A 144179-nucleotide genomic window follows, 5' to 3' on the forward strand; every position below is an offset into this window, starting at 1 on the left:
CAAGGAAAGGGCCTTCCGTTTCCTTGAAGGACCAGGTCATTTGTTTACAGCAGTTGTGCCTAGCACAGGCCAGATTTCATTTTCTGAACTAAGAGAACTTTCAAGGAACTTTTGTCTGGTAGATGAAATGGATACTCAAGAAAAACTATACCCTGTGATAAGTGTTAGAATAAAAGTATATGTAGTGTGCCTTGGAAGCAGAGAGAAGGAAGAAATTATTTCTGCTGCAGGGAGTGGGGTCTGGAGCAAGTACGGTATCAGGTCACAGAAAGGGGCAACCTGCCAAAGGAGGAGACCAGTTGAGATAAACACTGAAGAACGGCAGGATTTCTAGGGCACAGAAAGAGGAAGGGCATTGTGGGCAAGGGGGAAAGCATGAACAACTGCATGGAGGTGCACAATTTCGTCGTGTGTAGGAAACAGTGCAGCCCGATGCGGCTAAATCTTAGTAAGGTGTTAGAAGGCTAACTTCTTAGCAATGCAAGAAGTTACATAAGCAGGAACCAGCATCTGAAAACTTTGAACTCGAGAGTAAAAAGTCTGCAGACACTGGGGAGCCATTGAGAGGTTTGATACAGGGCAGGGACAGGAGAGCAGTCACCTGGGGCAATAGCCTTTGCTTGCAACAAAGGAGAGGGTGGATGGTAGCAGGTTAGGACTGCAGGTTAGAGAGACGGAAAATGGAGAAATAGAGGACCAGAACCAGGCAATAACAGTACAAAGAGGAGGAAACAGAATCACAAGAGAGAGTTCAAATTCACCCGTGGGATGCACCATACTGAGCCACGAACTGGACTTGGGCAGCACTTTTAACCAAGATATGAGATTCAGGAGAAGAAATGATCAAGTGATTACGATCCATCTGTTGATACAATATATGGCACATAAAAAGTGCCCTATCTGCTAGGTGTGGTGGCATACACCTATAGTCCCAGCTACTCAGGAGGCTGAAGCAGGAGGATTGCTTGAGTCCAGGAGTTCGAGGCTGTAGTACACGATTATCGTGCCTGTGAATAAGCACTGCACTCCAGCCCGGGCCACACAGTGAGACCCCATCTCTAAAGGAAAAAAAATGCTCTCTCCATGTTATTTATCATTACTGCATCACTACTATTATTATTTATCTCAAAAACTAAGTCATCTTTTGCTAATTTTTTTAAAATAGATAACGTTTAGGAAAGTTATATAATTAGATTTCTTTATATTAAGCAAACTACCAGAGATCACTAAAAAAAACTGGTTTACTGATTTTAAGATCATTAACCCTTAGAAAAAAGCCTTTGTAACTTGTGCCTAAGATTCTCTGAGAGACTGGAGTCACAATGGAGAATAAGTCCAAATGTGTGACCCTGGGAAGCTCACAGTCCAGTGGGAGGGCAGGGGACAGAGGTAAACTAGGGGTCATAACATCCTACCCTCCCACTGGACACACTAGGGCTTATGCTCCAGTATGTTCCCAGTCTCCTGGGCAGTCTTAGAGCATGACCAGTGCTCCAAAGATGTTTGTTGAAGAATGAAGGAATGAATTACTGGAACAAGAATAATTAAATATTCAAAAAGAGGCCGGGCGCGGTGGCTCAAGCCTGTAATCCCAGCACTTTGGGAGGCTGAGACGGGTGGATCACGAGGTCAGGAGATCGAAACCATCCTGGCTAACCTGGTGAAACCCCGTCTCTACTAAAAAATACAAAAAACCAGCCGGGCAAGGTGGCGGGCGCCTGTAGTCCCAGCTACTCGGGAGGCTGAGGCAGGAGAATGGCGTAAACCCGGGAGGTGGAGCTTGCAGTGAGCTGAGATCCGGCCACTGCACTCCAGCCTGGGTGACAGAGCGAGACTCCGTCTCAAAAAAAAAAATAAAAAAAAATAAAAATAAATAAATAAATAAATATTCAAAAAGAATCTTTCTTTTGAATTAAACATAATGAGTTTAATGTGACTCAGAAAGTGGCCAAATGATCCAGCCATGGGATGAGCAGAACGACTCTGACAGACACTTAGATACTAGAATCTACAATGAACAAGGGTGAGTCAGTATCCTACCCAGAGGCAGCTGAAGTGAAGCCACCGCACTCTCCCTCTACTGAGTAGTTTTCTCAACTGTAGACTCATCAAAGAGATTTTGGTTGAAGGACAGTTTGGCTGAGTAGATGCTATAGGAAGTGTCAAAATTGAAGTTAACCTTAAAATGGTAAACATAGGTTCAAATGTTCATTCTGAAAGGTGAGCGTGAAAAGGTTATATAGGGACTGTGGGTTGAGTTTCATATTTTGCAAACCAGGAAGGCAGGCAGCCTTTCAGAAAGGGTATGAGACAATGCAAAGTCCAGGTTAGCCAGTGACCAGGTAAGGTGGAAGCTTGGTAATTACCTGCTTGCCTTGGCCAATCTTGAAAGATTAATGATAATTTACAAAGATAAAATATATCTTATAATGAACTCTTTTTCCTTATGGTTAATAGAAATAACAGGGTATCTCCTAATGTTTCGGATCATTTTGTACCTGCAGATAATCAAAGAGCAACCAAACTGATGATAAAATGTGTCCTTTACTGCATACACACAAGTTTCAAACTTTTGTGAACAACCCTCTAGTAAAAGATGTGTAAGGCAGAGATGCACAGGAAGGTTAAGTTGCAGGTAAGGTAGCACAAAAAACAAGCATTTTTAGTAGATTCAGGGTATCACCATGTTGGCCAGGCTGGTCTCGAACTCCTGACCTCAAGTGATCTGCCCACTTCGGCCTCCCAAAGTACTGGGATTGCAGGCATGAGCCACAGTGCCTGGGCAAGACTGTTAATCTTAATTATGATGAAGAAGGCCCTTGGTCAGATTTCCAAGCTCTAATGTTGTACCCTAGTTGCATCTTCTACTTTCTAGAAGATAAAGTCTTTGGGGCCTTGCAACCACAACTGTATAAAAGGAGAGTAGGTCAGGTGCCCTGGCTCATGCCTATAATCCCAGCACTTTGGGAGGCTGAGGCAGGTGGATCACGAGGTCAGGAGATTGAGACCATCCTGGCTAACACGGTGAAACCCCATCTCTACTAAAAATACAAAAAATTAGCCGGGCGTGGTGGCGGGCACCTGTAGTCCCAGCTACTTGGGAGGCTGAGGCAGGAGAATCACTTGAACTCGGGAGGCGGAGCTTGCAGTGAGCCAAGATCGCACCACTGCACTCCAGCCTGGGCGACAGAGTGAGACTCCATCTCAGAAAAACAAAAGAGAGTAAACCATTCACACTTTTACTGCCCAAATGTCTCTGATTCAGATATTTCTCTCTCCCATTAAGACTGTCCTCAAAGCTGCTACTACATCTTTTGCACCAGGAGTCCCCCACTTCTAGGTCATTGACTGTACCAGTCCATGGTCCGTTCAAAACTGAGTACAGCAGGAGCTGAGTGGCAAATGAGCAAACATTAATACCTGTATTAGTCAAGGTTCTTTAGAGGGACAGAACTAATAGGATATATATATATATATATATATATATATATATATATATATATATGTGTGTGTGTATATATATATGTGTGTATATATATATACACACACACTAGTATTAACACATGGTTAGAAGGTCCCACAATAGGCTATCTGCAAGCTGAGGAGCAAGGAAGCCAGTCTGAGTCCCAAAGCTCAAGAACTTGGAGTCTGATGTTTGAGGGCAGGAAGCATCCATCATGGGAGAAAGATATAAGCGGGGAGGCAAAGCCAGTCTAGCCTTCTCACGTTTTTCTGCCTGCTTTTATATTCTGGCCATGCTGGCAGCTGATTAGATGGTGCCCACCCAGATTAAGGGTGGGTCTGCCTTTCCCAGCCCACTGACTCAAATGTTAATCTCATTTGGCAACACCCTCACAGACACAACCAGGATCAATACTTTGCCTCCTTCAATCCAATCAAGTTGACATTCAGTATCAATAACATCACTCTACCTGAGCTCCACTTCCTGTCAGATCAGCAGCGGCATTAGTTCTCATAGGAGCGTGAACCCTATGGTGAACTGCACACGTGACAGATCGAGGTTGCACGCCCCTTATGAGTAATACTTCATGATCTGAGGTGGAACAGTTTCATCTGGAAACCACACTCCCCTCCCCTGTGAAAAAACTGTCTTCCACAAAGTGGTCCCCGGTACCAAAAAGTTTGGGGATCACTGTTTTACACTATTGCAAACACACACCTCAATTTTGTTCTCCTCTATTTTCTACAGTGGCTGGAATTAACTTGCAAAAATGTAAATCTGATCATTCTACCTTTTGCTTGAACACCTTTCAATGGCTTTTCAGACGAAACAGCAAATCCTTAACATGATACGAGTTCCTTTGTGTTTTGGTGACGTTTTCCTGTCTCTCTCTTATCTCTTGCGCTGTGTTGGGTAAATACTGGACTTCTTTTTCAGTTCTTTGAATAAGTCAGACTTCCTTGCTTTTGGACTTTGGGCATGCTGTTCCTTCTACCCGGAACACTCTGTGCCCTTTACCTGGCTACTAGTACTGTAGGTCTCAGTGCTACAGGTAGATTCTTTACTTAGGAAGACCTTCCTTGACCCTATGGACTACGTTAGAGTCCCCTAATTATGTGGCCCCATATCCATCCATGTGCATTTGCTATCATAGCAATCATCAAACTTTATTGATACTGTCATTTTGCTCCTGCTGTACTGTGAATTCTATGAGCATACGGACCACATCTTATTTTTTCAACTTTGTAGCTCTAGCCCCTAAAATAATTTCTCACACAAAGGAAGTGCTCAATGAATATATATTGAAAGAATCAGAAAAAATATTTTAACAGGTGACCCTCAGAATTCCCCCAGGAAAGGAACTCTCTTGGGGGAAGTATTCCCTTAAAGCTGATCAGGGTGGGTGAGGCCTTGCTAGTTTGGAATGTTAGCAGGCACTGACAACTGTCCAAGGAAGAGGGCACCCCTTAGTATTTGAATGAAAAGGCTGAATTTATTGTTTGCTTAAGAAGAAGATCTGTACTTACAAGGCACAGTATGTTAGTCCATTTTGCATCGTTATAAAGAAATACCCGAAGCTGGGCAATACATAAAGGAAAGAGGTTTAACTGGCTCACAGATCTGCAGGCTGTACAAACATGGCATCAGCATCTGCTTGGCTCTGGTGAGGCCTCAGGGAGCTTTCAGCCATGGTGGGAGATGACGAGGGAGCCAGTGTATCACACAGTGACAGCAGAATAAAGAGAGGGAGAAGAGGGATGTCTTCAACTCTTTTACACAACCAGATCTCATGTGAACTAAGAACTCAGTCATCACCAAAGGGATGGTGCTAAACCGTTTGTGAAGGATCCACCTCCATGATCCAATCACCTCCTACCAGGCCCCACCTCCAACATGCAGATTACATTTCAGCATGAGATTTGGAGAGGACATACATCCAAACTATATCATTCCACCCCTGAACCCCATAGTCTCATGTCCTTCTTACATTTAAAAATACAATCATGCCTTTGCAATAGCTCCCCAAAGTCTTACTTGTTCCAGCATTAACTCAAAAGTCCCTAGACCCAAGTCTCATCTGGAGAGCCATTCTTTCACCTATGAGTCTGTGAAATAAAAACCAAGTTATTTACTTCCAAGATACAATGGTGGTACCCAGATGCTGGGTAAATACTCCCATTCCAGAAAAGAGAACTCCGCTAAAAGAAAGGGGCTACAGGCCCCATCCAAGTCTAAAACCCAGCAGGGAAGTCATTAAATCTTAAAGCTTCAAAATAATCTCCTTTGACTCTGTGTCCCACATTCAGGGCACACGGGCACAAGGAGTGAGCTCCCAAGGCTTTGGGCAGTTCTACCCTGTGGCTTTGCAGGGTGCAGCCCCCATGGCTGCTCTCATGGATTGGAGTTGAGTGCCTGCAGCTTTTCCACACTGAGTTTGCAAGCTGCTGGTGCCTCTACCACTCTGGGGTCTGGAGGGCAACAGCCTACTTCCCACAGTTCCACTAGGCAGTTCCCTGGGGGGGACTCCATGTTCAGGCTCCAACCCCACATTTCCCTTTGGTGCTTCCTTATTAGAGGCTTTCCATGAGGGCTCTGGCCCTGCAGCAGGCTTTTGCCTGGGCACACCCAGGCTTTCTCATACATCTTCTGGCATCTAGGTGGAAGTTGCCAAGCCTCCTTCACTCCTGCATTCTGTCCACCTGCTGGCTTAACACCACGTGGAAGCCATCAAGGCTTATGGTGGCTTCTGCTCTCCAAAGCAATAACCCAAGCTATACCTGGAGCCCCTTGAGCTACAGCTGTAGCTGGAGTGGCCAGGATACCAGGAGTAGCGTCCTGAGGCTGTGCTGGGCAGAAGTGTCTTGGGCCTGGCCCCTGAAACCATTCCTTCCTCCTAGGTCTCTGGGCATTTGAAAGGGCTGCCTCGAAGATTTTTGGAAGGCTGCCGAGGCCTTTTCCCCATTGTCTTGGATATTAGCACTTGGCTCCCTTTTATTCATGCAAATCTCTCTAGCAAGTGGTTAGATTCATCTGCTAAAAACACTTTTCCCTTCTTTACCACATGACCAGGTTGCACATTTTCCAAATTTTTACACTCTGGTTTCCTTTTAAATCTAAGTTCCAACTTAAGTCATTTCTTTGCTCCCATATCTGATAGTAGGTTGTCAGAAGCAGTCACACCACTTCTTGGATGCTTTGCTGCTTAGAAATTTCTTCTGCCAAATAACCTAAGTCACCACTCTTAATTTCCACCTTCCACAGATTCCTAGGATGTGGACACAATGCAACCAAGCTCTTTGCTAGGATGTAACATAGAACATCTTCACTCCAATTCCCAATAACTTCCTCATTTCCATCTGAGACCTCCTCAGCCTGGCCTTCACTGTCCGTATCTCTATCAGCATTTTGGTCATAACCACTTTACCAGTCTCTACGAAGTTCCAAACTTTCCCTCATCTTTCTGTCTTCTTCTGAGCCTTCCAAACTCTTCCAACCTCTGCCTGTTACCCAGCTCCAAAGGTACTTCTACAATTTCAACTGTCTTTATAGTAATGCCCACTCCTTAGTACTGATCTTTTATATTAGTCCATTTTTGCCTTGCTAAAAAGAAATACTTGAGGCTGGGTAATTTATAAAGAAAAAGGTTGGGAGTGGGGAGGGATGGCATTGGGAGTTATACCTGATGTAAATGATGAGCTGATGGGTGCTGATGAGTTGATGGGTGCAGCACACCAACATGGCACAAGTATACATATGTAACAAACCTGCACGTTGTGCACATGTACCCCAGAACTTAAAGTATAATAAAAAAGAAAAAAAAAAAAGAAAAAGGTTTAACTGGATCACAGTTCTGCAGGGTGTACAAGCATGATGCCAGCATCTAGTGGGCTTCTGGTGAGGCCTCAGAGAGCTTTCGATCAGTGCAGAAGGTGAAGGGAAGCCAGTGTATCACATGGTGAGAGTGGGAACAAGAGAGGGAGAAGGGGGAGGTCCCAAACTCTTTTAAACAACCAGATTTCACATGAACCAACTGAGAACTCACTCATCACCCAGGGAATGGGTAAACCATTCATGAGGAACCCACCCCCATGATCCAATCACCTCCCACCAAGCCCCACCTCCAACACTGGGAATCACATTTCAACATGAGATTGGGAGGGGACAAACATCCAAACTGTATCATACAGTCTTTCTAATTAAAGCTGCTGCATAGTGTCCCATTACATGGATGCACCACAAGTTGTTTTCCATTTGCCAACTGATAGATACTGGGGTTGTTTCCAGTTTTTGGCTTCATTTCTTTTAGGTAAATGTCTAGGAGGAGGAATGCTGGGTGTGATGGTTAATATTAGTCATCAACTTGACTGGATTGGGAATGCCTAGGTGACTGGTGACACACTGTTTCTGGGTGTGTCCACAACTCATGGTGTGTCCATGAGTTGTTTCCAGAGGAGACTGGCATGTCAGTCAGTGGACTGAAAGAGAAAGACCAGCCCTCGATATGGGTGGGCACCATCCAATCACATTAGGATGTGCCTAGAATAAAGCAGGTGGGAGAAAAGGGACATTCAGCTTGCTTGGCTTTCCTTTTGTGCTCTCTCACGCTTCTGGAGCAAGAAGACTTTTCTTCTTCTCGTCCTTGGCCATCAGACTCCAGGTTCTTCCACCTTTGGGCTCTGGGACTTACACTAGCAGCCTCCCAGGGACTCTCGGACCTTCAGCCTCAGAATGGGGGCTGTAAGTGTTGGCTTCCCTGGTTCTGAGGCTTTCACACTTGGACTGAGTTACACTATTGAGGGCTTCTCTCATTTTCCAGCTTGCCTGTGGGACTTCATCTTTGTGAACATGGAACCAATTCTCCCTAATAAATTCACTTTCATACACATACAAACACACTCATATATCTATATACACATATGTATATGTATATACACAAATATTGTATATCTATGTAGACATGTATATATGTATATCCACACATACACGTGTATGTGTGGATATACACATACACGTGTATGTGTATATCCACACATACACGTGTATGTGGACGTGTATGTGTATATCCACACATACACGTGTATGTGTATATCCACACATACACGTGTATGTGTATATCCACACATACACGTGTATGTGTATATCCACACATACACGTGTATGTGTATATCACACACAAGTGTCTGTGTACATCCACGCACACATGTATATATGTATATCTACATATATACATGTACATCTACATATATGTATATACATGTAGCTCTACATCTACGTATACATGTATACATGTAGATCTGCATCTACATGCATGTGTATACATATATGTATATACATAGATGTAGATCTATGTATATGTGTATATATATATGAGTATCAGGGTTCTCCAGAGAGACAATATACTAGGTTATATGGAAAGTATATCTTAACTTGATAAGAAACCGCCAAACTGTTTTCCACAGTGGTTATAGCATCTGCATTCCCATCAGCAACGTATGTGAGTTCCAGCTGTACTATACCCTTGTCAGCACTTGATAAGGTTGTAACCATAATTGGTCCAGTGCCCAGTGCATTCGGCAAGTCAACATGTGGAGACACCAGGCTGCAGCAGAGAGGTTTAATCATTGGGTCACAGAACAAGGAGACAGGAGGGAACCTCAAATCCATCTCCCTAAGGAGGTTGGGGTAGGGTTTTTTAGGGTTTTGGAGTGGGCCGCAGGGCAGAGATCATTCCCTGGTTGAACAGTACAGGTTGAAGTCATAGGGCAGGAGATGAGGAAGCTGTCTTCTCATGCTGATCCTGCACTTCAAACTGCTTGTGGAATTCAAGGTCTGAAAAACATCTTAACTGATCCTTAAACAAACACCTTATGATTTTAATGTCAGAGATTCTGTCTTTAGGAACAATCGGGATGAAAATCAACTGTTAAATAGTCATGATCCTAAAGTTGAAAATCCTATCGGTAGGAACAACTGGGGAGGCAACTGGTCAGTAACTAGAGTGCTGTGTGGCTTTCAGCAACTGATAAATCAAAGGGCAGCCTGATTAATGCTAATTTTTTTTTTTTGGTCATATGAATAAGATGATATCTACTAGATTCCTTTTTTGTAAAGTTCTTGTTTTTTAAATAAGAATTTCATGGGGAGATGCTTTGAACCTATGTAAGTATCTCATTCCTCATTCAATTATTCCCCACTAGATTTAGCAAACATTGATATTTCTTGTCTGATGATTGCCAAATGGTGATTTTCCAATTCTGTAACTAAGTACCCCCATTTTTCTAAGAGAAAGATAATTGTGTTTAAAAAAATTTTTTTTCTTGTCTCTTTTTCCCCTTTTCTCCACTTTCTACTTAGTTCCTTAGAAATGCAATTATAATCTTTACCTTCCCTTCACCAGACACTCCCTACAGGGCAAGCTTATCTAACCATGTGCTCACTCAGAAGCTTCTGAGCCAGAAATCTCTCCCACCAGGACACTGCCTAGAGAGACAACAGTCAATTCACAACCTAAAGTATGCCCGCTAGGAAACTCTGTCCCACTTGGAGAGCATCTTAGACAATGGCCACTTTACAGTCTAGTTCTGCCTGCCATGGTGCCAGCTCAAACACCCAGTAGATAAAGCTCCAGCGAGAGTCATATAGACCCTCACCTGCTTGCCCCCTCCCCTGCATGCCATTCATGCCAAGTCCCATCTTAAAAGCCCCTGCTTTCTGCACCAAAAGCAAATCAGTACCCTCAAGGCAGGAACCTGCATGTTTCCCCCTATGTTAAGCTTTGGAATAAAAAGTCACTTTCTTTATAGCAGACCTTACTCTTGTTAATGGTGCTCTGCAAGCAGTGGGCTACTGAACCTGACTGGGTTACAATTCCATTCTTTTTTCAAAATGTATTATTGAATTATATTCTAAAGAGGAGCTCTTTATTGCCATTTATTTTTTAAAGAAGTGTGGACTCATGGATTCCATTTGAACCCATGGGATATAATCTCCTGCTATTATGATTTTGATGTTCAAATTGTCCTAGATTTGGCCAACAGGAGCCTCTTCAAGCTGATTGCTTTGTCCTTTTGAACTGTCTCCACCATTTCTTGAGCATTTCCACACTTTCTAGCACAAGATGTTCCAGTCTCATACTGTACTTTGTCTGGCCCAATCCTAAAATCAGTCATTTCTCTAAAGAGCCCTGTTTCCTTTTCATGGAGAATGGTGTTTAGAGCTAGGTGTTAGGTGTTCTTTTGGCTAATGTGGTGTTGCTGCACCAAGGCCTTCCCACTGGTTAGGCCTAGGAAATATATGTACATACATTGATAGACGTGTGTGTGTGTATGTGTGTGTATGTATATATCTGACTGTGGAAAAATTACACACCCTATTCCCTCACTCTCAACAATTAACAAAGAAGACTTCAGTGACCAAATGTCGGGGGGTGTTTCCCCACACACCAAGCAAGCAATCGATTCTGTAGCAGACACCAACTGGGTGTCCTCCAATTCCCTTCTAACCTGGAGATAGCATCAGATCCTACAGGTTGAGGCTCACTCCCCAAGACACCCCCAACAACTGCCCCACCCTGTCTCTGGCCACTGACCAGTCCCAAGTCTGGGCCTCCAGAACTTCTGACAGGCTTCAAGTTGTTGTTCCCATGACCCCCTCTTAGGTTAGATTAATTTGCTAGAGCAGCTCACTGAACTCAGCGAGACACTTATGTTTACAAAGGATATTACAAACAATATAGAAGAAAAGATAAATAGGATGAGGTATGGGAGAAGGGGCTCAAACCTTTCATGCCTTCCCTGGGTGCACCACCCTCCCAGGAACCTCCTGGTGTTCAGCTATCTAGAAGCTCTCCAACCCTGTCTTTATGGGTTTTTATACAGGCTTCATTAGATAAGGCATGACTGATTAAACTGTTGGCCACTGGTGGTAACTTGACCTTCAACCCTTCTCCTCTCCAAGAAGTTGGGGAGAGGCTGAAGGTCCAACCCTCTGAGCCTGCCTTGGTCTTTCTGATGACCAACCCCATCCTAAAACTACCTAGGGGCTCCCAGCCACCAGCCAACTCACCAGCATACAAAAGACATCACTTTGGTTTTTGTAAGGAATTTAGGAGTTGTACACCAGAAAATGAGGTCAAAGACCAAATATATATTTCAAAATCTCATACACACAAAATATATACATATACACTTTTACATTTATATTTATTTTTATATCTACATGTATTAAGAACCATGATTTTACACGAATATCTCCAATTCCAATCCAATCACACAAACTTCTTGCTTTTCTTATCTCTGTACTTGTAACTCCCTTCTCCAACAGGGAGAAATCTGGCTCCCATTACCCTCAATATAGTTTTTCTTTGTGTAGTTCTCCTGTATGTAATCAGCTGTCTGGCCTTGCAGGGTTGCTGCCCCACCTTCCTTGTTTGGGCTTGGACTCCCCACTGAGCTGACAGCCCAGTCCAATATGGGAGTGGCTATATTCTCCCATGTAGATGGAAAAGCAGACAGAACAAGTTAGTAGAGATACATAGAAAACAATCACAGAGGAGGGGCACAGAGGAGGGCACCTTTTGGGTTCCTGGAAGCTTTCCAATGACTGGTTCTAGTTTTTGCTAAGATGTGGCTGTATTCCTATTCTCGGCTTTTGTGGGAAGCACCTACATCATTATGATAAATTCTCTCTTTTTGGTTGCACTAGTTCAGGTTGGTTTCTGTTACTTGCAAACAGAGAGTCTTAAAGGTATATTTAAATCCTGGCTTGTTCTACAAAAAATAAACCAAATTGTGGAAATAATCAGGGCTAAGGGAAAATAAAAATTAGCCCATAGAAAATGCATACCACATGGTACTATACTGTTGCTTAACATGGGCTGAAATATTGGCTCTAAGATTTCTAGTGATCCAAACAAAGTGTGAAACAATATCCCTTACAAGATTTTATATCTCTGGATTTAAAACAAACCAGCAAGTGAAGCATGAATAGACCATTAGAACGGACACAGAGTCCAGAAGTGAACTGCTCAATAAATGACTGTGTAGCCACGTGGACAAAAAAATTAATTTGGATCCATACCTCACCCTTTATATTAAATCGATTCCAAATGGATCAACATTTAATTCCAAAAGACTTAAAGTCTAAATGTCCATCAACAGAGAATTGGTAAATTATGGTATGGATATACCTGCAATAATATATTAAGGAGGTTGAAAAAAAACAGCAAGGAGCTCTGTATGTATCACTATAAACATGTCCTCTGGATACATTAAGTGAAAAACACAAGGTGGAGTAAATATGTACGGCATGCTGGCATTTTTCTAAACAAGGAACACAGAGAATATGTCTTGGCTTGTATACACATAAACATTTTGAAGAATGAGGAGGAAACAGTGGTCACCTATTTGTGACACTAGGACAGGTGTGAGGGAGGTCTTTTTCCACTGTGTATCTTTTATAGGCTTTCTGATAAATGAACAATATGGATGTACTACTTATTTTAAAAATAAAAACTGAAATTGATAAAAATCAGATAAACCGGCCGGGCACGGTGGCTCATGCCTGTAATCCCAGCACTCTGGGAGGCCGAGGCAGGTCAGGAGTTTGGGACCAGCCTAGCCAACATGGTGAAACCCCATCTCTACTGAAAATACAAAAATTATCTGGGTGTGGGGGCATACGCCTGTAACCCAGCTACTCGGGAGGCGGAGGCAGAAGAATCGCTTAAACCCAGGAGGCAGAGGTGGCAGTGAGCCGAGATTGCGCCATTGCCCTCCAGCCTGGGCGACAAGAGCGAAACTCTGCTTCAAAAAAAAAATAAAAATAAAAAGTCAAAAGTCAGGTAAACCTGCTGATGCAGCAAGCAGCCTGGCTAGTCTTGACAGATTGCAAGAGGACAACCAGAGGGGCTGAAGTTGTACCAGCCCACAAATTTCCACTGCCAGTAGAGGCCAGTGCCTACCCCCACACTGAGATGCTGTCCTTCTCATAAAGAATTATCTCCAGAAAGCCTTATATGTATGACTGGGGACTTAAAGGTATGACATGCTCACAGTGCTTGACATTTAAGAAACTATTTTTTTAATACATAGGTCTGCCAGGAGTATCCTACCTCCTAATTTTGCCCATGAATATGCTATCTTCAAGTGAAACTTTAAGCCAATTCATAGTAAATATATTATCAAAATTTTAGCACAGTAATGATTGAGCACACCAGCCTCAAAGCCAGACTACCTGGGTTCAAATCTCAGTTGTTCACTTACTGGCTACTTACTTGCTGGAAGTCATTCCACTACTTCATCTGTTAAAATAGGAAGCAGGCCGGGTACGGTGGCTCACGCCCCTAATCCCAGTACTTCGGGAGGCCAAGGCAGACCGATCACGAGGTCAAGAGATCCAGACCATCCTGGCCAACATGATGAAACCCCGTCTCTACTAAAAATAACAAAAATTAGCTGGGTGTGGTGACAGGCCCCTGTAATACTAGCTACTCAGGAGCCTTACGCAGGAGAATCACTTGAATCTGGGAGGCGGAGATTGCAGTGAGCCCATTGCAGTGAGCCCAGGTCCTGCCACTGCACTCCAGCCTGGCGACAGAGCGAGACTCTGTCTCAAAAGAAAAAAAAAAAAAAAAAAAAGGAAGCAGTTTCAGCACCTGTCTCACAATGTGCACACAGTTAAAGCACCTACCTTACAGGGTGCACGTGAGGATCACAGGCATGCAAGCCCTATATCAGCCTGTCCAATGGCAATATAATGCAGGCCACAGATGACATTTAAAATTCTGTAGGACCCACACTAAAAAATAAATAAAACTGATATTTTTATATATTTTGATATATTGATCTCAATATATCAAAAAACGTTTATCACTTCAACATGTAACAATTTTTTGAACATTATTTGGTAAAGAACGCATACACCTCGATTCGGACTAGCCATACTTTAAGTGCTCAGGAGCCATGCGGGGCTGGTGGCCCCAAACTGAACAGCACAGCCCAGGCAGCACCGGCGCAGAGTAGGTTCTGCTCACGCCCATGGGCTGAAAGCAACACGGTTGCAGTTGCTGTGAGCACACCTCACCTGGAGCAAACCGGCCTATCAGGGAGTCCACCGAACAGATGTCTACATTTGGGGATAAATTAAGACAATGTTCTTTAAGCCAGTCACTTATGTAACTCCCACCGATATTTTAACTCCTAGCTACGAGATGTGGTGGGTGGTTCCGACCTATGCAAATGATCAGTGTACATACAGAGGGCCACCGTCTATTTCTCATTATCTGGGGATCCCAGTTGGGGTGGGGGGCGGAAGTGGGTGTTTGTTATTTCCCCAAATGCGAAGGCCCCCGCACCACTAACGCGGGGAAACGCAGGCGAGTGGGAAGGTACTTTAAAAAGGGGAGGGAGGTGCTCAGAGAGAAGCTAGGCTCTCTGGGGAACAATTACGGCCACGTTACGGTCTGTGGGTGCCAGAAGGGGCAACAATGGAGGCAGTCGAATTCCGAGAGCTGAGATAGTCAGCCAAACTTAGCCGGCCTCGGCCCGCGGATTCCCGAGGGCCCCAAAGACTCCAGGCCACTAGGGTCCAGTCTCGGCACTGGGCCGCAAACACCGCCTCGGCCTCGGCGCACACACCCGCTGTCTCCCTGCTCCTGAATGGCTGGGGGGCCGGGATTAACCTTTCACCGCTGGGCCCTGTCCAATCACAGGCTCGCTCTCATGCCGCCACGGGGCGAGCGGAGCGTGGGGGCGCGGAGGGGCGGCGCGGGCGCCAGTGGGATTCTCCAAGCGGCTGTGCGCCGTTGCCGCGGGCCGTGCGCAGGCTGCGGGCCAGCCGGGCGCTGCGCAGTCTCCGCAGGGGCCGGCGGGAGGGGTCGAGGCGGAGGCGCGGCGCAGGCTGCTGCAGGCCCAGGTGAATGGAGTAACCTGACAGCGGGGACGAGGCAACGGCGAGCGCGAGGAAATGGCGGCGGGGGCGGCGGCGCCGGGCGGCTCCGGGAGGCCTGGGCTGTGACGCGCGCGCCGGAGCGGGGTCCGATGGTTCTCGAAGGCCCGCGGCGCCCCGTGCTGCAGGTGAGGCGGGCTCCCGCGGAGCAGCTTTGTGTCCGGGGCCGGGAGCGGCAAGCCCAGCCGCGCTCCCGCCTCCGCGCTGAGGCCCGCGTGCCGGCCATGGGCCCGGGCCGCGCGTCCGGGCCTGGCGGGTGCTGGTGGAGGGCGCGGCCTCGCTTGCCTCGTCGTCCCGCGCAGCGCGGCCTGTGGACCCGGTGTCTGCCCACCCCCGCGCCTCAGCGCGAGGCAGCCCTGGGAGACTCTCCGGACCTCCGTGGCGTGGTGGGGGACGCCGGCGCCTGCCCACTCCCCTGCCTGGCGAGGCCAGGGGGTTCTTGACAGGTCCCGTCACGCGCGCGAAAGTGGCGCAGGAACAGCGGAGGTGGAGACACGCGCCCTGCCAGCCGGAGCACCCTGGGGCCCTCCTGTGATGGGGCCGCTGCGCCGCGCTCGGAGGGGACGAAGTCGGGCTCTAGGTCCCTCCCGGGAGGGTCCTGTGTGATTACTGTCAGGGGACCAGATCGGAGCCCGGGGGGGCGGGCGGGGCCGAGGCCATTCTTTTTCCTCTCCCCTCAGATGTTTTTGTGCCAACATGCCCAGACCCTGCGGAGGAGCCTTTCTTCAGGGTTTTTGATTTTGGGGAAATCAGAGTATGTTTTAAGTTAGCACATCAGATTTATGTAGATTGTCCAGAAAAGCTGAGTCGCCCTGATGGCTCTGCCTGGAGGTCAGAGCTAGCAAACCACTGAGTGTGTCCTTAGAATCCTGAAGATCTGCGGAAACGTGGAGATGAGTGGAGGGTCCTTGGTGTGTAGTGTTCACTCAGTGCTTTTGTGGAGAGAGTTGTGGTTAAAGGGACACGTTACTGGTCTACACGATAAGTAAGTGTTCTTAGGACTTTCAGATTTTAAAAACATTCATCTGATGAACGAGGATCACTTGGACGTCTATGCTTCTGTCTTCGAATGTTCTGAATCTTTACAATCCTGATTGTCAGGTGTCTTCGTGGTGCTTGTCTTGAGTCAGTGGAAAACGACTCAGGTTAGGAGTTAAGTAACTCGGAAAATATTGTTAAAAATGTGCTTTTAAAACAGGTTAGCTATATTGAAAATGTCTTGGTGTAAGCGTTAAGTTTTCTAAATAAAAATATACATCCTTACCAAAAAACTCAGTTTACTAAAAGATGGGTTCGGGATAAGCCAGGTCCTAAAGAATAGTAATTTTCGATATTATTGATATCTTTGGGAATTAGGTTCTGGAATAGCCGGTTTATTTTGCAAAGTCTACTTTAAGGCTACCTGTGGCACGTGTGTATTATATGTAATATGTGCTATATACATTCAAAACTTCATTTTAGGGCATATTCCATAAAACTCAATAGATTAAAAAAACAAAAAACTAAAGATTGCTTTTAACATGGTCACTGTAAACATTGATCATGGTAACATATGTTTATAGATTTACTCATGGCACCAAAATGCTGTTTTAAGAAAAGAACAGTTAGTCCATTTTTATGTGGGGAGAAAAGACATTTTCCTACAATCCTTTTTAGTGAGGGCCTGCTTTACTTTTTGTGCTTCCATCTCATGTTTGAAGGGTGAGCCCTGACTGCTGTATTTTGCCGGTGGCTCAGTGTGTGAGTTGGGTAACAGGGTGGTTTTGCTATTATTGAGCTTTATTGTCTTGGTTTTAGAAGACATTTTCTTTTGATGTGGCTCATGATTCTTATTTGACAGTGATTTTGTGGTGTCACATAGTGGGTTGTACAGTACTTGTAGTGCTACCTTCTATAGAGGGTGACTTGTGGCGTTGCGATGTTTTATTCTCTACCACTATCTGACATGTGAGGAGCTTGTTTCATTTGAGAAGGTAGGTATTTCGTAGACATTCTCTCACTTGCGACCCTACCATGTCGTGGTCACATTTCCACTTGCTCATGGCAAAGGAGATAAGGGAAACATGTTATTGAGTGCTTCCTTGTTATGTGCCAAGATGTTTCAGGTTCTACATACATTCTCTTCTAATCCTTACCGTGACCCTGCGATCAACTCAATATTGCCCTTGTTTTACAGGCAAGGAAACTAAAAGTCCCTGATTATTACTCCAAGTTAGGAATTTCGAAGTGGCAGAGCCGAGATCGAATCCTGGTTTGGTTTCAGAATCTTTGCAGGCACGCTCTTTGTATTGCATTACTGTTCCGAGTGGATTTCAGGGCTGCATCGCGTGTAGTGACTCCTCAGTTAAGACTTGCAGAATGAATGAAGCTGTGTCTAGCCTTAAATGTTCAGGTGAATGAATGGTTATTTGAATATTTCAGATAGTTGTTCTTTTTTTTATTTGGCATGGTAAAGTATACATAACGTTGAACCATTTTAAGTGTACAGCTAGCTGGCATACAGTACATTCACATTGTTTTTAGTCATTACCAGCATCCATCTCCATACTTTTTCGTCTTTCCCAACTCAAACTGTTCTCATTAGCACTAACTCCTTTTTCCATCCTACCTTCAATGCCAGGGAACTACCATTCTATGTTCTGTCTCTGACTACTCGAGAAACCTCAAATAAGTGGAATCATACAGTATTTGTTCTTTTGTGTCTGGCTTTTTTCACCCAGCATAGTGTCTCCACAGCTCATCTGTGATGATTTAGATGTCAGAATTCCCTTCCTTGGAAAAGCTGAATGGTATTTCATTTTATGAATATACTGCATCTTGTTTATCCATTCATCTGTCCTTGGCCACCTGGGTGGCTTCCATCTTTTGGCTACTGTGAGTAATGGTGCTGTGAACATAGGTATACAAATAATTCATTGGGGTCCATGCTTTCCCTTCTTTTAGACATAACCTCAAAGTGGTCACATTGTTTCTTGATCATCAAAGCACTAGACTCAGAATTTATTGCAGTATTAGTTTTCTTAGGGTTCCTTCAAACTGATAATTTCCTACAAAAAACGTCTCTCTGTCAGTAAAATCTAATCTCTCTGAAGCCCAGGATTTACTCCTTTTTATGATCTTAGTTCCTATCATAGTGTCTGGCAAGTGGGTATTCAAAAAACTGATCAAACGTGGAATGATGTGCTTTATTGAATGCCAGAGGAAGATACTGGTGAGATCTTTGTTTAATTTGTATAAAGAGAAAGTTGGAGCCAAGTGACTTGTTTTGTTTACCTTTTGCTGTGGTTTTTGGACATTCAAGAGCTTAGTTCATCCCAAAAGCCCAATGTGTGTATTATACTAGCTCTTATTCACAGGTTTCTTTGCAATTTACCACTTGCCAAATGACTGTAGTCTTCTGAGGCTGCATTATTTTCTTGGTATTCCACCTCCTTAGCCTGTGGGGATTGGGCCTTTTGATTTTTTGATGGCTAGTTTTCAGTTCTTCCAAATTTCTGCTAAGACTCTAGTATTAGTACATTTATTTAATAGTTTATGATGTCTATTTTGAGAAAGGATTTGAAATGGTCTTATATTAGGAAAGTATTAGAGTACTATGAAAATGGTAAAGGTTGGTAGTATAGTATGTAGAGCAGAGAATCAGATGAATGATTGGGGCAAGGAAAGGTGAGTGCCTGCATGTAACTCACGTTGATTAATAAAAGGAAGCATACCAATTAGGAGAAGCAGATTTTTCTCTTGTATGAAGAGTAATCAGTCTTTTAAATTATTACATTAAATAGCATTAGCAATATATGGAGAAAATGTTTTACATTTTACAAATGATAGAGAAACATTTTTTCACATGCCATTTTAGAGAAACTGGATTAAAGCCTCAGGCATAATAGAAAAGCTTTAATAATACAGGTGTTCACTGTTCCAGTGGTTTGATTCATTAATTTCTTTCAGGTGGTGTCCCTCGAATATCAGTTGTCTCATTCAGGCTGTTGACAGATGCTGAATAACAATCCATTCAGGAATAAGCTCTCTGGACAACATGGGCAGTGAGGGTTTTCCAAGTAGGAATTCTCACCCAGTCTTTTTTTTTTTTTTTTGAGACGGGGTCTCGCTGCATTGCCTAGGCTGGAGTGCAGTGGCGTGATCTCAGCTCACTGCAAGCTCCGCCTTCTGGGTTCTTGCCATTCTCCTGCCTCAGCCTCCGGAGTAGCTGGGACTACAGGCGCCCACCACCATGCCTGGCTAATTTTTTGTGTTTTTGGTAGAGATGGGGTTTCACCGTGTTTAGCCAGGGTGGTCTTGATCTCCTGACCTCGTGATCTGCCGGTCTTGGTCCCCCAAAGTGCTGGGATTACAGGCGTGAGCCACCGCACCTGGCCCTTTCACCCAGTTTTTAGGAACATGTGTTGATCTAAAAAGTAAGACTGCTTGTATCGTGGTGTATACTTGATGAACTCATACAGAAAGAAAAACATTATTTTTGAGATGTAGCTGGTGAAATTGACATTTTCAGTTACGTAATAAAGCCTTTGTTAAAATAATTCTGAGTACGAAATGGCTTTCTCATCTAAAATTGTCAGTGAATTGTTGGTACTCCTTTAACACGCAGTGACCGCAATATACACTTTAAATAAGTGACTGAGAAGATGCCACAAAACATTGTCTGAGGATGTCAGCAAGACTGTTACTAGAAGTAAGACGTGACAGGCTTAAGTTTGGCCTTAGAGTTTTTTTTTTTTTTTTTTTTTTTTTGAGGCTTATAATAGCATTACATGTTCTTGACTGTGTTAAGGTTTATAGAATAGTAAGGATTAGATTCTTCATGCATATTCATTACCAGACATGGTGCTTGGCATATAGGAGACACTCAGATTTGTTAAGTGAATAAGTTAATTCATAATACTTTTTGAAATATTTAGAAGCTAACACAGTTTTGTGGAGAATATTGCTTGCATATTAAGGCTTTTAAAAAGATTATTACTGTTATGTTTTTGGACAAATCATGCTGCTTGGTCCTTTTTGCTTTGTGAGGTACGTATGATTGTGTGCACAGAAACGTTGCAGACTGAGGGAAGTGTTAAGAATCATAGGAGAAAATAGCTGTCAAAATTGGGAGTTTTACTGTATTGCAGACTTTCTCCTTGTTGGCGCAGACTACCTCTGTTGTGCTTGTTCTTTCTTTGACAGCTCAATGTATGCAATAAAGCAGGGATTTTAACAACACATTTGAACAATTCTTGAGGATTAGAAAATGAGGTCAGTTAATCAGTTCAGAATTAAAAAAAAAAAAAAACCGTACTTAGAGAACTTGAATAATGAGAGAAGACTTTTAGTTTAAAAACTGATCTATGACATGATGTAGGAAGGTTCTTTGATTAAGAAGTTAGATAAATGACCCCGTTTGAAGGGAAAAAGAGAGGTAGTAGTCGTATTTAGTCCTCTGAGATATTTCGAGATTGCAGGATTTCTGTCTTTCCTCTTTTGGTAACATCCTGGGAGGTGAGATTAACATGATGAACGCACAGCCTGTCCTCCTCTTACGCATCCTGCTGCCCAGCCATCGCTGTCAGTTGCTCTGATTCATGATATTTTAAGCTCTTTCCACTTTGCAAAGTTGAATATTAGTGTTTTATCATAACTTTGTAGGGATACTTAAGAGCAAGTGTTTGGTGTCAGAGAGACCAGGGTTCAAATCCTGATTCTTCAACTTTATAACCAAGGAGCACTGGGCATATGGCACGTCTCTGAGTCTCAGCTTCCTTGTCTATAAACTGTCATAGTAGTGTTTGCCTCTTTTTTATTTTATTTATTTATTTTTTTTTTTGAGAAGGAGTCTCGCGCTGTCGCCCAGGCTGGAATGCAGTGGCCGGATCTCAGCTCACTGCAAGCTCCGCCTCCCGGGTTTGGGCCATTCTCTTGCCTCAGCCTCCCGAGTAGCTGGGACTACAGGCGCCCGCCACCTCGCCCGGCTAGTTTTTGTTGTATTTTTTTAGTAGAGACGGGGTTTCACTGTGTTAGCCAGGATGGTCTTGATCTCCTGACCTCGTGATCCGCCCGTCTCGGCCTCCCGAAGTGCTGGGATTACAGGCTTGAGCCACCACGCCCGGCAGTGTTTGCCTCTTGAGGTTTTGAGGAAAAAAAAAGGAGTTTCTTAAACTCTTATGATACACGACTGGCATTTGATAAAATTTAGGTGATATTTTTCTTTTAAGTGTGTGTATTAGAGAAAATTTTAACATGCAGTAGTCTTAATGTGATTAGATTATATTGTGAGCCCCCAAATTATTAATATTGAAATGTGTGGTCTAGTAATACAATGGAGGATGAAGGAAAAGAGGGCTTGAGAACAATATTTTACAGACAAGTTTTCAAGGAAGATTATCTATACTGGTTCAGCTATCTTAGTTGGTCTCTGTAGTAGTGATACCAAATGTAATAGTGCCTTAAATGTCTCTAACTTTCCATAAATAACACATTCTTCGTCTGCTATGCATGAATTAGCACATCATCTTTGAAACCATACTTCAATTCAGCATATAAAGCCAAGTGTTTTGTAAAAGAAACCTCAGGTTAGGTTTTATGTTTCCTTATGATTAGATTCAGGTTTTGGCATTGGGCATAGTGACTCACTCCTGTAATCTCAGCACTTTGGGAGGCCAAGGCAGGAGGATCTCTAGAACCTAGGAGTTTGAGGTAGCAGTGAGCTATGATTGTGCCACTGCACTCCAGTCTGGGCAACAGAGTGAGACTCTGTTCCCCTCTTTCCCTCAGCAAAAATAGATTCAAGTTTTGTACTTTTAGTAGGAAAACTACATGAGGTAGGTGTTGTCAGTTTGTCCCAATATTGGTGATCTTAGCTTTGTCACTTGGATTAAAGGGGTATCTATCAGGTTTTTCCACTGATAAAAATACCAGTTTTCATTTGTAATTAGTAGGTAATCTGCAGAAAAGCTTTCAGACTATGTAAATATTCTTTAGCAACTTTCACCCAGTGGTTTTAGCATCCATTAATGATTATTGCTTCAGTTACTAATGCGATGGTTAAAAATGGACTTTTCTGTCATTCCTTCTACATTTATTAGTTGACATTCAATAGAGTTTCACCTGAATTTTAAACCTAACAAAATACAATTTCTTTTTGTGTTGTTGTTGAGGCTGAGTCTTGCTCTGTCTCTCAGGCTGGAGGGCAGTGGCGTGATTGCACCTTACTGCAACCTCTGGCTCCTGGGTTCGAGCGATTCTCCTGCATCAGCCTCCTGAGTAGCTGGGACTACAGGTGCAAGCCACTACACCGGCTAATTTTTGTATATTTTTTAGTAGAGACAGGGTTTCATCATGTTGGCTAGGCTGATCTCGAACTCCTGACCTCAAGTGATTCAGCTGTCTCGGCCTCCCAAAGTGCCGGGATTACAGGCATGAGCCACTGTGCCCAGCCTACAAAATACAGTTTCTAAAATGAGAAACTAAAGTTGAGAAATAATATCTTGAGTTTTTGGGTTTTCCCAGTTAACACCTGTAACTTTAAAAACTTTAAAATTGTTTCTGAAACATCTTCAAGGTTAGAGTCAGATTAGTGTGCATTAATATGGAAGAGAATTTTATAGTGGTTGGAAGTGACCTAAGAAAACTAGGATGGGTATAGTCAGATAATATCGAAATTATCATTGTACTAACTGGTGCCTCTCTAGATTTGACAGTTTCTAGTTAGCCTTAAGTTACTCTTTTGGGCTTGGGTGCCAAGGTCGAGGATATTAAGCTTGTTAAAATAATTTGGGTTGTTTAAAGTCTTTTAACTATAGAAAGTATCTAATTTGAGTGTTGTATTTGACTTATAAAAAGCTGCTTTAATTCAATAGTTGTTAAGGTTAGATCAATAAAGCTTATTCTCAACTTTGAATTAATTAATAAAAAATTATTCATGGATACTTTCTTACATTCCAAACTATCTAGTCATTACAAATTTATAATAAGATGAAAATCAAACAAATCATAAACTATGTAATAGGAATGTAAGTATAGTATGAGATTATCTTTCAAAGATCTTAATACTCTTGAGGGAAATGGCAATAACAGCTGATACATGGGGCAGTAATATAATTAAGCCCATGATGATTTGGGTGGTATAGATAGCCCACGTGTGCTAAATGAGAGGGGAGGAAACTAAAGTGATAGAGGTTTTTAGGGAAAGTTGAGGGATAGGGTTTGTGAGAGGTGGCGAACTCTGTTGGTACACACTTGTTTTGGTGTTACAGGAAAGGCAGATAACATGAAATGTTGCACAGAAGCTATGATGATGGACTGCGTTACACTCTTGCCTAGACCTTTTAATATGTTTGCTTTCCTGTCTCAATAAACATCCATCTTAACTCTTATGTTCATTTTGTCTCTGGATTGACCTCCCTTTAGTATTTAAGTATTCACGTTACGTATCTTAAAACAGCTTGACATAGAGAAAATTGTGGCTCCTTTTTCCCAGTGGATGCTCTTTCTTGGTGTAAAGGCAGAGGATAGTCATGAATTGAATAAAATTCTAGCACTCGTTGCACAGCTTTAAGAGTAAAGTATGTGCCTGTAGTCCCAGCTACTCAGGAAGCTGAGATGGCAGGATCACTTGAGCCCAGGAGTTCGAGGCTGTAATGTGCTATGATGGTGCCTGTGAACAGCCACGGCACTCCAGCCTGGGCAACACAGTGAGACCCTGTCTCTAAAAAAAAAAAAAGTGAAGTACAGAAACTTGGAATCAAATATCAGTCTTAAAACTCACCTTGAAAACTACTGATGTGTTAAGTATTTATGTCTCTTGAAACAAAACTGTAGGGCAAATGTCATTATAGGTAACTGGAGGGGAGGGGTGTGTATCTGCTGTTTTGATGTGTTGAAATGTCATCTTTCTGAGAAGTACTCCAAGCAGCAAGCGGACCTTTGGTTTACAGCCTAGAGACGCTTCTTATATGGAGTTCTTTGGTGGGTGGAATTTGTTAAGATGGTATTTGACTTGTGTTCAGCTTCAATTTTGGACAAATCTAATTTTAGGCATGATTATGTTGAAATTTAAACATAATATATTTATGTTACAGATTTAGAGAAACCCAGAAGTTTATTTGGTTCAGATAGAGTAATGCATGAAAAGAAGGCTAATGAATTTGTGGTTTAAATTATAGATACTACGATACTGTAAAATATATATTTCGTCTGTCCTCTACCCTGTTCTTAGGCATACAAGGCCTGAAATCTTCAGAATCTCCAAAGTGATGTCTTTTTGTATGCTAATGTTTGACCTGTGGCTGGTAGCTCCTGGTAGCTTCAAAATCCCAGGGGCTGCTTACTGGAAAGACTAAGGCATGATTAGAGGTTTGGACTCAGACCCACCCTCCAACTTCTGGTGGAGAAGAGGGGTTGAAGGTTAATCATGCTCAGGTAATGAGTCTCCATAAAAACCCTAAAGGACAGAGTTTGGAGAGCTTCTGGAGAGTTGAACACATGGAGGTTCCTGGAGGGCAGTTTGTTCTGGGAGGGCTTGGAAGCTCTATACCCCTTCCCCATACCTCACCCTGTGCATGTCTTCATCTGGATCTTTGTAATATCCTTTACCTAATTAATTTATTTTTATTGAGATGGAGTCTCGCTGTGTTGACCAGGCTGGTCTCGAACTCTTGGCCTCAAGCGATTCTCCCATCTTAGGCTTCTAAAGTGCTGGGATTACAAGCGTGTGCCACTGCACCCAGCCTGTAATATCCTTTATAATAAACTGGTAAACATAAGTAAGTTTTTCCCCTAGGACTGTGAGCTGGTCTAGCAAGTTAAATCCTAGGAGGGCATTGTGGGAACCCCAGTTAATTGATTGGTCGGGAGCACTGGCAAAAAATAATCTGAGATTTGCAATGGACATGGAACGGTGGGGGAAGTCTTGAGGACTGGAGCCCTCAACCTGTGGGATCTGATGCTATCTCCAGGTAGATGATGTTGGAATTCAGTTATCAGTAGAAGACACCCCGCTGGTGTCTGCTGCAGAATTGATTGCTTTGCTTGTTGTTGGGGAGAAACCCCACACATATGGTCACAGAAATTTTATGTGTTGTGTGAGAACAGAGGAAAAACAGTTGGTGTGTGTTTTTTCCCACTGAGATACTCAGGTAAATGTTACCACCTTTTGTGCCTTAACGGGGGAGGTTTTTACTTCATTCATTCGTTCATTCATTCATTCATTCGTTCTTGAGACAGGGTCTTACTCTGGAGTGCAGTGGTGTGATCATGGCTCACTGCAGCCTCCCCGGCTCAGGCGATTCCCCCACCTCAGCCTCCTGAGTAGTTGAGACTACAGGCAGACACCACCACACCTGGCTAATTTTTATATTTTTAGTAGAGATGGGGTTTTGCTATGTTTCCCAGGCTGGTCTCAGAATTCCTGGGCTCAAGTTACTTGCCCACCTTGGCCTCCCAAAGTGCTGGGTGTCTGGGTGTGAACCACTGCACACGGCTGGGAGGATGTTTTCATTACCTAAAACAGAATTGTGTATCTCTAGCTTATCATCACACAAGTCATCCACAGTTTGAAAGTTTGTTTTCCAATTCCCAATTCTGCATGTTCAAATTGTAGGAAATTTAAAATGCTGAAAAGTTTAAAGGAAAAAATAAATTACTCATCCAAGTAATTCATCATTCATTTTTGGGTAAACTAACTTTCTCTCGCCTCTCCTTCCTGTCTTCCTTTTCTTTCTTATCCTCCCTCACTCCCTCCCTTTTTCCTTTCGTTTAGTTTTTAACTAAGACATAATCATAGTCTTACTGTAAATAAAAATGTTCTGCTTTTTCATTTAAAGCCATTGACACAGGATTTTTCTCAGTCACTTTACCAGCCGGAGACCTCTGGCTGGTGACACCCCCGTCCAGGCCTTGCTTGGCCACGCTACCCTCCCACTTGGCCTGCCTGGGCCACACCTGGCTTGCACCCTGGCTCAGCTAGTGGCTAGGCCAGTCATGCCCCAGCCTACCTGTGTTACAGCTCATACCCACGTTCGGCGGTTCCTGAGTTCTTGTCCTGCATCCGGGAAGAATGAGGATATGCTGACAACTGAAGGGTGAAGAAGGCAGACATAAATTTTATTGAGCAATGAAACAGTTCTCAGCAGAAAGGGGATGTGGGGGTTGTTCTCCACCCGAAGTTGTGTAGTTTCTCCCCCAGTGTGACTGGGTCCTGGGCTTTTACAGTCTCAGAATAGGGGAGTGCGTGCTGATTGGTTTGTGAGTATGCAAAAAAAAGTTAAATGCACCACTTGAAGGTGGGCATGACAGTGTAAAAAAACCAATTAGGGAAATGTAGGTCTATGTAAGATAGGTGAAGGGTGAGGATCAGTCAGAGGAAAGTGTGCCAAATGGGAAGACAGGTTCTCAATCCGGTCTCTGGATTTATCTGAGACTTGTAGTTCTCTTGAAAAACAAACAAAAAATATTGTGTGTCTTGACCTTCAGGCTTTAAACTGTCTTTGATTTGAAGGTGGGAGTTTACCGGGGACCCACCGCTGTCTGTCTAGGCATTTGTCTGCCTGCTGCTGCTCTCACCGTAAGCATTTTTGTTCATTATAAACGTACCATTTTAAATGGCTGAATTGAATTTCACCATGTAAGATGAACCAGGGTTTACCAAACCATTCCCTCATTCATTGTTAGATACATAGATTGGTGGTGGGGAGTGTTTCTTAGCTCTTATAAATGGTAATGATGAAGGGAGCATTTCATTTCTTTTCTTTTTTTTTTTTTTTTTTTGAGATGGAGTCTTGCTCTGTCGCCCAGGCTGGGGTGCAGTGGCCGGATCTCAGCTCACTGCAAGCTCCACCTCTCGGGTTTACGCCATTCTCCTGCCTCAGCCTCCTGAGTAGCTGGGACTACAGGCGCCCGCCACCTCGCCCGGCTAGTTTTTTTGTATTTTTTAGTAGAGATGGGGTTTCGCCGTGTTAGCCAGGATGGTCTTGATCTCCTGACCTCGTGATCCGCCCGTCTCGGCCTCCCAAAGTGCTGGGATTACAGGCTTGAGCCACCGCGCCCGGCCGAAGGGAGCATTTCTATATGAAGTTTTTTTTTTGTATGTGGTAATGACTAGGTTAATGTGCAGCGAATTTTAAGAATGACAAATGTAAAGTTCATACTCATAGTGTTAGGGTAAACTAAAAAATTACTTTTTAAAAAGACAAATGATAATTAAAAGTAAAAATATAAATAATTCTCTGTGTTTTGTATTTAAATATGTAAAGATACCAGTGTTTAAATTCTTGAAATTATTATTCATTTTTTTCTCTTTATTCTCTTAATCCTTGGTTTGACCTTAATCTTTTCATAGTCTATATTCACTAAATAGTAGTTGATAAAGCCTTGAAATACTTGTTTTATATACTGCAGATATGTTGGATATTTTCTTTTGATTTCTTTTTTATATTTTCAAAACATCCATGATTGTTACTATTTCTTGTTTCTCTGTGGAACATTTTATTGCTGGAGAAACAATTCAGTGAAATAATGTTTTCAGTGATGTCTGTCCGCCCAGTAAATAGCACACAGTATCTTTTTTGTTTTTCAAGAGAACTAGTGAATACAAAATGTTTAAATTTACTTTACGTTATATACCATATTTTGTGATTTAATTGTGTTGATTTTCATCTTAATATAAATTCATAATGGCTAGCTTGTTTGGAATGTAGGGGAGGAAAACTTTTCCTCCACCCACTTAGGCTCTATTGCTGGGATCTGTGAATTAAACTAACAAAAGACATTAACAGGAGAAGAGGTCTATAGCTTGTATTGATGTTAAGATTTTTGTGTGCACAGGGGCTCAAAGAAAAGAAGTAAAATCCCAAAGAAACACTTAGATTTAGAGGCTCATGTACCGTCTTAACAAAGAGTGATAAATGGTGAAAGGACAAAGGAGGGGAAGTTTAGATTTCTAGGGTTGGTAAACTGTGGGAAGGTGATTAGACGGTGTACGGAGGAAACCAGTGGTCGAAAAGGGTTATTTATTAAGGTTTGTTTATGCACATTCATCTTGGTGCCACCTCTCTGTGCTGTGGTGAGGATTGTTCTTGTTTTCTTCCTGGTGTAGAAGAAGGGGGAGTTTATGCCTTACTTTTAAGTAGAAAGAGGGAAGGTGTAGAACTTTTCCTGAATCTGTTGGTTCTTAATTGCCTTCAGCTCAAAATAATCAATATACCAAAGTGGCATAGTTGGGGGTAGCATCTCCTGATCCCCCCTATTCAGGAGTTTGTGTTTTTTCAGGTTAATCTGGCTATAAATTCTGTATAAAATCTTCTATGCATTATATGAGAATGCATTTTCTATGCCAAATCTTAGGGTTAATGAAACACTTTAGGTTTTCTTTAAGAGTTTCATAAAATTTTGAGAGTTTAATAATTATGCTTTAAAAAATGGATTCTAGGTAGAGGTACTATGGATTTTGTATGTTCCAAGCATTTTATTTTCTCTCTACCTAGTTTAAGATATTGTGTAATCCTCGTAATAGTCAGGTGTTTCTGTTTTACAGGCAAGGAAACAATGTTAGCAAGGTAGTGGAGTCTGGATTTAAACCTTGGTATTCTGACACTGAACTGCTTGCTGGCATTAAGATAATTTTTAAAAGAAAGATACGTACAAAGGAAAAAAAAAAAGAGGCTGCTTCCTGTATCCCCAGTTGCCTTACTCAGTGCCTCCTGCATAGGTGGGTATACATGAGAACGGAGTGATAGTGTATAGATGTCACTGAAAACTCAGAATCAGTGTTTTGCGACAAATATGTACATTGAATACATGTTTATATGTATACGTAAGTATATATACAAATATAAATGTGTAGATTAGTATTAAGAGGCAAGAGCATCAATTTGCTCATTAAGTTAGCTAAAAACATCCGAGACTTTTTCTCTTCTGCAACTTAGCAAAGGGAAGCAGGTAGGAGTTGTTTTCAGACAACTTGGATTCTGTGTGTGAATTCATTTTCAGTGTGGCTGTTTGCCCACTTTCATTTTCATTTTTAAAAACTCCTCCAGGTAGTTGGGCAACATATTTTAGGGCTTCTCCAGTATTTAAGTTCTAAGAAAGGGAATTTTATTATTTGGTATGAATACTATTTGAGAACTAGGCTATATTTAAAAAATAAAAAAGCTGGCCAGGCATGGTGACTGACGCCTGTAATCCCAGCACTTTGTGAGGCCGAGGCATGCAGATTGCGAGGTCAGGAGATCGAGACCATCCTGGCTAACATGGTGAAACCCCATCTCTACTAAAAATACAAAAAATTAGCTGGGCGAGGTGGCGGGCGCCTCTTAAGTCCCAGCTACTTGCGAGGCTGAGGCAGGAGAATGGTGTGAACCCGGGAGGTGGAGCTTGCAGTGAGCAGAGATTGCACCACTGCACTCCAGCCTGGGCGACAGAGTGAGACTCTATCTCAAAAAAAATGAGTAAATAAATAAATAAAAATAAAATAAAAAATAAAAAAATTAAAATGCTAATGTTAGGGAAATACAATTAAAACCGAAATCTCCCAACCCAGAAAATTGCTCCACAAAGGTAGAAAAGAAAGAAAATAATGTTATTATCGAATGAACATTAAATCAGACTACTGTGCACATCACAGGCAGTCACTAAAGGCATGGCAAAGACAGAAAGAAATCTTGCTGTTTTATATAACTAAATGGTTGCAATCCATTACATCCATATTTTCAAGATAAAATTGCTAATTTTTTTTCACATTTTTATGACTAGAGGTAGGTTTTACACTTTGGAGTCAGGTGACAAATTAGGCCCATCTCCTCCTAGGAAACCAGGAGATTGAGTGTTATTTCCCTTGGTGATTACATTTCAGAGATGGCTTTCAGGTCCTTAGGAAACAGCCAAGTTAAAAGACTGGAGACTTAAATGCATATACATTGAAAGGGAGGGAGAAATAAATTCTGGAAAAGAAAAGGGGAAAGGGACCTCCTCCCTTTCCTTTGAATTAGCAGTATAAAATAAGTTGTTATTGTACTTGACATTCTACCTTTCTAATGTATGTATGGAATTGTCAATGGAAATAACTTGAATAACTTAGCAATAATTTTGTAATAGTTGAGTTACATTGAACTTTAAAGGATTATCAACTTAGTAATTTGATTATGGCATTTCTAGGAATGAGGTGAGTCTGAATTGGAAATCATCTCTAGAGGGTGACACAGGAGGACATGTTGGTGTGCATGGTGTTTGCATCCTGCTAGGTGGCGGTATAGAATGAAATTAAAAATTAAATGAAGTCTGAGGTAGCCTTAGAAAATAGAACCTTGGCTGGTTGCAGTGGCTCACACCTGTAATCTGCAGTGTTCAGTACAGCATGTTACTGTATGGAGTACTGTAGGCAGTTGTAACACAGTGGTATTTGGGTAATCTTACGGTACTACAGCACTTTGGGAGGCCGAGGTGGGAGGATCACTTGAGCCCAGGAGTTTGAGACCAACCTGGGAAACATGGGATACCTAGCTCTACAAAATAGAAGAAGAAAAATGAAAACACAAGCACTGACATATTGGGAGGTAGGAAGATACACTCATATACAGCATGATACTGATTTATCATAGTGTTTAAGTATTTTTAAAGCCAAGTATTACTGAGGGAAAAGGTAATTTAATGCCAAGAGTTCTCTCTTCTGTCTAATTGAATTGTACTAACAAGTTTTTTTTCCTGTCTGTATTAGAACATAATATCCCAATTTTAAAGGGCAGTTCTTTTAGACATGCATTGTCTTATTGCCCAATAGATAAAGAATTTTATGAGGGATCTTAAAAAGTAGAACATTTCTTAAAGTTGGTTTTAAAAAATGAGTTGTCTCTTCTAAAATTTCTCTCTGATTGTTTTTAGGTTACCTAGGGTATGAATTAATACAGACTTGGAAACTCTGAAAGAACTTAGAATCAGCATTTTGAGGTAAATATGTATATGCTAAAGTAGTGATAAGGTTGCCCCAGTGGGCTTTGTTGACTTCTTAGCAAAACAAATTTGTGTATGAAATGAGAAATTTAACCTCCATGAGAATGTCTTTTAGAGGACTGGAAGTAGTAAAAAGAGGCCACTGCCGATTTGTTTTTCCTGAGCTTATGGTAGTGGAGGCATTGCAGAAGGCTCAGACCTGAGAGCAAACCAAGTCTGGTGTCAAATCTAACAAAATCAGTATTTGTTGATCAAATTAAACTTTTTATATCTACATTTTATGCTTTCTAGTTTTCGATTTATGTCTTTTAGAGAGCCACCCCAAATTTAAATTTCTGCCCAACATTAGCATTCTTAACAGTGTTCTTGAATTTTTTTATTCATAAATGAATTCTATAAAAATGTATAGTGTAGATGTAACTGCTCTTCGAGTTTATATTTTTAATCTCATTTTGGGAAATTGGAATTGCTGATGAATTTCATACCTGTGTTAAAGAGTTACTACTGGGTTATTTGGATTTCTCAGCCAAGTCCTCTTCTGGTGACCTTCTTTATTTCTTTTGTATATGTGAATTTAGGAAATAGCAGCTAATTTTTTTCATTTTTCTATAAAGTACTATCTTTAGACTTTATTTATGAAATCTTTTTTTGAACTTTGCTCTAGCTTTGTATTTCTCCCAGATCTCTGGGAATTAGGCATGCTATTGTAGCTTATTCTCTTGTTCTTTGTTTTAGGGTAAGCCTTGGTATCCTAAAATAATCTAAATGCCTTTTGTTTAAAATTTAATTCAAAATAATGGCCTTTTATTCAACTCTTCATATCAATAGGGCTGTCTTGTAGATGTGTTTCTGTTCAGTTTACAGAAATCTTAAACTTGGCTATTTTTGCATTTATTTTTAGAGCAGAAGCTTGGGCATGCTGTGATTTTCCAATAAACTGCTATCACAATGTCAAAATGCAGTTCAGACAACAGCAACACAGAGATCTCAAACATTAAAACGGTAAATCTGTGATTCATCATGTGGAAAGAGGGAGAGAGTTTATTCTTGTCTTTCTTGTCTTTTGCTAAGTTACAGTCATGTATTGCTTAATGACTGGATATCTTCTGAGAAATGCATTGTTAGGTGATTTTGTCATTGTGTGAACATCATAGAGTGTACTTAATTAACATAAACCTACAGTATAGCCATTATACACCTAGGCTATATGGTATGACCTGTTTTTCCTAGGCTGCTAAGCTATACAACGTGTTACTATATTGAGTACTGTAGGCAATTGTAACACAGTGGTATTTGTATATCTAAACATACCTAAGCATAGAAAAGGTACAGTAAAAATACAGTATCATAATCTTGTGGGACCACAGTCTTATACGGGGTCAGTCTCTAAAACATTGTTATTGGGTGCATGACTGTATTTCTAAGTGCATAATATGTGGAAACTGTGAAACAACCTCATTAGTTTCATGAGGGTAAGTTATTTGACCAGAAATTTAAAATTGTAGTTGAAAAACAGTCATGTGGAGTTATTTTGGCTCTGCGAAAGCAGTTAATGGTAGCCAGTTTATCTGTGAAACTAGAACCTTTACCTGCCAGCAGGGATTCAGATCTTTTCATTAAGGCCAAGTTTAAAAAATCTGTTTAAACATGCCAAGAAAGTAAAAATTGGCAACATGATAGGTTTTCCTGTTTTTATATTACAGATTACCTATTGGATTTTTTAGTCTTGGATTTGTTTTCCCTAAATAGAAAGGGCGTTACTGGGGCCAGTTATTGTCCACTAAATGAATGAAAATTAATTTAAACATTGTAACCTTATGGAAAATGTAATTGGAAGGGTTAAATTGTTGTTCTTTATGTCCTTGTACATCCTCTCTCCTGCACTCATCTCTCAGGGCTGGTCGGAGTGGGATAGATGTGTGTTTCCAAACCGAATAGAAATATATCTTGATTCTGTTCTGTATATTGTTTTGTGGACATTCATGAGTCTCTAATTCAGTTTGTCAAATATTTACTTAAATGTATATACAAAATATTGTAGCAGGAAATTTAAGAGGTGCAAAGAATAAGACTCACGTCTTGTTCTTATGGAGCTGTGCTCCAGTAAAAGAATAATGTGTATGTTGTGTATGTGTGTCTGTGAATAGATGTAAAAATCTGTGATAGAAATTATGAAAGGCAAATAGAAGCTCTTTGAGGTTTTAGTGTCACTCAGGTGGACATTGTTTTCATTCTAACAACCTGCAGTTTTGTTTACCATGTCCTGGATGTGGTTCTGTACAGTGGGTAATACAGGTAAGGGTAAGATATGCAACTCCTGTATCCAAGGAAATTCTAGTCTAATTGGTTATATTTTAGTGAGAAAAGAGTTAAGAGAAATTATCTAAATAAGAATTCATATAAAATTACAGAAGTACATTTTATGGATTAAGACTATACCCCAAGCCTCTGTAATATAACTGCTAGGATCACTTGGATTGAGCACATAGGATTGAAATACAGGATTAAACACTTACAGTTGGTCAGTCAGGGAGGATGCATAATATGCTGTAGGCTTTCAGCCAACAGGGATTACTCTTCTGTTGTGGAAGTTGCTGGTGAATGGTGGTGAGGCAGCAGTAGGATAGCATTCTAAGCCCGGTCAACAATCTGAACGTAAGGTTACAGGTGGCAGAGGTCAGGCAGTCATGAGTAGGGGACGGCACTTTTCAGAGTGCATTTGGGACTAGATATCACAGAGAGTAGTGCTTTGCTTAATTTCGTTTTTAAATATCAACTTTTTAATGAATTCCCTTCCAATAGTTTGTATTATTTTCTTACACATGGTTTTTTATGAAAACTGATAGAAACCTTACTCTTTTCAGATATTTTTGGTTGCAGATGTTATTTCTGTATTTCTTTATTGTTTGATATTTATTTTTACCATGTAAGGTATCTATTTTCTCTTTACTTAGAGTCTAAATAATGATAAATGTATACCTTTCATTTCTCTGATTTTTTTTCACTTTTATTCTCAGATTGATTCTTAGAAACCAGCTACCTATCATTTTTTCTAAACCCTGTGAAAGTTGTGGGGTGGGGTGGGGCATTTATGAGAAATGTTGTGTTTGCTAAGAAAAAAAAAAATCTCTGTCTTTTGAAATGCCGGGAACAGAGCCTGGACACTGAGTGAATTTGCAGCTTCTCCTTTGCCAAGCTCTTTACCTGCTGGTTTGTAGAAATAGGATTGACATACTTGAGTGAAGTTGGTGTCTTGAGGTGAAACCAGGCATGAGGAACCTTGGAGGTCCAGGGCTTATTTTCCAGATAGAATTTGTTGGTCTTGGGCCAGCTTCCCTGTCCTGCCTGTTTTCTCCTTTGTGGTTTTATGAAAGCGAAGGAGGAAACAGGCAGGCCAGGGAAGCGCTCTCTACCTCCCTCGCTCTCTTGTGCAGAGGGAGAACTGTTCAGATTTTTCCTCAATTTGTTTCTGAAACAAGCAGCTTTGCAGTTTCAAAAATAATTTACTGATAGCAGAAAGTGAAAAAAATACTCCTAAGGACAAGTAAGGTGAAAATTTTCAAAGTCTTAGAAGCTTCTTGGTAGAGCTCATCCCTGGTTTCTTGGTGTCTAAAGACCCTTGACTTTTACCTTACAAACAAAGCTTTTGACCTTGCTTGGGATCTGGCTGCAGTACTTGTTCATTATCTCAATATTTGTGGCCTGATGGCTTTCTGCTTTGGTCCCTGACTTTTTCCCTTTCCCTTTTCCTTCCCTTTTCCTTCCCCTTTTCCTTCCCCTTCTCCATTCCCTTCCCCTTTTTCTTTCCCTTTCCCCTTTCCTTCCCCTTTTCCTTCCCCATCCACATTCCCTTCTGCTTCTTCTTTCCCTTTCCCCTTTCCTTCCCCGTTTCCTTCCCCATCCCCATTCTCTTCCCCTTTTTCTTTACCTTTCTGCTTCCCCTTTTTCCTTCCCCTTCCCCATTTCCTTCCCCTTTTTCTTTTTCTTTTCCCTTTCCCTTCCCCTTCCCATTTTCCTTTTTCTTTCCCCTTTCCCTTCACCTTCTTCCACTTTCCTTTCCCCTTCCCCTTCCTCTTTCCCTTTTCTTTCCTTTTCTCCTTTCCCTTCCTTTCCCTTTTTCCTTCCTTCCTTTTTCTTTCCCTTCTTTCCTTTTTTTTCTTTCTGTTCATATCTGTTCTTTGCTTTCCTCTTCTCTTTTCTACCTATACCTTTTATAGGAAGTGATAATAGTGATTTAGAGAGTGTCATTTGGTTTGCTTTTATCCCAGAATATTCAACTCAAGCTAGCTTGGACAGTTAAGGAATTTGTTGGCTCAGTTAATTGGAAAGTCCCTTGTTAGGCTGGGCTTTGAGATTGGTTGATCCAGCAGTTTATTGATGTCATCAGTGACCCAGGTTCTTTATTTTTGCCGTCTGCAGTACTGGTTTCATCCTAAGGCTGGGTGTTTTCATGGGTCTGCGTAGTGTAATTGCAGCAGCAAATGGGGCTAATAATTTCATGAGTCATCTTTAGAGGGAAAGAAAGACAACTGCTTCTCTTCAACTATCAAATGAAAGTTCTAAATTTTTTGCTGTTGGATGAGCATGAACCAATTCCTCTGGCCAAGAGTAAGTTGTGTGCCCATCAGCTTAGGTTTGGGTGACTGGCAGATGGCAGAAAATAAGAAACTAGAGACTAGGCAGCATAGCGAGACCCTGTCTCTACAAAAAATTAAAAAATTAGCCAGTTGTGGTGATGCACACCTGTGGTCCCAGCTACTTGTGAGGTTGAAGCTGCAGTGAACCATCGTTGCACCTCTGTACTCAGCCTGAGTGATGAGTGAGTCTCAGTCTTGGTGAAAAAAAAAAAAGAAAAAAACTGGATCCTTGAAGACTTCAGTGAGCCACTGTTTGATTGAGACCAAGCAGAGTTGAGCATGGCTATTACCTGTAGAGGAAATGGAGTATTTCCTCTAATCACCTGTCCTTGTGCTTTTGAATACATAAAGGAATGAAGTATTTATTTATATTTGAGCAGAAAATGAAAAAGATTTATATTGGAAGAATAGGACAAAAATATGTACTGTACCCATTTTACCCCCTTGCTTTATCAGCTCTGTGTGTGTGTGTGCGCGCGTGTGTGTGTATCTACATGTAGATTCTTTTCTGTACCATTTGAGAATAAGTTACATGTATCATAGGTCTTTACCCCTAAGTACTTCAGTGTATGTTTCCTAACAGTAAGGGTATTGTCTTACATAGCCACAGTGAGTTATATCAACTTCAGGGAATTTTAACATTGCTGTTACCTCATTTTAAAAATGGATTCAGTAATGTCCTTTATGAATGAGATCACTATTTATGTTCTTTGCAACATTATTCATAATAGCCAAAATATTGAAACAATATAAGTGTCCATCCACAGATGAATGGGTAAAGAAATTGGAATATACAAACACACATGGAGGAATATTATTCAGCGCTAAAAAGAAGGAAATCCTGCCATCTGCAATAATGCAGATGAACCTGGAGGACATAATACTAAGGATAATAAGCCAGGCACAGAAAACCAGATACTGCATGATGTCACATGGGAATTGACAAAAGTAGAATTCTTACAAACAGAGTAAAAGAGAAGAGGTAGAATATGGGGAAAATGGGTAGATGTTGGTGAAAGGGTACAGAGTTTCAGTTACATGGAATGAGTAAGTTCTAGAGATCCAGCATACAGCATGGGATCCATAGTGGATAACAGTGTATGGAATACTTGAATTTGCTGAGAGAATAGATCTGAATAATTCTCACTACACCAAAAAATTGTAGCTATGTGAAGAGATGGATATGTTAGTTAGCTTGACTATAGTTTACTGCATATATGTGTGTCAAAACATCACAACAGTATACCTCCAATATTTTCCGTTTTCCATTTCTGGCGTTTTTCTCCTTCAGATAGGATCCAGTCTAAGTTCAGGTATTACATGTAGTTGTCATGTTTCTTTATAGTCTCTTTGTCTTTTAGATTCAGAGGGTATGTGTGTGTTTTTTTATTACACGGGTATATTGCATACTGGTAGGAATTGGACTTCTAGTGTACACGTTACCCAAATAGTGAACATTGTACCCAATGGATAGTTTTTCAGCCGTGTGCCCCTTTATCACCTTCCTCCCTTTGGAGTTCCCGCTGTCTGTTATTTCCATCTTTATGTCCATGTGTATCCATATAGTCTTGTTAATCTGGAACATTTTCGTAGTTTTTCTTTGTATTTTATGGCATTGATGTTTTTGAAGAATACCCTCCCCAGCTTTAAAACATAAAACATTCCTAATTTATTTTTAGACTATTTTTCTACAGTTATTTATTGTTATTACTAATGTTATCTATATGAGAAGAAATGGTGACAGTTGTAGGGAGGAGGGAGTGCTGCCGGTTCCTGGACATACCTGGTTTGTGGAAGTAGGAGAAGATGTGTTGGGTATTTACATCACGGCCCTCTTTTCTCCTTTGTTTTATATTTTCATCCACCATCAGGACTTAGACTTGTTTCTTGGTACCTTTTACTGTGTCTTTAATAAGTCTAGGATTAGCATTTGGGTTGGGTGAAAGTGAAGGGTCAGGTTTAAAGTCCTAGACAGTATGCAGTCTGTAGTCATGAAGGAGAATTGTAGAGGTATCACGAGAGTGGATTCCAGGTGGGAAGGTCAGTGATGGGACCCGCAGGTCTTAGCCTTGGGCCTTCAGAGTGGCCTCTTGATCTCAGACATCTTTGTAAAATAGACTTCCATATAGGGTTCTTGGCAGTTGTATTAAGAAAAAAGTTTAACTGATGAGCCTGCAAGTCCTGAGTTCTTGCTGAATTTGGGAAAGTGGATACTAGGCTTGGGTACTAGGGTGAAAGAAATGGCTCTTGGGGCTTTGATTCAGCAGAGATTTAGCAGATTATTTTTCATGAAGAACATAGTTCTCTTTGATCCAGGGAAATTATGGGTTAATATTATCTCATAAAGTACTCTGTGGTGCTTTGCTTGTTCCCTTCTGGAAAGATGATGAGCATGATTGTGCTGTTAGGCCCACAGATGTGCTGTCTTACTGGGCTCTCAGCTCCTGCAGTGGGGTGCCCCTGCACTGCTTACTTGAGATAATACTTTATGGTCGCTGAATGTTGAATTCTTGTCAACAGAACTAATTTCTCAAATTAGAATTCAGTATTGTGCTTCTGTATAAGAGACCCCACACTTGAGACTTCTTGTTGAAATAGTTGCAACAACTTAAGTTGTGTGTTCTACTTAACACGTCCGGAGATTCAAAAGTTTTGGTTGTTAAGTAACAAAGAACTGAATTCTCTCTTCCAGTTTCATAGAGTAATAGCAATGAACACTCCAAAGCAGTGCAAGAGAGGAAATTTCCTTCTGTGGGGCGAGGAAGTCCTGCTGACAGTAAAGCCAGTGGTAGGCTTTCACACAGATATTTGAATCCCTGACCCTCTGTTTGAAGGTTAGGAATTTTAAAGATTCAGTTTTTATCATTTTACATTGTCAAATTTATCTGTGGGAAAAACTATATGAAATATAGAAAATGCTTAGATACCATGAAAAAATTTTTATTTCACAGAGTGGTGTCATTTGTTTTAATTTATCTAGGATATGTATAATTTTAAAGATATATATTTAAATAGTTGGTCAGTTGTTCATTTATAATAGGTTGTCAATTGAGAAAAAGGCCTTCTGTGTTCATGGGCTATTGATAAAGTGACAATTTAGCAGGTGTCTAAATCTTTCCTCGTGCAGGCACGTGCTAAGTGCCTTCCATACATTATCATTTTATCAATAACGTCATAGAATATACAAAAATGTTCAAAATATATTTATATATTTACATATTTTATATATGTACATGTATTTAACAAGGCATCATACTTTACATATTTTAAAGGTTTATAATGGACATTGTTCTATGTCAGGAAATATAGATATGTGTTATAATTTTAATGGATTCAAAGTATTCAATTATAGAGTCATACCATAATTCATGTAGCTTATTTTTTACTAGTAGATTTTAAAGTTATTTCTTATTTTTAAGTAATAATGCAACAACAAATATTCATGTCCATCTCTTTGTGCAGTTGCCTGATTCATTCTTTAAGACAAGTTTCTAGATGTAGAATCACTGGGTAAGGTACAGAATGCTTGACTCCTAAAATGATCCTCTTAGATCAAGAAAAAGTTAAAACAATTATAGGAAGAATTTGAATGACTCGTAGGAATGATATTCTGATGTTTCTCTTGTTTCTGTGCTTTCTTTTGTTTTTAACCCTGCATGGTTGTGTAATGGTATTCTTTTTCCCTTTTGTAGTAAGCTGTGCTAGAACAAAAATGCAATGAAAGAAACACTGGATGAATGAAAAGCCCTGCTTTGCAACCCCTCAGCATGGCAGGCCTGCAGCTCATGACCCCTGCTTCCTCACCAATGGGTCCTTTCTTTGGACTGCCATGGCAACAAGAAGCAATTCATGATAACATTTATACGCCAAGAAAATATCAGGTACTAATGCGAACACTAATACTGGAGCATTCTTCACTAAAATGGAATAAATTAGCATATAGTTGACACAACTTATATAAAACTCATTTACCCTTTCAAGCCTCCCACTTCTGATTAATTTTCTCATTCAAAATACTTTTATTCTTAATAGTCCTTTTCTTTTCTAACATCTGCTGGGTAATTGGATTTGATAGTTGTATTTGTGAAGTTTCTTTTTTCCCCCTCTGAAAACCTCACTGTTCTTTAATATTCACTTGGATGTGTCTGTCCTAGTGAGCTGGGTAGAAACCTAGATTAGTTTGCAAATGTCCAGCCATGAACTGGCAGAACCACGATTACTCTAAGTTTAGTTATTCATGTTATTCTAGAGAATTATTCTGTGTATACAAAAATAATGCTTAAAGAAAGGGTAAATGCCATTTCAACACATATTTACACAATACAGCATATATAGCAGCAGGCATTTTATTCCTCTTGAGTTATTCTTGTATAAAGACGTAGACTGTGGGGTTTTTTTCGTAAATTTATTGGAGGAAGATTTTAGAGAATAGTGAAATTTCCTGATTTAAAATAAAATCCAATTTTATAAATTTTGTACTTAGGTAAGAAGTGCATAACTTTTTTTTCACCATGTTTCTAGGTTGAACTGCTCGAAGCAGCTCTGGATCATAATACCATCGTCTGTTTAAACACTGGCTCAGGGAAGACATTTATTGCAGTACTACTCACTAAAGAGCTGTCCTATCAGATCAGGGGAGACTTCAACAGAAATGGAAAAAGGACGGTGTTCTTGGTCAACTCTGGTAATAAAAAATTATTTCATCAAGTTGTGCAGGGGAAATTGGATGGGATTTTATGTTTAAACAGATTTTCTTTGTGTTTCTTAAGTTAAATTATTGAAGAAAGTTTGACAGATAATGTACTCATTTAATCTCTTCTGGCAGAAATTGTTTTGTCCTATGTCTTTTTGGTGTTTCTCTTAAATGTTCTGGTTCTGTATTTCGTTTGAATGGATTGCTTTTGGAACATAAACGTTGGAACATATGTACATTAGAACATAATCTAAGTTGTTACATTTATTTTTGCTCTTGATGTTTTAGCTTCACCAAGTATGTCAAAAGGTGCTTAATTATGGATAGTTAACTTTTGTATACGATTTTGCTATGTCAGTTGTATTAATAGAAAGAAAGTTACATGCTGCTTAGAAATTAGATATTCAGTTAAGAGTTTAAAATACTAATTTTTATATGCTTGGATTATATATAAAAATAAAAAATGTAAAATGTGAACCTAAGCTGGTAGGGTCCTAATATATTCATGTGACTGCTCTTTTTTTTAGATTGTCTCAGTATAACGATGTGCTTTAAATACATGTTAGACTGTCTTGTTTCCATCTGGTTTTATTGAAGAAAACAGGCGGGTGGCTTAGAGGAAATCAACTGTGAAGAAGAAAGGTGGTATAGGGTTCTCTGAAGCAAGTGACAAAAAGTGAGGTGGCAAGTCTAGTAGGTGCCATTTTTTTGGAGGATAACCTTGGAACTGTGGTTTTAAAGAGGCTATTAAAAACATTGTTGGTTGGGTCTAATATAATAATAAGGATTTCTGTAGACTGTTAATCATTAGTAGTCCAGAGAGCCAAGTAGACAAGATTTCTCGTATTTACATGGAGTGTTATATTTGTAATTAGCAAACCAGGTTGCTCAACAAGTGTCAGCTGTCAGAACTCATTCAGATCTCAAGGTTGGGGAATACTCAAACCTAGAAGTAAATGCATCTTGGACAAAAGAGAGATGGAACCAAGAGTTTACTAAGCACCAGGTAAGACTTGTAGAGAAATTTCACTTTATAAATCCCTACAAGTTCTTGACTTGGTTTGTAAGATTATCTGTAGCTTTGGTTGTCTAATTTAGATTTGAAAACTAATTTCCTGTACTTAACCTAGAAACTAGTCCTGATGTACTCTTATCTTACTTTAAGTCTTACCTTAAAACCGAATAAAGGCTGGGCACGGTGGCTGCCACCTGTAATCCCAGTACTTTGGGAGGCTGAGGTGGGTGGATCACCAGAGATGAGGAGTTCAAGACGAGCCTAAGCAATATGGTGAAACCCCGTCTCTACTAAAAATACAAAAATTAGCTGGGCGTGGTGGTGTGCACCTGTAGTCCCAGCTACTCAGGAGGCTGAGACAGGAGAATTGCTTGAACCTGGAAGGTGGAGTTTGCAGTGAGCTGAGATCACGCCATGCACTCCAGCCCAGGTGACAGCGAGACTCTGTCTCAAAACAAACAAACAAACAAACAAAACTAATAAATTACTAATTTTTATTGCTCCTAACTTTGTAGAAAAGAAATAGCTTTCAGTATGATCTGCTTGCTTGAAAAACACAAATTCCTATGACCTATTTCCAACTTGCTGATAATGCGCTTTCAAAAAATTTACTCTTGAGTTAAATGTCTTGAAACTGGAGAAGTTTGTTGCTTGAGGTGTTTAGGGCTTTGACAGAAACTCCCTCTAACTGAATGTTTGCGTGTGGCCAGCGTGTGCTGGAGACTCCTCTAACTTACATGTTTCCATGTAGCCAGCATGTACTGGGGCTTTTGGTGTATTAGTCATTGGGGGATACACAGTGGTTAAGAGGCACTTCCTCACTGAACTGAAACAGCCCAGCCTACTAGTGTGCTTCACATATTGGGATAAGTCCTCATTAATAAAGCACTTAAATATCCACATAATGATAGGCTACAAAAATAACATTTAGTCTGGGTTTTCTTTCAGAAAACCAAGTCAGTTCAGCAGGAAAAAAAATAAAAAGTGTGAATTGTTTTGTGATTTGCCTAAATTGACATATCTCATCAGTCATAATATGGCTGTGGGGATCTAAGAACCTGAAGTAAATTTGGATTTGTCATCAAGACATACTTTCCATTATCAAGATATTTTTTCTCTACTCTTTTTCCATGTTTTCCTGATTTCCTTCTTAGTACTGATATAAACAATTATATATATTTAGTATATTAGTTTTAATTTTGACTAATGAATTCCTTAATTCTCACCTATGATACAATGGCTCTATGATCTGATTTTATGTAAGTATATCCAGGCAGTGAATGCCATGTTTGTTTATTGATGTTGATTTTATTTTAGGTTCTTATTATGACTTGCTATGTCGCCTTGAATGTTTTGAAAAATGGTTACTTATCACTGTCAGACATTAACCTTTTGGTGTTTGATGAGTGTCATCTTGCAATCCTAGACCACCCCTATCGAGAAATTATGAAGGTAAGTTTTAGACCTAAGTCTTAGTAATTCTTTTTAAACTATTTAGTATAGGCAGATTTTTTTTCTTTTTAGATTTCAAAAGCAATAATATTATCAATATTGGGAGTTTGGCTCCAGCGTATGAATGAATGAATATTAAATTAATGTTCATTTAAATCTAAAATAAACTTTAACATCATAATAGTAAATTCTATATGATTTTCATAGTGTATCTAATTGAGCCTTTTTGAAAAACAGATCTTTTAAACAAACTACAGTAATACTATGAGTAATTTTATGTTGTTCTTGGTATAGTGGCATTTCCACCAAACAAATTCTTGTTTAGTATTTGTGAGTGATTTTGATATGTTTTAATATGTGATGTCTCTCTTGTTGTGGCCTTGCAAAATGAAGTCTTTACTGTCAGTATCTTTCATTACATTAGCTCTGTGAAAATTGTCCAGCATGTCCTCGCATATTGGGACTAACTGCTTCCATTTTAAATGGGAAATGTGATCCAGAGGAATTGGAAGAAAAGATTCAGAAACTAGAGAAAATTCTTAAGAGTAATGCTGAAACTGCAACGGACCTGGTGGTCTTAGACAGGTATGCACTTCCAATTGACACGGCTTTAATGAGATTAGTTGAAAAAATATTAAGTCTTTGGTGTTTTTTGTAGTACCTTGCAGATAGTACCTATTTAAGTGAACAAATGGCAGTAAAAAGGAATGGGCAAGAGTAAGAATTCTCTGTAAGTATTGTTACCTGTGAGTTCAAGAATCTAACCTTGTTTCCACAGAGTAGCAGACAGGCATTTCTGCCTTAAGAGATTATGCGTCAGCTCTTCTTATTTGCTGATGTTGCCAAGGACTGGGAACTTTGACAGTAAATTTATATTTTTTTCTGTCAATATGTGTGCTTTGTTGTTCTGTCCTAAATGTCTTACATGATGCTTTCAAAGAACATTAATTTATTTAGATAATTCAGCAGTATACTTTAAAACATTTGGAAATACCCCATTGTTTTCAAAATGGGTTGTGGATTACAGAGAAAGTTGCTGTTTGTTTTTCTAGGTTTGACTCTTTTTGAGGGTGTTTTACTATTTTGAGTTTCATTGAAAAGCGCGCGCGCGCACACACACACACACACACGCACACACAACCTTCATAACTGAAGTTGGTGGAACGGAGCCTTTACAAATTAGGAAAATGGCTTTTCAAATGTAACGAATTTGATTTATGTCAAAATGGCCTTCCGTTCTTACTAGATGTAGTCTTAAATAAGGCTAAAGATTACCTAGTGGTAGTTCTCAGGACAGTTACAATAAATAGAGAAGACTGATTTCTCAAGTTGTGGAGTTGAGTCAGACGTGGGTTTGAATACTAGCTCCGCTAATTGTAAGCTGTGTGACCTTGAGTGAGTCACTTATTTCCTTGAACTTGTAAAATGGCATTGACAGTGGTTTCATGGGATTCTTTGATGATCGATTCCATTAACACATAGAAAAATCTTGCAGTGTGCCTGGCATTTAGTAAGTATTTAAGGAAAGTTTTCTTTGGAGAGTGAGAAGGAAAAGTAACATTTGGAATCCTATCAAACTTAGGTATCCAAATGCCATATGAAATGCAAATCTTGTGACCTCTAGAACGGGCTGTGTCTGACTTCCTTGAGCCAACACTGATGGAGAAGTAGAAGGCTGTGCGTGTGCTTTTGTCTGCCTGAGTTAGAGTGCTTCACTTGTATTACCTAAAGGTTTTCTGAGAAGTAGAAATAGTAGAGCATTTAAGTAAGACTGATAAGCAATCTATTGATAAGCATTACCTAATTCTCCAAATAATGACTCTTTGGTTGAGTATAAATTCTGTTTTGGGTAAATAAGAACTATAGTATACATGTCTGTGCTAGATTTATTTTTCTTATTACAGTTATCATACGTGCTTTTAGGGCATTGTGTGCCATTCTGGTTGTCATTTTTTATGAAAGACCCAAGGAATGATATTAGAAATGAATGAAAGTTGGGGGAGTTTTCCTTATGAGGATTTAAAAATACGTTAAAAGCGATATTTGCAAATACTAAAAATTTCACACAGATATGGAAATGGATAAATTGAATGATAAAACTCCCCGTGATCTGTCTTGTCATTCTTCTTTCCGCCTCTGAGAAGTGATTGAGTTTCATGAGTATTTTGAACACCTGTGTTCCTCATTCTGGCAGATGCCTAAGGGGGCAAAAGATGGAAGTTTAAACCTAAAAAACAAAAGAAAGCAAACTGTAATAATAATGAAACCTGTTGGCAAATTTATTTGAATATCAGCCCCATGTAGTCATTCCTTGAGACCTAACAGGCAAACATAGTACAGATTGAGCAGCCCTAATCTGAAAACGTGAAATTCAGAATGCTCCAAAATCTGAAACCTTTTGAGCGCTGGCGTGATGCCACAAGTGGAACATTTCATATCTGACCTTGTGATGAATTGAAGCCAAAATGCGGCCAAAACCTGTTTCATTCACAATATTATTTTAAAATAATGTATAAAATTACCTTGAAGCTATAAGGTGTATATGAAACATAAATGAATTTCGTGTTTAGACTTGGGTCCCATCCTCAAGATACTTCATTATTTATATGCAGATATTCCAAAATCTGAAAAATATTGGAAATCCAAAACAGTTCAGGTCCCAAGCCTTTCAGATAAGGGCACTCAACCTGTGCAGATAAATGTGAGTACCACTTTAGGAAGGCATGTTGTGAGGCTGCCTTTTATATTGATTAGATATACAGACTGAAACTAGGAAGCTTCTTTTTGGAGTTAGGCATATAAATGGAGCATAATGCTGTAGTGAGTTTTTTTAGAAATGAAACAAAAGGTGTTCAGGGAGGCAGTAGGGTTTGGCTGAAAGAGCCCTCAGAGGAAGGCAGTCCTGAGTTTTGTTTAGACAGAATCATGTAATGTCTTTGAACCTTCATTTCCTTCATCATCCTCACTGTGTGTGGATTAAGTCAGAAGGTATGTAAATTCCCAGCATAATGCTTTGGAATGCAGTGGATGCTCATTTGTATTATTTTCTTTCCCCTCTTCTCCCCTTGCCTTTGAAAACATCTTTTAAACAATACTTGACTGGTTTATAAAATATATTATTTACTGTTGAGAAATACAGTAATATAGAAAAATAATAATTAAACACACCTAAAATCTCACCCCAGTGCCAACATTCTGGCTTTTTTTTTTTTTTTTTTTTGTATCTATTCCCCTTTTCTTTGCTTTTTGAAAAATTTAAGTTGCATTCTCACTACTGCAGTATTGATACCTTTTGTTTCTTACGTTAAAGGTATACTTCTCAGCCATGTGAGATTGTGGTGGATTGTGGACCATTTACTGACAGAAGTGGGCTTTATGAAAGACTGCTGATGGAATTAGAAGAAGCACTTAATTTTATCAATGATTGTAATATATCTGTACATTCAAAAGAAAGAGATTCTACTTTAATTTCAAAACAGGTAAGCATATACTAAGTAGGTATAGTGATTGTATTTTGAAAGCTTTATTTTTAATATTGAAATGAAAATATGCCTCTAATGAGGCTCTTTTTTTACATTTTAGTTTAAGGTCTTAATCTTTTTATCTCCTTAGACATTTTTCATTGAACATACCATATTAGGTTGAGTTCATTGTTACCCAATGCACATTTGTATTAAGTGTAGACTTCCCCTATCTGAACTAGCATTCATGTCATGGTTATTTAAGTATAAGGAGTGAGTCCAATTTTTGTTTCTTTTTGGTCAGATGAGTTAGTTCCTGCTCAAACCCTTGAACTAAACAAATTCTTCCACAGTTTCCTAGTGTGTGTAACTGGATATGAGCCTATTGTCTCTGAGTGGTAATGCTTTGAAAAGAGATCCCTTAGGACAGTGATCCTTCCATTGTGGGCCCCACATCCTCATCAGCAGCATCTGGGTGGGGTCCTCAGGACTGAATTTTACGGTTTGCGGAGTCTTCAGTTTGGAATTTCGACAAGCCCTGCAGTAATCTGATTCGTTAAAGCTTGAGAACCACTGCCCTAGAACTTTGCAACCATTTGTGAATGTTAACACTGTATTAAATATGGGTCTTAGTTTCTCTCCTAATGATTTTTTTTTCTGGAGCAGCAGTGCCCACATTTTTCTCAACCTTTGAAATCTTTCTTCCTTTCCTTTTCCCTTCCCTTTTCTTTCCTCTTTTCTTTCTTCCTTTCCTGTCTTTTTTTCCTCTCGCTCTCTTCCTCTCCTCTCCTCTCTTCTTTCTGTACCTCCCATCCCTCCCCCTCCTCCCCCACTCCTTCCCCTCCTCCCCGCCCTCCCCTCCCTGTCCCCCCTCCCCTCCCTGTCCCCCCCACTCCCCGTACTCTCCCTCCCCCTACTCTCCATCCCCCTACTCTCCCTCGCCCTTCTCCTCCCTCCTCCTCCCCCTTCTCCCTCCTCTTCCTCCCTCTCTTCCTCTCCCCTCCTCCTCCCCCTTCCACTTCTCCCTCCCTGCTGTCCCTCTCCCTCTCTCCCTCTCTCTCTCTCCCTCTCCCTCTCCCTCTCCCTCGATTCCTCAGTTACACCCTGGCCGTGGATTAACTTTCATCTCTCAGTTAGAGTTGTAAGACACAGCACTCTGGGAGGGTCCAGGATCAGAGTCTGAATTTAGCTGAGATGTTAACGTTGAGGAGCCCTGACCTTGTGATGGTATTTTCATTGAAATCGGGTAACAGGGGCTTTTGGAGAACTGTGACAGAGTGTGTGGAGGCTGCCCCAGTGCAGCTGTCCTATCTCCTCCTCCACTTCCAACTAATAAAGGCCTTTACTACTGTTAAGAAAGAGAGAGAGAGAGAAAGAAAGAAAGAAATTATAATAGAGACAGCTGTGCAGTGTTTTTACAATTTCACCGTGGCATCCAGAGGTGCTGACTGTAGATCGACCAAAATTCATCCGCAGTTTCTAGTCAGTATAGGGAAAAACATATAATACTGGGGGATATTGTACATAGATAAAGTTCAAGGAAAACTGTATTGCTCTTCCTTGATGCCTAAAGTTAAATTACTGTGCTACATATATGCAATTTGGCAGGAAGTAAATGATTCAGGTATAGTTCTAACTAATTACAGATCTAAAAATAGGCTTCATTAACCTCATACAATTGCATCTTTTAATTTGTGTTTGGTTATTTTATTGAAAAAAGGAGATGGTTCTAGGCATATACATATGAAATGAGCTCAAAAAGACTATTGGCCTCTCCCCCCACCTTCAAGGACTTAAGCTAAGGCTGAGTTACATTTAAGGAGTCATTTGAGAACAACTGAAATCCCAGTTAAACCCCATATGAAAATGCTACATTATTATTGTTTGGCATTAGGTTTTTTCTTTTCTTTTTTTTTGTAGATACTATCAGACTGTCGTGCCGTATTGGTAGTTCTGGGACCCTGGTGTGCAGATAAAGTGGCTGGAATGATGGTAAGAGAACTACAGAAATACATCAAACATGAGCAAGAGGAGCTGCACAGGAAATTTTTATTGTTTACAGACACTTTCCTAAGGAAAATACATGCACTATGTGAAGAGCACTTCTCACCTGCCTCACTTGACCTGAAATTTGTAACTCCTAAAGTAATCAAACTGCTCGAAATCTTACGCAAATATAAACCATATGAGCGACAGCAGTTTGAAAGTGTTGAGTGGTATAATAATAGGAATCAGGATAATTATGTGTCATGGAGTGATTCTGAGGATGATGATGAGGATGAAGAAATTGAAGAAAAAGAGAAGCCAGAGACAAATTTTCCTTCTCCTTTTACCAACATTTTATGTGGAATTATTTTTGTGGAAAGAAGATACACAGCAGTTGTCTTAAACAGGTAAATCTCTAAGTTGACTCCTTTCACATGAGAACAGGGAGGCGTCCTGTGTTGTGATGTGATGCGCTGCAGCAGCTGTGAGAGCTAGCATGAGGGTTATGTAAGTGTCCTTGACTTGGCGCCATCATTGCTGATATGTCATGCTGTCCTGGGATTGACGGAGAGGATGTTTTCCCAGAAGGCTGCTTTTCACATGGCTGATACTTTTTTTTCTTAAAGGATGCTAATCCATTCTAATCTACCTAAAATAGAGGACAATTATGGTCTTTAAAAAAATCAGTGTGCATTTAAGTAAAGCATTGTTTTATATTCAGTTTTAGATTCAATTTAGGTATTTATTAATCCTTAACTGTGTGTTAGACATTGTGTTAAGCATTTCACACCAAGTGTTCCCCTCAGGTAGTCTTAGGATAAATTTTATCTGGGTATTGTGACTAATTTTTTAATGTTGATTTTTTTTCTCTTAAAAATATTGATTCAACTTTTCAAGGCCAGGTTGGGCATGATGGGTTGTGCCTGTAATTCCAGCACTTTGTGAGCCTGAGGCAGGTAGATTGTTTGAGTTCACAAGGGGCAACACGGCGAAACCCTGTCTCTAGAAAAATTACAAAAATTAGCCAGTGGTGGTGTATGCCTGTAGTCCCAGCTACTCGGGAGGCTGTGGTGGGAGGATGGGTTGAGTCTGGGAAGCAGAGGTTGCAGTGAGCTGAGATGGCACCACAGCACTCCAGCCTGGGCAACAGAGCCAGACCTTGTCTCAAAAAATAAAGTTTTCAAGGCCACAGTGAAGAAAGTTTAGAACAATTGAATTTATTTTGGGTTGGTTCATAGACTGCATATTAAAATTTTGTGAATCAAAAGAGAATAAGAATGTTAGGGAAAGTTCTGAGATTATTAGCAAAGGTGATAATGAATCCAAATTTTAGGCTGTGGATTCCTGCTCTTTCTCCCTTCTTCAATGAAAGATTTTTTTCTAATTTGGAACCAGCCAGGGAGCTGTACTTCAGATTTCTGTCAGATGGTCACTTAATGTATAGTCCTTTTGGTTTGTGGATACTCTTTTTTTTTTTTCCTGCCAAAAAAGTCCTTATTTTGTACTTAAATCAATTTACTTTTCTATGAGGTCCATTAATTGGCCACAGTTGATCCCTAACTTTTCTGCAAGTAGTGATCTCGTAGGAAAAACTAAGCTTTGTTTCCTAAAGTAATTTGGGATTTTTTTTCTTTTTCTTTTTCTTCGCGCGCGTGTGTGTGTGTGTGTGTGTGTGTGTGTGTGTGTGTGTATGTGCGCGCGCACGCGCTTGTGCTTGCGCTTAACTGCTTCTGAATGTTTAGGGGTTTTAAAAACTTTTTTGAATAACGAGAAATTGGACTCAAGGGTAGTCATCTGGCAGTTTTTAGTCTGGTAATTTTCATAGTCATTGAGCCTGATCCTTCTGATGAATACAAAGGAAAATAACTTTAGGGACCAAATTACATTTAAATCAGAAGTTGTAGTTGGAAGGGGACCTCACTGACTATATAATCCAACCCACTTATTTTTGTAAAAATGAGAAAGAGCCTCAGGAGAGAGAGAGAGATTTGCTATAAGTTAAATTGCTAGTCAATGGCAGAGACAATTCTAGAATCCTAATATCCTGACTCCTAGTGTCCAGTTCTTTCTATCATAGTAATGCCCCTGGGCGTCACAGAACACTAGAAACCGGTGCTTTACAACAGGAAGATTGCCAGGAGACGGACCTGGGAGAGCGTGACTAAGGAGGGATTATTTCTTAGAGCAGGGTAAAGCATTTTGGGAGTCAAAAAAGTTTAATGCTGGCGCAGTTCTAAGCCTAGTTATGGACATACTCCCCGTCTCCATTTAGGATTGTATAAGGATTAAATAAATTTTCTGGGGCTTGGAGAGAAGAAATGGGGGTGTATTTTCCACCTTCCCCCTGTTTTCTACATGTATTTTTATGTAAAGATGTGCCAGTTTTTATTGCAGGAATATTAGCCTGAAAAGGTTTATCCAGAATCAGTCAAGTTACTTCCTATTGACTTTAAGGATCAGATTAATTGTGATCAACTTTCATAAAATGTGACTGGAATTTAGTGCTGTATGATGAATCAAGAGTGGTCTGAGGGTTGACTTTATGAGCAGCTAATTAAATATACAATAGACGTCTTGTTCCAGTAAGCTTTTTAATAAGCTTAGAAAAACTTCCTGAAATCCAGATTCTTTCCTTCCATCAGTTTAATGGGAGGAAAAACCCTTCTTTAGTGAATAGTTTCATGGGCATATAAGCTATTATAATGTACATGCAGTTTTCTGCTCTCCTAATTAAAAAAATAAATCACAGCCACTTCTATGTGCAGTGTAGGTATGTGCACAGTCTTATGTTTATGGGTTTCTTTGTACCTTATATTTACATAGGGGTTTGTAAGTTACTTATATTTATATATATTTAAGACGTATTCACAACACTCCATGGGGGAGGAAAGTAGATGTTCTTTCCATATTACAGATGAAGAAAACAAGCATCAGTGTGTGACCTTCCCCAAATTACACACATATCAAGTGGCAGAAAATGGCTTCCAGTCTCAAGTCTAGTATTCTTTTCACCGTGGAATATACTAGTATTGTGTGATATTGGCATTGGACAAACGTGGGTTCACATCCTGTCTCTACCCCCCCCCCCTTTTTTCCTAATAGCTTTATTTTGGAAGAATTTTAGATTTACAGAAAAGTTGGGAAAATGATACAGAGAGTTCTCATATGCCCCTCACTTAGTTTCCCCCATTGATGTTATCTCCTGTCACTGTCACAACTAAGAAAACTTAACATTGACCCGTTACTATTAACTCCAGACTTTATTTGGATTTTGACAGTTTTTCTACTAATGTCCTCTTTTTTAAAAAAATTATTTTTATTTTTTTCTAACCACTAGACAGTATGGAATAATGTCTTCTTTAATCCAAGGTGTCATATCATATTTAGTTGTCAGTATCTGCCCAGTTTCCTCTGGTCTATCACAGTTTTCACAGTTTCTGTCTTGTTTTTGATGACCTTGACAGTCTTCAGGAGTACTGGTCAGGTATTCGGTGAATGCCCCTCCATTTGGGTTTTTCTTATGTTCTTGAAGTTGGACTGGGGTGATCGGATATGGAAGAATACCATGGAGGTGACCTGCCCTTCTAGTCACTTTATATCAGGGGCTGTCATGGTATCAACCATGAAACATCACTCATCAATGGATTGTGACAGCGTTTGTCTGCTTTCTCTACTGTAAAGTTACACTTTTTCCCTTTTCTTACTCTATTTGGAAGGAAGTCTCCAAGTCTAGCCCATCCTGGTATGGAGGGATTAATCTCCACTTGCTGGAGAGGGGTGTATCTATATGTATTTAATGGAATTCTTCTGTAAGGAAAACTTGTCTAGTTTATCCTATTTATGTAACTGTCTACTTATATTTATTAATTGAATCATATATTTCAATTGGTGGTTTCATGTTTATTTTATAATTTGGGCCATAATCCAATACTATGTTATTTATTTGTTACTCAAATTGTTCCAACGGTGGCCACTGGGAGCTCTTTGAGGATAGCTCCCATGTTCCTTTGACATACCTTCATCCTTTGGTTTTTGAGCACTTTCTTTGTGATACCACGGGGTGCTCTGGGCTCTTGTATTTCTCCCTGCCTGGCCCTAGAATCAGCCATTTTGCCAAGGAGACTCGGTTTCTTTTCTACCCACTTTTTGGATGTATATTTTGTGAAAGTTATTTAACTTTTAAGTCTCAGTATGTTCATTCATAAAATGGAAATAATACCTCCCTCTTTTACTGGCTTGTTTGTAAGAGACTTTGTATTAAAAATGGCAGTTTTATCACCTGGCACACAGTAGGTGCTAATTCTTCAGCTGCTTATGCATGCATATCGGGGGTGTAGTATCAGTATGCTATTATGTAACTGTCAGTGATCTTTTTTTAGTGAGATCATAGAGGAATTATATTTGGTTTTCTCACATTGACAAGAAAGTATAAGGTGTAAGGGACACTGTTAAAGGAATTGTTGATAATGTATTTCAAGAACCTGGCAGAAATTTCAAATGATGGGTTTATATCTTTGAATTTCTTTTCCTCCTATGGTTGTCAGCATTAGTTAGCATGTTTATTCAGATCACAATTTTCTGTAATACATCTGCTAGTTTTCTGAAACTACCATACATATTTCCTATTTTTGGTTATGTTATTTTCAGTCTAATTGGGGAGGCAATGTACATATACACACAAAGTGTAGGCTATGGACTGGTGCCAGACTTTACCTCTGTCATGAGTTAAGTACAGATTGAGAAGAAGCATTTATAAACTCTTAGAGCAGTTTGACAGTAATTTTATACCTGCTGAATACAATAAAATTGATGCTTGAATTTTAATGCTTTTTAAGTTTCATTTTCTTAGTCGTTCACTTTTATGAAATTCTACAAAACTGTTTGTCTCTGATGGATTGGAAATTTAAAAAGACAACCTGGTTCTCTGCTGCAGATCATTTCAGAAACACTGTGCATTAGGGAAGAGTATACTTGATCAAACAGCTTGCTGGTGAACAGCTTGTATAAACTCAGTGTAAAAACCAAAAGAAACAAATAATACTTTGTCTTATGTTTTCTGTGGTGTTGCGAGCTCTTTAAGCAGTTTGCACTGTCCACTGTCCTCTGGGAGTTCACATGTGACTGCCTGGCTTTGTTTTCCCTGAAGCCTGTAACTTTGTCATGGGTACTGGTTACGCATGGCCGAGATTCACCAAGTAGAGAAATATATTTTTCTCTCTGAGCATTATTAGCATAGGTATATCCCATGTAATTATTGCTTACAAGAGATTTTATTTACTGTGCTTGTTGTCTCTTCTGTTCTCTGTGGTTTTGATGTGGGTTTCATTAAGGAAAAATGAATTGACTGTTGTTGCCTCTATTTCTTAGCTAATTGAAGTCTGCCAAATGGATAATTTATAATTTTGGCAAAGTAAAATACATTCTTTGCCTAATTAACAGTAACTTAAAATACATTCTAAATCTCCATTATATTCAAATTGATGCTTATTTATATAAAACTTGAAAGTATGTATTATTTCTAAGGTGATTTATTTTGTATTGTAGACTTTTGGGCATGCTATTTGTTTGCATGTAACACTGCTTTCTGTTTCATCTTAAGTTTATTAAAATAATTGAACACACCTTGGAACATAATAAGGGAGCCTCTGATTCTGAATATTTAAGTACTTGAACTGTAGAACTTGAACTACAAGCTGTAGTTTGTAGACTCCCAAACTAACCTAGACACGCAAGTGTTGTGCTGATTGGGATCAAGAGAGATTCTGGATGGGCACTTCCAGCTCTTTAATATTAGTCTGTTTCATGTATTTTTTTTAAAGAATGATTCAACTTAAAAATGCAATTTTCTATTTGGAATTTATACTATGTAGTATGACTTCAGAGAAACCATGTGGAATCGCTTATATCAGGTGTGGAACCATTTATCCCGTGTGCTGAGTTTTTGAATGTGGATATTTCCAAAATAGCTGTAATGGCAGCACTAACTGTTAACCTTCTGCACCCGTGTAATGTGATCCCGTCCTGTAGCTCTTTGCCATTTCTTAGCTAGAAGGCCAGCTTTCAGTCACAGGCACTCTGGGTTAATACAGAGGAGCAGGCAGGAAGAGAGAGCTCAGGAATCTCCTCTTTCATGACAGGGAAGGGTGGGGGATGCCTTGCCATTTCTGTGCCCCATCCTATGCTGTGCAGAATTTTGCTCAGTGGCCTGGGGACCACAAAGCATCAGGAATTGAGAGGATACAACATTTCTTTCCCATGGGCTCTTCTTCTAATGATATCAGGTGGTAGGATAAGAGGAAAAGAAATTGCAGCTGGAACTCTTTTGTTACATTTGTGGGGGGTGAAGGTTTCCTTTGGTGTTGGGCTCACTGGTCCTTTCTGTATAAGCACAGCAGGGCCTGTTGCTGAAGCTGTGCATGGTCTAGAGAAGGGTGTTGAGTTGGGAGAGGAGCGAGTGGAACTGGTAGAGGGATGAGTCGAGCTTTTTTCATTGGACGTCCTGTTCCGAGGCCAAGATCTATGAGGATGCATGTTTCTCTCTGACTAGCTCAGTCTCATCCTGGGCCACATTTCTATTAAGTCACCATTGCCAAATCAGCTGTTGGAGGTAATGTGACCATTTCATTTGTCAGTACAAACCAATCTTGTATTTGGCATTATAAGTACTTGGTCAACAGATCTATGTGGTGAAGAGTGACAGTGATTTCTGTTTAAGCAAGTTGGGGAAAAAAGGACCAAGACCGTTTTGTTAGGTATGTTGACAAAAAATACATGTACTTCCATTTTAAAGGAGACTTTAAAAACAAAAGTTTATTTTCTCTCAGCAACGTTTAACTTCCAGATGTGTGTACTTTTTTTAGATTGATAAAGGAAGCTGGCAAACAAGATCCTGAGCTGGCTTATATCAGTAGCAATTTTATAACTGGACATGGCATTGGGAAGAATCAGCCTCGCAACAAGCAGATGGAAGCAGAATTCAGAAAACAGGAAGAGGTAACTTAAAATAAGTGTACAATAACAGTTTTCAGGACATATACAGACACAGTGCCCATAGGGTCTCCCTTTTTTCAGAGTTCCCCAGAATTATTATTATTTTTTGTGTTAGGGAATACTTCTTCATATATTAGAGCAGCTGTCCACATGAGGTAGCTGTATAGTGATTTATGTGCTCAGAATTAGAATAGCTATCTGGCAAACCAAATTTGTGTCTTAATTGCCATCACCCAGCTTATTTTCTGTGATTGGATTGATGTCACACAACTGCATTTCATGGAAAGACAAAGCATGTATGACTTTAACTCTTGTACATTCCATATGACTATGAATTAACAAACTGAAATCTTTTCCTAGAAAGTGTTTTCTTTTTTTCATTTAAAGGCCTATTTTGTTTGAATTCTTAAAAAAAACAGCACTATATTTTGTAGATTTTAGCTTAAATGTTGTTGTGCTTTTTAAGGTCTTAATACAGGAAACAGCATTGTAAAGATGCTAAAACCTAATACCATGTTCTGGCTTGTACACAAAAACCTATTTAAAGTTTATTATTTAACTTAAAATTAGCAGAATAATTCCTGTTGAAGGCCTTTTCTACATTGTAGCTGTTTGATAATCTCCAAGTTTGGAGAGTCCAGGAGCCAGTCTAATAGATCTAACTGTCTGAAAACTAGCTTATATTACCATTTAATTTATCCTGAATTTGTTAAATCAGCTTCTTTGTCCAGGTTTCCATGCATCCTGAGTTTTCAGTGATACTGTCATCTTCTTTAGCCTGGCCTTAAGGATTTAGAAGGCCCAAGAGCATGTGTGTCAGAAATAACAGTTGTCATTTACTTTTAGTATGTTTTTTTTTTTGTTTTGGAAATTTTCTTAGAAGTGCTTTTCTTGGTGGATTTTTTTTTTCAGGTACTTAGGAAATTTCGAGCACATGAGACCAACCTGCTTATTGCAACAAGTATTGTAGAAGAGGGTGTTGATATACCAAAATGCAACTTGGTGGTTCGTTTTGATTTGCCCACAGAATATCGATCCTATGTTCAATCTAAAGGAAGAGCAAGGGCACCCATCTCTAATTATATAATGTTAGCAGATACAGACAAAATGAAAAGTTTTGAAGAAGACCTTAAAACCTACAAAGCTATTGAAAAGGTAAGATCAACAGATTAATATATGCTGGCAGATTGGGAAAAAAAATTAATATGGTTTATTTGTTATTCTTTGTATCCATAGAAACAGATAATGAGTTTTATCTACAGGCAATAATCTCAAAAGAGATGTACCCTGTGTACATTGTAAGGAAGTTGAGAATGATTACAAAGACCCAGCAGTGTTATACAAAGTGTTTGAAAGGGCACAATAAGATAACAGTGAAAATGGCCATCACATACGTTATTGGGGATGAATGTCTGGGAAATTGCATTGTAAATATGGACAGTAACTGTTGACTGCTTACGTTATTGAGTGATTGGAAAATGATGACATGGTAGTTACATTCAGAAAGACTGACAGTCATGTGTACGTGTGTGTGTGTGTGTGTGTGTGTGTGTGTGTGTGTGTATGTAGGCACGGTACAGTATAGACTTTGTACCATATGGGGAGGGTCTCCATATTATTGGAACTGGGAGGCATTTATTGGAAGAAGGTGTCTGCAGCTGGTGACTTTGGAGTATTGAAGTATGTTTAGGAGAGAGAGATATTTTCAAGAGAGTTTTTTCTGTAGGTACAGAGGCAGACAGCATGCGGCAAAGAAGATGTGTTTTCATCATAAGTTCTGTTTTTCAAATGTTCAGATCTTGAGAAACAAGTGTTCCAAGTCGGTTGATACTGGTGAGACTGACATTGATCCTGTCGTGGATGATGATGACGTTTTCCCACCATATGTGTTGAGGCCTGACGATGGTGGTCCACGAGTCACAATCAACACGGCCATTGGACACATCAATAGGTATGGCATCATATCATTTGTGTGGAAAACCTGGGAATATTGCACAGTTTAAGTCTAAACCTGTACATTTTGTATTGTTTACATTTTGCGGTTACCAGTCTTCTCTTAGACGGGCCATATTTTCGATAAAGAAAAGTTACTTTTTTCATTTTTTTTAATCAAAAGGCAAAAACAGTATTGTGCAGCAATAAAAGTTCAGTATTCCTTGGCAAGGCTAACATGATGAAGGCATTTTAAATTAGGTTTAATTTAATTTTATAATTCTCACCAATTTTTTTCTAAATCCTGAAATTTTTTGTTTTGTGCCATAACCATTGGGTAATGTTGAATTTTCCCCTAGCAATAAAGTAACATTGTATTTTTGGGTACATTGTAATTTACTTTGTCCAGAACTGATAAAATTTCTAGGAGCCAAGAAGAGCAGATTCTTTGCTGGATTATATATCAGGATAATTTCTATTCAGAGATGAAATAAAAGAGCAAGTATAAGATTTTCTTTGTAACCTTTTATTTTGAAACAATTTCAAACTTTAAAGTGTGCAAGAATACTAGAATTCGCATATGCCCTTCACCTAGACACCAAGAGAGACTCATTCAGTTTCATGAGAATGTTCTTTGTAGCCAAAGAATCCACCTTAGTGTCAGGAGTTGTCCTCATGCCCTGTTGTCACATCTTCCTAAATCTCCTTCAATCTGGAACCGTTCTTTAGTTTCTCCTTGACTTTAATGACCTTGAAACTTTGGAAGATGATAGGCCGTCATTTTGTAGTCTGACTCTCAGTCTGGGTTTGTCTGATATTTTCTCATGATGAGACCCAGGTTACACGTTTTTGGGCAGCACGTCACTGAAATGATGGTGTCTTCTCCTCATCCCAGCTTACCAAGTTGCACACCATGTTGATTTGTGTCCTTTCCGGTGGTAACTTAGATCACTTGAGTGACGTCTGCCAGTTTTCTCTACTGTAAAGTTCCCTTTCACCTCTTTTATTATTAGTAAATATTTCATGGGGAGATACGTTGTATAAAAATGTATTCCTCTTCCAAGTTTGATTCATTAGTGTAAGCATTCTTTGATATTTCTGGCCCAAATTGATTATTACTATGATGGCTACTAACTCCATTATTTCTGTATTTATTAGTTGGCATTCTACCATCCATTTCTTCTCTCCATTTATTCATTCTTATATTATCATTTTTTAATGTCAACGTGAACTTATAGACTCCTGTTTTATTTAATGGGTTATAATCTGTCATTATCATTTACTGTTTGTTTTGATGTTAAAATTGTTTCATATTTGGCCAGTGGGAACCCCTTAAAGCTAGTTTCTGTGTCTTTTTAACATCTCACTATTATTCATTGAACACTTCCTTGTTTTATGGCACAAGACATTCTAGACTGCCCTAGCCTTGATGTTGGCAATTTCCTTAAATTTAGTGGAGAATGAGTTGTGGTTAGAAACCAAGAACTGGATACTAAATTTATTCATTGCTACCGAGGTGTTGCTGCTGCCAGGCTTTTGAGTGGACAGAGCTAGAATGTTTGTTTGTTCATGTTTACATCTGTATTTGTTTCAGTGTCTATCTGTTGATACCTGCATTTTCAGTGTGACGCTAGAGGTTTCATTCTAGATTTCCTCTTTTCTGTCTTTGTACCTCGTTTCTCTAATAGTCAGAAGTTTGGCTCCCATTGTCCTCAAAATAATTAGTGTTCAGTCTTCCTGTATGTAGCTAGTCTTCCTGCTCTGTAGGACTGCCCCTGTGGTCAGGTGCCCTTGCTGCACAGGTCACAACCTCACAGGGCTGCTGCCCATTCCAGCACCCTCCTGATGTGAGTCCTGTCCCAGCATCCCTTTCTGGGCTAGCTTTCTGCCCTGCTCCAACCTTCCCTAGTGCTCTTGCTCAGTGAGCTGCTAGTTCTGCTGTCCTTTTTGTGTCAGCACTGGGCTGTCCCGCCCTCTTCTGATGCCTTCCTTGCACGTGTGCTGGTAGTTGGTGGCACATATAAGATGATTAAGGAGAAAACGTTGGCAGTGTGTTTTCTTACTGGATTCTGAACAATACTTTGTGCTCTATTATGGTAACACTCAACACATGTGGCTATCAAAATTCAATTTAAAATAAAATAAAAAATGGAGTTTCATAGTTGTACTTGTCACATTTCAAGTGCTCACCAGCCACTGCCCTGCTGGGCATCGAAGATATGGAACATGTTTGCAGAGTTCTGTTAGACAACACTGTTCTGTCTTGTTCAAAGTTTGAAGCAGTAAAGTTTAAATGCCACATATAAATACAAAATCAGTAGAGTGGAAGAGGCACATGACAAATCAAACTTGAGGTTGTAAATATCAATATTTTCTCAGTTGTATATTCAGCCTCAGACTTTCTTTTTCTTCACAGATACTGTGCTAGATTACCAAGTGATCCATTTACTCATCTAGCTCCTAAATGCAGAACCCGAGAGTTGCCTGATGGTACATTTTATTCAACTCTTTACCTGCCAATTAACTCACCTCTTCGAGCCTCCATTGTTGTAAGTTTAGAAAAAGAAATGATTGTTATATTTTAAAATATGTCATTAGTGGATTTTTTTTCAGCTTTTCTAAGACTTGCAATTTATAGGGAAATTTGATTTTAAAATCTGCTTTCATGAGCAGGAGCCTTGTGTTGACAGACCAAAAATAAAAATAAAAACAAATTTACTTCAAAAGTAGATTTATAGATCACTTTTGTAGTCATCTACATGTTCGTATTTGTAATAGACTGTCTAATTTACAGATACTTAGAACCGGACTAGGTGATCTCTGAAGTTTCTTCTAAGGTGTTACTAACATGCACATTTTTGACAGTCATTCAACTGTGGCTTAGACACTTAGAGTGATATAAAATGTATTATGCATTGTCCTAGTTATTTTGTTGGTGACTCAAAAATCTGCTTTGTGTAATACTGTTCTTGGTCCCAGTACTGATTTCCAAATATTCCAAGATGACTAATTTCTATTGCACATAAAAAGCTGCTCAGTACTATTAATGTTACAGCTGTGTTTTGATAAATCTTTTTGTTACATATTTATTGATTAGTAAAAATAAGATACTTTAAATTCTTACTGAAATTTAAATTCATCAAAATTGTAAAATCTTAATTATGACTTAGTTTTTACTGGGCAGGACTTCTAAAGATGAACATTTCAAATATGGAGATTAGAATTTTTAAAAACTTGCTGGAATTTTTAAAAATAAAGAATTTTGTTTTGGCAAATTGAACTTTAAAGATGTTGGGGCAGTGGTTTCATAGGTGTTTCATGTGCTAGAGGTAATATAGCAATGTGCATATACAATGGAAAGGTTTTTGTTATTTTCAGGGTCCACCAATGAGCTGTGTACGATTGGCTGAAAGAGTTGTAGCTCTCATTTGCTGTGAGAAACTGCACAAAATTGGTAAGGATGTTTGAAAATCATATACAAATAAAAATAAATTGCAACTATTGTAAAAAAAAAAAGCATATAGAGGACTTTATAGATCTCTAAGGATTTTGTAGAGCTATTCACTTGCTGCTCTTAGTGTGCTTTGGTGAATATAAATATAAGTGTTAGTAACTTGAAGATCCTACAGTGTTGTGGGAGCTCTTTATTTTCCATAGCTTAACTGTAAACAACTGTCATTTATTTGCTCTCTTTAATGACTCCTTTTAAATACATAAAGGTATTTTTGTAATTGTTGAATCATGCACCATGAACACTTGTGTTTTAATATATGAGTCTCTCAAGTTAGTCTATACTAGTACAGAAATCAATCCTTTTTTAAAAATGGACTCAGTTTCTTTTTTTTTTTTCCCTCAATCCTGCTCCTTCTGTGTAAGTGAACCCATTTTCCATGGCCATTTTATTTAGCATTGATATGTGCTAATGTCATGTTTAGATGTTTTTGTTTCTGAGCCTTAGAACAGAATTTGCAGTCCTGCTCATATTGGTACATATGGATGCCAAAATAGACTTTGCCTGAAGTGTGAATCTGATTACATTTACATTGTGAAAGGCAAAGGTGCTTTAGTTTCCATGACTTTTCCAGGTCCTTCTAACATAGTTCTATTCTAGATTCTTTACTGATTAAATAGTTAAAATCTGGATTGTGTTAATTCTCTCTTTAAATTTCTTAGGGGAACTGGATGACCATTTGATGCCAGTTGGGAAAGAGACTGTTAAATATGAAGAAGAGCTTGATTTGCATGATGAAGAAGAGACCAGTGTTCCAGGAAGGCCAGGTTCCACGAAACGAAGGCAGTGCTACCCAAAAGCAGTTAGTATTGGTTAGAACAGAGTAAAAATCTAGCATTTCTGACTTTGTTTTCTGCTACATCACATCTCAGCTCCTCTGCTTGGCTGACTTCCCACACCCTTGCAGTTTGGCCCACTCTGGATCTCAGCTCCTTTCTCCAATTCACAGCTTCTCTCAGATCAGCGTCTTTCCTTCCTTATGTAGACTGTGTGCTCTTCCACTTCAGAGGTTGCTTTTATTTTTCTTCTCAAAAGGATTCTTGGACCCATCTCTCATATTCTATCCAGAATGAGGTTATTTGATTTAAATAGACATTCTTTGTTTCATTCATTTTAGTGGTGTGATTCTTGTTTTACTTATGATTTGGGGCTAAGACAGAAGAGGATTTGTATGATAAAATAAGCAAGTGAAAAGATGCCCTCTCAAGATGACAGGTACACTGGAAGGTAGAAGCACAAATACCTGTCAAGAGTTAGGATGTGGGCCATTGGGAATCAAAATAAGTTATTTCCATGGGCTGTTTCCCCCTCAATCTGTGGGCATCCTAGAGAGCTCACCCATGAAAGCATCTCTAAATCTGACTTCTAGTAATAGACATACTTGGCTGAAGTATTTATTTTAAAAATATTTGTTAATATTTTTACCTCATAAGAACCCCAAGCAAAAGCAGAATTTTGCTATGTGTAGTAGTCCCGCTTACCCTTGGAGGCTATGTTCCAAGACCCGCACTACTAAATGCAGTGGAAACTGCAGATAGTACCGATCCTCCAACAGCTCAACGTTGTTTCATTAGAACGTCGACGAGGAAAAAAAATTCATTCCCAGCCAGGGCCACTGTCTCTGTGTGGAGTTGGCACATTCTCCTCATGTCTGCTTACTCCGGTTTCCTGCTACATCCCAAAGCTGTGCACATCAGGTGAACTGACATGTCTGCGCTGCCCCACTGTGAGTGAGCATGGGGATGCGTGTGCATGTGCCCTGCCACAAAGTGGTGTCCTCTCCGGGATGGGTTCCCGCACGGGGCCCTGAGCTGCCAGGATAGACTCTGGAACCCTTGGCCCTGAACTGGAATAAGTGGGTGAATAATCATCTTCCTTGTTTTTATTCATCTTTCTTAATTGTATCTATAGTTCACATTTCTTTTAATGCTTAACATTAAAAGTGTTTTTTTAATTTAGAAATTTGGTGATGTTTTTGTGATCAGAAATATGCTGGAAGAATTTAACTGGTTTATGTCAATTAGCCTGTGGGAAAATTGGTTTCTTTCTACCAATTGGTTGTTTCCCTTAGCCAGTTTCTAAGAACCTGCCACAGACATTAAGCGAGGACTTATAGCATATATTATGCTTTTAAAAATATGTTTATACATATTTATGATAGTTTAAGATATAAATTAGGCACAGTAATAACAAAATAGAACAATTGTAACCATATACTATAATAAAAGTTACGTGAATGTGGTCTCTCTCAAAATACTGTCCTGTACACACCTATTACTGGACCGTGACTGACCTCAGGTTCTGAAGCCATGGGGGCTGCAGATAAGCAGGGACTGCTGTGCTTGTATCTCAGCTTAAATATGTGGTTCTTTGGTTTTACTTACGCAGTTTTACCGAGTTTTTGCTTTATACAATTTTGCATCCAGCTTAGCATTTTCAGGATTCAGAATCATGTTAGTTTTTAAAAAATCATGAATATTACCCATCTTCCCAAAATGCATGTTTCCCTCATACCAAATTTTCACATGAGACTAGTTTCATGTGATAAAGTCGTTAATGATAAGTGTTTCGAAAAGCATAGTATTGGCTGGGTGTGTGGTGGCTCACACTTGTGATCCCAGCATTTTGGGAGTCTGAGGCAGGAGGATCACTTGAGGTCAGGAATCCGAGACCAGCCTGGTCAACATGGTGAGACCTTGTCTCTACAAAAAAAGAAAAGCATAGCACTGCTTGGCATCCTGTTTAATTAATAGATACATTCTTTATTTTCTGATTCTCTGTTAAATATAATGGTCTCTTTTACCAGCATTTTTGTACCTTTTAACTACAGGTGCAGTTCTTTTTCATTGAACCTCAGGAACTGCAAGACCATAATCTGAAGGATTGTGTTAATATTGAAAGCCTAGCAGCAATCTCCATTTAATTATGGTTCACTCACATAATGAGGTAGCCATTGCAAATGATGATATTGGTTCATATTGACTCTGACAGATATTCTCTTTATAGTAATGGGATAAAAATCAGGCTATCTCACAGACACACACATGCCCTAATATATACTAGTGTTGTGTGATTTTATTTGTATTGAAAAATATAAATGTATATATGTTTCTTTACATTTATACATTAAAAAGAGACTAGGAAATTATACAGTATATCAAAATGTTAATAAAGGCTGTCTTTGAGTGATAGGATTATATGTAATTTTTTAAAAATTTGCCTAACTTTATTTTCTGATACTCTACAGTTAGTACTTAAAAAGCCTAAGGAAGAGATGAGTTTTCTTGTCAAAAGAAATAGATCAAATGAATAGTATTTTTAAAAAGGCCCTGCAGTGTTGAATTGTTTTATATATAATTTTGGTATTAGGTATATAGTCAACAGTGCATTATAGTGTATGTGAACTTGGGCCACTATCAGCAGCCCTGGCCTGAGATCCACTGACTTACCCCGCAGGGTTAAGTAATTAAGAGGTGTCATGCCTTGGGTATTTTCTTAGCTTTTTCTCACCAGCTTTTAGTAAAGCCAAAATTAGTTTTCTTGCTGACATCTGGAAAAGAGGCTAATATACTTGAGCATGACACTTAATTTTCCTTTCCACCTCTAGATTCCAGAGTGTTTGAGGGATAGTTATCCCAAACCTGATCAGCCCTGTTACCTGTATGTGATAGGAATGGTTTTAACTACACCTTTACCTGATGAACTCAACTTTAGAAGGCGGAAGCTCTACCCTCCTGAAGATACCACAAGATGCTTTGGAATACTGACAGCCAAACCCATACCTCAGGTAGATATTTCATAATGACTACTTATGTCAAAAACATCTTGCTTAGGAAAAGAAAAAAGAACTAGTAGAAAGTACCTTTTTTTACCTCAGTATGTTTAATATTTAAAGATGAAGGTGCCTCTTCTATTTCTGCACTGGAAAGCATCATTTCTCTTCTGAAGTTAACTGTAATGGAATAAAATACCTGTTAATTTTGAGGGGTGCTTTATGTTTCCTTTTGCTAAGATTCCACATTTTCCTGTGTACACACGCTCTGGAGAGGTTACCATATCCATTGAGTTGAAGAAGTCTGGTTTCATGTTGTCTCTACAAATGCTTGAGTTGATTACAAGACTTCACCAGTATATATTCTCACATATTCTTCGGCTTGAAAAACCTGCACTAGAATTTAAACCTACAGACGCTGATTCAGCATACTGTGTTCTACCTCTTAATGTTGGTAAGAAAAAAATCTCTTACTTTGATGACTCTAAATTAGATACATATACAGATATACAGCTTAGGTATGAAACTTATCTGTATCTTGTTTTAACAAGCTAAAGAATCGTTTTTCTCTTCTAAGTTAATGACTCCAGCACTTTGGATATTGACTTTAAATTCATGGAAGATATTGAGAAGTCTGAAGCTCGCATAGGCATTCCCAGTACAAAATATACAAAAGAAACACCCTTTGTTTTTAAATTAGAAGATTACCAAGATGCAGTTATCATTCCAAGGTAGGTATTTAAATGGAAAGAAAAATGATGGTGATACTTTGTTTTAAAAGATGCACTAGGTCGGGCTCAGTGGCTCATGCCTGCAATCACAGCACTTTGGGAGGCCGGGGCGGGTGGATTATGAGGTCAGGAGATCGAGACCATCCTGGCCAGCATGGTGAAGCCTCAACTAAAAATACAAAAAATTAGCCAGACGTGGCGGTGCACGCCTGTAGTCCCAGTTACTCGGGAGGCTTGAGGCAGGGCAATCACTTCAAGCTGGGAGGTAGAGATTGCAGCAAGGGGAGATCGTGCCACTGCACTCCAAGACACAGCAAGACTCTCAAAGAAAAAACACTTATTCACGTGGGAATATAAGTGGGCTGTGACTTTAGCATTGTAATTACTAATAGGAAATATATTAGTTCGTCAGGCATGGTGATGCATGCTGTAATCATAGCTACTCGGGGCTGAGGTGGGAGGATTGCTTCAGTCCAGGATTTGTAGGCTGTGCAGTAAGCTGTGATCACACCACTGCACTCCAGCCTGGTCAACAGATCGGGGGAAGAAAAAGAAAGAAAAAAAAATATAGGTAATTTCTTAAGGTTGACCTGTTCTCTCCAGTTTACTTGCTTACAAAATAAAACCTAAAACATTATAGATAAGGAATTTTCCTTTGTAAAGGGTCAGATAATTTAATGTTGGTAGGCTTTCTTCTTAAAATCTCCATCCTTTTAGTCTCCAAAGTCTTATAGAATTTGATTATAATGATTTCATTTCTTAAAATTTTTATAAGGAATATTAAGCTCTATGAAAATAGTAAATCCAGAATGATTTTCTTTTCTATAAAAGTTTAGGGGATGGAGTTTTGGGGCAATAAAATACAGACAGTTTTCAAATAATTATAGTACTAGTTATAATTCATCTTTGATTTTTTTTTCCTTTTTGCACCTCAAAACCATATTTTAGTTATCAGGACTATCGTAGTCATAGATGATGCAGTAATACGTTTTATATGACAAGTATCTTTAATGTTTAGCATTAGTAATATGCAAAGTATTTATTTGCATAGTGTACATTTTTTACACTGTTTATATTGATAAAATAGATATGTAAAGGTGCCATTTAGCTTCATGTGTTATCAAAATGTAGATATTTAGAACAAGAATAATAATAAAGTGGGACAATAATGTGTCTGTTTTTACTTAATAAAAATACAGTTGTTATATACTTGAAATATATTTGGAATAAAAATTTTTACTTATTTTTAATCTTTTGAATTCTTAATCATAATTTCCATACTAAAAACAGTTGTGTTTTGAGAACAGTTGATTTAAACCAAAAAGCAACTGATTATTTTTTGTTTTTCTTTTTTAGATATCGCAATTTTGATCAGCCTCATCGATTTTATGTAGCTGATGTGTACACTGATCTTACCCCACTCAGTAAATTTCCTTCCCCTGAGTATGAAACTTTTGCAGAATATTATAAAACAAAGTATAACCTTGACCTAACCAATCTCAACCAGCCACTGCTGGATGTGGACCATACATCTTCAAGGTAAGAAGCTTCAGAGATGACAGTTGGAATTGCACTTGAGGCATTCTTACCAGACATCACTAGACACGCAGAGGTTCACTGTCTGCCTGCCTACTCGTGGACTCTCTGAAATCAGGAGATGCTTTGCACACAAACTTGCCTAAGGGGTAGCCCAGGAGGCTGCAATTTAAATGAGCTCTTCAGATGATTTTCGAGCACAGTGAAGTTGGAGAACCACTATGAATATGTATGCATTTTTGTGTGTTTGATAAAATTGTTTTGGAATTCTTACAGACTTAATCTTTTGACACCTCGACATTTGAATCAGAAGGGGAAAGCTCTTCCTTTAAGCAGTGCTGAGAAGAGGAAAGCCAAATGGGAAAGTCTGCAGAATAAACAGGTAATGATAGTTCATTGTACTAGCATAACTTAGTATTTGTTTGGGTATTAAAGATTATTAAAGATAAGTTTGAATTTTATCTTATCAAGTTTAATGCATGATTCGTTGATTTTTTTAGAAGTTACCTAATCCTCAGATTTTGTTTTGTTTTAATCAGTATTATTGTTGAATGTTATTTGAATGTTCTTTTTGGTAAGTATTGAGAGTTTTGTTTTTATACTTAGCCTATTAATATATCACAAAATCATTCTCATAAATCCTGTGATAAATCCCATTTGGGCTTAGGGATTATTTTTACAAATATTTTTTAAAATTTAAGTTTTACTAGCATTTATGATTTTCTTTATCCATTAGTGAAATTGGTCTTTTTTTAAAATTCTTTTGTGTGTGCGCTTTGTATTTATCTGTCCGTTTTTCCCCTTACTTGAAGATACTGGTTCCAGAACTCTGTGCTATACATCCGATTCCAGCATCACTGTGGAGAAAAGCAGTTTGTCTCCCCAGCATCCTTTATCGCCTTCACTGCCTTTTGACTGCAGAGGAGCTGAGAGCCCAGACTGCCAGCGATGCTGGCGTGGGAGTCAGATCACTTCCTGCGGATTTTAGGTATGCCTGTGCAGTCGGCCAGAAAGAACACAGATCATGAGATCCTGGTTGCAGAAGAACAGAATTCAGTTAAAATTGTATATAACATAATTCTTAGTAGAAAGAAAATATAGATATCGTTTGTTCTTGTCAAGTCTCAGAGGGAGATGAGAATCTGAGGTCAGAAATAACCATTACTACTTAAGCTGTAACAGTTGGAGTGAGAATGAATTTGTTTTTTGTTACTGCATCAGCATTTTCAATCTGTTTTTGTTTTAAAAATCCAAACATATGTTAAAAACAATAACCTTAGAATGTTCTTTGTCTTCATTATTTTCTTCCCATTGGTAAAATCTCTGCATTCTAAAAAAACTATTGGCTTAAGCACTCACATTAATTTTGGTTATCCAATTGGCAATATCACGACTGTTCTAGGGACTGAAGGAATTTTAAAATATAATAGGAATAACCACAGTATTTATTGAGTAGTTACTACAGGGCCAAACACTAGCTTAAATGCTGTACCCTGTGTCAATTAGCTCATTTAATCATTAAGACAGTGCTGTGAGATAGGAATTGTTAGCCCTTTTCTCAGGTGCAGAAGCTGAGGCACAGAGAGTTTATGTAAGTTGCCCAAAGTTACTCAGTGGGTTAACCAGAGTGCCTGGGATTCCAACCCATGAAGCTAGGCCCCAGGTCCTGCAGGATGCCTGCAAGCTTCATGACATTCTTAACTACCACACCTAGAGTCTAGGGCCGGGGATTAGCAGTAGAGAAAACCATGTCCCACTTTATAATTTACATTGTGCAGAATTCCAAATAATGTTAAATTCTGGCTTGGAAACTTACTTCTCTTCTAAAGTTTAGGAGTACATTTTTGGGATCTTTGTTTTTGTTTTTAAATTCAAATTGCTGTTGCTCTCAGCCTAGCTGTCTCGAAGAATCTGATATAAAGTTATAAAAATGTCTTTGCAGATACCCTAACTTAGACTTCGGGTGGAAAAAATCTATCGACAGCAAATCTTTCATCTCAATTTCTAACTCCTCTTCAGCGGAAAATGATAATTACTGTAAGCACAGCACAATTGTCCCTGAAAATGCTGCACATCAAGGTGCTAATAGAACCTCCTCTCTAGAAAATCATGACCAAATGTCTGTGAACTGCAGAACGTTGCTCAGCGAGTCCCCTGGTAAGCTCCATGTTGAAGTTTCAGCAGATCTTACAGCAATTAATGGTCTTTCTTACAATCAAAATCTCGCCAATGGCAGTTATGACTTAGCTAACAGAGACTTTTGCCAAGGAAATCAGCTGAATTACTACAAGCAGGAAATACCCGTGCAACCAACTACCTCATATTCCATTCAGAATTTATACAATTATGAGAACCAGCCCAGCGATGAATGTACTCTCCTGAGTAATAAATACCTTGATGGAAATGCTAACAAATCTACCTCAGATGGAAGTCCCATGATGGCCGTAATGCCTGGTACGACAGACGCTATTCAAGTGCTCAAGGGCAGGATGGATTCTGAGCAGAGCCCTTCTATTGGGTACTCCACAAGGACTCTTGGCCCCAATCCTGGACTTATTCTTCAGGCTTTGACTCTGTCAAACGCTAGTGATGGATTTAACCTGGAGCGGCTTGAAATGCTTGGCGACTCCTTTTTAAAGCATGCCATCACCACATACCTGTTTTGCACTTACCCTGATGCTCATGAGGGCCGCCTTTCATATATGAGAAGCAAAAAGGTAAGAGATGATTTTTTTATTTTGAGCAGTTAATTATTCAGTGTGCCTGAAAGTGGTTTGCAGCGTTGGATAATCTCAGAGGATGAGAACGTATCATGCTCAGAAATTGCTGCACTGGCTGAGCACAGCTGCTCCCTTGTTCTAGCAGGGCCAGCGAAAGCCTGTGGCAGAACTACCTGGCAGTAGATGACTATTGCTTTACATCGACCCCACACTCAAGTTTTGGGGCTTGGCTGATCTCCATGCGTCTTACTTTTTTATTGAAATTCAGTTCAAAGGAAACTATGCAGGAGTGTATACCTCTTGATCCCGATTTGAAGAAATGTGCATTGTAGTCAGTCAAGGAGCTTCTGCTTTGTTGAATTAAACGTTTATTTGAGAGGGTACATCTTGGCTTACAAGGCGTATAGACAGGAGTAAGACGCAAGTCTTGTGGAGGGGCTCATCTCCAAAGTTTTGGAGAGTGGAGGGGAGAGAGTAGCAACAGGCTTCACAGAGCTTGACTGCCGTCCAATGTGAAGAGGGTGACACCGGAGTTGTGAGTAATAAACGCTCCATAGCTCCGAGGAAGAGCGGGCTCTTAAGCTCAGCATGGACTGAGACTTAAGAAAAGGAATGAAGGTAAGATAGTCAAGTTATGGTGGGAAAAAATGGAAAAAGAAGTGTCACCAGGCAACATGAGCCTCCTGGACAAATACCTTAGAGAGCTGCCGATCACTTGCAGCACTTAGAAGGAAGGAAGGAGCATCACTGTTGAATCAAGGATGGCATCAATGGAGGAGGCAAGTTGACAGTGCATAAGCAAAGTGAACAGATGGCAGAGCATGTCAGTGTCAGGGAAGCAGCCGTGGCAGCAGTCGGAAGTGTGGAAATACCTGAGAAAAGGCTTGAAAAGGCAGGTATGGTGAAGCGGTGTCGTGGAAGGCCTTGAATGCTGGGCTGAGGAGTTTGCACGTGTTTTGAGTGTTGTAGGCACTGTTGAAGGAATTTGGAGCAAGGAACTATTAATAAAGTGGTAGTTTAAAATGATTAATCTGGTAGCAGAATGTAGTGTGAGTTGAAAAGCAAATCCAAACCAACAGCAGAAGCAGAAAATGTTATAGAACTAGAGTTCTGGTAGAGAGGAAGGGGCTGAGGTGAGTGAGAAGAAATAATTTTAGCTAACAGTTTAAAAGTGCTTACTCTGCACTACTCTAAAAGGTAATCGTATACACACACACGTACACACACATGTACACACACACACATATATACATATATATAAGCCTAATTTAATTTTTACAATTCTGAGAGGTGGAAACTTTAATTTTCCCCATTTTATAGGTGAAGATAGGCTAGAGAAGTTAGCTTGCCCAAGGTCACTTGGCAAGCAAGTGGCAGAGCTTGGGTTGAATCCAGACAGCCTGGCTTTGGAGACCTTGCTCTTCCCCATCACACTAGCCGCTTGGGATACAACTATCACAACAGGCAGCACACCAAGCATTTCCCCGGTGTTCACTCGTTTACTCTTCTCTAAGCCTCTGGGAAAGAGCCGACACATCCCTGTTTTGCAGATGAGGGGACTCACACTTAGTCGAATGGGCTTCTGTCAGGTCACCTAACTGTTCATCCAGGAGAGTCGGGAGTGTGTCCGAGGTCTCCCAGGATGATCTTGAGGTGGACTGGAGGCACAGTCGTAACAACCATGTAAACTGGCAACTTGGGGGCAGGGGCAGTGGCAGTAGCAGGGAGGTAGGGAGAAATGTGGGAAGTCAAGGTTAGAGTTGAGGTTTTAGACCTCATGGAATATGAAGTGGAAATGTTCAGATAATTGAGGCTGTAGGATTCAGATATGGTTTTATAGAGTAGTCGCCATATGGAAGCTCTGAGAACGGATGAGATTTCCAAGAGGTCAAGAGGTGGTTGCAGGAAGAAAGTATCAGAGGCTTCGACAGGTGTGGCATAGGCAGTAGGATAGGATACTCTGTTAGCTAAGATAAGACAGAGGTGGCTTTCTATTACAAAACTTGTCCATTTGTCTGCTCAGAAACCTTCAACTTATTTCTGCAGAAAGAATGATCACTCCCTCAGCCTGCTGTTCAGGCCCTTTCAGCCCTGATGCGTTTTGGATCCTAAGCAGGTGGAAGCCCCTTGCAGCTCATTGGACAGACTCCATGCTCAGACCCCCAGCCTTGGGGCCCTTGCTCTGTCCTTCCTTCTGCAGAGTGCTCGCCCCCGTCTCTATGTGTCCAGAATTTTGCCCCATATCTGAGACCTTACGTAACTCTTTCTTCTTCATCCCGCCCACCGTTTCTGTCAACTTGGAATGTGATTTCCCTCCCGTGGGTCCACGTTGCACTTTATCCTCTTCTTGGCACTTGTGATGCTTTGTTCTCTTAGCTTGGAAAGGGAAGCTGGCAGTTACTTCAGCCTGCTACGTTTCAGGCAGAGAGGGAGAGTACTTTTGGCCATAGTGGTCACACGTGCACTCCTTTTCCCTGCCAGCCTGTGTGTCACGAGGACTGCCCCTCTGTCCTGCTGCCGTGATTCCCTCAGGGTTGCCCAGTCGAGGGCCTCTCACTTGGGGGGTGTCTATTAAACAATAGTTGAGTTACATGGGAAGAGGGCTAATGAAGTACTTAATGAACCCAGCTTTATGAAAATGAAAATGGGATTGACAATTCTAGACCCTAGTTTCCAAGTAATAACTTGACAGAAATGCAATAATGTGAGCAAATTAGGAAGGAGATAGAGGCATTAGGAAAAACAGACCGGAGTAGAGGATAGACAGTAAAGCTGTTCCATTAATATAAATAAACAGAAACCGTTTGGTTCATTTTTTAAAAAGCTGAATACAAGTGTCTTGAAATGCCTGTAAAACAAAGGAATAATATTTGAGAGAGCATTACAGTTGAAATCCCATTTGTGGCTTCCATTCTAGGAATGTAACATAGTTTCAGTTTTGTTTGGTGCCAGTTTTCACTTTGCAACTAGAGCTGATGGCATCCTCCCCCCATTTCATTGAAAATATTGTGACATCTTGACTTTTTATATGGGTTCTTTTCTACTTTGGTAATTCCAGTTAGCAGTTTGCATTTTATATCATCAGGTTGTATTTTCAAGGCTTTGATGTTGTCTGAATTGTTTCTTCTCAGTCATTCATAAAGAATTTGCATAGCTGTATACATTATTTTTTCTGCTCTGCATCTTAAATTCAGAAATATTTGCACCAAAAAAGTATAGAATATGTGGGAATTTAATATTCTTTTTATAACATGAATGGGTAGAAAAACTATAGAGCCCTTATACTTAATTGATGACCATATAATTAATTTATTAATTTGAGGAATATTTAACTGAGGATATGTTAATATGCCTTGAATGAATTCCAGCAGTGGTCATTTATGGATAAGTATCCTAATATTTTCTGCTAAAGGTCAGCAACTGTAATCTGTATCGCCTTGGAAAAAAGAAGGGACTGCCCAGCCGCATGGTGGTGTCAATATTTGATCCCCCTGTAAACTGGCTTCCTCCTGGTTATGTAGTAAATCAAGACAAAAGCAACACAGATAAATGGGAAAAAGATGAAATGGTAAGTTTGTGTGTGTGTGTGTGTGTGTGTGTGTGTGTGTGTGTGTGTGTAACTGGAGGGTGTAACTGGAGGGATTTACTTTTTGGTGAGCCAAAGAATTTTGTTTTATTAATTTTTTGTTTCATTTTCTTGGTGTGTTTATAATAGAGTAGATGTTTGATATATTTAATTCCTTTAAATACACTGTCTTTTCACTGAATTCAGAAATAGTGTTATAATTTTGATGGAGGCAAATTTCTATTTTTATTACTTCTTTTCCAAAGGCATAGAGTATGTGATGTTTTGACTTTGAGTTTTGCTCTTTAAAAAAAAAATTTCACTTTGCTGTTATTACAATTTATCCTAGATCCTTAGCTCTGTTCAGTGATATGACTTTTCAGTGACCTGTGATCTCCAGTCTGTCTGTGAAATAATTAATTTCAATAAAATCTTGCTTTTGTAGCTCAGGGTTTTCTCAGTCAGGACTCCTGTGAACTTAAAAAAAATATATATCATCCATAAAGATTGTTATTTTCTGGAAATAATTTAAATCTTGCCAGTGACTTAAGAAGACTCCACATATCAGCAACAGCTACTTCATTTTGTCTTGTCTTGAAGGCCACCAGAGGGCACTTGGGAGGGCCTCCGAGCTGCAGGAATCAGTGCGGTGGTGGTTGACTGGGGGAGTTCTAGTGCCTCTTCCAAAGTGAAAGGCAATGCTTCAGACAGTTTCATTTCCTGGAGATTTACTTTGCATTAAAGATAAATGGGCTCATTGTTACTTCATTTTTACTTCAGGCCAACAATGATAATGCCATTTTTTTCTTTCACAGGTTATATTTTTAAATATACATTTTCTTCATGTCTTCTTTCTGATACGTGTATCTTATATATCTGCCTTTAAGTATTTCCAGGTAGCATGTTCTGTGACACTATTCAGATTTTTTATCTATTTATTGAGGATGTTTTTAACTCATGTAGTATTTGTCTTATTACAGAATTAGAACTTATTTGGAAAGCGTTAAGGGAATATTTTAATGCAAGTTAGGTCCAAACAATTATTTGTTACTAATTTAGAAATATGTAGAACCTTAGAGGAAAATACATAGATTTTGAACTTTAGAAATGGCATTGTATTTCTACGAATAACATTCCAATAACAGTCATCTTCTTTTATTAATACCGTTTCATAATGTATTTGGCTCTTTTTAAAAACTTGTAGCATAAAGGTGACATTGCCATGTCATACTGATTTTTTTTTTTAAGATACAACACAAAGTTCAATTTATTTTTCTTAATGTTTATGATGACACTTTGGTTATTGGAATTCATTAGAAATACTGTTCAGATTTTTATTTAGTAACTTATTTTTATTGAAATATAGGCCCTTGCATTATGTTGAAAAGATACTCTGTGGTTTTGGCTGGTTGCATTGCCGTTCTCCCTACCTTGCTCTGGCCCTTCAGCAAATGGGCTTAAGTGAAAACCTTTGCATGCTAAAACGCCTCTTGATAGAAGAAAGTATCAAAGTTGACTTGAATGATACAGGAAAGGATTTCATGTGGCTGTTTTTTCTTAAAAGGCTTGAAGTGCTCTTGAAAAACATTTCATGAGGTAGAACCCCACTCTTTTGTAGATGAAGAATCTGAAACCCAGAGGCACTAAAAGGCTTTGCCCAGGATCACACAGTTTGTGATAAAAGTCAGCCCTTTGTGATTTTTGTGCTCTGCCACTTTTGGCTTATGGTAGCACCTTTCTAAAGATACAGAAAGTTTTTTCCAATTAAAAAAAAATGTGGGCTGGGCGCGGTGGCTCAAGCCTGTAATCCCAGCACTTTGGGAGGCCGAGACGGGCGGATCACAAGGTCAGGAGATCGAGACCATCCTGGCTAACATGGTGAAACCCCGTCTCTACTAAAAATACAAAAAACTAGCCAGGCGAGGTGGCGGGCGCCTGTAGTCCCAGCTACTCCGGAGGCTGAGGCAGGAGAATGGCGTGAACCCGGGAGGCGGAGCTTGCAGTGAGCTGAGACCCGGCCACTGCACTCCAGCCTGGGCGACAGAGCGAGACTCCGTCTCAAAAAAAAAAAAAAAAGTATGATTTTTTAAAAATTGCAGTTTGGCCCTTTTTTTCTTAAGGACCAAACAGTAATCTAAAACATCTTCATAATGCCTTGGAAAGTATAAGGTTTTTAGCAGGAAATGTTCCTTGAGGTCTGCCACTATAGTTGCTTTTGGTGTTCTTCCTTATTCTTGAAAAGATGTTTTTTTCTTAATGAAAACAGTGAAAAGATAGTTATAGATATAGCCCGGCTTACTGCTATTTATTTTCAGACAAATATAGTGTTTATATCTTGAGTCTAGTTTAAAATGAAATATTTGTAGTATTTAAAAAAATGCCTGAAGGTTACAACATTTTTTGGTCAGAACACTCTGGAAAGTTGTTACAGTCAACATTGATGCACACCCTTCGCCTTCCCCCCTCACAAGTAAAGTTTTTTGGTTCTTTAAAAACTTGCATAACAGAAATTTGGCATCTTTCTAGGATTGCAAAAAAGTTACATCATTACTGAAATCTAGCCCATTATTAAGGTTGTCACTCACAAATAAGCTTTTGCCAAAGAAATTGGAATTAGCAAAGATCTTTTGACAGAAATTGGATTGTTGTGTTTCATGTTAGTCTAAATTTTCTTCCATTTTTGTCAGTTATGCTATAATCTGTTCCCCTGATTACTGTAGCTCAGAGTGGAGGGGAAAAGCATAATTTCTCAAATTCATAGCTTAGTGCAGTGATCACTTTTATTTTTTAAGCAAAGCTGTGTAGTTTTTTGTGGCAAGTATACTTCGAAGTGGAAATAGGGACAAAAACTTTATTATAAAATCCTATTGTACATTTTAAAAATTGATTTTATCTGTTTTTATATTATATGCTTAATTGCAAAGGTAATGCTTTTCTACATCTGGAATTTCATTTTATTAATTTGAAAATCAAATTACCACATTTTCAAATTTTGTCAGCAAAATTGAAGATCTGTGTGATCAGCATATGAGTGCTTTCATTGTGTGTCCTACCGGAGTTAGACTTCTTAGTTGAAGTTTTGCATTGTGGACATTAATTTTAACTTAATATCCATGTTCAAAATCCTTAACTTAAAGCTTCATACTGGATAAAGGTCATTTTATAACTTAGAAAACGAACATTCAAAGAACATGTTTTACTTTGTTTATATGATTAAATAACTTATTTTATGTTAATTGAAAACAAATGGCCATGATTTTAAAGTTGCCTTTTAGTATTTGTGGTTGTCATTTGAAATTATCCATAACCCTTGCTTTTATTGAGTTTCAAACCCTTTTAAAAACAGCAGCTATGTCTCCCCTCCTTCACCATTCCCCGTCGTTTCAGACAAAAGACTGCATGCTGGCGAATGGTAAACTGGATGAGGACTACGAGGAGGAGGATGAGGAGGAAGAGAGCCTGATGTGGAGGGCTCCGAAGGAAGAGGCTGACTATGAAGATGATTTCCTGGAGTATGATCAGGAACATATCAGATTTATAGATAATATGTTAATGGGGTCAGGAGCTTTTGTAAAGAAAATCTCTCTCTCTCCTTTTTCAACCACTGATTCTGCATATGAATGGAAAATGCCCAAAAAATCCTCCTTAGGTAGTATGCCATTTTCATCAGATTTTGAGGATTTTGACTACAGCTCTTGGGATGCAATGTGCTATCTGGATCCTAGCAAAGCTGTTGAAGAAGATGACTTTGTGGTGGGGTTCTGGAATCCATCAGAAGAAAACTGTGGTGTTGACACGGGAAAGCAGTCCATTTCTTACGACTTGCACACTGAGCAGTGTATTGCTGACAAAAGCATAGCGGACTGTGTGGAAGCCCTGCTGGGCTGCTATTTAACCAGCTGTGGGGAGAGGGCTGCTCAGCTTTTCCTCTGTTCACTGGGGCTGAAGGTGCTCCCGGTAATTAAAAGGACTGATCGGGAAAAGGCCCTGTGCCCTACTCGGGAGAATTTCAACAGCCAACAAAAGAACCTTTCAGTGAGCTGTGCTGCTGCTTCTATGGCCAGTTCACGCTCTTCTATATTGAAAGACTTGGAATATGGTTGTTTGAAGATTCCACCAAGATGTATGTTTGATCATCCAGATGCAGATAAAACACTGAATCACCTTATATCGGGGTTTGAAAATTTTGAAAAGAAAATCAACTACAGATTCAAGAATAAGGCTTACCTTCTCCAGGCTTTTACACATGCCTCCTACCACTACAATACTATCACTGGTAAGGAGCCCACAACCAAACTGCATTTCTGGGAAAATGAGACTTTGTGTTTATCACATTGTGTTGGCCTTGTAAAAGGTGATCTATGCATGTACAGTGTTTGTGCTTAATATTCAAGGGATGGGGCGGGGAACAAAAGGAAAAGAAAGAGTTCTTTATTATTTAGGGAGCACGTATTGCTTTATAACTTTGGTTTGTTGGGAGTATGGCTATCATATTATACCCTCATCAGTGTCATTTTATATGCTGCCTAATTAGAGAAATTTGAACCTTAGTATTTTGATGTGGTTTCCCCATTTTATCCTCCCCAGGTATCTTTCTCTTGCCCATTCAGTGCTGCTTTTGGTTTTTGATTTAGTTGTATATTCTGGATGTATTTCCACAGCCTTTTATTGTTCTTCTTGGACAAAAAGACTCCTCCTTTAGGGTCTTTTTAAAGATGGATAGAATAAAAGATTAACAGCAATGATTTCACAAGAAGGTTGCGTGGCCCTTGCTGTGACTCTGCTGTCATCTTCTACTTCTCACTGTGCTCTGTATTTCCCCCCCCCTTTAATAGGCTGTCAACCCATTAGATTAGAAGGGAGAACAAGCCCCTCACACCCAAATCAGCTTCAGGTTGTGAAACACAGCTGAAGTTTACATTTTGATTTCTGTATTGGAGGTATAAGTGCCTGAATTCAGAATACCAAAGCAAAATATAAAATTTGTAGTTTGTATAATAAAAACAGTGTAGGTTAAGGTGATCAGCAAAATGTAAAAACCAAAAAGTGAAAAACTACCTGACTCTGGACTAGAAAGACTGATGAAACTAAAGCCTAATTTTCATTATGGAGGAAAAATGATACATGGCTTTCAACTACATTCTGCTGGAAGTTCCGAGACCTGGGTTCTCTCCTAGCACAGTCCCTGCTTCTTCTTGCTTATTCTGGGACAAGTCACCATCTGTCCCTGCCTCAGTTTCCTCAGGTGGATGTATTATTTTAATCACTGTGAGAAAATAGAGATGTTGATTTAACATGAATCAGTTTCACAAAATGACAACCAGTTTACCTGCCTTTGCTTCCTTTCACAGCTCTTCTTTCTCAATCTCTTGGTTTGTGGTAAATTCATTTCTATAATAGCTCACGTTAAGAAGAGAGTCTTCTTTTCCTGTCATCCTGTGTAACAAAAATAACGCAGGAATAGCGAGGAATGGTGTCACTTATGCACACATTCCAGAGTGTGAATGAGACTTTAGCGATGGCAGTGCAGTGTAGCCACATGGAGAGGTGTGTGCGGCCCTGGTTTCACTTAAGTGACAATGTGTGAGGGAGACTCGAGAGGAAGGCCCCAGCACCTACCTGCCCAGACAGCACAGTGCCAGAGAAAAGCGTTCAGTGATCACGATAGCGCCTGTGAGGTTTTGGTTTTTCCTTCTTAACAAGCATTTAGTCTTTTGACCCACTTGAAGATTTTATGACCCCAATTTATATAAGAAATGTACTTAATTTGCCATTAAAATTTAGTTTCCGGAGGCCTTTTAGTATGATATGTCAAATTTCCTTATTGAAGAATATGTGTGTGAAAATGATTTAAATACAAATCTTCTTGGGATTTGGGGATCAGTTGCCTGTGTGGGGATAGTGTAAATGCTTCTGCACAAGCTTACGGTTCCACTTTGGATCCCCTCAGATTGTTACCAGCGCTTAGAATTCCTAGGAGATGCGATTTTGGACTACCTCATAACCAAGCACCTTTATGAAGACCCGCGGCAGCACTCCCCGGGGGTCCTGACGGACCTGCGGTCTGCCCTGGTCAACAACACCATCTTTGCATCGCTGGCTGTAAAGTACGACTACCACAAATACTTCAAAGCTGTCTCTCCTGAGCTCTTCCACGTCATCGATGACTTTGTGCAGTTTCAGCTTGAGAAGAATGAAATGCAAGGAATGGATTCTGAGGTTAGTGCTGTTCAAAACGATGTTGAAAAAAGCGATCTGACTAGGGGTCTCAGTCATTTCAGAGTTCTGACTGCATAGTGGTCAAAAGGGACAGCGAGAGGTCAGGGGTGTGGGACCCAGTGTGCTGTGTTGTCTGGGAGCACTGAGTGAACTGCAGTTTGCAGGTAGGCCTCTTAAACTTGTCTGCCCCCACTGTGGACTGTGTGGTCATTCATGTGAAGAGAAGGAGCCAGGCCTTTCAGTTATGTGCCCTTCCCACACCTTCATGAAGGCTTCCAGCATTGAGGCATGACGAAGAAGTGGCCACCACTGCCGGACCCCAGGGCAGGTTTAGCTTTAGTAAAAGCCCAGTGTAGTTGATTCTTCCTTTTTAAAATGGATCAGAAATATTTGCTGATATCTCAGGGAAACATCGTAAATATACATTCTGCTTCTACTTGAAGTGGGAAAATCTAGTTTAAAAAACAAACTTCTAAATTTTTGACCATTGGAATTTGGGAGGCTTCTGTTGTAAGTTCAGCCAGAGGCTCTCTGGTGACGGAGCTAATTCTAATGTGTTTGTGAGCTATTTTGAATTTTTGTAGGAAAGGATATTGCTTAGATCTTTCCAGTCTCTTACATTCATCTGCATACCTGTATCCCCCAGAGAGACTCTCATTTCCTCTTCTTCCAATTTCATTTCCTTTGAGTTTCTTATTTTTGTAGATTTTCCTATAAGGAGTCAAGAAACACAGCCTTACACTAGTAGCTGTTTTAGTTGTCCTTGCTTTAATTTGTACCTTCCCCTTTTTAATTGCACCAAGCCTTTGTTGGGGAGTAGTGAATTTCTCTTTCTATGAGAAAAATTAAGAGTAGGTTTGAAGTCTAGCCACAGAGCCAAGTTCATGTCCTGCCAGCTGCCCAGATGTGCACCAGAGGAGTCAGAAGGCCCTGCTCTTACTTCACCGCGCCTCTGTGCTCTTGTCCAAGATGAATAGTCTGAGCTGGAGCGCGGCAGGCCGTGAGGCGAGAAGGTGGGACTAGCTCGTAGACTTCTAAGTATTACCTAGTCTCATTCTTTAGAAATAGCTAAGCTTGAAATTTGAGGAATTAGCTAAAATTAGATGTAAGCTGTCTTTGGATGCCAGTGGGGCATATTGGTTTTGTTAGTTTTTGTTCATTCTTTTCCTTCCCTTTGTTTATATAAACATATGTATAGAAGTTACATGAACTGATTGGAAATGTCATGGTCTGGCATTTCTAACTTACTATTTGATCTTAAGAAAGTCTCTTTACCTCTCTGGGCCTCCGTTTCCTCAGCTGTAAAAAGAGAGAATTAAACTTGGTAAGTTTTAAAATTCCTTTCTATCAAAACCATAATATGTGAACAATAAGTCTGCTTTTTAAGTAATCAGCAGTATAAATGTATTATATAGAACTTTGTATGGCTAAACAACCTATTAGAAATTAGTATTTTCCCACTTTTTCTTTATTTCTTTCACAAATGATTTGTGTTGATTTTAGAAAAGTTAGTACAAGTAAATAAAAAGAAAATTAGTTAAATTTGCCTGATTATGCTACCTCAGAAATAACCAGTATTAACATTTTGGGATGAATTGTAGATGTATATAGATAAAAACATATCTAAAATGGAAAATGGAGTTCTGTTATCTATAGGATACTGTAACCTGTTCTTTTCACGTATAATATGTTGTGGCTGACTTTCCCTGTATTGATTGGTATCATGATGCTCAGGAGCCACATGCTAGTCAACATGTGGCTGATTTATTTAAAGGGTTCTTTATGGCTGAGTAGTTAAGTAGTTTTTGGTTAGGATGTTTAATAACCGTGGATGTGATAAGTACGCTTATGTACTTAGTTACCTCCTTAAAATAAGTTCTTAGAGATACAATTGCTGCATCAAAGAATTGTGAACTTTTCAAAGGCTTTTGATATAGACATATGATTTTATTTTATTAATTTGCATACCTGCTATGTCAGATACTCCGTTATAGTGAACACATATCTAGTGGCTTAATGAAGAGGGAACTTGGAGGAAAAAAATCTTTCAAGTAGAATTTCCCTGTTTCCCTACAACAGCGATTTCTGCTCCCCAAAGCAGCATACACCCTGTGCCAGCACCAGACCAATTAGTACTACTGAATGCTTGCCAAGCAGCTAGGGGGTAGAACTGTTTTAAAGTACAATTCTTTGATTATGAGTGAATTTGAATTTTTTTCATACTTTTATTGACTATTTCTAATTCTCTGTTAAAGTTGTTCAAATTTAGAAGTAATCTTTTTTCTTTGCTGGGTATAGAATAAGAAATGGGTTGGGGATTTTTTTCTTTTTTTCTTGAGAAGTTTGAAAATTTTTTTTAAAAGATAACATTTGTTTTACTATTACAATATAGTAGGCATACCATAAGTGGTATTTCCCCCCTTATTAAAGTCACAAAAGTCATATATCCAAGAAAAGAAACTACATCTGTGGACTGCCTGTAAAATGGCCTTTTTGCTTATAAGTCACTTTTCTCTCTGTAATAGCTTAGGAGATCCGAGGAGGATGAAGAGAAAGAAGAGGATATTGAAGTTCCAAAGGCCATGGGGGATATTTTTGAGTCGCTTGCTGGTGCCATTTACATGGATAGTGGGATGTCGCTGGAGACGGTCTGGCAGGTGTACTACCCCATGATGCGGCCACTCATAGGTATTGTTGGCTCCCTTTAGAAAGAAAAAAACTCACAACATTAAAAACAACTTCAAAGATATTATTCATATTATTCTTTCATTTTGATTGCAGAAAAGTTTTCTGCAAATGTACCCCGTTCCCCTGTGCGAGAATTGCTTGAAATGGAACCAGAAACTGCCAAATTTAGGTAAGCAAAAAATGTACATGGAAAAAAATTAAAACATCAAGGGGAAAAGTTCACAAAGATATTGTAAACTAATGATTCTGAAAAATACTTACACTGCGGCATGCTGTTGTCAGATTTCTATTTGTAATCTGATTGACTTCTCTTTTTTCTTTCTGTTTTTCTGAAATAATGCTGTAATAAAGACTAGATGGCAGCCCTGTCTGTCGGGGGTATGCAATTGCAGTAAGTCGTAACGCGTGTTTCCTTTGTGTGGTGTCAGCTTCTACATGGGACTCCTGGCCTGAGAGTGCACACTAAATGCTGATTGACAGTGATAATAAATACTCTGACTTCTAATTCAAGCTGTTTGGATTTTTTACAGCCCGGCTGAGAGAACTTATGACGGGAAGGTCAGAGTCACGGTGGAAGTAGTAGGAAAGGGGAAATTTAAAGGTGTTGGTCGAAGTTACAGGATTGCCAAATCTGCAGCAGCAAGAAGAGCCCTCCGAAGCCTCAAAGCTAATCAACCTCAGGTTCCCAATAGCTGAAACCCCTTTTTAAAATTCAAAACAAAAAACAAAAAAATTAAGGGGAAAATTATTTAAATCGGAAAGGATGACTTAAAGTTGATATTGAGTGGAATGAATTGAAGGCAGAATTTAAAGTTTGTTTGGTAACAAGATAGATAACAGAATAAAACATTTAACATATGTATAAAATTTTGGAACTAATTGTAGTTTTAGTTTTTTGCGCAAACACAATCTTGTCTTCTTTCCTCACTTCTGCTTTGTTTAAATCACAAGAGTGCTTTAATGATGACTTTTAGCAAGTGTTCAAAATAATTGACAGGTTTGGGTTTTTTTGTTTTTTTTTTTTTTTGAGTTTTATTTATGTCAGCTTTGCTTAGTGTTAGAAGGCCATGGAGCTTCAACTTAACTCCAGCAGTCCTAGGATGATGTAGATTCTTCTCCATCTCTCCGTGTGTGCAGTAGTGCCAGTCCTGCAGTAGTTGATAAGCTGAATAGAATGATAAGGTTTTCGAGAGGAGAAGTGCACCAGTGTTGTCTTTTCTTTCCATGTTATACTGTATAAGGTGATGTTCCTGGTCGCTGCCTGTTCCTGGTCATTGCACCTGATAGTAAGGGACAGATTTTTAATGAACATTGGCTGGCATGTTGGTGAATCACATTTTAGTTTTCCAATGCCACATAGTCTTGGATAAAAAAGGTTCTTGCCTTAAAAGTAAAACCTTCATGGATATTCTTTAATCTCTGATCTTTTTGGAACAAACTGTTTTACATTCCCTTCATTTTATTATGCATTAGACGTTGAGACAGCGTGATACTTACAACTCACTAGTATAGTTGTAACTTAGTATAGGATCATCCTAAAATTTCTGTCATACGTATACTGAAGACATTTTAAAAACCAGAATATGTAGTCTACGGATATTTTTTATCATAAAAATGATCTTTGGCTAAACACCCCATTTTACTAAAGACCTCCTGCTAGGTAGTTCCACTGATGGAAATGTTTATGGCAAATAATTTTGCCTTCTAGGCTATTGCTCTAACAAAATAAACCTTAGACATATCACACCTAAAATATGCTGCAGATTTTATAATTGATTGGTTACTTATTTAAAGAAGCAAAACACAGAGCACCTTTACCCTTAGTCTCCTCACATAAATTTCTTACTGTACTTTTCATAATGTTGCATGCATATTTCACCTACCAAAGCTGTGCTGTTAATGCCATGAAAGTTTAACGTTTGCGATAAACTGCCGTAATTTTGATACATCTGTGATTTAGGTCATTAATTTAGATAAACTAGCTCATTATTTCCATCTTTGGAAAACGAAAAAAAAACTTTTAGGCATTTGCCTAAGTTTCTTTAATTAGACTTGTAGGCACTCTTCACTTAAATACCTCAGTTCTTCTTTTCTTTTGCATGCATTTTTCCCCTGTTTGGTGCTATGTTTATGTATTATGCTTGAAATTTTAATTTTTTTTTTTTTTTTTTTGCACTGTAACTATAATACCTCTTAATTTACCTTTTTAAAAGCTGTGGGTCAGTCTTGCACTCCCATCAACATACCAGTAGAGGTTTGCTGCAATTTGCCCTGTTAATTATGCTTGAAGTTTAAGAAAGCTGAGCAGAGGTGTCTCGTATTTCCCAGCGCATGATTCTGAAGTTGATGCTTCATGGAATGCTGCATTTATGTGTAAGTGACATTTGAATACTGTCCTTCCTGCTTTATCTGCATCATCCACCCACAGAGAAATGCCTCTGTGCGAGTGCACCCACAGAAAACTGTCAGCTCTGCTTTCTAAGGAACCCTGAGTGAGGGGGATGTTAAGCTTCTCCGGTGTTTTTTGTTATCTCCAATCTTAAACTTAAATTGAGATCTAAATTATTAAATGAGTTTTTGAGCAAATTAGTTTAGGTGACTTGTTTTAAAACTATTTCATTCTGATTTGGAACCTTAAGATGTCTATTTGATTTTTATAAAAACCTTAATGTAAGATATGGCCAGTTAAAACAAAGCAATTCTTGAATTATATAACTGTAAAAGTGCAGTTAACAAGTAAGGCTGGATGTGAATTTTATTGTGAGGGTGATTTGTGATCAAGTTTAATCACAAATCTCTTAATATTTATAAACTACCTGATGCCAGGAGCTTAGGGCTTTGCATTGTGTCTAATACATTGATTCCAATGTTACGGGATTCTCTTGATTCCTGGCACCAAAATCAGATTGTTTTCACAGTTACGATTCCCAGTGGGAGAAAAATGCCTCAATATATTTGTAACCTTAAGAAGAGTATTTTTTTGTTAATACTAAGATGTTCAGACTTAGACATGATTAGGTCATACATTCTCAGGGGTTGAAATTTCCTTCTACCATTCAAAATGTTTTATCAACAGCAAACTTCAGCTATTTCACTTTTTGTTGGGGAAAAATAGTGGATTTTAATTTGACTCACAGTTTGAAGCATTCTATGATCCCCTGGTTACTAAGTTAAAAAATAAAAAAGTACGAGTTAGACATATGAAATGGTTATGAACGCTTTTGTGCTGCTGATTTTTAATGCTGTAAAGTTTTCCTCTGTTTAGCTTGTTGAAATGTTTTGCATCTGTCAATTAAGAAAAAAAAAATCACTCTATGTTGCCCCACTTTAGAACCCTATGTGCCACCCTTCTGTTCCCGTGATTGCAATGTGAGACCGAATGTAATATGGAAAACCTACCAGTGGGGTGTGGTTGTGCTCTGAGCACATGTGTAAAGGACTGGGGAGGCGTATCTTGAAAAAGCAACTGCAGAAATTCCGTATGATGATTGTGTGCAAGTTAGTTGATATGAACCTTCATTTGTAAATTTTTAAAAATTTCTTTTATAATATACTTTCCGCAGTCCTAACTATGCTGCGTTTTATAATAGCTTTTTCCCTTCTGTTCTGTTCATGTAGCACAGATAAGCATTGCACTTGGTACCATGCTTTACCTCATTTCAAGAAAATATGCTTAACAGAGAGGAAAAAAATGTGGTTTGGCCTTGCTGCTTTGATTTATGGAATTTGAAAATGATAATTATAATGCCTGCAATGTGTCATATACTCGCACAACTTAAATAGGTCATTTTTGTCTGTGGCATTTTTACTGTTTGTCAAAGTATGAAAAAGATTTGTTAACTGAACTCTTATGTTTTTAAAATGTTTGTTATATTTGTTTTCTTTTTTCTTTTATATTACGTGAGGTGATGAAATGTAGAATGACCTCTAACACTCCTGTAATTGTCTTTTAAAATACTGATATTTTTATTTGTTAATAATACTTTGCCCTCAGAAAGATTCTAATACCCTGCCCTGACAACACGAGACTTGAGGCTCTTTGGTTCATGAGTCCAGGTGTTCCCCTGGCAGTCGGTGCCTTCAGTCGCTCCCTGGAGGCAGGTGGGGACTGCAGAGGGTCACTGGAATCCAGACTGAGCGCAGTTGATGCACAAGGCCCTGTTGATTTTTAAAGTATTGGATCTTGTTCTGTTAGGGTGTTTAATCCCTTTACACAAGATTTAAGCCACCAAACTGAGACCTTGATACCGTTTTTTAACTGCATCTGAAATTCTGTTAAGAGTCCTTAACCCATTTGCATTATCTGCGGAAGAGAAACTCCTGTCATGTATAATTCTTACCTATATGGTTGTTTTAATTACATTTGAATAATTATATTTTTCCAACCACTGATTACTTTTCAGGAATTTAATTATTTCCAGATGAATTTCTTTATTTTATATTGTACATGGAAAGTTTTAAAGATATGTTTAAGACCAAGACTATTAAAATGATTTTTAAAGTTGTTGGAGACGCCAATAGCAATATCTAGGAAATTTGCATTGAGACCATTGTATTTTCCACTAGCAGTGAAAATGATTTTTCACAACTAACTTGTAAATATATTTTAATCATTACTTGTTTTTTTTTTTCTAGTCCATTTTTATTTGGACATCAACCACAGACAATTTAAATTTTATAGATGCACTAAGAATTCACTGCAGCAGCAGGTTACATAGCAAAAATGCAAAGGTGAACAGGAAGTAAATTTCTGGCTTTTCTGCTGTAAATAGTGAAGGAAAATTACTAAATTCAAGTAAAACTAATGCATATAATTTGATTGACAATAAAATATTTACCATCACATGCTGCAGCTGTTTTTAAGGAACATGATGTCATTCATTCATACAGTAATCATGCTGCAGAAATGTGCAGTCTGCACCTTATGGATCACAATTACCTTTAGTTGGTTTTTTTTTGTAATAATTGTAGCCGAGTAAATCTCCAATAAAGTTATCGTCTGTTCACTTTGTGTCCTTGCATCTTTTTTCAATTCAAGTGGGTAATGACATTTAAATAGTGGGAGCCGAAACGATCTTTATAATGTTTTCATTCCATGGTGAATCATATGAAAATGCATATTTAATATAAAATTTTGTTTACCAAGTTCTGCTGCATGTCCCCCTGCAGAATTATATAGTAATAGAATTATATAGTAACAACTCTTTTTTGAAGACTTAATTCCAATCTGCTTTTTGGAAATTTTGTCACATTGATTGATGCATTCTAGGTCTTGGATTATTTAGATGATATGTTTGACACATTCTTTAGGTGAACTTGGCTTTTCTAAAATCAGGTGGACAGAATGTTCAGCTTCCAGATTTTTAGGACACATTTCCAATATTGTTAAGAAATAATTTTAGCCTTTTGACCCAATTTTTTTTTGTAACTCAGTAAACCAAGCACTAATACTAATCATGTGGTTGTAGGAACAAGATGGTAAGAAGTTTTTTAGAATGAGAAAACCTTTGTAAGTTTGAATTAGTCCCTTCCTTTCCTCTCTCTCTGACTGCCCTAAACTAGAGGAGGAAAAAGTATCTGTATTTTAATCCTGAGGAATTTGGGTAAGTGCTACATGCTTGTGTGTGTTGGTGTTACTGCCCTGAATTCTCTAGAGAGTTTAGGCCAAGCCTCAGGGCCACAGGTCCTTCCTGCCACCATTGACCCTACCCTCCAAGACAAGCAACTGCTCATGTCTGCAGCTGTCATGGCTAGCAAGAAAGAACACAGCCAGGCTGAATGTATCATTTTGCAGATTGCGATGTGGGTGAAAAGAATCCAGATGGGATTGAATTTTTGTGTGTGTGCAGATCCGTGAGCACATGTATGTTTTAGATGGAATGGTAAATGCTGGGTCCCAGCCAGCTCACGTCTGTGCCCCTTGCAAAGATGCAAGGAGCAGAGAGATGTGCAGGTCGGGAGAGAGTGCTTTCTAACCGGTCTGCAAGGCAGTTTATGAACAACCCTTAGAGGGTTTTTTGGTGTGTATGTGGTAAAATACACATAAAGTTTACCATCTTAACCATTTTTAAGTGTACAGTTTAATGGCATAAAGTACATTCACGGTGTTTTGCAGTCCTCACCACCCTTCATCTCTAGAACATTTTCTTTTTTTTTTTTTTTTTTTGAGACGGAGTCTCGCTCTGTCGCCCAGGCTGGAGTGCAGTGGCACAGTCTCAGCTCACTGCAAGCTCCCCCTCCCGGGTTCAAGGGATTCACCTGCCTCAGCCTCCCGAGTAGCTGGAACTACAGGCGCCCGCCACCTCGCCCGGCTCATTTTTTGTATTTTTAGTAGAGAAGGGGTTTCACCATGTTAGCCAGCATAGTCTTGATCTCCTGACCTCGTGATCTGCCTGCCTCAGCCTCCCAAAGTGCTGGGATTATAGGTGTGAGCCACCGCACCTGGCCCACCTCCAGAAGATTTTCTTTATCCCAAATTAAAACTCTACCCATTAAACACTAATACCCCTTTCCCTCCAAATCCCTGGCAACCTCATTCTACTCTCTCTGAATTTAATTTTTCTAAGTAGCTCATGTAAGTGGAATCTGGCAATGTTTGCCCTTTTGTGTCTGACTTCACTTAGCATAAGGTCTTCATGGTTCAGCCATACCATGGCACGTGTCAGAATTTGCTTTTTAAGGTGAATAATATCCCATTATTTGCATAGACCACATTTTGTTGATTCGTCTGCCAGTGGACATTTGGGGTTGCTTCTACCTTTCGGCTGTTGTGAACAGTGCTGCTGTAAACATTAGTGTAGACATAGCTGTTTGGGTCACTGCTTTCAGTTCTTTAGAGTATGTACCCCAGAAGTAGAATTGCTGGATCATATGGTAATTCTGCTTAATTTTTAACATATTGTTTTCTATAGTGACTGCACTATTTTACTTCCCCACCAGTAGTGCACCAAGTTTCAGTTTCTTCACATCCTCACCAATACTTGTTTTATGTGTTTTTGATAAGAGCCATCCTAATGGATGTAAAGTGGTATCTTATTGTGGTTTTGATTTACATTTCCCTAATGATTAGGGATGTTGAGCATCTTTTAATGGCTTATTGGCCATTTGTCTCTTTGGAAAATTACCTATTCAAGTCCTTTTTACCCATTCTTGAATTGGGTTTTTTTGTTGTTGAGTTTTAGAAGTTCTGTATATATTCTGGATAAGAGTTTTATAGTTGTAGCTCTTACATTGGGTCTTTGATCCATTTTGAGTTAGCTTTTCGTACAGATGCTTCTCTATTCATGATGGAGTTATGTCCCAGTAAACCTATCGTAAATTGAAAATATCTTAAGTGAAAAATGGATTTGGCCGGGCGCAGTGGCTCACACCTATAATCTCAGCACTTTGGAGGCCAAGGTGGGTGGATTGCTTGAGCTCAGGAGTTTGGACCAACCTGGGCAGCATGGCAAAAGCTCATCTCTACTAAAAATACAATTAGCTGGGTGTGGTGGCACATGCCTTTAGTCCCAGCTAATCAGGAGGCTGAGGTGGGAGATCACCTGAGCCTGGGGAGGTCAAGGCTGGGGTGAGCCATGATCATGCTACTGTACTCTAACCTGGGCAACAGAGTGAGACCCTGTTTCAAAAAAAGTTGTAACAAACCTTCACGTTGTGCACATGTACCCTAGAACTTAAAGTATTAAAAAAAAAAAACACACACACAAAGTTATTCAATCCACCCGACCTACTGAACATCATAGTTTTGCCTAGCCTATGTAAATATGCTCAGAACACACATTAGCCTACACCTGGGCAAACACAAAGCCTGTTTTATTTTTATTTTTTTGAGATGGAGTCTTGCTCTGTCATCAGGCTGGAGTGCAGTGGTGCGATATTGGCTCACTGCAACCTCCACCTCCTGGGTTCAAGCGATACTCCTGCCTCAGCCTCCCGAGTAGCTGGGACTACAGGCGCCTGCCACCACGCCCGGCTATTTTTTGTATTATTGGTAGAGACGGGGTTTACTATGTTGGCCAGGATGGGCCTTGATCTCTTGACCTCAAGATCCACCTGCCTCAGCCTCCCAAAGTGCTGGGATTACAGGTGTGAGCCACCGCGGGTGGTGGTGGGGGGACCGGCCGGGTCCTCAAAGTGTGGTTTCTGCTGGATGCATATCACTTCTGCACCATCAGAAAGTCAAGTCATTAAGCTGAACCATTGTGCATCGGGGACTCACTCTCTGTGGTATAAGGTAATGGTCCAGCCTCATTCTTTTGCATGTGAATGTCCAGTTTCTCCAGCACCATTTGTTGAACGCTCACACTTCTCTAGTGCTCTCCTATTGAAATGGTGCTCTGCAAACAGTCCCTCCACCCATCTCAGCTGCCCAAACGAAAAGCTTACCAAGGGTCATCCTTGGTTCCTGTCCTTCCCTCGTGTCTTGCATCCTATCAGTCGTCTGTCAGCAAATTCTGCTGATTTGGCCTCCTAGATAAAGCATAACCCCCTTTCCACTGCCAGCACCCTGATCGAACAACCATTGCTTTTACCTGGACTATGTCACAGTCTCCTAACGGGTCTTCCTGCTTCCACCCTTTTCCCCTCTGATCTATTTTCCACATTGTAGCCAGAATAATCTAGTTAAAATAGAAATCAAAGTAGATCTAAACTCCTCCCGTGGCCTACAAAGCCTATGTGATCTGGCCCCTCCATGACTGAGTCCTTTCAGTGTGCTTTAGTCATGAGTGTCTTGCTGGTTTCACTGAGCACTAAGCCCATCCTAGTACAGAGTTCATGGGAGGCTCTGGGGTCAGACTTTCTGTGTGTGAAGCCTTCTCTGTCACTTGACTGTGTGACCTTGGACAAAACGCTTTGTCTCTGTGCACTCCTCTACAATAGTGATGATAGTAATAACGAACCCAGAGGGTGGTCATGAGGATTCAGCGAAAGGATAGAGGGAAGGCGTTTGGTGCAGAGCTGGCATCCAGAAAACACGCATCTTTTTTTTTTTTTTTTTTTTTTGAGACGGAGTCTCGCTCTGTCACCCAGGCTGGAGTGCAGTGGCCGGATCTCGGCTCACTGCAAGCTCTGCCTCCCGGGTTTACGCCATTCTCCTGCCTCAGCCTCCCGAGTAGCTGGGACTACAGGCGCCCGCCACCTCGCCTGGCTAGTTTTTTTGTATTTTTTCTTTTAGTAGAGACGGGGTTTCACTATGGTCTTGATCTCCTGACCTCGTGATCCGCCCGTCTCGGCCTCCCAAAGTGCTGGGATTACAGGCTTGAGCCACCGCGCCCGGCCAACACGCATCTTTAATTCAAATGTGTTAGCATGGTTGGCTCCTATCATTCAGGGTCCCATTCAACTACGGCTCAGAGGACAGCCCTTATTAACATAAGGTAGCCCCCCATAACTATCATGGATTTAACATTGCACTCTATCACTTTGTCTCTAGCTATCCCCCACACGATACTAGCAAGGATGCTCCATGAGGGTAGGACCTCGTCCTGCTTCCTGCCATAGGTAGTACTGAGCACACAGCCCAAATTTGACAAAATGAATATATGGTCAGTTCTCTAACCCGTGGCTGAACCAAACTTAAAGAACATTGTATCACCACAGGACCAAAAATGATTTTTTATTTTGCGTCTCTCACCCTAAAGCCAACCATTTTCAGAAGTTAGCTTTGGAGGTCTGCAATCACCTTCAGGGTGCTGGGTGGAGAGGAGCCAGGAGCGACATAGACACGTGTGTGGACATTATCCCTTTACACATTTACTCAAAACCTATGCTGAGCTCTGTTCCCCTGCCTGATTCATACCTCCCTGACCTTGCTTGTAGGCCCCCACAGTTTGGATTAGGCGTTCACACTTACTCATCCCGACCTTTGGGCCTGAGCTCTCAAAGCTCCAGTTTATCTGCACGTTCTCCCCAACTTTGGAAATTGATCACAACCTAGTGCCACTGTAGTCAGTCACCTCGCCCTTCCCTGGATCAGGGAGAGAGGGTCTGGAGAACTTTATAGTTCAATCTCAATAGTATAGGTAGTAAGCTTTTAATTTTTTTTTAATTTAATTTTTTTGAGGCAGGGTCTCACTTTGTCACCCAGACTGGAGTGCAGTGGCGCGAACACGGCTCACTGCAACCTGAACGTCCTGGCTCAAGTGAACTACCTCAGCCCTCCAAGTAGCTGGGACTACAGGTGTGCACCACGACACACAGCTAATTTTTGTAGTATTTGTAGAGACAGGGTTTTACTAAGTCGTCCAGGCTGGTCTCGAACTCCTGGAGTCAAGCCATCTGCTCACCTTGGCCTCCCAAAGTGCTGGGATTACAGGAGTAAGCTTTTTTTTAAAGAATATTTTCCCTATAGGAACTACAACCACAGGGTTAAAATAAAAACACCTAAAAATGTACAAAAAGCTCTACCATGAAAGTATTTCTCTTTATGTAGTACTTTTCCCCAAAGGCAACCAACATTACTTAGTTTCTTTGAGTATTTTTTTCAGACATTTTACACAAATAAGTGACTGGCTATGTCCCTACTGCATTTACATTGTAGCACACTCAGTACGCTTCTATTGCTTTTTTAGCTAACATATTTGAGAATATTCCATATCAAATCTGTCTAGGATTTTTTTCTTTATAATTGAGGTTAAAACATATAGTAATATGCATAAAGTGCACTAATCTTAATACACGTAGCTCAGTGACTTTTTACGTGTGTATATGTATCTGTGGACACACACTTGTAAAGCCAACTGTTTCTTTGTAACATTCACATACTATTTTGTTGTATGGAGGTTCCCTCATTGGTTTAGCTTATTCTCTGCTAGGTATTTGTAATGTTCTCACAGTAATTTGTTAGGAGCAAAGGTGTAGCTAGTACCCTCACACATACTTCCTTGTGCATATGGAGGAACACCATGTATCTTGGGCACTAATTCAGGTTCCTAATCCTGAAGTCCAAAACACACTGAAAATCAAGTTTCCAGAGCTTACTTGGCAGCGACACCTGACTTAGACTGAGTTGAGCCTATGTATAGTCTCTATCCCATTTAGCGTGGCTAATCGTAGGTTTGGCAACAGCAATATTAGCATGTCTCCTTACTGGTCCTGCTGCAGACGCTGCTGGGGCTGTCACATAATAGAGAGCTGACACACTGAATTACTTTTCTAAAATTCAGAAAATTCTGAATTGCCAAACACATTGGTCTCGAGGCAAGGATTTCATATAGGGACTTGCAGCCCACCTAAGATCTGTCAAACACGTAATAAGTGCCATGTCTGTGCTCAATGTTTTATCAGTTTTATGCCATTTACTCCTCAAAGCAATTATGAAAATGGTTGTTTTTGGAGGAATGTGGCTCGTAGAGATTCTGATTGAGTACTAGAGTCGGGTCACCTGGTTTCCAGCACTGTGGGATTTGGGCAAGTTACTTAACCTACTTTAGTCTCATAACCTTGCCTTTGCTATGAGGAGCCAAGAGTCATTTGGATTAAGTGAGAGTTCATGTAAAACACTGGGCGCAGTGTCCTGACAGTTGTCCATGACAAGCGCTAGTGGTCACTACAGTCCTCGCTTTAGAGATGGGCAAAATGAGGTATGGAAAAGTGAAGTAGTTTGCCTGAGATCCCAGTAAGAGGGCTGTGCCTTGAACCCATGTCCACCCAAAACAGAAGCATTTGAACCATCATCCAAGAATTTCCCGGTTTATGTGGGTCTTTTGAAAGAAAGGTGGTGGAATTAAAATATGTCTGCACGTAGATCTTTCATGTTAAGAAGAAAACCAGATGGTGACTTCTCTAGCCAACATAGGCACCAGTTGCAGGTCTTCTTTGTTTTGTATGTGACCCTAGTATCATTTCTGTTTTTCAAAGGAGGAAAAGATTTATCACACTCTTCCTCACTGGAGGAGAACTGAAGGTGGGACCTACGCTTACTCTGGTTCCCTATGTCCCCTTAGCCTGAACTGTTAGTGACTCACCCAATGGTCATTTCAAGGCTGTGTGCACCAGTCCTGGTAAGATAAACCATGGGCATGTCACTTTAAATAATGCTCTGCCAAACCCCACTTGCCGAAGCAAGTGTTGGCTTTAACCTCTTTGCTTTTTTCCGTCCTGTTTTTGCAGTCCCTTTTTTTGAAGAAAAAGAAGCGCTCCTTTACCTCAGTAAAACCACTCCCGTTATGCCGTAGAGCATCACGGTAGCAGGATGGAAAAAAGGGGGAGGTTTATCCAGTCGTGCCGCCAGGAGACAAAGTGACTTTAGGAAGCTAGTGGTCTCTTCCACTCAGTAAGTGATGCCGAGGCTTCAAGTTCTGTACTAGTTTTGTGTGTCCAGGTGTCAACCCCTGACAGTTGCAGAGAATGTAATTCACGAAGTTCTTCTCCCCAGAGGAGTTGCACCCCACCCTCTCAGGGCAATGGGCATTGTCTTCCTAATGACCCCACATCTGCACCTCTCTATGTGCTGTGGACTCCGCCTGAGACACTCCCTTCCCTCCCCCTCCCACCACCTTTCCTTATCCAGTCCTGCCCAGTCCTGCCCATCCTCCCACACCCTGCCTCACCCTCAGCCTGAGCCTGTCCTCTGGTCCCTGCTACAGTCCCTGGCCCTTCTCACAACACATCTCGCCCTGTTGACACCATCTCTTCACATGTCTGGGAGCCACTGGAATACAAGGGTCGTGCCAGTCACCACTGCACCCAGACGCTGCTCCACTGTAGAAGAACCTCAGTCAGTGTGGATCTCAGAGCGCTGGCTTGTGCGTTATCATGCGCTGACATGGTGGAGGGCAGGGGGCAACCAGGGGAGTAGAGAGGATGGGGACATTTTCTGTTTTTTGTTTTTTGGTTTCTTTTAATAATGTTTGCAGCAAGGGGCATGGGACCTGGGGCCCTTCTGAATGTTGGTGTGTGGTGGTCCCTCGTGCAGGGCAGTGTGGCAGGGGGTGGGGGCATCTCCTGGTTAGTCTGACACAGTAAACTGGGACGAGAGGGCTTGGTGGAGAAAGGTCCAGAAAAGCCCGTGCTTTTCCTAAAGATTTGGTTTGAACGGACGCTACAAATCCCGTAGCTGACCTTTTCTCTTTGTGCTTTGACTACTAGGTGACTCAGTTCACCTGTTCACATTCTTCTGGAACAATGAGTAACGTGGCGTTCCTGGCTTTGTTACAGACATTTACGTCCTACTGGGGAAGATAGGCCACAAGTCCACCTGTAATTATCAATATGGTTTGGCTCTGTGTCCCCACCCAAATCTCATCTGGAATTGTAATCCCCATAATGCCCACATGTCAAGGGAGGGACCAGGTAGGAGGTGATTGGATCATGGGGGTGTTTTCCCCCATGCTGTTCTCGTGATGGTGAGTTGAGATCTCACGAGATCTGATTATTTTATAAAAATAGGCAGTTTTCCCTGCTCTTGCTCACACTCCTCTCTCCCGCCATCATGTGAAGAAGGTCCTTGCTTCCCCTTTGACTTCTGCCATGATTGTAAGTTTCCTGAGGCCTCCCCAGCCACGTGGAACTGTGAGTCAATTAAACCTCTTTCTTTTATATGCAGTCTTGGGTATTTCTTTATAGCAGTGTGAAAACAGACTAATACAGTTATCCTATGGGAATAAAATCCAGTGTTTTCAGTAGTAGTACTCTCTCATTTTCCCCTTGCCCCATTCCCCTAACTGTCCATGCTCTCCTGTTACGGCATCTGTGCTGTTATGGTGGTTGTGTTGTTGCCATCCCATTCCTCTTGGGAATGAGGTGTGCTATGACCAAACACACGGATATTCATTGGTTCAGTTTATGAGGCAGTGACTAAGTATTGGGCATGAAGTGGACCTAGGGGAGCCAGGTGGTTCGTAAGGAGGCAGAAAGCACTCTATGATCACAGCTTTGAACTCTGCAGCTCCCTGTGCTGCCAGATCCCGGTGGGCCGACCTGTTAGAGGGGAACAGCCCCGGTTCACACACTGTTCTGTGAAGAGAGGCAAAATGACAGCCCGCCAGCTCTCATGCAACAGGGGGCATTGTGCTCTTAGATTTCTCCCATTGAGAGCACAGGCTCAATTGTGGGCAGACAGTGGGACATAAGTGGCTTTTATGGGAAAGTGTTTGAGCTTTAAGTTTTCTTAAGAGCCTTAAGGCCCACTTTGGGTTTTGTTTGGTGGTGGTTTTTTTTTTTAAAAACTTCTATTTACCTTTTTGGAATAAAGGGCTGAATCAGTCCTCCCAAAAAGCCAGAATTCCAACTTGAGGTTATGTTTATAAATAGAAAATCTAGGTTTTCCAGAACTGAAGCTTGCTAAAGCCAATTTTGTTGACGAAGGGGAAGCACTGGCAACTCATGGTCTGAGCATTTCTAGGCATCTGGAACTCCTGCATCCCAGGACACTCTGACTTAACCCTCCTGTACCAAAGACACTGAAAGGAGCATCAGCTGGTGCCTGGGACCCTGCACCTGGGGTAGCCCTGGAACTCACTCCCCAGTCAAGTCATTCGCCTCTTGTAGCCTCCATCTCCTTCCTCATCTAGGAAATGGAGTTGGCCCCTAAGATCCACTAACAGAGTATAATACTCAAAGCCACAAAAATTCGATTTGTGAATGCAGAAGTATGGGAGATTTGGGCCAGACATGGTGGCTCACACCTGTCATGCCAGCACTTTGGGAGGCCGAGGTGGGAGGATCACTTGAGTTCAGGAGTTTGAGACCAACCTGGTCAACATGGTGAAACGCTGTCTCTACAAAAATTAGCTGAGTGTGATGGTGAGCGCCTGTAGTCCCAGCTATTCAGGAAGCTGAGGTGGGAGGATTGCTTGAGCCCAGGAGGCAGAGGTTGCTGTGAGCCAAGATCGCCCCACTGCACTCCAGCCTGGGGGACAGAGCCAGACTCAAGAAAAAATTTAAAAAGTAAGGGAGATTTGAATCATGTCTGGTTAAGACTATGTTCCTATAAGCTGGGGTTATGATCTTGCTGTTTTGCTGAACATATTTCTTCATTCATTCATTCACAAATAGCAACTCAGCATCCTCGATGATCAGGCACTGCAGAGTCAATGGGATTTAGTGCAATGGACATGTCCGTCACATGCATGGAAGCTTACGTCCTGGGGATCAGGGGGAGTGGAATGGGGAGACAGATCTTAAGGAAACCTGCTAGTTTTGGAGAATATTTGCCTTAAAGACAATAAGATAGGATGATATGACTGAGTGACAGGCACAGCCAGTGTAAATAATAATGATAAATAACAATGATTAAGTGCTCAGTGTTCTAAATACTTTTCTCTGTTTTGTATAAGAGTAGATATTACTGTTATTCCCATTCTTCAGATGAGTAAAGACATGCAAGGATGTTAAACATATCCCTGAAAATGAATCATGAACCTCATTATATTCAGGACCCAAATTATGATGGGGAACATTGTGTATAACCATATAATTTTAATCCAATGTCCCTTCTAATAAGGACTGACCAGGGTACACAGAAGAAGGTCGGAAGGTGAAGGGAACATTCACAGCTGGGGGTGATACTTGAGCTGGGTTTTGAGGGATGGGTAGGAGTTCTCCTTATGGTGTCTCACCATAGTAGTTGTTGGTTCATGGTGCCATGGAAATTGGTGGTCTCTTCAATAGACCAAATTATACTTTAAATGATGGGTCCAGAGATGCTCCTAAGATGTTGATCATGTAATTTGCCTATATCATAAAGACCTGAATACTTTTGATGAATTATTTAAGATATGTGATCACTATAAATCTTCAAAATTTACTCACACATTTCAACCCAAAGTTACAATCTCAACATGCATAATGACATCCTGCAAACATTCTGAGGACTGGCTCGGCATTTCAGGCTCTATGTTTCTGGGTTGTAGTTTTAAACCTGTATTGCTCCCTGTGATCTAGATCTTGGTACCATTTCTGCACTCGGTAAAGCAGCGGCTGCCTTCTGTCTCAGCCCTGCCTACCCTTCCTTGATAGGTGAGTTAATCCTCTAATGTGGCGGTGGCTGCCTTACAGTGAAGTATTTGATTACCTCGTTATGAATTACGGTGAAGTGCCCTGGTGAAGGGTCGAAGGTATTTGAGATCCTTTGGGATCGAATGTGAGATATTACTAAAACGAGACTCCATTTTATAGGTGATAAATCTTGATATTGTAAGTTTAATACAGTTTGATGGTTGTAAATCCAGTGAATCTACTGCAGGAATTTGCTGTGCATTGCATTTATGAAATATTTAGTCAGGTGTTTCTAAAGGTACGGCTTTTCTCACAAGGTACTAACGTTTATGGGCTTAACAAGAAAGTTTCATACTGGTGTCAGATATGCTGCTGTTCAAGGCCCTTGGAAAAGAAAAACTATTGTAGTTTCTTTTTGTGTGTATTATAAGAAAGCTCTTTGATAACACTGAGATTCATGGCCAAGTCAAGAAGTAGATTTTTGTATATATGAGAATATATTTTAGGATAAGAAAATAGTAGGATAGAAGCAAATTTAAAGTGAGCTTTATTGCATGTGTAGACTGGAAAGATCAGAAAGGAGTTCACAAAGGGGGTTGGAATGGCCACGGCGTGGATGTTAAGGCAAGTGTACTTGATTGGTGGTCACATGTGTACTTGCTTTCTCTTGCTGTGTAACAAATTGCCACAAATTTAAAGGCTCAAAACACATTCATTATGTCACATTCTCTGTGGGTCATGAGTCTGGGCACAGCTGAGCTGGAGTCTTCCGCTTGGGATCTCACAAGGTTGCAATCAAGGTATTGCTGGGGCTGAGGTCTCCTCTGGGCCCGAGATCCTTCCAAGCTCAGGTTGTTCTTGGTAGAAACCATTTCCTTGTAAACGCAGAACTCCTGGAATCTTGCTTCTTCAAGACCAGCAGGAGAGCTGTTCTCTCACTTTAAATTTCCCTTTTCAGGGAAGGCCTGGATTCTCTGTCTTTTTTTTTGTTGTTGAGATGGAGTCTTGCTATGTCACCCAGGCTAGAGTGCACTGGCACGATCTCAGCTCACTGCAAGCTCTGCCTCCTGGGTTCCCGCCATTCTCCTGCCTCAGCCTTCAGAGTAGCTGGGATTACAGGCGCCCGCCACCACGCCCGGCTAGTTTTTAGTATTTTTTAGTAGAGACGGGGTTTCACTGTGTTAGCCAGGATGGTCTCGATCTCCTGACCTCGTGATCTGCCCGTCTCGGCCTCCCAAAGTGCTGGGATTACCGGCGTGAGCCACTGCACCCGGCCTGGATTCTCTTTTAAAAGACTCACCTGATTCGGTCAGGCCTACTTAGGCAAATCTCCATTTTGATTAACTCCAACTCAACTGATTAGGGATCTTAATTACATCTGCAAAATTCTACCACCTTTGCCTTATAAGGTAACCTTACAATAGCAGGGACATCTCATATTCCCAAGTCCCGCCTGCACTCAAAGGGTGGACATGCAATGCATGCCTATCAGGGAGCAGGAATCTCGGGCCAGTTTAGATTCTGCCTGCCATGCTACAAATGTGACCTCAAACTCTTCGAGCTCTATTTTTGATGGCTGTCCAATGGGCATGGTAGTTCTTACCTGTCTTGGAGGGATGTCATCAGCTGCAATGAGATGACGTATTAGAAATCTGGGAGTAAGCTGAGAAGCCCCTGGTGCAGGCAGGAAGTACCTGGATAAAAGAGTAAGATGTAGGGTTGTTGCTAAGACTACATTTCTGCTTCAGCCCAAAGATACCACTGCATGCACTGGGTGGATATAACAAGGAAGGCACCATGGACAAATATTCAATTGTCTTTCCTTTGATCAAAGAGTAGAGTGAGTAGGCACTGAACCTGCTTCTAGTTCACTCTTCATGACAGTTGCCTTTCCAGATTCCCGTATTCTCAACAATGGCACAGACGTCTTTTTTGGATTAGAAATGGAAGCATTGCTCCATCATTGACGCCTTAGTTTCGTTCCCAAATATTTCTCAAGATCAGAAAGAGGATAATACTTTGATAATACTGAGTCATGGCCAAATCAAGAAGTAGATTTTTGTATATATGAGGATATATTTTGGGATAAGAAACTAGTAGGATAGAAGGAAATTTAAAGTGAGCTTATATTGGATGCGTAGACTGTAAATATCAGAAAGGAGGTCAACAATCCCATGCCTGACCACGCAAATGCCCTTCAGTGGAACCATGTTTTCCTCTGCTTCCTACCTACCCTGTGCTTCCCTGTACCTGCCTCCCCCAAATATTCCCCACGGATCACTTTCCATTTCGCAATTAATGTAGAACCCAATTGGAGGCAGGTAGGGAAAGACAATTTTTTAAACAGATGCTGTGGGTCGCTGGGAAGTTATTGGTCAAATAATATTTGGAGAACAGATAACTGCTTTTGCCATTGTAACCCAAGGTGCACGCAGCACAGCCATAATTACAAATGCAGGGAAATGGAGGGAAAATCCATCTTATTTAAAAGTGTTTTAGTGTCAGCAAACACGTTGAGATGCCATTAAGAAAGTTTTTGTTAAGGACACGTTCGACTTGAGGTTTTTAATTTGTTTGAAGTAGTTTGCTAAAACAGAATTATATTGGAGTTTACATAAAAGTAGAGAATGACATGAAAAGTTTTAACTTAAGCAGCAAAATATAAAGGCTAATCTTATTTAAAAGTAATATGTATGTCTTGATTGAGTGCCCAGATACGTTCAACTGGGACTTTTTAGTGGAATCGGGTCTAAGCTGTTACACTGAGTTATACCGGGAAGGTTTTCCTGAGCTTATATAGCCAGACCTGAAATACTCTTGTGGCTGCATTTAATAAAGAAACGAAAGTCTTGAGTAAGGGGATATGATTTTTTATGACAGAAGGAATGCAAATAACTTTTAGTCTCATTGCCTTGACCGGGTTTGGTTTGATTTGATGGAGTTTAATAATGACTTATAACCTGTGCTGACAATATGCAGGCCCGCACAACGTCATTTAACTCATTTATTCTGCTTGCTGTAAAAACAAAGAGATGGCAAATAAATATATGGAACGTTCATTGTTTGTCAGAGGGCCCAAGCCAAGAGTTTTCAGTGACCTTTTAAAATATGGTCCCAGGCTAGTACTAAAATGTCTGTCACTCAGCACACACACTTGCACGCTCTGGCCTTTTAACCCATGCATCTTGTGTTTTTCTCTTTCAAATGGGTGTATGAATTTCCAATCAGCTGCAGCGATTTAGGCTTTTGCATTGGAGGATTACTGTAAATTGCAGCCTGACAATTACAATACGCAGGGCACTGGCGAGTTATTAATGGGTTCGCCTACTGATGGCTTTTCAGCGCAACCTCAGACCCGCTGAGCCGCGGTCTAATTGGATCCAGGGGTGGAGGCCCCTGCGGATGAGGATGGGGAGCGGGGCTCCCCGGGGCCCCGCCTCCAGCAGAGGAAGATATCAATTGATTATGGATGGCTCCTGTCCCCCATGTCGGATCTCTAATTCACCTCCTCCTTAATGACTTGTATTGGCTTAAGGGGCTCCGCATTATTTGACAGCGTCAAGCTCTGCTGACAAAGACCAGCAGGTGACTTTAATTGAGGACTTCTATTGCTAGAGATTTTATGCAAGACAGAGCAACAGTTCAACAGACACAAAAGAGGCCTGTTAAAAAAAAAAAAAATTCCGCGGCACTGCTGGGAGCAGACCTGGAGCGAGCTACTTTACTTTCGTTTAGTTTACAATATTTTTTTTTTTACCCCTTCAGTGGTGGCATCAAGAGGGAGACCCCCTCTCCAACTCCCCTACCCCTGGAAATTCTGCAGCCGTCTCTCCTCTCTTGGGTTTCAATATTTATCTTTAGGGATGAATTATGTCCAGGCATAAATTATGTTTGACACATCTTGATGCTGGGGGAAGAAATTAAATTTTTCACTGCTCTGAAAAACATTCCGCAGAACATATCACTCTCAGAGTGCATCCTGAAAAAACCAAGCGTGCTGTTTAGTTTTACAAAATTAAACGGACAGCCTGTCTGAAGCGTCGGAAGGGTTGGAGGATAATGATCAGTGAGTGAATGAAAGGAAAAAAAAAAAATGAAGGCTGATGGAATCGCAGACTTGGAGCCCCCAGATGAAGGAGGACTGAGCTGGGTCCAGCGAGAAAGCCCCCTCTGTGAGGGGAGGTTAGAAAGGTCTGCAGAGGCGCCGTTGTCGTTTGCGGGGGTGGCTGAGCCAGCTGAGGTATGTGCGGTCCAGAAGGCTGGGCAGCCAGAGTCTGTCTAGGGCCGCGCAGGACTGGATCCACCTCCTTGGCACTATATATGGGCAGTCCACCTTGATCTAAGGCCTGGGACGCTATGTCCTTTTTAACCTCAAGCCCACACTTTTACCTCACCCAACTTCTTACCATTACCCAAATATGCCAAGTATTTTTGTGCCTGCAATCTTTGCTCATGCTACTTTCTCTATCTGAATTTTCCTTCTCTCTCCCTCCTTTGTCTTGAAAACTCCTATTTGCCCCTCAAGACACAGTTTGGTCACCTCCTCCAGGAAGCTTTCCAGCTTTTCCCTCCCCATTCCCCGGACATTATGAACACAGCCCACACTCTCATCCACTGAACTGTACTGCCTGCCCCAGAGGGGTGAGGAAGCACTTGAATATCCAGAATGACCAACCAGAACACAGTTTGCACCCCGTGGAAGGTACTAAAGGTGTCCCAAAGTTTGAGAGGAGGGAGTGATGGTTTCTGGAGGAGGTGGTGGGGTAGAATCAGGAGGGCACCTTGGAAGGCAGATGGTCCCTCAGGCTGGGCAGGACTTTGGGGCCTTGGTGGGGGCAGGGGGTGCTCCAGGCAGAGTTCAGACTCAGGAAGTCGACTGGGTGCCAGTGCCAGATGGTTTAAGGCTGGGAATGTTGCCCAGAAGGACTGCTGATTTGAACTAATGATGCAATTGGGAAACCCAGGGTCTGATCAACTCAATAGCCTAGCTTAGTTTATATGTTATGAACAGGTTGGCAGATGTCCCAAAATGAGCTAGTCCATACATTGTTATAGCTTCAACCTCTCTGCCCCTGGTCTGAAGGAGAATGCCTTCTCCTCCACCTGGCTAACACTGTCCAGCTCGCAAGACAGTGCCTCCTCTGGGAAGCCTTCCTGGATTCCTTACATTGGTCGACCTGGTCATTCCTCAGTGCACCTGTCACATGTTATCAGCCTTACTCTTTACATCCCTGGCGCCCCATGATAAGCCACTTGGGGGCAGATTCTGTGTCTGTGGGTTCTCTATTGCCCAGGATGGCCACAGTCTGCTACAGAATTAATAAGAAAGCAAAATGCAGGTGCTGGTTCCAAATAATTCTCTTTGTCTTCAACTTTGGGAAGCCGGGTTGCTTTGATTTGTTTTTTAAAAAAATTACAACTTGGCATTGTATACAGGTATCAAAATATCACAGGTACCCTCAAAATATATACAACTATTATGTGTCAGTAAAAACTTAAAAGTTGGAGCCGTTTCATGACTGTCTGTCGGGATCTTGTATAAGGTGTCTGGGCATGCTAGGGAGGATGGTCTTTGACTTTGGGGCACCTTCGGCGCACTGGGCTCTGTGTGGGGGTTGGTGGTTCCTGCCGCAGGGGGGACCCAGTTCAGCCAAGGATGTGGTGTACCCAGGCACACAGAGAGTGATACAATGGGAGAAACCCGCACCCAGGGCAGAGGCGAGGGCTTTCCGAAGGGTTTGACAAAGCAAAAGACGTGGGGCTCATATCAGAGAAGCCAGAGCAGCCCCCAAATCTGAAGGGGACGGTTGGGGATGGGAGAGTGGGCTGGATGGAGATGGGGCTCCTGGGTCACTTCTGAGAGGAAGGAAAAGGTGAGGACTCCGTTCTGTCCCCCAGGGGGCTGGGACAATCTGAACTCCTGCTGTGCAAGGACCATTCTCAAGACACCGCCTCCCTCAGCATCTAGTCCAGAGCCTGAAACAGGAGATTTTCCACACGTGATTTATGGAATGAATAAATGAATGAGTGTGGAACCTGTCGCGTGGATTATGAAGCCACATCTCCAGCCTGGCCTTTAAGCCTGGTCTTCCCAAGGCCTATCCAGCTCTTCCCTGAGCCCAGTGCCTGCAAGGGGCTCCCATTATTTCTACCACTTTTCCTGTTCGACTGGCGGTCCTGCTTTTCTCCATCTCTAGAAACCTCAGGCCACCTTCCCTGTCTGCCTTAGCCGTGGCTCTCCCCATGTCCCTCCACCGCCATGGCCTGGGTTCTGCCCTGCCTCTGATGATCTGGACCTCTGTTTCAGCTCCCAAGAGGTCACCCCATCCTCAGCTCTCCTCTCCTCCCAACCCTGTCTCATGCAGCTGCCAGAAGTTTCGCACAAAAAACATGGCTCAGATTATGACAAATCCCCCGTCGTTTGATGGCACCTCCCCTTCCTCTGTGGCCCCCACCCCTCTGCCTGCCTCTTTGCCCAGTTCCTCAGCTAGTCCCCACAGCTGTCACCCTGCTCCATCCTTTCTCCTTCAGCCGTCTCTTCCCCAGACTCTACCCACACTGCACGTGGACCGCACAGCACTGGGCACCTCCGTTTGCTGCAGGACGTGGGCGAGCTACTTACACAGGGACTCTCAGTTCCTGTGTGGCTATGATGAGTGGGCTGGTTGGAGTGAATGGTCCAAGCTCTGCATAACGGAGACACGCAGAGCTTTGCAGTCAGGCAGGGCTGACTGGAGTCCCCACTGTGCCACTTCTCACCTCCAAGGTGGCCACAGCCACAGCAGCACTGGCCTGAGCTCTCAGCAGTGCGCGCAGGGCCGGTGAAGTAGACAAATCTGTCATTCTCTCGAATTCTGCATCTCATAGGTGATTATCTACCCTCCTGCCAGCTGTCCCGCAATCCCCAAGTGAGGGAAAGGGGTGCTGCTCTTGGCTGTGCCCTTATTTATTTTAGGGCTTCCTTGGATTCATTTTTCCCAAATGTCTTAGCCCTCGGGAGCCATGAACACCAACCAGAGCTGCCCAGAACTGCCAGGCCAGACTGGAAGATGATTGCTTGGCCGAGGCACAGCCAGGTCAGTTATTCCATGACTGAGCAGGCCTCTGGATGTCATCCTGGCTTTGGCCTGTTATCAGGAAGGGCTTCATTAGGGGAAGGCGGTCTGGCCAGGTTGTCAGGTTTGCTCTGCCGGGCATAACTCAGGCCTTGGCTGAGTCACCGCCCTAGACTCAGAGGGGCCCTTGGGCATCTTGAAGTCATCTGTGTCCCTTTGCTCGTCATCCTGGGGAGGGAATGGGAGAGAAGGGCAGGGGAGAGAAGCCAGCCTTCCTTGCTGCTCGGAAGCTCATGGAGGAGGGCTTTTGAACTTCAAGCTCCTTTCAAAGACACAGCTGTGATAGATGGACATTTTCTGGCCAAATGCAGCAGAAGTTGATCCTGCATTTCCAAGTGTCAGGCTGCAAAGAGTCAGGCTGGAAGCATGGAGAATAGGAAGAGGATGTGGTGGGGAAATTGGGTGGGAGGAAGAGAGGCTGGGGATTTAGTGGGGCAGAAGCTCACCCAGGAGGGTATGTGCCTGGAGGGTGGCACTGTCAGTGTGTCTGTCCCTACTGATGTCAGGCACAGGTGCGTCCCATGCATGAGCCAGGCTGGCCCCACCCAACAAGGCTCCAGTGAGAGGTGCCCAAGAAAAGAAATGACCTGGCAGGAGAGCTGGCAGCTGAAGCCGCAATCTCTCAGAGGGGTGTGGAGATGCAGCTCAGCCCCAGGCTGAACACGTTTTGGGGCCTGGGGACTGTGATGAGTGTTTCTTCTGCCCTCCTTAGGGGATGCCTGACTTGGGGCCTCCACCCTCCCCCTCATGCTGCTGGAATTGTGGAATGTCAGAACTATACAGGGCTTTCAGATCCTCCAGCACCAACCTTCCCACTCTTCTCCAGACCATTCTCTAAATGAGGAGACTGAGGGAAGTGAGCAGAGAGGGCAAGTGGCTCAGCTCCTGAGCCCCACCTGCCTGACGGTGGAGACAAAGGAGCAGCTTGCTGGGAGTCTTGTACTTCATTCCACACACCTCTGTCGTCCTGTCTGCTGTTTTCCCTCATCTTCCGTGCTTTACATTTTTCTCCTCTGGAATCCTTCTGTTTCAGTCGCACCCTAAGCAAAAGGAAGAAGTAAGAACAGAGGGGATTTTCGAAAGCAGTGTGTACACAAGTGAACTAAATGGGAAGTGGGCGGGAGGATTGCAGGGAAGACCTTAGATGGTAGGGCCATCTCCTGTGTGGAGAGGGGAGAAGGAAGAAGAGGTGGTGTGAGGGTGGGGACCTGCAATGGTTGCAGGAGCTGAGATGGTGAGGAGGAGCCTAAGGAAGGAGTCTGGAGATCCAAGATCTTGTGGTGGCTGAGACACTTTAAATTTGGGGGGAATAATGTTGGATATAAATAAATAAATGATGATAATAATGATGGTCATAATGAAATGATGATGGGATGGTGATGGTGATAATGATGGTGATGATGATGATGGTGATGGTGATAATGGTGTTGATGATAGTGGTGATGGTGATGATGGCGATGATGATGATAATGGTGATGGTGATAATGGTGTTGATGATAGTGGTCATGGTGATGGTGATAATGGTGATCATAATGGTTGGTTGTGATGATGGTGATTGTGATGATGATGGTGATGATAATGGTGGTGATGGTGATGGTAGTGGTGATGGTGATGGTGATGATAGGGTGGTGGTGATGACGTGAGTGATAGTGATAATGGCCATTGTGATGGTGATTATGCTGGTGGTGATGGTGATGGTAACGTTGATGGTGGTGGTGGTAGTGGTAATGGTGATTGTGATGGTAATGATGGCGATGGTGGTGATGGTGATGATAGGGTGGTGGTGGTGATGATGGTGAAAATGAGTATGATGGTGGTGATGGTAATGATCATACGATGATGATAACAATAATGGGGGTGGCAATGATGATGGTGGTGATGATAATGATCATATTAACTGTAACATTGGATAAATTCTTTATCTTCATGGACCTTGGTTTCTGCATTTATAAGACGAAGAGGTGGAACTTTAGCCTCCTTCTCCTTCTGAGATTCTGTGATTCTAAGAAAGGATCAAAAGGATGTAGAAAAAATCTTTTAGAAAAGAAAGAAAAAGGATTGAGGGAAAACAGGCAAGTTAGGACCAAACAGGAGCAGAGGGGAAAAGTCTGTCCAGTCCCAAGACAAAAGAGCCCTCCTCTAAAGCCTCTCTCTTATCCCTGGGCTGGGAAGCCTGCCCCTACATTGCTGGGAAATGAGAGGAAGAGGCCTTTGAAGTGGGTTAACGGCAAGGGCCATGCCTGTGCTGACAGCACCTGATTTCCTAGCCCATGGAATCCTCACCTGCTAATTACATCTACCAGGCCTACCTCCATTGGGAATTCAGCTCCACAAAATCACCTCCCCACCTCCTAAAGGGTCTGGAGCAAATCATTAAAATATCAGGTTTCCAGCCCCTGGGGGACGAGTAGGTGCTAAAAAGAGGCCAAGCTGGATTTGTCAAAAACCAATCAGCTCTCACACGCAAATATCCCACTTGGTCCATGCAACTAACCTGGTGTTTAGGAGTGTGAGAGGTGGTGGGAGGGGATGCAGAGCTGGGCTCTGGGAAAGTGCTTAACCCCAGAGCACCAATTAGTTGCCCTATTTGTCCCCCAGGGCCAGACAGAGATGCAGGGAGCCCAGGAAGGGCCCAACAGTTATGCAGGATTAAGTCCAGATAAATTACTTAGTGAAGCATCTACAAGTTCAGCTCTCCACCCAGCCGCTGCAGTTGATGCTGACTTGGGTTTTCAGTTCGTAGCATGGAATCATTGTTGCTTGCCTCTTATAACCATCAAATGGGCCTCTGCTTACGGTAGAACTTGGAAGCAGCAAAGCACTGAGAAAATGCAATTCATCCATGTATTTCTTCAACCAAGAAAGTTTTTAAAAATTATTTTTATTTTATTTTATTTTATTTTGAGACAAGGTCTGGCTCTGTTGCCCAAGCTGAAGTGCAGTGCTGTGATCATAGCTCACCACAACCTGTCCCCCCTGGGATCAAGCAATCCTCCCACCTCAGCCTCCCGAGTAGCTGAGGCCAGAGATGCATGCCAACATGACTGGCTAAGTTTTTTGTTTGTTTGTTTTGTTTTGTTTTGTTTTTGTATTTTTGGTAGAGATGAGGTTTCATCTTGTTGCCCAGGCTGGTCTTGAACTTCTAGAGCTCAAACAATCCACGTACCTCAGCCTCCCAAAGTGGTGGGATTACAGGTGTGAGCCACTGCACCTGGCCAAATAAGTCTTTTTAGAGCAACCACTGTGTGCTGGCCCCAGGGAGGCTCCAGGAGCCTAACGCTCTGCTCTTGGCGGCCACATCCTCCTTCCTTTGGGTTCTCCCTGGGCCTCTGGACCCCAGCATAGGCTCACACATGGAGATATCCTCTGCCTGGCCCTGGATAAGGAGGCTCCCCAGGCTCTGTCCTGGGCATTCCTCTCCTCCCCTCTCCTCCCCTTCTTCTCTCTGGGTGACATCTTCTACTCCTATGGCCTTAATTACTCCAGTGGATCCTCAGATATAAGCTTCTAAGACAGAGAAATTTTTCTCATTTCCAGACCCCTATGTCTGTCCTGGACATCTCCCCATGGAGTCCTCCAACATCAATTCATTGAGAACTGATGGCCTTGCAGCCCCTCCAGAGCCATGCCTCCTCCTCCTGCTTCCTGGAGTAAAGGGCCCCACCGTCTTCCCAGTTGCCCAAGCTGGATACTGGGAGTCATGCCTGTCACCTTACTCATCATTTCCTTACTCCCTACCCAAGGATCCCCAGGCCTGGCCAATTCCTCCTCCATCACAGGCCTTGGTCTGGCCCTCGTCCTCCTCAACCCAGCCAGAACTCACTCCCAGAGAGCTGCCTCTCTCCCTAGATTATGAAGCTGAGTCCTGCCGCTCTCCTGTGCCTGCTCAGTCTGTTCGGATCCCTTCCCTGTGAAGGGAGGACCCCAGAGGGGTCTTTCTAAGACCTAAGTCAGCTTTCACTACTCTTCCCTCCCAGGAGACCTCTGATCTCACAGGGCTATTTCCCTGAACAGGATTCTAGGGGAGCCACTCAACAGCCTGGGTTCCATGGAGTCTTTGCTGCTACAGGGCCATTGTCTGGGAGTTTCACCTCCTTACCAGTGTGAGAAAATTACTGAACACTCTAGGCCTCAGTTTTCTTACCTGTGAAATGGGAATAATGCATGCCTAGTGCACAAGATGGACTGGGGGTTCAAATGAGATAAGGTACATCCAGTTTTTCCACACTGGGTCATGGCTTTCTCAGGTGTGTTTGTGTCCAGCAAGCATGCCAGGGAGGACAGAAGATGCAGGGCAAGCATAGCTACTTTCTGTAATATCAGCTTTCCTCCATTCTTGGTGGGGAGTGGGAGACCAATATATCTTTATATTCCACCCAGCATGGGGATGTGATGGAATCAAATGCAAATTTTGTGTCCATGTAAAAGACAAGCATGAGTCTAGCAGATGTTCTTGGTACCCTGTCCAGATCTCCTCACCCTGAACACTTCGGGGCTCACCACCCAGCTTCCAAACTTGGCAGCATCCTTTCTGTGTTTGAGGGCTTTCTTTGCTGCAGAAGCCCACTCTGCTCACCTCCATGCTGGCCAGGGAGGCTGGGAGATGAACAACCTCTGGCAGCAGCCTTCACCCACTGAGTGTTGGGAGTTGGGTGTATCAATACCTCAACTCCCTTGCTCGTAGGCTGGGGTGCATGGAGAACTCTGACTTGTGAGTGTTTCATTGACTGGAGCTCCCCAGCACAATTGGATGTCACTTGTCCACAGAGGTAATGACAGCATAGTGGCTGTGACTTCCTGGCTGCTTTGCCTTCTTTTTCTCACTTTTCCACTCCTCTACTGGTATTTCCTGGAATCCTGCCTCCCCCACACATAAAATATCTGCACTGCATTCTGGTCTAAGAGTCTGCATTTGGGAGAATACCACTGAGACGTAAGCCATCTAGCAACAGAAGCAATAGAAAAACAACCATAACAACACAAATAGCTGCCGATCAGCACGGGAATCGTTTTTCACGCGTTGTCTTCACTTCACACTCTCATTCTCCTATGCACAGGTGCTGTTTATAGATGAGGAAGCTGAGGCTTAGGAAGGTTAAGCAACTTGCCTGAGGCCTCACAGTGAGAGAGTGCAGTCTGGGGTTTCTGCTCCTAGAGGAGCCTGGAACCCGTGCTTGAACCTCTAGCAAATGGCCATTTTGATCAGTGCACTTTGGTGGAACCTTCCAGAAGCATGATGCTGGGGAAAGCAGTGGGTGGACTGTAACCTAGGAGGTCTCCATGCTGATGCTGGGCTGACCAGGTGGCTGATGAGAAGTCTTATGTGTCCAGAAAATATCTAAGCCATTCCTCCCATCTCACCACTCTTTTAGAAACTCTGCTTTTTGACTGGGCTCACACCTATAATCCCAGCATTTTGGGAGGCTGAGGAGGGTGGATCACCTGAGATCAGGAGTTTGAGACCATCTTGGCCAACACGGCAAAACCCCGTCTCTACTGAAAATACAAAAAATTAGCCGGGCGTGGTGGCGGGTGCCTGTAATCCCAGCTACTCAGGAGGCTAAGGCAGGATAATCACCTGAACCCAGGAGGCGGAGGTTGCCGTGAGCTGAGATCGCGCCATTGCACTGCAGCCTGGGCAACGAGAGCGAAACTCCATCTCAAAAAAACAAAAACAAAAACAAAAACAAAAGAAAAGAAAAGAAACTCTGCTTTTAAAACTGAGCTCTTGCTTTGCCACTTGATAAAGATCCACGGCAGTGCCTGGTGATAAGGACACAGCAGCAGAGGGGCAAAGTTGAGCAGAGCTGGTTTTCAGGCCCAAGGAACCTGGGGAAGGGGACCTGGCACATGCCCACCAAGAAGCAGGTGCCAAACGCAGCCCAGAAGGCTATGTCGGCCCCATGATGCGATTTTTACTGGAAAAATCGGCCCCAGATGCGATTTTTACTGGAAAGCTTGAAATCCAGATTTTTCATATGGAATTTCCCCATTTTAAAATACTGGCTTCTGTTTTTAAAGCATTTAAAACCCACCCTTTGGTAGCCCAACTAACCCCATCTGGGGTCTGAATTTTTCACACAGGTGGCCACCTTATGACCCGGGCTGTAAAGGGATATCGGCCAGATGCGACACAGGATAAATTAGCCATCTGTCTTTTTGATAGGGAAACTGAGGTCCCATGATTTCCATTATGGCAAACAGAAGGGCTGGTTTCCAGGCCCAGGCCACCTGAGGGGATGAAAATCTTCTCACTGAACCATCCCATTACAGGCCTGAACTGGACCTCTTTGTACAACATGGGAAACTGAGGCTGGCAAGGGAGGGATGCTGAGTTCCCACCCTCCAGGCAGCATCTCAGCCAGAAGAGGAACGTGACCCTCCCAGCCTTCCTCAGATGCATCCCCACATCCCCACATCCCCACGGCTGGTTTGGCCCTGGCGAGGTGCTGGGAGGGATCCTGGTTTGGGCTGTTGCCATGGGAACCCTCCTCGTGGGCCTCTGTGGGTGGCTCTGCCCTTTGGTTTGTTTTCAGGGTCTGAGGCTGTGGAGTTTGCTGACAATTGCCAAAGCCTCGAGTGAGTGGTGAGTCACCAGACTTCAGAAGGGCTGTAAGTGTTTATTTAAAATCTTACAAACAGTTTATAGCCAATGGGCCAGAGTTTACAGGCAAGGGGTTCACTACTGGATGGCCCTGAGAGGTGGCGCAGAGGGCAGTCCTCTAGCTGATCCGCAGATGTCGAGGGCTGGCCGGCGACATGCTTGTGAGTGCGCCGCCTGGCTGAGCAGTGTGGGAGGCTCCTGGCCCCTCCTTGCTTTGGGTTCCTCCATTGTTGTGGGTTGGTGGTGCCCCCCAAAAGATATGATGAAGTCCTGGCCCCAGGTACCTGTGAATGTGGCCACATTTGGAAATAGGGCCATTGCAGATGTAGTCAAGCTAAGATGAGGTCATGGTGGGTTAAGGTGGGCCCTAAACCCAGTGTCTGGTGTTGCCATGAGAGGCCGTATGAAGACACAGAGGCACACAGAGAGGAGAGGCCATGGGGCGATGGAGACAGAGACTGGAGCGAGGCTGCCATTGGCCAATAATTGCCATGGATTGCCAGGAGCTGGAAGAAGCAAGGAAAGAGTCTTTCTCCAGCCTCCAGAGGCAGCATGATTCTGGACTTCTAGCCTCTGGAATTGTGAGAGAGTAAATTTCTATTGTTTTAAGCCGCTTATTTTGTGTTTTGGTTGTTTGTTTACATAGCAGCTCTAGGAAATGAATGTCCTCTACCTCCAGGGCCTCTGCTAGGATCTGTTCTTGGAGCGCCTCCCACCCAGGGCTCTCCTGTTCCAGACCCTCATGTGCATCATGCCACTTGGGTCTGTCTGCCTGGATGCCCCTCAGAGTCCTCCAGCTGAGCTTCACTGTAGCAGGGCCCAGGAACTCCTTTAGGGTGGCCTTGAAGGCCTCAGGAGTCTTAATGTCTACAAACCCTGGGGCCCTGGAGCAGGTGGGCAGGAGACATGGTCACAAGCAGGCCAGTGACAACCTCACAGGACTCCTGGAGACAGCTGAGGACAGGATTGAGAGAGAGAAGCAGAGCTCCTGCCTTTGAGGGTTGGATGGGCTGGGGGAAAGCTGCTTGGCGGTACTGACTACACTCCTGGTTCTACCATGGGTTAGAAACTTGCCATGGTCTCCGACTTGGTACAGGGGAAGCATTGGCATAACCCCTTGCTACCCAAAGTGTGGTCTAGGATTAACAGCCTCAGCTGTTAGACGGCAGCTTTTAGGGCCCACCCCAGACCTACATAATGAGAGCCTACATTTTACCAAGATGCCCAGGTGACTTGCATTCACGTTCCATCGGAGAAGAGCTGGCTGGGAGGGGGAAGGGAGCAAGGGATCTGGACTCCCTTCTCCAACACTCCTGGGCTTAGCCCGGATTTCAACAGGGGCTAGGGTGACCACACCAAGCAGGTTCTGCAAGTGCTAGTGTTCTGTGTTGATAACAGAAGAGGACATTTTGGACTCTAGAGGCCCCCAAACATCCTCACTCAGATGTTCCATGTGGAAGTTTGGGTATCATCCTGAATCGCTCTCTGGACCCTCCACCCCTGCCTTGGGCACCAAATCCCAGGGGATTGCCCCTGCTAGTGAGAAGAGAACAGCATGGGGTGGTGGCAGGAGGATGGAAAAACCCAAACAGCAGCTAAAACAATAACTGGGGAAAGAAACCACGGCATATCAGAAAACCCAAAATAAAGGAGAGAAAACAGCCCAAATCCCAGTAAGAGTGACACATCCGTGACTCTCCCGGGCAAACCCAAATAAGGGAGAAAGGCAGCAGTAACTGGGAACTGGGGGTCCCTGAAATCCCCTCCTTATCCAGAATACCGAATGATGATCTAATGATGATTATCCACCTTTTGTTTTTTGAGACAGAGTTTCACTCTTGTCACCCAGACTAGAGTGCAATGGCACGATCTCGGTTCCCTGCAACCTCTGCCTCCTGGGTTCGATCAATTCTCCTGCTTCAGCCTACCGAATAATTGGGGTTACAGGTGCCCACCACCACAACTGGCTATTTTTTGTATTTTTAGTAGAAGCAGGGTTTCGCCATGTTGGCCAGGCTGGTCTTGAACTCCTGACCTCAGGTGATCCACCTCCCAAAGTGCTGGGATTACGGGCATGAGCCATAGCCCCTGGCCCATTATCCGCCTTTAACCAAAGAATCAACCACAAAATAGGAATCAGCACTGGGTGGTCACAGGAGAAGTGCAAAAGTATCAGGCAGCAATTTCACAGAACAGCAAGAAAGGAGCTGTTAAAATTAGCTACAAGGACAGGGAGGAACCTGGGCTGATAAGACCCCAACAAACAGGAGTGTGCTGAGCTGGGTGAGACCGGCTGAGTCTCAACCGAGCCCCACCCCAAACCTAATGCTCATTACCATCCACCTGCCTCCCCTAGCACCCTGACAGATCCCAGCAAGCCCATATTTAGTATAAAAATGGATGGCACCTCAATTCTAAGAAACCTCTGTTTTTTTCCTATAGAAAACCTCGTGATGATTCTACTCCCTAATTAGAAGAGCCCATACAATTGGAAACCCCAACTCCTTTCAGCCTGATGAGGTCTCATGAGTACGTTAGCACTTCTCTCTTATGTGTGTACTTTTGCTTTGCAAGAAAAGCTTCTTGCCTGTCCCTTCATTCTGACTCATCCCTGAATTCTTTCTCGTGACAATGTTAAGAACATGGTCACCAGCTGGGGTTGGAGTGTCTCACCAGCGTCTAGAAACTGTCTTAAGCCCTCTGGCAACAGGAGGATGGCTGAAACCCAGTCTCTGTCCAGCTCATGCTCACACCCTCCTCCCTCTTGCCTGGATGACTCTTATCGGTTCTGGAATTCTGCTGCCTGCTTCCTCTAAGCCACTCTCTACCTGGAGGCCAGAATGAGGTGGTAAGACCTCTAATTCTCACCAAACCGGGCTCCTGCCTAAACCTCAGAGCCCTCTGCGCCTGTCCCCACCGCTCACACAAGGACCCAGATCCTTACTGAGGCCTCCGGGCCTGGCCTGAGTGGGTCTAGCCTCATCTCGAGTTTCTCTGCACCAGCCCTGTGCCCCAGACCACAGCTTCTTCTTGTCCATCCATGCCTCTGCTCAGCATCTTTGACATGCAGCTTCCTCTGCTTGTGCACTTTCCCCAGTCCCCCTCCTGCCATCTGGTTGATGCTGCCTCATCCTTGAAATGCCTGCTCCTCCTGGAGGTCTCCCTGCACCAGCGGACGAGGCCAGGCCTCCCCGATACGCACATCCGTGCATCCCCTGATTTTTCCTCTTGGTGCTGCTCACAGCAGTGACCGTGAGTTTGACACTGTGCGCTTGTTGGGAACTCCCTGCCCACCTCCCAACATCACAGGCCAGGAAGGCAGGGGCCAGTCTTGTCTTCCTCACCAGGTCCCAGCGCTTAGCACACTTGCCGCTACCTCGGTCTGTTAATGAGAAAGAAAGGTAGCAGGATTGACATTTTGTACAAAAGGGGAACTCTTGCCTGTTTTTTGCTTGTTCATTTGTTTTTTAATTCTGGGTCTATCCACCTGGATCTAGCCCAGTGGGTTGCACGAGTGGCCTCAGGCCGGGCCCGGTTTTCTCTCCAAGATGACCTTCTGGGTCCCTCCAAATGTACACACCTGGAGGCACATGAGAGACGCCTGTGGCTGGGAAGAAGTGAGGGTCGTGGTTTCCATGGCTGCCTCTGCCGTGTGCGGACCTCGCTGAGCATCTCAGGAGGTCAAACAGTGAGCGGCAGAGCTTCTGGTAGGACTCTTGAGGTGAATGACCTAATGGGAGAGACTTGCCAGGAACCAGCTGAAGACGACCCAAGACCTTGCCTTCTAATCTCTTCCCGGCTGGACTGGCCTCCTCTCTTGTCCCCTCCCTCTCCCTCCACCGTCCCCACTGGGGTCAGGAAGGTTTTGCTACAACGCCCGCCAGAACATGTCAGTGCCTGCACCGAGTTCCTTCTGTGGAGCCCCACGAGCGTGCTGAGTGAATCAACAAATGAATAAATGACTGAGCTACGAACGAATCTATCTAGTCATTCAGCCAGTCTGGAAGTAAAGGGGCAAAAGGTGTGACTTCAAAACGCTGATCAAGACAACAACAAAAGAAGTGTCGCGTTGCCTTCTTACCACGGCGTAATTCACTGCTGTGAAGCAGGCACTTCTGTCATCCTTGTTTATTTTATTGTCATCATTTGTATGGAGGCCTGGTTTACAATTATTAAAGAGCACGGATCTCCGGGGGTGCAGCCGGCTGAATTTTTGCCTATGTAGACCCCAGATTACCATCCCCGACACCATAAGGTTTCTTGTGCATCCTTTTAGCCCCTAGCCCACCCCAGAGGCAATCCCTGTTCTGGCCTTCACCACCCCAGGAGTTTTGTCTGCTCTTGAACTTCACATAAATGGACGTGCCCAGAGAGTGCTTCTCTGCCTGGCACCCTTCCCTCCACGTGATGTGTGTGAGAGTCAGCCAGGCTGGAGTGTGTGTGCTCGTAGTCGGTTCCTGTTTGTTGCTGCGTAGTATTCCGTTGCATGGAACTGTCACCTTAGAGAGGATGACTGTGGATTTCAGACACCCTTCATGGTCTGTCCATGGCTGCACGCTTACTAAATGATGATGCTGGGAACACTGCTTTTTGCCAAGACTTCTGCCTGTTCTTTAATTTTCCTACTATCTCTCTGGACAAAGTCAGCTGATTGGAAAACAGGGCACAGGCTTTTCAGCCACAGAGGGAAGGAAGGAAGCTGGAGGCTCCAGCCCCTGTGCACCATGACCTGGGCACGCCAGGTAACCGCCCCAAACCACATTTTTCTCTGGTAAAAAGGGATGGCACTGGCTTCCTCAGACAATTAGCGTGCGCTCAGTAAATTATATTAGACATCTAAACAAACTAACAAATGTGCCCACAAAGTCTTGCCGTGTGATTTGAGTCGGTCGCCTTTCCACCCTGGGTTTTGTCACCTGCTCTGAGAAATGAAAGGTGGATGAGGGCCCCGGGGTGCTGGCGGCTCTCCAGGCTGCCAGGCTCTGCGCTCAGTGGCCTCCCAGGCGACGCCAGGAGGTTATTTAGTCTGCCAGGTCAGGTGACCTGGTCTGAGGTTCTGCTGCCCTGATGGGTGGGGCGGAGGGGGGTATACTGGGGACTGGCGAGTGGCACATTTGTTTGATTTGAGTCCATCCCCTAGTGTCCACAAATTCACCTTTGTTTATTTTCCTGAGAAGCTAAACAAGCCAGTGAGACTGAGCAGTTCCAAGCCAGACATGCGTTTCCACTGTAAAAATATTTTTGCGGGTCAGAAAATTGCAACAAAATGTTTTCACAGGCAAAATGCTGCTGTGTGCCACTCAGGCCTGTGGCTGACTGATTGCTAGAGATGGGCGCTGAACACACGCACCCTGGGAACACGTTTCAACAGCACCAATAACAACAAGCAATGTAGGAAGCACTTACTCTGTGCCAGGCAGTTGCCAGTTCCTTTCTTTTCCTTTCCTTTCCTTTCCTTTCCTTTCCTTTCCTTTCCTTTCCTTTCCTTTCCTTTCCTTTCCTTTCCTTTCCTTTCCTTTCCTTTCCTTTCCTTTCCTTTCCTTTCCTTTCCTTTTTCCTTTCCTCTCCTTTCCTTTTTCCTTTCTTCTCTTTTTCTTTTCTTTGAGATGGAGTCTCACTTTGTTGCCCAGGCTGGAGTGCAATGGCGTGATCTTGGCTCGCTGCAACCTCTGCCTCCCGGGTTCAAGCAATTCTCCTGCCTCAGCCTCCTGAGTAGCTGGGATTACAGGTGCCTACCACCATGCCATACTAATTTTTGTATTTTTAGTAGAGACAGGGTTTCACCATGTTGGCCAGGCTGGTCTCGAACTCCTGACCTTATGTGATTTGCCTGCCTTGGCCTCCCAAAGTGCTGAGATTACAGGCGTGAGCCACCGCACCAGGTCACCAGTATGTTCTTTACTTGTGTGATCAGTTTTCACCCTCACCCCTCCCTGTGTGGTCACTGTGATTGTCATCTGTTCTGCTTTGCAGATGAAAGTAATGAGGTCCAGAGAGGTTAAGTGATTCCTCCAAGGTCAAGCAGCCTGTAAGGAGCAGAGCCAGGGTTAGAAACCAGGTCTGTCTGACGTCAGAGCCTGGGCTCGTACCTATTATGGCGCATCTCTGAGGCCCTAACTAAATGCTGGGATCAGCCATGGGGCTCTGCCATGAAGCCTCTCTGTGTCATTTCAGGTATACAGGAGTGATAGCACTCGGGTGGGCCATGGAGGTGGCCTCCCATCACCTGCTTCTTGTACAGACTCCGAGGAGATTAGTGACATGGCCATCCTCACATTCAGTGGGCGGTGGTCTCCATGGCTGTCCTTGTCACCTTGCTCTGTGAGGTTAGATATTTTGTATAATACAGCCCCCATGGCGTAGTTGCATGGCTGAAGCCTTGGCGTGCACATTCATACACAAACCATCGCAGAACAGATGGCAGACCCATATAGACCCATATAGAACTGGAGCCCACACCGTAGAACACAGCCCTCTGAACGGGGATTTGGGGACTTACCGTGTCATCGCGTTCTCTGGCCATTATTTTACACTCACATTCAGCTACGTACAATCAGCGAAAAATGAGATTAAAAGCCAATTTAAATACTGTAGGGGATTCCTCTCTCCCTCTCTGCAGACACCGGGGGCGACGCCTGGGGCCGAGTGGGAAACAGCAGCCCAGAGGCCACTGTCCCTCTCACAGACCTCGGTCTCAGGAACTTCCTGAAGCGACAGCCCCACGGACTCCTGGGATTATACACATCTTTTCGCTAAAGGCAGCTCCAAATGCCAGCTGGTCCCCAGACTGGGGCTCCAGTGGAGAAGTGTGATTGGTTGGGAGGTAAGAGCTGGGCTTGCTGGGAGGCATCTGTGAGCCTCAGTCTTGGAGGAGACACCCCCATGGGGTGTGGAGGTGGAGGGTGAATACATTGGATCCAGCGACCTGACGCAGTCTCTAGCCTGGGAGGATAGATCCGCTGGGTAGGTTTGTCTCTCATCCTTCTCCCTGAGGGCAGGGCCCTGGTGACACTTCTTAGTGTCCCTGGACCTGGCACAGAGGAGCCCTGACATGTGCTTTGTGACAGATGACATGGAGTTAGGGTCCTGGCGCCTTCAGAGTGAGGGAGTCACTCCTCTGTCTGTGGAGAAGCGTTCCTGGGGTCACTGACCAACCATGCCTGAAGCTGGGGCTCTAGCAAAGGTGGGACAGGGCAGGACAGTCCTAGGGCCTGCCCAAGGGACAGCTCATGGCCGGGACAATGACTGCCAAGCCCCTTACACACTCAGGGGCTCAGTATGAGCCCTCAGGAATGAAGCAGCAAGCTCAGCCTGTCCAGGCCCTGGCCTGGGATGACCCGGGTCTGTGTCAGGCATCCATGTGGCCGCTCGGCCGGCGCAGTCCCTGCAAGTATCATCAGGAGGCCAAGAAGCAAACCCCACATCTTTCTCTTTTTGTCTGTGTGTGGCTAGAATGCACACAGTGCCTGACTCGGGGGAGGTGTCTGTAAACAATTTTTGAACAAACTTATATAATGTTTAGAACTATATTCATGCATCCAATAATTACATTTTGGTAACAACATACTGAATATATGACAGTGATCTCCTGAGGTTATCATGGAGCTGAAAACTTCCTATGGCCTAGTGATGTTGTAACACGAAGCATTACTCAAAAGTCTGTGGTGATGCTGGTGTCAGCAGACCTCCTGGGCTACCAGTGGTATAAAAGTCTAGCACGTGTGATTATGGACTGTATATAATACTTGATAATGATAATAAACGACTATGCTACTGGTTTATATGTTTACTACACTATAATTTTTATTCTTATTTTAGAGTATACTCTTTTTTTGTTGTTGAGATGGAGTTTCGTTCTTGTCACCCAGGCTGGACTGCAGTGATGGGATCTTGGCTCGCTGCAACCTCTGCCTCCTGGGTTCAAGTGATTCTCCTGCCTCAGCCTCCAGAGTAGCTGGGATTTGCAGGCATGAGCCACCACACCTGGCTAATTTTTTGTACTTTTAGTAGAGATGGGGTTTCACCATGTCTCGAACTCCTGACTTTGGGTGATCCACCCACCCTGGCCTCCCAGAGTGCTGGGATTACAGGTGTGAGCCATCATGCCTGGCCTTAGGGTGTACTCCTTCTACTTATTAAAAAGTTAACTGTAAATCAGCCTCAGGCAGGTCTTCAGGAGGTACCCAGAAGAAAGCGTTGTTATCAGAGGAGAGGACAGCTCCATGCATCTTACTGTCCCTGAAGACCTTCCAGTGGGACAAGATGTGGAGGTGGAAGGCGGTGACTCTGATGGTCTTGACCCCGTGTACGCCTAGGCTAATGTGTGTGTTTGTGTCTCAGTTTTTAACTTCGTGTTAAAAAGTTTAAAAAGTAAAAAATATATATATTAGAATTTTTACAAATATAAAAAAGCTTATGGAATAAGGATATAAAGAAAGAAAATATTTTTTACAGTTGTACAATGTGTTTGTGTTTTCAGCTAAGTACTGTTACAAAAGAGTAAAGGAGTTTTAAAAAAGTAGAAGTTTATAAAGTAAAAATGTTACAGTACACTAAGATTAATAGAGTATTGAAGAAAGGAAAACATTTTTGATATATTTAATGTAAGTGTCCAGTGTTGATAAAGGCTACAGCAGTGAGCAGTAAGTAACTCCTAGGCCTTTCTATTCACTCGCCACTCACTCACTCATGGACTCAGCGAGAGCAATGTCCAGTCCTGCAAGCTCCACTTCTGGTAAGTGCCCTAGACAGGCGGACCATTTTCTATCTTTTAGACTATACTTTTACTGTACCTTTTCTATGTTTCGAGATAGAGACATAAATACTTACCATTGCATTACTATCACCTACAATGTGTAGCATGGCAGCATGTTGCAGAATGCGATAGGCTAGACTGTAGAGCCTAGGCGTACAGTCAGCTACGTAGAGTGTAAGTACTCTCTATGATGTTCACACAACAATGGAATTGCCTAATAATGAATTTCTCAGGATGTAGCCCCATTGTTAAGTGATGTGTGACTGCTTTTGGTCCAGGAGGGAGGTCCTCCAAGAGGTCCAGACCTTATGTCACCATGGAGACAAAAAAGGGTTTTACACACCCCACATGTTCTTCATACATCGGGAGAGATGCTGATCCTGGCCTGTGTGCTTGTGTGTATGTGTGGGTGTGGCATGTGTGTGCCTGCATGCCTGTGTGGTGAGGGGTAGGGCAAAGTAGCCCCCAGGGGGCTGTGCTGGTGGCCATGTGGACCATGTGGGCAGGTGCCGGGAAGGGGTGTCTTAAACACAAGGGGTAGCTTAAACACAAACACTTTCCCAGGGCTGGGCTTAATCAGAAGCCAGTGGCGGGTGTATGGGAGAGTTAGTAGAGAAGGTAGGCTGCAGCCAGCCTGCTTCCGACAAGGAGGAGGGCGGGGGATGGAGCTCAAGAATCAGCCACAGGTGACAGACACAGAGAGGACCAGCAGCCGAGAGGCGGAGCCTGGGGGTTGGCAGACAGCCTAAGGGACACGATGCTGTCGAGTGTCGTCTGCTGGTCTCCCCCGTGTGCCAGCAACTCTGCTGAGTAATAAAGGGCACCGTCCTATTTGATCCTCGGCCCAGCCTCAAGGTGGGGGACTCTTAGTCCCGTTGTCAGTGGAGGGCACAGTGAAGACATGAGGTGACTTGTCCAAGGTTCCCTAGGGCTGGCCAGGGGTGGAGCCCTGTGTTTGTGAGGATCCCAGGAGCTGCTTGTCCGATGAGTGTTTTACCTTCTGTGACAGTTAATCTCATGTGTCAGCTTAAATGGGCCATAGTGCCTAGATAGGGATATGGTCAAATATTATTCTAAAGGTTTCTGTGGGGGTGTTTTTGAATGGCATTGACATTTAAACGGGTGGACCTTAAATAAAGCGGCCCATACTCCATCCCATGCATGGGCCTCATCCAGTTGGTTGCTGGACCGAATGGGACAGAAAACAGACCTCTGAGCAAGAGGGGATTCTGCAGCCCGTGGCCTTGAGCTGGGTCTTGAACACCAGCTCTTCCTGGGTCTCCAGGATGCCAGTCTACACTGCAGATTTTGGATTTGCCAGTTTCCATAATCATGTGAGCCAATTTCTTAGAATAAATCTCTTTAGACACACACACACACACACACACACACACACACACACACACACACACACACCCCTCCTATTGGTTCTGTTCTCTGCTCTCTGGAGACCCCTGACTAATGCGCCTTCTCAGGAGTGAATGTCAGTAGGAAGCACCCAGGATTGTGCAGCTTGAGGCTGACTCAAATCGACCCCTCTGGGCACACAGTGTAACCTAGGAGGGGCTCGGTGAGGGAGCTGGGAGGGGTGAAATGGACTCCAGTGAAGGTAGGAGCAGAATGGCAAAACAGGGCGGTGTCAACGGGACAGGACACCTACAAGCAGGCCACTTCTGCCACGTTCTTGTTCGTGACCATGGCCAAGCCTTTTCTCTGCTATGCGCCTTAGTTTCCCTCTGGGCAGGTCCCTCCCTGTGCCAGGTGGTCTTCGGGGCCCTCCCTGCCTTGGCTATTCAGTGACCTCCAGAGGAAAGAAGGGGAAATGAGAGCCCAGCGATGGCCCACGTTGTCCTGCCACCAGCCCCTTCTGCACGTAACTGCTGGCGGCTCACCTCTCATTCCTTCAGCTGTGGAGGTGCAGAGACAGAGCCAGGCAGGAGAGCTGGGTTCAAGTCTTGCTCCACCATGAACTAGTTATGTGGCTGTGGGCAAACCAGTTTCAACTCAGCTTCCATTTCCCCTATCCACAGAATGGGGGTGGTGATGCTGGTTTGCTTGTTCTGGGAGTTAAATGGTTGAAAATGTGAGCCTGGTACTTAATACATTGTGGTATTTTTAATGCACACCAGTGCTGTCTTTCTTGATGAGCTCTTGCAATAGGCAGACGTGAAGTATATGACGTTGCCTTTATTTTAAGGGGCTCACAAGCTCCAGCTCCTCATGGCCACCCCGTGAGAGGCCCCGTTTGGAATGGAGTCACTACCGAGTGAGTGTAGTAGAGCAGGTGTGGGGACCCTGCTGTGGGCTGGGATATTGCTGTCCTTTGTAACCTCAGCCTTCCTTCACCAGATGTTTCCTGGTGTCCTGAGCTTTGTGCTGGAAATTGAGAGCCTGTGGTATTAGGGAGAAAATGCACCCAACAGGCTACAGCCCAGTAGATGAATGCTCTACCAGAGGTATTAGTGGGGAGCATAGAGCAGAGGAGGAAGGAAACACTGTCACTCTTTTCTCCTGCCTGCAAACCTATGGAAAATGAGAAGAAGGAAGTTCTTGGGCAAACAGTAATTCTGTAATACAGAGAAATGAACACCAGTGCAGCTCCAAGAAGGGCTTTTTGTCTGCCAGTTCTCTCCAGTTACCACAGGCTGCCTTGGAATGGGATGAGCTCCATGTCACTGATTTTCATCCATTCATCTGCCCCATCTACCTTTTCTTTCTTCCTTCCTTCCCTCCTTCCCTCCTCCTTCCCTCCTTCTCTCCTTCCTTCCTTCCTTCTCTCCCTTCTCCCTTCCTTCCTTCTCTCCCTTCTTCCTTCCATCCATTTTCTTTCCATGCATTTATCTGTTTTCACCCATCCATCTGTCCATCATATTTTCTTCCCTCCTTTATTCCATCCTCCCTTCCATCTATCCTTCCATCCATCCATCCATTTTTCTTCCTTCCTTCCCTTTTCCTTCCTTCCTTCCTTCCCTTTTCCTTCCCTCCTTCCTTCCTTCCCTTCTTCCTTCCTTTTATTTTTCCACCTATCTATTCATTTTCTATCCGCCCATCCATCTATTCATCATCTTTTCTTTCTTCCTTTGATTTATCCTTCCATCCATACACTCATTTTTCTTTCATCTATTCATCCATTTACCCATCCATTTTTCCATCCATCCATCCATCCATCCATCCATCCATCCATCCATCCATCCATTTTATTTTACTTTCACCAATATATCCTTCTACATCCTTATCCATCCATCTATGCAACCCAATCTATATCAGGCTGTTTACTGGAATCCTAGAACTCAAAAGATGAGATGCCTTCTAGGGCATTCTGGAGCAGTGGGGGAAGCTCAGCTGTTGAACCTGAGGACAGATGGACCCTCTGCTGGGCAGAACCCCAAGGGAGTTCCTGTGTGGATTATGTGGGACAAGGCAATCCTGAAGTGCCTTCTAACTCAAACATTTTCTGGTTCAGGAACCACAGGAATGACTTTTTTCAGGTCTTAACCTCAACCACTGATCACTCAAAATGCACATCTGTCTTTTCAACCACATCTATGTGTATATGTCCCCCTGTGCCAGCCAGAGCTGGGGACTCAGTGGAAAGAAGACAGACCACATCTTGTTCCCACAGAGCTTACATACTTGTGGGGAAGACAGAATATCGGCGAATAAGTGTACGTCAGACAATGATAAATCCCATGCAGAAAAATGCAGCCATGGAAGAGGATGGAGAGATGGAGGGAGCTGCAGATGGAGGATTGGGTTGTAATTTAGGTGGTGTGGTCAGGGAGGAACTCTCTAAAGGGCTTTTCGGCACACTCCTGCAGGCAAATAGTTTCTGGGGAAAGTGTGCAGAGGGACAGTAAGGAAAAGGCCCTCAGGGTGGAGCATGTTTGGCATGTTCCAGAAAGAACTAGAAGGCCAGTGTGAGGAGAGGTGGGTTTTTGAGGAGTGAATGGCAGGAGAGGTCACAGCTCTCAGGGGTTAGAGCACCAGGGGTGTTTAGGCCACCAGGACCTCCATTGGGACCAGACCTGATTTGCATTTTAAAAGGAGCATGCAGGCAGCTGAGTGGTGAAGACATTGCAGAGGGGTGGGAGTGGAAACAGAGTCCACGGAAAGGATGTGACAGCCCAGGAGAAGGGTGCACGCAGTAGGCTTTGCCAGTGGAAGAAGGGGCCAGGAGCCACAGAGGTGGGAAACCTCTAGAAACTGGAGGAAGCAAGGGAATGGATTTCCCCTGGAGCCTCCAGAAGGAACCAGCCCTACCGACACCCTACATACAGACCTGGGAGACCCATGCTGGACTGTTGACCTCCAGAGCGGTAAGAGAATACATTTGTGCTGTTCTAAGCCAAAGAGTTTGTGCTAACTTGTTATAGCAGCAACAGGAAAGTATCACAGTCCAGTGAGGGGTTAGGAGGTGGCAGGTGATAATGGCTGTATGAGGATGGTGCCTTGGAGGGGGTAGAAAGTGGTTCTATTCTGGACATGTGGTGAAGTGGAGCTGATGGGATGGCCGTGCCGATGAACTGGGAGTGGTTATGGTGGAAAGAGAGGAGTGTGGGAGAACTTCCAGGTATTTGATCCAAGCAGTGAAATCTGCCATTTCTGAGATGGTGACAGCCACTAAAGGGAGGAGGTTTGCAAGGTGCTCAAGAATGGGGTTTTAGCCACCCTGGGTGGGAGGGACTTGTAGGCACGCAGGAAGGCATTTGAAGCAACCAGCAGGATGTTTGCTCTGAGGCTGGGGGGAGAGGGCTGGGCTGGGGTAAAACATTTCAGGGTCCTCAGTGGGTGTGGGATGGAATGAGATCATCAAGGGAGGGAAGACAGTAGGGTCAAGGGTTTCACCTTCAAGGGTAGTGAAATCCTCTTATACTTCCAGTCTCCTTTGTTGTCTGGGCCTCCTACGACAGGGGCCTCCTCCAGGACAGCACTCTTTATTCCAAAGCTCTCAAGGTCCCTTTGGATTGAGCTGCAGCGTTCTTCACTGTTTGGAACAATCTAGAACCAGCCTGGGCAGAAAAGGCATCTTCCTGCAGAGAGCGCTGCTTCTAGTGACAAGAAAATAGTCAAACAAGACTGAGCAGCATCCATGGATCCTGGAACCACCCAAGACCCTTTAGTGTTAGTTAGCCAGGGCTGTCAGCAGCAAGCATTCTAGACTAGGGTGCTTAAACAACATAAATGTCCTTTCTCACAATTCAGGAGCTGGAAGTCCAAGACCAAGGTGTTGGCAGGGCTGGTTTCCTCTGAGGCCTCTCTCCTTGGCTTGCAGACGGCCGTCTTCCCCTCTCTTCACGTGGTCTTCCCTCTGCGCATGTCTGTTTCTTAATCTCCTCTTAGAAGGACACCAGTCAGATTGGATTATGACGTGACCATATAAGCTCATTTTACTTTAATCGCCTCTTTGAAGGCTCCATCCCCAAACCAGTCACATTCGGAGGTGCCGAGGTTAGGACTCTAACATAGACTTTTTGGAGAGGGTGGGGGCTGGGAGGAACACAGTTCAGCCCGGAACACCTCCTGAGGCACCAGGTTGGCTCTCCACTTATTAATTGGGAACTAAGTCTTCGAGCAGCAGATGAACTCTCACTCCCATCACTGAGCGCATGGCTGGGCCAAGTCCTATTCCTCTCTCGCCAGAGCTCTTCCTGCCACCAGCCCACGCTGCCTGGAAAACAGAGCGTCTCATTTCCCCGCCGCTGGGTCCCATCCCTGCAGACACACCTCATCAGGACAGGGGCCTGGCTGCAGCCCCGCTCCCCGGTCTCACACTACATCATGTGTCACCCTGCTGGTGGTGGCCTCCGTGTAATCAAACACCCCTGAGTCAGACATCGCAGAATTAACAATCCTCCACATGGTATAAACAGAGCCTAAATCAAATGCCAGCAAAAGGATATTGCCTTTTAAATGGGTCCTGACAGCTGTGGAAAATATTATAGAATAGAATCCTTACATATGACAGACATTAATTCTTAAGGAACCCCTAAACAGGTCCTCTGGATCGTTTGTAAGATTGTATTTTATTATGGATTGGATGTATTGAAGTAAGACTATAATCTTATTGTGCTCTGACCTCTGTTTTTATAGCTTTGTATAAACAGCAGTTACCGTATTAGATGGAGAGATGTTTACAGATGGAGAAATAAAAACACGCCGATTTACTGTGTTGTAGAAACCCGAAACCAGCCCAAGGCAGGGCCGGGGTTTTGTACGTCAGAGGCCCCATTCTGATGGGAGCGGACAGCTTGAGGGGTGGGACCCAGGTGGGGCACGGGCCTTTGGCTCCTGTCGGTGGGGGGTACACAGGCCCCACAGCCCCGGAGTGTCAGGTCCTGCTCTCCAGCGCTCTGAGATCTGGACTTTTGGGACCACTGGGTGGGATGCAGATGACAAGAAGGCTCACACCCTGGGATGGTTTGGCTTCTGTTCTGCACTTTTGCTGCTTCCTAGATGCGGGGGTTGGGTCTGAGAGAGGGCAGGATTTTGGAGCGGGGCGCATCTGAGGTTGCCCTGGCTCTGCGTTAAGAAGCCTGGGACCTTGAGCTAAGGCTCTCCGGGCCTTGGTTTTTCACCTCTCTGTTGTGCGAGTGAAAACACCTGTCTCAAGTTCTTGTGAAAAATGGCTGAAATACTAGAAAGTTCCGGCACTCAAGAAAGCTCCCTTCCTGCGTCTTTCCCCTTGCCTTTTTAAATCCTGTTACATTTTCCTTACGGTGGGCCTAACAGTTCTTGGAGAACAGCCTTCTCCTGAGGGCCGGAGGCACTCCATGGAGTCCCTTTGGGGTCCCCAGAGGAGTCTCCCAGCCCGCGTTCCTCACTCGCTCATTCACAGTCCATGGGAGGCGGCTGGAATAAGCACTAAGGAGAAGACAGGGCCGAGGAGAGGGATGGGGTGTCTGCAGTGGGGGTGCTAAGGTTTTAGGAAGGGTGGCCAGAGAAGGTTGAACAGACCTGCGCAGAAAACCCAGAAAAAGCTGGGGGCCCCATTTACGTAAACACTCGAGGAAAGAGTATTCCAGGCAGGAGGAAGAGCCAAAGCAGAGGCCGGCAGGCAGCATAGACAGGGGGCTGGGGCTGGAGTGCAGGGCAGCGGTGGGGATGGGGTCAGCGGTATGCGGGGGGTCAGATGGCCTCACACATGTGTCCAGGTGGGCAGGAGCAGTGCTGCCATCCAACTGCTGGCCACAGCACAGGGGTGGGGCCTGGGTCCTCGTGGCTCTCACAGGGCAGGCTGCTGGAAGAGTTGGGGATTCCTGTCAAATCATGGCTCAGAGAGGGGCAGCAGTTAGTAACAGCCATGTCGAGGGATCAGCCGACAATTGCTAAAAACAGCCCTCCATTGGGTAATTGCCAAAAGGGTTTTCTGAGCCATTTCCACCACAGTTAATATCTCCTGGTTTCTACACCACACACATTAGAATAAACTAAATATCTTTCAAATTCGTATTTCTGTATTGACTAACATTAATTTACATGGTCATAGCAGTTGATAAATACATCAGCATGTCTCAGGAAGAGAGGCCGGGTGGCCCCCAGGTTCACTGTCGCCATCAGCATTGGTCCATCTCCTCCTCCTGCCCTCACGTGTCTCGAGCCTGCATCATCAGGACTCCGAAAGGCTGCTCTGGTTGACCCTGATCCTCGGGACACAGCCCAATCTGGTCTCCAAGCCGCACACCATGGGGCCTTCGTTCTAACTTTGCTGCTTCCCCTGGACCACTCCCCACGGGGAAGGGAGGATTCCTTGTTTGCCACAAGGAGCTCTGTTTTGTGTACTCTTGTCCCAAAAGGGTACTACACGTCTCTTGGGGGACACGTTGTCGGGATGCTGGGGAGACAGTGTGAACAAGGCAAGGAGCTTGCCTCATGGGCCCAGCGCTGACCTGACGGGGAAGACGGAGAATCACCGAGATGCAGGGAAGCAGTGGATGCTCCCTGCTGGGTGACAGTGAATATCAGGCCTTGGGGTCACGAAGGACCCCTCTGATATGGGCTGCTTCCTGCAGATCGAGGACTTCCTGGGTTGCCTACTTTTTATTCCAGATCAGGGGATTTTAGGTGCAATCCAAAGCCCGGGGAGGAGAACCGCCCTGAAGGGATTGCACCGTTTATACAGTATTTTCGGCTTCTTATTTCTGGGTCTCACAGCTGTGTGGAGGGCGGGGCAGGCACCTGGCAGGTGAGGACGCTGCGCCTGCAGGCATGAACTCAGTAGGAGACAGCAGAACCTGTCACAGGGCAGGGGCTTGTCGGGAGGCCTCCCTTTCCCAGAGCCTGTGGGTGTCCTGCCTCCCCGATCCTGCCCTCCTTCCAGTGGCATGCACCTGCCCTCTCCCAGGGGTGCAATGGAGAAGATAAGGGTTGTCTTTAGAGAGCCAGTGGCCTGGGACACAGGGGAGAGCCCAGGCTGGTTCTAGATTGTTCCAAACAGTGAAGAACGCTGCAGCTCAATCCAAAGGGACCTTGAGAGCTTTGGAATAAAGAGTGCTGTCCTGGAGGAGGCCCCTGTCGTAGGAGGCGCCAGAGCAGAGCTGGGAGCCAGAGCAGAGCTGGGAGCCAGAGTCTCGGGGGAAGGTGTGTGGCTTCCTCCGGCAGGCAGGAGTCCTCAGGGCCTCCTCCCTCCTTCTTGGCTGGAGGGTGTGTGAGTCTAGGGCAGGGCAACTTTACCCCCCAGGGGACATTTGGCTGTGTCTGGAGATATTTTTTGGTTATCACACTGTGGGCTGGGGAAAGACATTGCTCATCCACCAGTGGGTAGAGGTCAGGGATGCTGCTAAGTATCTTACAGTGCCCGGGACAGTCCCCATCAGAGCATTGCCTGGTGCAAAGTGCCCACAATGCCTACAGTGCTGTGGCTGAAGAATCTAGTTTGATAAACATTTACATCTGACGAATACCTCAAAAGTCAGTGTACTTGGAAGATGGGGAAACTGAGGCCCAGAGAGGGAAAGGTTCTTGCTTAGCACACACGGTGAATCAGGGGCGGAGCCAAGACTAGTATCCCATGGACTCTCATCCAGGGCACATTCCTCTGTACCAGGTCGATCCAGTTACCCAGTTCACCTCAGACGCTCGCTGGTCTCTGCCAGCCTTTGGCCTGTGCGGACAGTCAAGGCTTAGGGTGTAGCCAAGGGTTAAGACAACACCGTGCCTGCATAGTCTCGTCTTGGAGTAAACGCAGTTGCTGCTTGCTGTGTGGCCGCAAGTTGGGAATTGTTTTCTTTTTCTTGCTTTTTCCTACCAGAGTCTGGACTGAGCTCAAACCAGACTTGCCATCTCATCCCCAAGCCACAAACCCCAGCAGGCTTCCTCGTGCATCTATCTTAGGTCTAATACAGTGATCATTGGCACAGTTTCTACCCTTAACTAAAACCAGTGTCTTTTCTGCCTGTGGCCAACGGCACAGTTGATAGATGAAAGGTTTGGCCTCTTTGGTTCAGTTAAAGATTCCTCATCTCTGGGTGTATGAGGATGAGTGTACAGAAGGTTTCCAGTGTGGGCTTCTCATCTGGCCATCTCTGCCAATGCCTCTTTTAAGATGTAGTGAGAGGGCCTCAGCCTGGGTATAACAACTGATTAGAGGCTGATACACGAAAACCTACTGGACCCTCCCTCCGAATCTGGTGCGATATGAGATGCCAGGCATGGGTACCTAACTTGTATGTGTTCATTACCCAACCACACCAGAGAGGTGTGGCTGTGGGTACCCGTCTCTTCTGTCCATGGGAGCAGTGGGACTGGTCCACGGCTCTGTGCCATTTGTAGGTGTCCCAGCTGAGAAGTAGCCATCTGGGGCAGGTGCTGAGGGGTCACTGCAGTGGGAGGAGCAGAAATAGCCTGGGAACTCATGGATGGAAGTAGGGCAGGTGGGGACGGAGAGTCTGAGCCTGGGGTGGCACATGGATTCCATCTTTTCTTTTTCTTTTCTTTTGAAATAATGATAGAGTCACAAAAAATTGCAAAAATAGTACAAAGTGTCATGTGCACCCTTCACACATCTTATATAACGCTACTGCTTCATCAAAACCAGACATCATTCTTCACAATGTAATTAACCAGACTACACACTGTACTTGGATTTCACCCGTTATTATGCACATTCATGTGGTTTTATTTTTCTGTATGTCTTTATGCATGGCTCTATGGCATTTTATCCCACCTACAGAGTCATGTAACCACCATCACAATCAAGATACAGAACGTTCTGTCATGAGAAGAGCACTCCCTACTGTGTTCCTTTTATAGTCACACCCACCCCGACAGGCCTAACTTCTCTCCTCTCCATCTCTGTGATCTGGTCATTTTGACTATGGAATCATGAGGTATGTAACCTTTTGAGACTGGCTTTTTTCACTTAGCATAATTCCCTTGAAATTCATTCAAACTGTTGGATGCATCAATAGTTTGTTCCTTCTTATTGAGTAGTAGTCCATGGTATGGATATACCACAGTTTGTTTGACCTGAATTACATCAAACTTATCAACTCCATTGATATGGGAGTGGCTGCCTGAGACACAGGGATAAGGAATGACTCCTAGCTAGTTAGCAGAGGAAACACCACGGTGAGTAGCAATGCTGTTCCTATTCATTAATTCATGCATTCACTCAAGATATTTATTTGGCATCAATGCTGTATCATGAACAACACAATGGTGAGCAAAACAGATCCAATTCTAGATATCTTTGAGCTTATCTCTTAGTGGAGGGGACAAATATTTAATAAATAGGAAAAAATATGTAACTTTAAGGAAAGAGCAGGGTTCTGGGAGAGAATAAAACTTTGGATGGGATGATTGCTGCAGCCTTGTCCAAGGAAGGGAACAAGATGAAGAGTCATTGACTCATGGAGGGGAATGGCATTCCAGGAACAGCATGTGTGAGGGCTCTGAGACTGGACAAAGGCACACAGATTGAAAGAATGAACAGAAGGCAGAAATATCGAGGCTATTCAGTGGTCCAGGGCGAGGATAGCCAGAGAGGTAAGCAGATCATTCGGGTCCTAGGAGAAACATTTTATCTCCAGGCAAGGAGAATCCATTAGAGCATTTTTAACAGGGGAGGGGCATTTTCAGGTTTGGGTTTTACAAAGGCTGAGCTGACTGTTGTGTGGAGACATGAACTTCATGGGTGAGAACGGAAGCTCAGAGCTATTTGGAGGTCATGGTGGTCTCCTATGACCATGACCATGGGGGCCTAAGATCTCATCAGTGGAAATTAAGATAAGTGGACAGATTGGACGTGGTGGAGGGGTTGGCATCCAGGAGGTGGGAGTGTATGGGAGGTGGAAGTGTGTACATGGAGGGGGTGCTGAGGGCTGGGGTGTGTGAGAGTGGAGTACCTGTCCAGTGCCTGCTGATGTTTCTCTGGGTTGTGGGTTCTGGGGAAAGGGGTTCCTGGGGTGGCAGAAGTAGTGTGGACAGGCCCTGGAGAGAGGCCAGAGTTTGTATTCTGGCTTCACCATTTATTGGCTGCCTGTGCTTGGAGCAGTGACTTAGCTTCACCCAGCCTTTATTTCCCCATCTGTAGAATGGGGATAATCATTATCCAGTGCAGCTGATGCCAGGATCAAATGGGACATCACATACATGGCACCCAGCTCAGTGGCTGGTGCAGAGACACTCAGCAAGTTATCATCATCTTTTCATCTCCTCTCACTGAGGACAGGGATTGGGTCTCATTCAGTCTTGTCATGACAGCATCTGGCAAAGCACTGACATGGGGCCTGTGCTCCGTGTAGGCTTGTTAATTTCCTCCCTTTCCTTGAGAGCCCTCTCCTCCAGGGACATGTGGACAGTGCTGGATGGCTATGGGGAAGCTCTGTGAAGTGGGTGGTGGTGCAGGGGCCTCGGAGGACAGACTGGATTGCGTCTAGCCTGGAGCACTGTGGTTCATGCTGAGCTAGCTGTCCAGCGCCCTTAGATTTGTTGGAACTGGAGTATTCTTTCTTTTTTAGAGTGTGTGATTCATACTACATGTTGATCTTTGGAGCTTTAAAAAGCACGCCCCCAGAGAGAGGGCTGGAAATGATGACTTCGCAGGTCTCAAGGGGCAGGAATCTGCCATATTTTCTTCGTACAAATGGATGTTCTTTCTCTTCCCTCCACTTTTTACCATTTTGTTGGTCCAGATACATCTTCCCTCTTCGTGTATGTTTGGCATTGTGGAGTTTTTGCTCGCCCCTTCCCCCTTCCAAAAGCTGTTGTTAAATCTTTCAGTTGATGGGATTTTACGTTGAGGAAATCTGGCTATGCCTGGCTTCCCTGCCCTGCCAACCCCTTCGGTGATGTATGGAGTCACTGTGAATAAGGCTGGACAAGCCAGACAGATTCTGTCTGAAGGTTTTCCGAGCCCTGGCGGTCTCTCTTTGCTGTCCAAAGCTTCTAAAAGTAGATGGGGATATTTTATTATTTGGTAGCATATAACTTCCTCAGCATGGTCTCTTGGGGGGTTATTACTGGTGAACTCAGAGACATTTGCTACACATCAGATTTTACCCTCTGACAACGCAAACCACTAAATGAGAAAGAATTCAAGTCAATAACTCGTATAGTATGGAAAGGATATAAAAGCAAGATGTCCACTGTACGGCAAGTAAGTAGTCAAAGGAAACTGATTCCCTCCCACCCTTTCCCCTCGTAGTGAATAGTCATTGCTGTGTTTTAATTATGGTGCCAGGTCTAGGTGTTGTCAGAGATTGGCTGGTGGCTGACAAAACATGACTCCACACTCAGTTCAACACTAGTGCAGAGCACACGAGTGGGCGGGCGGGAGGAGGAGTTCTCTGGGCTGTGAAAGCATGGGTTTCAGGGTGGGTGGGAGCCACCTGGCCTCCTGGCTTCCCCTTCCCTGTGCTGCTCCAGGTCAGGAGTGTTGGACACCCTGGGTGACAAGCAACTCACCACCTGCCAAGGATACCCATGTATCTGTGGGTGGGTCCAATATGTGGGCACAGCTGCCCTCCTGGTGTCCGATCTAGGGTTGGGGACACACTGGACCGGCCCCTCCCTTTGCCCAAGGGCAGCCCTTCAGAGAGATGAGAGATGATATGATAGGATGGCAGTGCCAGATGTGGGTCTGAGTCCTGGGCTGTCACTGTTTGTGTCCTTCTCTGGGACATGGGAATGACCACAGGGCTCATCTCATGGGATGCAGAGAATTAAAGGAGGCAGCATGTGCCCGATGTCCAGTGCTGGGGGCCTCACAGAACAGGGAAGTGACCCTGGACATGGTTCTTGGGATGGTATAAGGACGCTGGTTGGTACCTGGCAGTATGTCCTGTGAGCACCCAAGCACTGGGGCTCTTGCCAAGCAGTCATGGGGGAGGGGAGCCTGGGCCGAAGCAGGCCATTCCCATCTGTTTTCCATGCTGTGGTTCTTGGGGGAGTGACTTCTGAGACATGTTGGCTGCTTGGCTATTCCAAGTCCGATCCCCCAGGACCAGGGTTTTGGGGGCCTTGCCTCATGATTGTTGGCATGCTTCAACTTGTTCCTCCTGCCCTTGTTTCCCCTGGTTTCATCCTGTCGTTTTCATATTGCATTTTATGTGTCTTTTCCTGCTGCCCCAAGTCCTTTTGGTTTATGAACCAGGCAGGATGCTCTGACTGACTGACAGCGCAATGTCTGTGCAGTCTCTTCGTCACTCCTACCTGGAGGGTGCAGGCCCGGGGCTATGAGAAGCAGTTCAATGTGGGTACAAGGTGGGGTGGTCTCTGGACACCCCCTCCGCCCACCACCAGCATCCCTCTACCCTCTCGATGCCCTGCTACATATCCTGACCCCCACCTCTCTCATGGGCAATGTCCCCCTGGCCCTACTCCTTGGGTACTCTTTGTTCCTACATCATCTGGAGGCCACATGCTTCTAGACCCCTGCCCCAGGTAGGCCAAACCCCTTTCTTAGAATGGTGCTTGATTTTTTTCCCCTCCTGTAAACACTTGAGGAGCCCAGGAGCATGGTAGGTGCTGCTTAAAGAGAAGCAAAAGATGAGTCTGCAGTTCTGGGGTTAGGGGGTGGGATTTAGGGGATTTAGGCTGGAGCTGGTCTTCTGGGCAGAGGCTGAAACCCCCAGTAGAAAAGGGAGGGATTTGGGTTTAGGAAAGTGGTAGTGGTAATTGACAAGGGGATTGTGGGGCCATAACCCGAGAGGTGCTCTGCCCTCAGTCTTCGTCTGTGGGATGAGTGAGGACCCATTTCCCATTCTGGGACACTGACCAGTCCCAGGGGACAAAGCAGGGGCAGGCAGGCACTTTTCTAAATCAGGTCACAGCTCTGTCCTTGAGCCCCTCAGCCCTAGTGTAACCTTGGGTGGCATGGCTGGTCTTGCCTGTTTAACAAGGGGGCATTTTGTGGAGCTTGTCGATCCCCATGGTGGCTCCACTTGCTGGCACCTGGCTTGTGTGTGTCTTCCTGGCTAGCCAGACTGCACTCACTCTGTGTGCACCCACAATCACGCCAGGCTCCCCTTCCAAGTGCACCCTTATTTCCAGACACTTATACACCCACACTAACCCCACACCCAGTCGTTCAAACACACCTACACACCCACAGGCACACAAGCTCACATTCAGTGCCACATGTTACCAAGTCCCCATATGAATTTCCACAAACGCTCAGACCACCCCCCACCACACACACACCCCTCCACTCACTCTCACATTCTTTTCTTCTGCAGGGAAGAGTGAGGATGGGCATCCATGGCGTTTAATCTGGGCAGACCCTTCCTGGGCTCTGCGCTCGTGTTGAACTCGGCGTGGAGTTGTACTTTGTCAGCCACCAGCCAATCTCTGCCAACACCTAGGCCCTGCAGCGTTCAATGGAACACAACGATGAGTGTTCACTGCCTGTGACGGGGATAAGGGGTGCCCAGAGGGCTGGTGAAACGTTGTTTTGGGTGAGCCTATGTGTTTCTGGAAGAGGTTAGCATTTGAATCCTTAGAATACGGAAGATCTGCCCTCGCCAATGTGGTGGGCATCCCTGATCCATTGAGGGTCCGGATAGAACAAAGAGATGATGGAGGAAGAGCCAGTTCTTCTCTCTCTCTCTCTCTCTCTCTCTCATCTTGAGCTGTGCTATCCAACTTCTGCTGCCCTCACAACTCCCGGCTCTTTGGCCTTTGGACCTCGGGACTTACATCCGTGCTCCCCACCCTCAGTTCTCAGGCCTTTGGCCTTGGACTCCATGGACATCACCACTTTCCTGGGTCTTCATCTTGCCAACTACAGATGGTGAGACTTCTCTGCCTCCATAATTGCATAAGCCAATTCGCATAACAAATGCCCTCTTATCTATCTATCTATATCCTATTGGTTCTGTTTCTCTGGAGAACTCTGACTAATACAGCGTCCTTCCCTGAAAACACCACCATTTTACACGTGGAGTGGCAGCTTCCTCCTTCTAACCCAGTGCTCGCTTGTCATCATCCTGCTATCAGTAGCCCGAGTTTCTTCTGGGGACCTGCCCTTTCCCTGGTCTCAGTTCACAGGGTTTATCCAGGGCTGACCCCACCCTGGACCCTGGGAAGTGATTCAGACCGGGCCAAACAAAGGCCAGCTTCCTCTGGCCATGGGCATAGTGAGGAGATGGATATGTGAGCCAGTTTGGCCAACGGGAATGCTGTTTTGCCCATGACTGAAACTTTCCAGAAGGAGACCGTTCCCTTGGCTGTACTGGGGGATGGTGAGTCTAGAGCTGTTGGGGCCCTGTGTGAGGTGGGATACACTTCTTTGACACTGGTGCTCCTAAGTCAGCTGTGCCTAGAGGGTGGCCATTCCTGGACTCCCCTGTGGGCACCAGTAACCCTCCATATTGCCCAAATTAGCTGTTGTTCAGCCTCTATCCCTTGCACCTAAAGGCACCTGGAGGAATACCACGGGGAGTTGGGGCAGGGGTGCCAGGCCTTGAAGCCATCTGGGATGGAGTGGGAGCTCAGGAGTGGCCAGGCTCAATGAGAAGAAAGTTTAGTCACTAGAGAAATGGTGAAGCCAGGATTAGAACTCAAGGCCCCCCTTTCCAAATCCCCAGTCTTTCTTCCTGCAGGCTCTGGAGTGAGCCTTCTTCACAACCATCAGTGAAGTACAGTGAAGTACAGGCATTGTACAGGGAGCCAAGGGGCCTCCCCTTTCCACAAGTGAGGCTAGGAGCCCAACCCTCCTCACCCCTCCCTGACTCAAGGTAGAGCTTGTGCCAGCTTCCCTGAATGATGCCTGTCAGGATGCAGGTGTCTCTCTGAGAGTAACCCGTGCTTAGAAGTATGACAGCTGGGGCCAGGCGTAGTGGCTCACGTCTGTAATCCCAGAACTTTGGGAGGCCGAAGCAGGTGGATCATGAGGTCAGGAGATTGGGACCATCCTGGATAACACAGTGAAACCCTGTCTTTACTAAAAGTACAAAAATAATTAGCTGGGCATGGTGACGGGTGCCTGTAGTCCCAGCTACTCAGGAGGGTGAGGCAGGAGAATGGCATGAATCTAGGAGGTGGAGCTTGCAGTGAGTCGAGATTGCACCACTGCACTCCAGCCTGGGTAACAGAGTGAGACTCCGTCTCAAAAAAAAAAAAAAAAAAAAAAAAAAAAAAAAGACGTATGGCAGCCGGACTCCACATTGGGAAGGGGCCTGGCGTGGAGTGTGGAGGTCTGGGCTTCTCTGTGGTCCGATGGCTAATAAGTTTACCATGGCTCAGGACGGAGAGGGTGCAGGAAGTTCCGCAGGGTTCGTGGGCAAGTCAGGTGGTGCCTGGTGTCGTGCCAGCTTCATTTTACTTATACAGATTGTTCTCATTTCTTCCTAACAGACAGGATCACTTTACACGTAAATAAAGTAAAGCAAAACCCACCCTCCCAAAACAGATGTTGCTTCTTCCAGGAAGCTTTTCCTGGTCCTCTGGGCTGGGTTAGAAGGCCCTTTCCCCCACATTAACTTCTGTGCTTGCTTCTAGATGACATTTGTCACTCAGGACTAGAGGTTTGTGGTTGACATCCCGCATGCGTAATGTCCCTGGGGACAAGGACTATGTCTTATTCTGTCGCCCTGTGTCAGACACAGCGCAGATGGTAAGGAAATATTTGTTGAGGTTCTTATACATTTCCTAGCTGGACAAACTTGGACAACATCTGGTCATTTTTCTAAGCCTCAGTTTCTTCTACTGCAAATAGAATTCATAAAAATACTTATGCAAAAATTGCTGTGGAAGGTTCTATTGATGTCTGGCCTCATATCTCCTTAGCCTGTCTCTGAGTTTACCTGCAGCCACAGTGGGCCATTCCAGCTGAGGACAGTTTTCTTTCTCAGGGTCCTGGGCCATCTGCTGCTCTGACAGAGGGTGTTCGCTGGCTCACAAGTCACCATAGGGGTTTGTCTCCAGCCTGCAATTGCAATTCAGAACTGCAGGGGAATTACCATCACCAGTGGTAACCCCTCAATCAATGGGGATGGAACCCAATGAGGAAGGGAAGCAGAGGAGAAAAGCACCAGCCTCCTCCTCCTTCCTCTGATAGAACAATTCTGAGTTGCCTTACATAGTTTCCCAAAGGGTGCCCCTCAAGATAGAGCTGCAATTGCCTACAGAGGTGACCAGCTCATTAGCACTGGCCCAGCTCCTCTCTGCTCCCCAATCCATTATTCCTCTTTCTGGGACAATCTTGGCTGCTCCGACTACTGGTCTTTGAGTCGGTTTTAGGAAAATGCAAATAGAGACAGTTCTGAGAGCAAAACAAAACAGTTCACAAAACAGTTCACCTACAGAGCTTAACACTGCGCCTGGCATATGGTAAGTGCCTCATCACTGTGGGCCGTTGTAGCTATTATCATTACTCTAATTACACCATCGTCAACATTGTCACTGCCACCATCATCATGATCTTCAAGATCTTGCCTTCTCTTTCTTTAGGACTGAAACTGCCTAACTTAATGAGGATAGATTGCACTCATATCATCCCCATCTCCCCACCTCAGAACCTTGGGTCAGGCATTTGGTCATCTGAGTTGCAGATCAGATGCCATCAGATGTCCTGGGAACTCGTCCCTGGTTTGGCACCTGCTGGAGGCCCTGCTGCAGCTGCCTTTTCTGCCTTTGAACTGTAAGGTAGGGGCTCAAGTGTCCCCCTTGGAGTATAGCCAGGGAAGTCCACCCCTCCCTGTGGGCCTGGCAATCCCCTACAGCCGGGTTCCAGCAGGAAGAGCCAGTGATTTGCAGAAGGCAGTCATTTTCTGGGCCCAGATGGCTGAACCTCCAGCCCTCCCCCATCAAGATGCGCATCCCTCCTGCTCTATGGTCCAGTGATTAAAGCAAACATATTCAAAGCAACGAGTTGAGCCAAATCAAAGGAAAGTCGAAGAATGCATAAAACCCCAGCAGTTTAAATTTCATTTTGGAATATCAAAGGAATATTGAAATATAGGAATCTCAAATACCAATTCATTATTTAAAAAAAAAATGTTTTGCATTTACAGACTCAATTTCAATGGGATGAAGGCAGTTGTCTTTAAGAGCCTGCTACATAATATAAACTTCAGTGGGTTTAAAGGAAACAGATTGGAAACTTGAGGCACAGATAGGTTTTCTTTTTTGTGCTCAGCTGTGAAGGGTCTAAATTGCAGGGAGACCCAGAGATATTCACTGATTTATGATTGAGGTCATCCGGCCTTATGGAGGAGCTCCTGTGTGCCTCACATCACACAAGTGCTGAGAGAGGCGCAGAGAGAGAGAGAGAGAGAGAGAGAGAGAGAGGGCGGTATGGTATGGTTCCCACCTTCCAGAAACCTCTGTCCTCTCTAAATAAGACAGATCTGGCCAGGCACAGTGGCTCACATTGCAGTGTAAGGAGCTGGGAGGACCTCTCTCCAGTGAAACAACCAAAACTGGTAAAAAAAAAAAAAAAAATTTAAAGCAGTGATTAAAGTCTCTAATACTTGCCCTAAGGGCATACATCAAATGAAAGAAAACGTTTATTCAAACTAATCTGCTACATCTTGGCAACTAAATCCTGATTCACAATCAACTTCCTCCTCTCTTCCAGTTGAGCAGGACAGAACCTCCACTCTGGCAGGTGCAGCCAATAACACAGGACCCCCACCCGCCACCCCGTCAGGAGGGGCCCACCACCAGCATTTCTCATCCCCTCCAGCTCCATGCTGCAGACTCTGTTCTGGGCAAGAGCAGCTGAGAGGTTTGGGGCTGTCTTCCTCAGTTTGTAAGGTGGAAGTCCTACACCCAGCCCCAATTTGTAGGGTGGAAGCTCTACCTCAGGGGCTGCAGGCCAAGATTACTAAGATCCCAATCACCCTTACTCCAGTTCCTGATAAGGTAGAAGTTTCACAAGGCAGAAAATCAACAAGAAAATAAAAGGCTTGAACAGCATTATAAGCCAACAAAATCTAACAAACATGCATAGAACACTTCACCCAACAACATAAGAATACTCAAGCTCAGAATGCAAACTGTGCCAAATATTTAAAGAATTAATATCAATTTCTCACAAAGTCTTTTATAAAAAGGTGAGGGGTGAGGTAACACTTCCTAACTCATTCTGTGATGCTAGTATTACCCTGATCCCAAAACCAAAGATAGTACAAGAAAAGAAAACTACAGACCAACATCTCTTACGAATATGAATGCAAAATCCTCAATAAAATAATAGCTAACTCGATCCAGCAACATATAAAAAAGATTATACAACATAACCAAGTGAAATTTATCTCAGGAATGCAAGGTTGATTCAATATCCAAGTCAATTAATATAATACATCTTATAAATAGAATAAAGAACAAAAACTACACGTTTATCTTACTAAGTGCAAAAAATACGTTTGACAAAATCTAACACCATTTTATGATTTAAAACTCTCAGTGAACTAGAGATAGTAGGGAACTTTCTTAACCTGATAAAGAACTATGATAAACCCACAATCAACATCATACTTAATGGTGAAAGATTGAATGCCTTCTTGATAAGATCAAAAATAAAATAAGGATCTCTGTTCTTGCCCATTCTATTCAGCATTCTGAGGTTCTAGTCAGGGCAATCAGGCAAAAAAATGAAATAAAAGTCATTCCAATTAGGAAGAATTAAAATTATCTATATTTGCAAGTGACATGATCTTGTTTGTAAAACTCCCAACTAATCCTCTGAAAACTTGTTAGGACCAATAAACAAGTTCAGCCAGGTTGTAGGGTAAAAGATCAATATGCAAAAATAAGTTAGCAATAAGCAACTTGAAGATGAAATTTAAAAAGCAATTTTATTTATAATAGCATCAGAAAGAATAAAAAATACTTAAGGATAAGTTTAAGAAAAGAATTTTGAAGTTTATACTCCAAAAATGGCAAAATACTGTTGAAAGAAATTAAAGAAGACTTAAATAAATGGAAAGACATCCCATGTTCATTGGAAGACTTAACTTTATTAAGATAACAATACTGCAAAAATTGGTCTGCAGATTCTGTGCAATCCCTATCAAAATCCAAGGTGGTATTTTTTAAGATATTGATAAGCTGATTCTAAAATTCATATGAAAATTCAAGGGGTCCAGAATAGCCAAAACAATCTTGAACAGAAAGAACTAAGTTAAAATACTCACACTTCCTGACTTCAAAAATCACTACAAAGCTACAGTAATCAAGGTAGAGTGGCACTGGCATAAGAGCAGACATATAGATCAAAGGAATAGAATGAAGTGTCAGTCCAGAAATAAACCCTCAAATTTACAGTTAATTGATTTTCAACATTGGTGCCAAGATAATTCAACAGGAGAAAAAATAGTCTCTTCAATATAAAGAGGTGGGACAACTAGATATCCACATGCAAAAGAATGAAGTTGGACTCCTACCACACACCGTATCAAAAAAATTAACACAAAATGAATTAAAGACCTAAATGTAAGAGCTAAAACTATACAACTCTTAAGAAATATATGAATAAGTTATTGTAAACTTGGATTAGTCAAAGCCTTCTTAGATATCCTGCCCAAAGCACAAGTGGCCTAAGGAAAAAAAATGGAAGTTTATAAACATTTAAAAACCTTGTACTACAAAGGACACAATCAAAAATAATAAAAAACACAACCCTCAGAGTGGGAGACAATATTTACAAATCATAAATTTGACAAGCATTTGGATCTTGAATATTTAAAGAACTCTTACAATAAAAATACAAAATCCAATTAAAAAACAGACCAAGGATGTAAATAGACATTTCTTCAAGAAAGATATATAGTAGCCAATGATCATATGAAAAGATGCTCAATATCATAATTCGCCAGAGAAATGCAAATCAAAACCACAGTGAGATACTATTTCACACTACTAGGACAGAACCTTCATTATACATTGCTGATGGGAATGTAAAATGGTATGACAACTTTGGAAAACAGTCTGGTGGTTCCTCCAGTGGCTAAACAGAGTTACCATGTGACCCAGCAATTCCACTCCTAGGTATAAACCCAAGAAAGGTAAAAACATACATCCACACAAAAGTCTGTAAATGAATGTTTACAGCAGCATTATTCCTAATAGCCAGAAAATGGAAACAACCCAAATGGCCATCAACTGATAAATGAATTTAAAAAATGTGATCTATGCATACAATGCAATATTATTAGACAACAAAAGGAGATGAAGTACCAATATGTGCAACAATGTGGATGAACCTTGGAAACACTATGTTAAGTGAAAGAAGCCAGTCACAAAATACTTCATCTTGTATGATTCCATTCATACAGAATGCCCAGAACAGACAAATCTATGGAGACCAAAAATAGATTTATGGTTGCCTGCAGCTGGTAGAGGTGGGAGGGAAATGGGGAGTGATTGCTAATGGGTAGAGAGGGTTTCCTTCTTTGGGTGAAAATGTTTTAAATTTAGATCATGGTGATGTTTGCACACTCTGTGACTACACTAGAAACTACTGAAATGTACATTTTTAAATTTCATTTTTGATTGACACATAATAAATGTACATATTTATGGGGTACAGTGATGTTTCCATATGTATACATTGTGTAATGATCAAAAAAGTGTAATTTGTGTATCCAACACTAGAAATATTTATAATTTCTTTATGGTAAGAACGTTCAAAATCCTCTTTTCTAATTATTTTGAAACATACAATACAATATTATTAACCATAGTTGTCCTACTGTGCAATAGAACACCAGAAGTTATTCCTCCTGTCTATCCGTAATTTTGTATCTGCTGATCAATCTCTCCACATCCTTCTCTTCCCCTTGTCCTTCCCAGCCTCTGGTAACCATTGTTCTATTCTGTACTTCTATGAGATCAATTTTTTAAAGTTCTGCAAATGAGTGAGATCATGTGGTATTTGTCTTTGTGTGCCTGGTTTATTTCACTTATTTTTATTTATTTGATTTATTTTTTTGAGATGGAGTCTCACTCTGTCGTCCAGGGTGGATTGCAGTGGCATGATCTTGGCTCACTGCAACCTCTGCCTCCCAGGTTCAAGTGATTCTCCTGCCTAAGCTTCCTGAGTAGCTGGGAATAGGCATGCTCCACCATGCCCAGCTAATTTTTTTTGTATTTTGAGTAGAAATGGGGTTTCACCATGTTGTCCCAGCTGGTCTCAAACTCCTGACCTCAAGTTATCCACCTGCCATGGCCTCCATAATGTCTTCCAGATCCATGGTGCTGAAAATGATAGGATTTCATTCTTATTTTTATGGCTGAGTAATATTCTACTGTGGATAAATACCACATTTTCTTTATCCATTCATCATTGATAGACACTTAGGTTGATTCCATATCATGGCTATTGTCAATGGTGCTGTAATAAGCAGGGGAGTGCAGATAGCTCTTCTAAATATTGATTTCATTTTCTTTGGATAAATGCCCAGCAATGGGATTGCTGGATCATATGGTAGTTCTATTTCTTTTTTTTTTTTTTTTGGGTGGGGGGGAACTTCCATACTGTTTTCCACAGTGGCTGTACTAGTTTATATTCCCAGTGTATAAGAGTTTCCACTTCTCCTCATCCTCACCAGCATTTATTTCTTGTCTTTTTGATAATAGCCATTCTGACAGGAGGTGTGAGGTGATATTTCATTTTGGTTTTGATTTGCATGTCCCCAATGATTTGTAACGTTGAACATTTAAAAAATATACTTGTTGACTATTTGTATGTCTTCTTTTGAGAAATGCCTATTCAATGATTTGTAATGTCGAACATTTAGAAAATATACTTGTTGACTATTTGTATGTCCTCTTTTGAGAAATGCCTATTCAGGTCTTTTGCCCATTCTTAATATAATCATTTGTTTGTTTGTTTTTGCTATTGAGTTTTTTACATTCCTTATATATTCTGGATATTAATCCTTTGTCAGATACATAGTTTGCAAATTGTTTTCTCCCATTCTGTGGACTGTCTCTTCACTCTTTTGTTTCCTCTGTTGTGCAGAAGCTTGTTAGTTTGATGTAATCTTATTTGTCCATTTTTGGTTTTGTTGCCTGTTTTTTGAGATCTTATTTAAAAAATCCTTGCCCAGGCCAATGTTTTCTTCCAG

The 144179-nt window shown here is 42.6% G+C and overlaps 1 protein-coding gene across 6 annotated transcripts; it reads left to right on the forward strand.

Moving 5' to 3' along the window:
* The first annotated feature begins 15237 nt into the window (after positions 1-15237).
* Positions 15238-87259, forward strand: LOC105467479 (dicer 1, ribonuclease III). Of its 6 annotated transcripts, XM_071099653.1 has the most exons (30): positions 15363-15537; positions 31277-31342; positions 32247-32347; positions 38675-38816; positions 39675-39863; positions 40504-40666; positions 41551-41681; positions 43008-43142; positions 43567-43727; positions 46453-46621; positions 48524-48996; positions 55450-55582; positions 56492-56734; positions 57376-57530; positions 59928-60060; positions 60890-60965; positions 61685-61824; positions 64630-64809; positions 65035-65248; positions 65372-65525; positions 66882-67064; positions 67338-67443; positions 67874-68049; positions 69004-69778; positions 73194-73349; positions 76734-77622; positions 79297-79565; positions 82091-82253; positions 82347-82422; positions 82784-87259. In XM_071099653.1, the coding sequence occupies exons 5-30, from the start codon at positions 39720-39722 to the stop codon at positions 82947-82949; spliced, it is 5763 nt and encodes a 1920-aa protein (XP_070955754.1). In that variant the 5' UTR covers positions 15363-15537; positions 31277-31342; positions 32247-32347; positions 38675-38816; positions 39675-39719; the 3' UTR covers positions 82950-87259. The 6 variants fall into 6 exon arrangements, with proteins under 6 accessions (XP_011715396.2, XP_011715398.2, XP_070955755.1 ...); XM_011717094.3 differs by lacking the exon at positions 38675-38816 and having other exon boundaries at positions 15238-15537; XM_071099652.1 differs by lacking the exons at positions 15363-15537; positions 38675-38816 and adding an exon at positions 27740-29108.
* Positions 87260-144179: the final 56920 nt, after the last annotated feature.

This window comes from Macaca nemestrina, chromosome 7 (genome assembly GCF_043159975.1).
Source record: "Macaca nemestrina isolate mMacNem1 chromosome 7, mMacNem.hap1, whole genome shotgun sequence".
NCBI classification, from domain to species: domain Eukaryota; kingdom Metazoa; phylum Chordata; class Mammalia; order Primates; family Cercopithecidae; genus Macaca; species Macaca nemestrina.

Coding starts and splice junctions, on each gene's coding strand:
- LOC105467479 (XM_011717094.3), top strand. CDS start 39,720: ATGAAAAGCCCTGCTTTGCAACCCCTCAGCATGGCAGGCCTGCAGCTC. Junction 41,682..43,007: donor AAGAGTTTACTAAGCACCAG/GTAAGACTTGTA, acceptor ATTTTATTTTAG/GTTCTTATTATGACTTGCTA. Junction 77,623..79,296: donor CCACTACAATACTATCACTG/GTAAGGAGCCCA, acceptor GGATCCCCTCAG/ATTGTTACCAGCGCTTAGAA.